Source organism: Phyllobates terribilis, unplaced genomic scaffold (genome assembly GCF_046119375.1).
Source record: "Phyllobates terribilis strain yellow unplaced genomic scaffold, ASM4611937v1 Scaffold_235__1_contigs__length_3068650, whole genome shotgun sequence".
Classification (NCBI taxonomy): Eukaryota; Metazoa; Chordata; class Amphibia; order Anura; family Dendrobatidae; genus Phyllobates; species Phyllobates terribilis.
In genome coordinates, this window is record NW_027362995.1 from 1,484,967 (window position 1) to 1,629,145 (window position 144,179).

At 46.0% G+C, this 144,179-nt stretch overlaps 2 protein-coding genes across 2 annotated transcripts; both read right to left on the reverse strand.

Moving 5' to 3' along the window:
• Nucleotides 1-2,989: 2,989 nt before the first annotated feature.
• Nucleotides 2,990-106,895, reverse strand: LOC141215262 (uncharacterized). The gene is made up of 7 exons (XM_073665585.1): nucleotides 106,830-106,895; nucleotides 8,294-8,443; nucleotides 7,985-8,164; nucleotides 7,778-7,901; nucleotides 7,597-7,694; nucleotides 7,308-7,398; nucleotides 2,990-4,254 (listed from the first exon to the last, which is right to left on the reverse strand). Exons 1-7 carry the CDS (start codon nucleotides 106,893-106,895, stop codon nucleotides 3,323-3,325), a joined length of 1,641 nt encoding a protein of 546 aa, XP_073521686.1. The 3' UTR covers nucleotides 2,990-3,322.
• A 176-nt stretch (nucleotides 106,896-107,071) lies between these two features.
• Nucleotides 107,072-115,560, reverse strand: LOC141215263 (oocyte zinc finger protein XlCOF8.4-like). The gene is made up of 6 exons (XM_073665586.1): nucleotides 115,465-115,560; nucleotides 112,484-112,663; nucleotides 112,285-112,408; nucleotides 112,108-112,205; nucleotides 111,819-111,909; nucleotides 107,072-107,130 (listed from the first exon to the last, which is right to left on the reverse strand). Exons 1-6 carry the CDS (start codon nucleotides 115,540-115,542, stop codon nucleotides 107,072-107,074), a joined length of 630 nt encoding a protein of 209 aa, XP_073521687.1. The 5' UTR covers nucleotides 115,543-115,560.
• Between the last annotated feature and the right edge of the window lie 28,619 nt (nucleotides 115,561-144,179).

Below are 144,179 nucleotides of genomic sequence, written 5' to 3' on the forward strand. Positions count from 1 at the left end.
GGCGAGCCAACTGATGGGATCAGGGAATGAATCCCTCTTGTAAAAATTTAAATAGAGTCAATGACTAATGAAGGAAGTGTAATGTAAAGGCTCCGTCACACTTAGCGACGCTGCAACGATCCCGACAATGATACGACCTGTCAGGGATCGTTGCTGCGTCGCTATGTGGTCGCTGGTGAGCTGTCAAACAGGCCGGCTCACCAACGATCAGGGGAGCAGTGACATCGTCGAAAGAATCTTTCCACGATGTCCTGCTCCTGGTTACGAGCCAGCTGAAGCAGGATCAGGCTGGTAACTATGGTAAACATCGGGTTACTAGGGGCACACGCGCTCCTAGTAACCCGCTGTTTATCATGGTTACCACTCTGCTACAGTGAGCGGGAGGTTACCGCTCACTTTAGCAGGCTCGTAACCATGATAAACAGCGAGTTACTAGGTGCGCGTGTGCCCCTAGTAACCCGATGTTTACCATAGTTACCAGCCTGATCGCTGCTCCCGCTGGTCACACACAGCGATGTGTGCTGACCAGCGGGAGAGCAACGACCAAAAAATGGTCCAGGACACTTTGCAGCGATCAGCGACCTCATAGCAGGGGCCTGATCGTTGCAAAGTGTCACACATAGCGACATCGCTGGTGAGGTCACTGTTGCGTCACCAAAACCGTGACACAGCAGCGATCTCGCTAGCGATCTCGCTATGTGAGACGGGGGCTTAAGGTACGGAGTATTCCAAAGAGAGGGAAGGGGGAGGGGAAACAATGGACACAACACCAGATCAATGGCCGACAGTGTTATATATAAGAGGGGCTTAATGACCGGCTGTGGAGAGAAGTGCCCAGAAGATGCTGGTTAGGGGAAGTGTTCAACATGAGGGCCAGGTCAAAGCTTGTAGACAAGCAGACAAGATAGGTAATATGCCTTATACTTCTGCTCTAAGGGGTCCAGGGTACCGAGTATGCGCCACACTCTGCACCCTGGGCCACTTAGGTAATATGCCTTCCATGACGTCATGTTCGGTGTTTCTGCTTTGGGTTTTGGCTTGCAAAACGCAGATTTCATTAGAATAGATTGTGGACTCCATTAGCTGAGCCCCTGAGGTGTCAGCACACGCCCCAGATGACCCCATATTGGAAACACCACTGCCTAAGGAATTCATCTAGGGGTGTAGTAAGTATTTTGAACCCATAGGCGCCTTACAGAATTTTATAACATTGAGTCATGGAAATATGACATTTTAGTGGTAAAAATGCAATTTTTGTATTTGCTACAAATTTGTCAGGTACACAAGGGTTAATAGGTGAAACTGAACCCCATAATTTATTAAATAATATATCCTGAAAGCGGTGATGTCCCATATGTCGTCAGAAATTAGTTAGCCCACACCTCAGGGGCCACTCATTGCCATGGTGACTCGATGTCATCATGACAACATCCGGGTGACCAGAGCTAACAAGTTATTTAGGTCATGTGCAGTGCATGATCTACCTAATTGGTGTCAGTGCAGCACTAACAGTTATAAAGCATAGCAAAGCTCCTGAATATATATATATATATATATATATATATACATACACACACATACATGCAGTTGTGCTCAAAAGTTTACATACCCCGGCAGAATTTTTTATTTTTTGGCCTTGTTTCAGAGAATATGAATGATAACGTTTTTTTGTTTTCTCCACTCATGGTTATTGGTTGGGTGAAGCTATTTATTGTCAAACTACTAAGTTTTCTCTTTTTATATCTTAATGACAACCAAAAACATCCAAATGACCCTGAGCAAAAGTTCACATACCCTGGTGATTTTGGCCTGATAACATGCACAGAATTTGACCCAAATGGGTTTGAATGGCTACTAAAGGTAACATCTCACCTGTGACCTGTTTGCTTGTAATCAGTGTGTGTGCGTAAAAGCTGAGTGAGTCTCTGGGATCCAGACAGACTCTTACATCTTTCATCCAGCCACTGACGTTTCTGGATTGTGAGTCATGGGGAAAGCAAAAGAATTGTCAATGGATCTACGGGAAAAGGTAGTTGAACTGTATAACACAGGAAAGGGATACAAAAAATATCCAAGGAATTGATAATGCCAGTCAGCAGCATTCAAACTATGATTAACAAATGGAAAATCAGGAGCTCTGTAAAAACCAAACCACGGTCAGTTAGACCAACACTAACTGTTGGCCACAACTGCCAGGAAAATTGTCTGGGATGCAAAGAAAAACCCACAAATAGCATCAGCTGAAATTCAGAACTTTCTGAAAACTATTGATGTGGCAGTTTCAAGATGCACAATAAGGAGGCACTTGAAGAAATATGGGCTGCATGGTCGAGTCGCCAGAAGAAACCCATTACTGTGCAAATGCCACAAAGTATCTCACCTAGAATACGCCAAACAGCATAGAGACAAGCCTCAAAACTTCTGGAACAGGGTAATTTGGAGTGATGAGACAAAATTGAACTTTTTGGCCACAATCATAAATGTTACATTTGGAAAGAGGTCAACAAGGCCTATGATAAAAAGGAACACCATTCCTACAATAAAGCACGTAGGTGGATCACTGATGTTTTGGGGATGTATGAGCTACAATGGCACAGGAAACTTGGTAAAAGTTGAAGGAAACATGAATGCCGCACGTTATCAGCAAATACTGGAGGCAAATTTGCACTCATCAGCTCGCAAGCTGCGCATGGGACGTACTTGGACGTTCCAACATAACAATGATTCAAAACACAAGGCCAAGTCGACCTGTCATTGGCTACAGCAGAGCAAAGTGAAGGTTCTGGAGTGATCATCTCAGTCTCCTGACCTCAATATCATTGAGCCACTCTGGGGAGATCTCAGGCGCGCAGTTCATGCTAGACAGCCCAGGAATTTACAGGAACTGGAGGCTTTTTGTGAACTTTTGATCAGGGTCATTTGGATGTTTTTGGTTGTCATTAAGATTTAAAAAGAGAAAACACAGTAGTTTGACAACAAATGGCTTCATCCAACCAATAACCATGAGTGGAGAAAAAGTTTTTTTGTTATCATTCATATTCTCTGAAACAAGGCCAAGAAAGGAAAAATTCTGCCGGGGTATGTAAACTTTTGAGCACAACTGTAAGAGATTTCAAGAATGTGGAATGTTAATTGGAAGATCTAGGAACTGCAAGTTATCAGGCAGTAATGGGCAAGCTGAAAGGATATATAGGAGAGATGAATGTATGTGATCCTTATGGTATGTTGCTTTATTATTGCATGTACTGGTTTCTTGGTTTTGTCAAAAAAAAAAAAACTAATGAAAAAAATCTCAAATGTATTGGATTAAAAAAAAAAAAGACTAAGAAAAAGTCTTCTCCACTGTGTGGGTTCTCTGGTGCCTAATCAAATCTGATTTCTGGTTAAAACATTTCCCACATTCTGAACATGAAAAAGGCTTCTCCCCTGTGTGAATTCTCTGGTGCTTAATCAAAGCTGATTTATGGTTGAAACATTTTCCACATTCTGAACAGGAAAAAGGCTTATCCCCTATGTGAATTCTCTGGTGTTTAACCAAATATGATTTATCGTTAAAACATTTCCCACATTCTGAACATGAAAAAGGCTTCTCCCCTGTGTGAATTCTCTGGTGCTTAATCAAATCTGATTTCTGGTTAAAACATTTCCCACATTCTGAACATGAAAAAGGCTTCTCCCCTGTGTGAATTCTCTGGTGGATATTAAGATGTGCTTTCTGGTTGAAACATTTTCCACATTCTGAACAGGTAAAAGGCTTCTCCCCTGTGTGAGTTCTCTGGTGCTTGACCAAAGCTGATTTCTGGTTAAAACATTTTCCACATTCTGAACAGGTAAAAGGCTTCTCCCCTATGTGAAGTCTCTGGTGCTTGACAAAATCTGATTTCTGGTTAAAATATTTCCCATATTTGGAACAAAAAAATCTATTGTCCGCTGTGTGTATTTTTTGATGTTTAAGAAAATACTTTTCAAGGGTAAAACTATTTCCATTTTCTGAACATGAAAATGGCTTCTTTCCTTTATGAGCAGTTCGTTTTGTAATGCTTATTTTTTTATTTTGATTTTCCTTAGTAGTCGGTAATGAATCAGAAGACTGGAGCTGTTTCATAGGATCAGATGACAGATCTTTGCTGTGAAGGGATGATGGTATATCTGGAGTAATGGCATTCACTTCAATTGTATCCTGTGGGATCCCAAGATCATCGGATTTAAAAACTGAAGATGTCAGCTGTCCCTCTGATCTCCTGGTACAGTCATCTGCCAAGAAAAAAACAATTATTAATTTTGAATAAAATATCCCTGAAATTTATATTTTTGAACATTTCTACTTAAAACGCCTGTAGAAATGACAAGTTATTGACAGAATGACAGTGAAACGTGAAAACCTCATAGGATGAACCAGTAGAGCGTGGTGTTCAACTGCTTGTTCATTCTGCCTCCAAAATATGGAATAAGAAGCCACCAAACAATGTTATGTAGGCAAAAATGATACCAATAAAAACTTCTCATCCATAAATCAATCCAGCAATATCTGCTCTCCCAAAGTCAAATCTCCCCCTCACTTCTGAGCCTTGAAATGTGCCCAAACCACATTCAGCATCCATGTATTTGGCATTACTATAATAAGAAGAACCCACTTAATTTACGGTGTGTGTCTCCTGGAGCACAATCTGGGCACTATGTGTTGGGTAATAAAATGACACATTTGCAATTTTCACTCTCCAACATCCACTTCGTGCTAATTTCCGGAAAGTGCCTGTGGAATCGATACGTCTATAGATTAATTCACTGCGGATTATAATTTCCAAAATGGAGTCACTTTGTTATATTAAAGAAGTTGTCCAGTACTTTTTACAATTGCCCCAATGTCCCCCAATGTATTTACCCTGTACCCATAAGTCTTTTTGTAATTACCTTCTGCAGTCCTTCTTGCCTGTGAGCGGCACTATCGCTGGCCGCTCTCAGGCATCACGTGACCCCCGATAGCGTCACTCACAGGCTAGAAGTACAGCAGAAGGTGATTACAAAAATTCTTATGGGCACAGGGTAAATACATTGGGGGACATTGGTCAATTGTAAAAAGTACTGGACAACTTCTTTAAGGCTTCTGTAAATAGTGTGTCCAATCTCCCCTGGGATCTGCTCCCCCACGTCTGCTTCTGTCACCAGGCGCCGCCTTAATCATTCTGCAGGTAATGCTGGTGATGGATGAGACGTTGGAACCAGAAGCTCTGGGCAGCACAGGCTGTGTCCAAACACTAAGATTAGGCAGCCTGGGACCTGTAGTACCATCCAGTCTGGCAGTATGGTTGTGTATTCTGTCCAGCTGAAGTAATCTACTCCCTGCTTCATCCAATCGGAAAGCACCGCACACTACTAAAGGTGGAAGCATATTGCCGGAAGCTGCCAGATACAGCCTTGTTCTCCTCTGGTTCAGTCCTCTGTGCTCAGCTCCCGGCTTGTGTATTTGTTTCTTCTTGTGACCATTTACTGACTACTCCTGTCTGATTTAGTATTTTCTCTGTCCTCCTGGTTATGACCCGGCTACCTGACTATTCTTCTTTGGGTTAAAGGATGATGAGCAAGGCAATCCCTGGGATCAGGAAAATGGAGTACATATCGCCAAGCCTATTCGTGGTAGCCATCTTTTGAGCTGCCAGGTGACCATGAACAGTGCCCCCAATACATTGTGTCGGAAATATATTCCAGCAAGATCTTCATTCATAAATGGCGCTCCTCCCCTTGTGCCCAGACAGTAGTGTACAACCGTATATAGAGTATTGTTGGATTCAAGAGAAGTTGGAAAATAATTTGTAAGGTCCATTTGTTTCCTTTTATCCTTTGTGAAGAATTCCAAAATTATCACCACATAAAGTGACACATGTCAGATTTGAAAATGGGCCCCGATTAGGGACAGAAAACTGGCTGCAGGAAGGGGTTAAATCAGAGTATTTTGGGCACTAACTACTGTAGTCAAAAACTGACTATAGACAAGAACACATCTACTAAAATGATCAAACTCAACAGTCTTCATCAATAATAAATGAGTAACTAGTGGTGAAACCTCTCTGGGGTAATTAGAGTCTGGGGCTCGGTGGCTCTTAGCAATCTAAACTATCATAAGGGACAATATTTTCTGTCAGGTGAGTTTCAAGAAGAAATATTAGACATTGAAACAGAACTTTTTATAATAGTGCAAAGATGAGGGGTCTTAAATTTAGATCTCGGGCATTGGGAAGAGGTAATGGAGACCTTCTTTTAAAGACTACCAGGGAGTTACAGAGTCAAATAAGTGAGTCAGGCCGATCACACCAAAATCAAACAAAATGAACCTGTAAAAAAAGACAGAATAAAAGATATGTTACATCCCCAACAACAACGTATATACAAGGGAGAGCTCCAACACTAAACCGGAGTCACACTCATTTATGGTGGACCATTGGAGCTACTATGAGTCCTGACCAGAAGAGTAGAGAAAGTATTAGCGCCCCCATTTCAGGAGAGATTGTGCAGTAATCTGAATTCCTTAGGACTGAAAACATAATGGAATTTATGACGCGGTGTGAATCCATGAAACCAGGGCTCGAGTCATGCCAACACATCTCCTGCAGGTGTGAATAAATGTATATTTTTGCCATCACCTAGGCACAGCTTAGAGATATATCATGGCACAGGTGTAATGATTTTTATGTAGTTTATCAAGATCCTGTTTGAAGTTAGTTGGTTTAAAAAGAAATTGAAAAGTCAGGATAAAGGGAAACTCTGCTGTTATTGTACAGAAATTCACACTTGCCCCTCACTGCACATTTAATGTTGTAGATCATAAAAGTGAAGTTTGGCCAGAAAGACTGGACCTGGTCTTGTAGGGACCATATGAGCACATTCAGCAGCACAGAAGGGAGAGAAGGTAGATTCATCCAATAAGATATCAGGGATCTAGGAAGCCAACAGCATCATTACCCTCCGCTTTCTCTTACAGGTCCATCATAATTTTGATTTTCTCACTTTTCAGCACATTCTATATACGCTGTCATTTGGCTTTGTAGTTTATAGATCTGGGCAGGTAATGGTCAGCGTCTCCTAATCCCAGGGGGAGGTGGATCCTCCAGGTTGTAAGTTCTACAGAAAAGATATTTTACAATTACACTTAGTAATGTGAAAATTTTCGGACGGAGGAAAATGTTGTGGTCTAGCGGTAAAATGATGATCACACGATTGTGATACAGCTGGACTACACCACCGATAAAGCAGCCACAGCCGGTGACTGAGAAGAATCTGTGACTTGTCAGCATTTAGTACCCAGTACTCACCTGGGTAGTCATATGTAGGAATCTCCTTCTTACACTGCTCATCACCCCTCACATATGTCTCTGTAGTATTAATATGGGTCAGATTTTCACCCTGAAACAAATATTGTAAAAGTCACAGACAGATGGAGAAGTCACATCTATGATCAGCTCTAATCCTGCCATCTCCACCGCTCTCATTACACGAGTATAAAACATATAATACTGGTGGATAAAACAAAACTAAGCACAAGACCTTCACAGCCATCTACACATCATAGGGGAGATCTCATGATATCTTCTCTCCATCTACCTGATGATCCTGAGGAACATTGGGATCTTCTTGTTTACAGTCCTGTGGAAGAAGAGGATGGGGACATCTCTCTGGTGTTGTCCTCTTACTGGATAGATCTGGAGGAAACACATACAGGGACTGAATTCATTCTTTATATACAGATAATTATAGGCTGTGTGTATTTAGTCCAGTCTATTACCTGGTGATGTGAGGGGCTGGGGAACCTCCATCATGACGTCCTTGTACAGATCTTTGTGTCCTTCTAAATACTCCCACTCCTCCATGGAGAAATAGACGGCGACATCCTGACACTTTATAGGAACCTGACACATACAATGATATCGTCATCCCCCCGATCCCTTCATAGCATTACTGTATAATGTCCCAGCATTCCCAGCAGTGTCACCTCTCCAGTCAGCAGCTCAATCATCTTGTAGGTGAGTTCTAGGATCTTCTGGTCATTGATGTCCTCATGTATCAGGGGGTGAGGTGGAGGCCTCGTGATTGGGCTCAGGGGTCTTCCCCGTCCCTCAGACACAGGGTCCTGACAGCGCTCACTAGAGGTCTTCTTCACTACTGTGTAATCCTGGTTATGGAGAGACACATTACTAAATCTCACTCCAGACATTTCCAGAGTCCTCACCTCTCCAGTTCTGTTCATCTGTTATTCCCATAGATAAGAATGATGTAATGTGATGTCATCAGAATCTCTCACCTCTCCAGTAAGCCGGAAGAGGATCTCTAGGGTGAGGTGTAATATCCTCTCCGCCATCTTGTCTCTGTCCATATCCATCCTTGATAGGTGATTTAGAAAAATTCTCTTATATAGAAGATCTTCACTGAGAGGATCCGATATTGTAGAGACCTGAATGAGAAAAAGAGCTGATGTAAAATCATAAAGAATTCTGTGTAATAATACAATTACTGGAGACAATAAGGGAAATATATCAGGAGATAGAAGGTGTAGATGTTGTATTCTCTAGTCTTTTATGGACTGGAACATAAGTTGAATTGCTGACTTAGACATCTCCTCCATACTTCCAATCACTGGCTAAGTTGGCCACTGCTGCAGTAAGAATCACCCAGAAACCCAAGCAGCAATGGTATTTTTATTATTTTACAACATTCTGCTTTTGTCCCTGACATACTAATAAAACCTATATATTTTAGGCCACAGACAACAAGCAGTTTCTTCTTCCTCGGAGTCTGCAGCTGAATACGTTTCTTATAGACTCATCTTCCATAACGCTAATTCTCTTCATATACATTACACATGGCATGAGAAATAACAACTTCATGATGAGGACGACATCTACATCTTCTAATGCGGCTCTAGAAACAAATTTGGCCAGAGTCCGTCACTGACCTCATCATCACCGACTGTCTACATGAATGTTTCCCGTCTTTCCCAGGTTGTAATCTTTTATCACGTTATATCTCATTTATAAGAGCTTGTGTGTAAGAACACCAAGACAGGAGTTATTTGATGCGAATGTCTCCATGTACAGTGTTTTTTTTCCTGGATATTATGTTTCTTTTAGCATTTTCCTGTAGGTTTCCATATATTACATGAAAAACACCAAAAAAAGAAAACCAAGTGTTAATACATAAAATAAAATTGGGGTTGGCGGGACTGTGACAACATTATACTGTATGTGGGAAGATTGCGGTACTGTGGGAACATTATACTGTATGTGGGAAGATTGCGGTACTGTGGGAACATTATACTGTATGTGGGAAGATGGCGGTACTGTGAGAACATTATACTGTATGTGGGTAGATGGCGGTACTGTGAGAACATTATACTGTATGTGGGAAGACGGCGGTACTGTGGGAACATTATACTGTATGTGGGAAGACGGCGGTACTGTGAGAACATTATACTATATGTGGGAAGATGGCGGTACTGTGGGAACATTATACTGTATGTGGGTAGATGGCGGTACTGTGAGAACATTATACTGTATGTGGGTAGATGGCGGTACTGTGAGAACATTATACTGTATGTGGGTAGATGGCGGTACTGTGGGAACATTATACTGTATGTGGGTAGATGGCGGTACTGTGGGAACATTATACTGTATGTGGGGGGGGATGGTGGTAATGTGGGAATATTATACTGTATGTGGGAAGATGGCGGTACTGTGAGAACATTATACTGTATGTGGGAAGATGGCGGTACTGTGGGAACATTATACTGTATGTGGGTAGATGGCGGTACTGTGAGAACATTATACTGTATGTGGGTAGATGGCGGTACTGTGAGAACATTATACTGTCTGTGGGTAGATGGCGGTACTGTGAGAACATTATACTGTCTGTGGGTAGATGGCGGTACTGTGGGAACATTATACTGTATGTGGGTAGATGGTGGTACTGTGGGAACATTATACTGTATGTGGGAAGATGGTACTGTGAGAACATTATACTGTATGTGGGAAGATGGCGGTACTGTGAGAACATTATACTGTATGTGGGAAGATGGCGGTACTGTGGGAACATTATACTGTATGTGGGAAGATGGCGGTACTGTGGGAACATTATACTGTATGTGGGAAGATGGCGGTACTGTGAGAACATTATACTGTATGTGGGTAGATGGCGGTACTGTGGGAACATTATACTGTATGTGGGTAGATGGCGGTACTGTGAGAACATTATACTGTATGTGGGAGGATGGTGGTACTGTGAGAACATTATACTGTATGTGAGAAGATGGCGGTACTGTGGGAACATTATACTGTATGTGGGAAGATGGCAGTACTGTGAGAACATTATACTGTATGTGGGAAGATGGCGGTACTGTGGGAACATTATACTGTATGTGGGTAGATGGCGGTACTGTGAGAACATTATACTGTATGTGGGTAGATGGCGGTACTGTGAGAACATTATACTGTATGTGGGAAGATGGCGGTACTGTGGGAACATTATACAGTGTGGGAAATAGAGGTACTATGAGAGCATTATATTGAGAGGCTTAATGACCGCAGTCGCTCCTGTGACCGGGCCCAGCCACCACCAGCCCCTGCTGCAGCTGGATGTGTGTTCTCGGACTGACATTCAGCTTAGTGCCACAATACACGCTGCCGACCAATCAGAGGCCAGCAGGTGACATCGGCATGTACGTCATTAGGGGCGCATGGAAGTAACATCATGCTCTCCTGTCGCTTCCAGCTGAAGTCAGCGGCAGCTCCAGAAAAGACACCGCGCGGCGAGGGAGCAGAGAGAAGGGGAGTATAATGTTTTGGTATTTTTTAAATCAGCGAGTACACGGTGCCCTTGGCCATAATACTACATGTAAGAGGATGGGCTGTGCATTATACTACATGTAAGAGGATGGGCTGTGCATTATACTACATGTACGGACTATGGGCTGTGCATTACACTACATGTACGGACTATGGGCTGTGCATTACACTACATGTACGGACTATGGGCTGTGCATTATACTACATGTACGGACTATGGGCTGTGCATTATACTACATGTACGGACTATGGGCTGTGCATTATACTACATGTATGGACTATGGGCTGTGCATTATACTACATGTATGGACTATGGGCTGTGCATTATACTACATGTATGGACTATGGGCTGTGCATTATACTACATGTATGGACTATGGGCTGTGCATTATACTACATGTATGGACTATGGGCTGTGCATTATACTACATGTACAGACTATGGGCTGTGCATTATACTACATGTATGGACTATGGGCTGTGCATTATACTACATGTACGGACTATGGGCTGTGCATTATACTACATGTACAGACTATGGGCTGTGCATTATACTACATGTACGGACTATGGGCTGTGCATTACACTACATGTACGGACTATGGGCTGTGCATTATACTACATGTACGGACTATGGGCTGCGCATTACACTACATGTACGGACTATGGGCTGCGCATTATACTACATGTACGGACTATGGGCTGTGCATTATACTACATGTACGGACCATGGGCTGTGCATTATACTATATGTACGGACCATGGGCTGTGCATTACACTGTGTTCCAAATTATTATGCAAATAATATTTTCTCACATTTTCCCAAATTACCTATATGAATTGCAGTCATTGTAATTTTCCAGTCAAATAACTATTAGAGTACAATTGAAAGGTTTTTGTACAAACTGCCTATGATAACAGTATATTTAAAAAAAATAAAACACTCAAACTGCTCTCAAAATGCATGTTCCAAATTATTATGCACAGCAGAGTTTTCAACCTTTTCATTTTAATAAAGAACAAAAAAATGGTCTTTTTTGAAATTATAAGCATTAGCAGGTTATTACAAACTGAAATCAAACAGTTTTCAACTCAAAACTTTATTCTAGGTGATGTTACATTTTCACATAGGACCCCTTGTTGGAAAGGAGCTTCTGAACTCTCTTATCTATTGAATTTGTCAGGTTTTGGATGGTTTCTGCTTCAATTGTTTTGCATGAGGACAGAATACCCTCCCAGAGCTGTTGCTTAGATGTGGCAAGCAATCCCCGCAATGTGCATATCCGAGCACCCGATGCAAACTCAAGTAGCGAACACTTGCGCTCAACACTAGTCGCCATATCGTCATCTATTTTTTTTTTTAAATATCCCAACCTTACCCCCAACCCTAATACAACCCCAACCCTAACCCTAGAGTTTGTTTTTTGCGCCGTTCCTCGTGCGGTATAAGTGATTAGACGACTTTATTCTTCGGGTTGGTGCGATTGCAGCGATACTAGAATCATATCGGGTTTTTATGATTGACAGCTGTCACTCACTAAAAGACGCATTTTTTAGTAAAATCTAGCTTTTGCATCGCCATATTTTGAGAGCTATAATTTTTCTATATTTTGGCCGACAGAGTCATGTGACAGCTTGTTTTTTGCGGGATGAGTTGACGTATTTATTGGTATCATTTTCAGGCACGTGACATTGCTTTCTATTCCGATTTTTGGGAGGCAGAATAAACAAAAAACAACAATTCAGGAAATGTTTTTTTTTTTTTTTATAATTTTTTTATGCCGTTCCGCGTGTGGTAAAATTGATAAGGTAGCTTTATTCTTCGGGTCAGTACGTTTACAGCGGTACCACATTTATATAGTTTTTCTATGTTTTGGCGCTTTTACACAATAAAAGCTATTTTATAGAATTTTTTTTTTTGCATCGCTTTATTCTGAGAGCTATAACTTTTTTATTTTTCGGCTGATTGAGCTGTATGGCGGCTTGCTTTTTTGTGGGACAAGATGACGTTTTCAGCGGTACCATTTTTATTTATATTCGTCTTTTTGATCGTGTGTTATTCCATTTTTTGTTTTTGCGGTATGATGATAAAGCATTGGTTTCTGCTTAGTTTTTTTTTTACCGTGTTCACTAAAGGGGTTAACTAGTGGGACAGTTTTATAGGTCAGGTCGTTCCGGACGCAGCGATACCAAATATGTGTACTTTTATTGTTTTGTTGTTTTTTTTTCATAATAATATTTATTGATGGGTACATTATATTTTTATTTTTGGTGGATGATTTTTTTAAAAAAATATTTTTACAATTTTTTTTTTCATTTTTTAACAATTTTTTTTTTACTTTTAGACTTTTTCCCACAATAGGACTTTTTTCACTCTGATCACCTGTATAGCATAGGGATGGAGCACCATCCCTGTGCTATACAGGCTGTCGGTGCTGCAGATGCAGAAGATACTTTGGTCGTGCACTGCATATGACCAAAGTATCCTCCTGCTGTCTGGTGACCCGGATGTTTTTGTGACATGGCAACATCCGGGAAGCCGCGGCAGACAGTGTTGGACGCCGGCAGGAGAGGTGAGTATGGGCGATCACCTCCCCAATCGACTTTGATCGTACATTGCATGGGTTAATGTGCCAGGCACATAGCACCGGGTGTCAGCTGTGACAATCAGCTGACACCCGGCGGCGATCACGCCCGCACAGCCTATGTGCGGGCAAAATCAACAGGGCGCACTAATACGTACCTGGCTCTGAAAGCCCAGGGGGCAGGTGCGTATTAGTACGCCCTGGGCTTTTAAGGGGTTAAAGTACACTCTGCACCCCATCTTGACTGAAAAAAAAAACAGAAATGTAGAAACTTTTGCAAATTTAATAAAAAAGAAAAACTGAAATATCACATGGTCATAAGTATTCAGACCCTTTGCTCAGTATTGAGTAGAAGCCCCCTTTTGAGCTAGTACAGCCATGAGTCTTCTTGGGAATGATGCAACAAGTTTTTCACACCTGGATTTGGGGATCCTCTGCCATTCTTCCATGCAGATCCTCTCCACTTCCGTCAGGTTGGATGGTGAACGTTGGTGGACAGCCATTTTCAGGTCTCTCCAGAGATGCTCAATTGGGCTTAGGTCAGGGCTCTGGCTGGGCCAGTCAAGAATGGTCACAGAGTTGTTCTGAAGCCACTCCTTTGTTATTTTAGCTGTGTGCTTAGGGTCATTGTCTTGTTGGAAGTTGAACCTTCAGCCAAGTCTGAGGTCCAAAGCACTCTGGAAGAAGTATTCATCCAGAATATGTACTTGGCCGCATTCATGTTTCCTTCAATTGCAAGCAGTCATCCTGTCCGTGCAGCTGAAAAACACCCCCATAGCATGATGCTGCCACCACCATGTTTCACAGTTGGGATTGTATTAGGCAGGTGATGAGCAGTGCCTGGTTTTCGCCACACATACCGCTTAGAACTTTTTTATGATAATTCTATCTTCGTCTCATCAGACCAGAGAATCTTATTTCTCATAGTCTGGGAGTCCTTCATGTGTTTTTGTTCAAACTCTATGCTGGCTTTCATATGTTTTGCACTGCGGAGAGGCCTCCGTCGGGCCACTCAGCCATAAAAGCCCAACTGGTGGAGGGCTGCAGTGATAGTTGACTTTGTGGAACTTTCTTCCATCTCCCTACTGCATCTCTGGAGCTCAGCCAAGTGATCTTGGGGTTCCTCTTTACCTCGCTCACCAAGGTTCTTCTCTCACGATTCCTCAGTTTGGCTGGACAGCCATGTCTAGGAAGACTTCTGGTGGTCCTAAACTTCTTCCATTTAAGGAATATGGATGCCACTGTGCTCTTGGGAACCTTGAGTACTACAGAAATTCTTTTGTAACCTTGGCCAGATCTGTGCCTTGCCACAATTCTGTCTCTGAGCTCCTTGGGTAGTTCCTTTGAGCTCATGATTCTCATCTGGTCTGACATGCACTGTGAGCTGTGAGGTCTTATATAGACAGGTGTGTGCCTTTCCAAATCAAGTCCTATCAGTTTAATTAAACACAGCTGGACTCCAATTAAGGAGTAGAACCATCTCAAGGAGGATCACAAGGAAATGGACAGCATGGGACTAAAATATGAGTGTCTGAGCAAAGGGTCTGAATACTTATGACCATGAGATATTTCAGTTTTTCTTTTTTAATAAATTTGAAAAAACTTCTACATTTGTTTTTTTTTCAGTCAAGATGGGGTGCAGAGTGTACTTTAATGAGAAAAAATGACCTTTTTAGAAGTTACCAAATGGCTGCAATGAAAAAAAGAGTGAAAAATGTAAAGGGGTCTGAATACTTTCCGTACCCACTGTATATATCAGGATGGGTGGTGGTCAAAATCAACAAGCAACAGGTCCCATCATAGTTATGCCTCTGATTATACTGTGTGGGGGGATGGCGGTACTATGGGAACAATACACTGTGTGGGGGCGTCATACATCCTACATAAGGGGCATAATGGGGGAATTACACTGTGTGGGGCATCATACATCCTGCATAAGGGGTATAATGGGACATTACACTGTGTGGGAGCATCATACATCCTGCATAAGGGGCATAATGGGGGCATTACACTGTGTGCGGCATCATGCATCCTGCATAAGGAGCATAATGGGGGCATTACACTGTGTGGGGGGCATCATGCATCCTGCATAAGGGGCATAATGGGGGCATTACACTGTGTGGGGGCATCATACATCCTGCATAAGGGGCATAATGGGGGCATTACACTGTGTGGGGGCATCATACATCCTGCATAAGGGGCATAATGGGGGCATTACACTGTGTGGGGGCATCATACATCTTGCATAAGGGGCATAATGGGGGCATCATACATCCAGCATAAGGGGCATAATGGGGGCATTACACTGTGTGAGGGCATCATACATCCTGCATAAGGGGCATAATGGGGGCATTACACTGTGGGGGCATCATACATACTGCATAAGGGGCATAATGGGGGCATTACACTGTGGGGGCATCATACATCCTGCATAAGGTGCATAATGGGGCATTACACTGTGTGGGGGCATCATACTTCCTGTATAAGGGGCATAATGGGGGCATTACACTGTGTGAGGGCATCATACATCCTGCATAAGGGGCATAATGGGGGCATTACATTGTCTGGGGGCATCATACATCCTGCATAAGGGGCATAATAGGGGCATTACACTGTGGGGGCATCATACATCCTTCATAAGGGGCATAATGGGGGCATTACACTGTGGGGGCATCATACATCCTGTATAAGGGGCATAATGGGGGCATTACACTGTGTGGGGGGCATCATACATACTGTATAAGGGACATAATGGGGGCATTACACTGTGTGGGTCATCATACATCCTGCATAAGGGGCATAATGGGGGCATTACACTGTGGGGGGCATCATACATACTGCATAAGGGGCATAATGGGACATTACACTGTGGGGGCATCATACATACTGCATAAGGGGTATAATGGGGGCATTACACTGTGGGGGCATCATACATACTGCATAAGGGGCATAATAGGGGCATTACACTGTGGGGGCATCATACATCCTTCATAAGGGGCATAATGTGGGCATTACACTGTGGGGGCATCATACATCCTGTATAAGGGGCATAATGGGGGCATTACACTGTGTGGGGGCATCATACATCCTGCATAAAGGGCATAATGGGGGCATTACACTGTGGGGCATCATACATACTGTATAAGGGGCATAATGGGGGCATTACACTGTGTGGGGGGCATCATACATACTGTATAAGGGACATAATGGGGGCATTACACTGTGTGGGGCATCATACATCCTGCATAAGGGGCATAATGGGGGCATCATACATACTGCATAAGGGGCATAATGGGACATTACACTGTGGGGGCATCATACATACTGCATAAGGAGTATAATGGGGGCATTACACTGTGGGGGCATCATACATACTGCATAAGGGGCATAATAGGGGCATTACACTGTGGGGGCATCATACATCCTTCATAAGGGGCATAATGGGGGCATCATACATCCTGTATAAGGGGCATAATGGGGGCATTACACTGTGTGGGGGGCATCATACATCCTGTATAAGGGACATAATGGGGGCATTACACTGTGTGGGGCATCATACATCCTGCATAAGGGACATAATGGGGGCATTACACTGTGGGGGGCATCATACATACTGCATAAGGGGCATAATGAGGGCATTACACTGTGGGGGCATCATACATACTGCATAATGGGTATAATGGGGGCATTACACTGTGGGGGCATCAAACATACTGCATAAGGGGCATAATGGGGGCATTACACTGTGGGGGCATCATACATCCTTCATAAGGGGCATAATAGGGGCATTACACTGTGGGGGCATCATACATCCTGCATAAGGGGCATAATGGGGGCATTACACTGTGTGGGGGGCATCATACATCCTGCATAAGGGGCATAATGGGGGCATTACACTGTGTGGGGGCATCATACATCCTGCATAAGGGGCATAATGGGGGCATTACACTGTGGGGCATCATACATACTGTATAAGGGGCATAATGGGGGCATTACACTGTGTGGGGGGCATCATACATCGTGTATAAGGGACATAATGGGGGCATTACACTGTGTGGGGCATCATACATCCTGCATAAGGGGCATAATGGGGGCATTACACTGTGTGGGGGCATCATACATCCTGCATAAGGGGCATAATGGGGGCATTACACTGTGGGGGCATCATACATCCTGCATAAGGGGCATAATGGGGCATTACACTGTGTGGGGGCATCATACATCCTGCATAAGGGGAATAATGGGGGCATTACACTGTGTGAGGGCATCATACATCCTGCATAAGGGGCATAATGGGGGCATTACACTGTGTGAGGGCATCATACATCCTGCATAAGGGGCATAATGGGGGCATTACACTGTGGGGGCATCATACATACTGCATAAGGGGCATAATGGGGGCATTACACTGTGGGGGCATCATACATCCTGCATAAGGGGCATAATGGGGCATTACATTGTGTGGGGGCATCATACATCCTGCATAAGGGGCATAATGGGGACATTACACTGTGGGGGCATCATACATCCTGCATAAGGGGCATAATGGGGGCATTACACTGTGCGAGGGCATCATACATCCTGCATAAGGGGCATAATGGGGGCATTACATTGTGTGGGGGCATCATACATCCTGCATAAGGGGCATAATGGGGACATTACACTGTGGGGGCATCATACATCCTGCATAAGGGGCATAATGGGGGCATTACACTGTGTGGGGGGCATCATACATCCTGCATAAGGGGCATAATGGGGGCATTACACTGTGTGGGGGGCATCATACATCCTGCATAAGGGGCATAATGGGGGCATTACACTGTGGGGGCATCATACATCCTGTATAAGGGGCATAATGGGGGCATTACACTGTGTGGGGGGCATCATACATCCTGCATAAGGGGCATAATGGGGGCATTACACTGTGTGGGGGCATCATACATCCTGCATAAGGGGCATAATGGGGGCATTACACTGTGTGGGGGGCATCATACATACTGTATAATGGGCATAATGGGGGCATTACACTGTGTGGGGGGCATCATACATACTGTATAAGGGACATAATGGGGGCATTACACTGTGGGGGGCATCATACATCCTGCATAAGGGGCATAATGGGGGCATTACACTGTGGGGGGCATCATACATACTGCATAAGGGGCATAATGGGGGCATTACACTGTGGGGGCATCATACATACTGCATAAGGGGTATAATGGGGGCATTACACTGTGGGGGCATCATACATACTGCATAAGGGGCATAATGGGGGCATTACACTGTGGGGGCATCAAACATCCTTCATAAGGGGCATAATGGGGGCATTACACTGTGGGGGCATCATACATCCTGTATAAGGGGCATAATGGGGGCATTACACTGTGTGGGGGGCATCATACATCCTGCATAAGGGGCATAATGGGGGCATTACACTGTGGGGGCATCAAACATCCTTCATAAGGGTCATAATGGGGGCATTACACTGTGGGGGCATCATACATCCTGTATAAGGGGCATAATGGGGGCATTACACTGTGTGGGGGGCATCATACATCCTGCATAAGGGGCATAATGGGGGCATTACACTGTGTGGGGGCATCATACATCCTGCATAAGGGGCATAATGGGGGCATCATACATACTGTATAAGGGGCATAATGAGGGCATTACACTGTGGGGGCATCATACATCCTGCATAAGGGGCATAATGGGGCATTACACTGTGCGGGGGCATCATACTTCCTGCATAAGGGGCATAATGGGGGCATTACATTGTGTGGGGGCATCATACATCCTGCATAAGGGGCATTACACTGTGTGGGGGCATCATACATCCTGCATAAGGGGCATTACACTGTGTGGGGGCATCATACATCCTGCATAAGGGGCATTACACTGTGGGTGCATCATACATCCTGCATAAGGGGCATAATGGGGGCATTACACTGTGTGGGGGCATCATACATACTGCATAAGGGGCATAATGGGGGCATTACACTGTGTGGGGGCATCATACATACTGCATAAGGGGCATAATGGGGGCATTACACTGTGTGGGGGCATCATACATCCTGCATAAGGGGCATAATGGGGGCATTACACTGTGTGGGGGCATCATACATCCTGCATAAGGGGCATAATGGGGGCATTACACTGTGTGGGGGCATCATACATCCTGCATAAGGGGCATAATGGGGGCATTACACTGTGTGGGGGCATCATACATCCTGCATAAGGGGCATAATGGGGGCATTACACTGTGTGGGGGCATCATACATCCTGCATAAGGGGCATAATGGGGGCATTACACTGTGGGGGCATCATACATCCTGCATAAGGGGCATAATGGGGGCATTACACTGTGGGGGCATCATACATCCTGCATAAGGGGCATAATAGGGGCATCATACATCCTGCATAAGGGGCATAATGGGGGCATTACACTGTTTGGGGCATCATACATCCTGCATAAGGGGCATAATGGGGGCATTACACTGTGTGGGGGCATCATACATCCTGCATAAGGGGCATAATAGGGGCATTACACTGTGGGGGCATCATACATCCTGCATAAGGGGCATAATGGGGACATTACACTGTGTGGGGGATCATACATACTGCATAAGGGGCATAATGGGGGAATTACACTGTTTGGGGCATCATACATCCTGCATAAGGGGCATAATGGGGGCATTACACTGTGTGGGGGCATCATACATCCTGCATAAGGGGCATAATAGGGGCATTACACTGTGGGGGCATCATACATCCTGCATAAGGGGCATAATGGGGGCATTACACTGTGTGGGGGCATCATACATCCTGCATAAGGGGCATAATGGAGACATTACACTGTGGGGGCATCATACATACTGCATAAGGGGCATAATGGGGGCATTACACTGTGGGGGGCATCATACATCCTGCATAAGGGGCATAATGGGGACATTACACTGTGGGGGCATCATACATACTGCATAAGGGGTATAATGGGGGCATTACACTGTGGGGCAGTAAAGGGGTCCTGTACTATGAGAACAATACGTTTCCTCCCTTCCTGTCTCCATAGTTGGGTCGTATGTATCTATTACAGGAAACAGAACAAAAACCTTATGATTCTTATAAAGGGGCAACACAAGACCCCAAAAGAGTCTCCGTGCTGAAGGGGTTAATGCCCCCTGCGCCCAGTAATGGGGAATCTCCACATACCTCCACCTGCTGAGCTGCCACCACATATATGGCTGCTCTGTGCGCACAGGACCTGTGATGAGGTCACAGGAGGGGAGGAGTCAGGGGTCACATGATCAGGGGCCTCAGTGGATGCAGGACTCTGCTGTGCTGGTTGTCATGGTGCTGGATGAGCTGAAGTTTATGTGTGGGGTCAGGAGGGGTTTACAGTGTGGATGTAGCAGAGCCGCGTGTGTACGAGGTGTACGGAGCAGAGCCGCGTGTGTACGAGGTGTACGGAGCGGAGCCGTGTGTGTACGAGGTGTACGGAGCGGAGCCGCGTGTGTACGAGGCGTACGGAGCAGAGCCGAGCGTGTACGAGGTGTACGGAGCGGAGCCGCGTGTGTACGAGGTGTACGGAGCGGAGCCGCGTGTGTACGAGGTGTACGGAGCGGAGCCGCGTGTGTACGAGGTGTACGGAGCAGAGCCGCGTGTGTACGGGGCGTACGGAGCAGAGCCGCGTGTGTACGAGGTGTACGGAGCGGAGCCGCGCGCGTACGAGGTGTACGGAGCGGAGCCGCACGTGTACGAGGTGTACGGAGCGGAGCCGCGCGTGTACGGAGCGGAGCTGCGTGTGTACGAGGCGTACGGAGCAGAGCCGAGCGTGTACGAGGCGTACGGAGCGGAGCCGCGTGTGTACGAGGTGTACGGAGCGGAGCCGCGTGTGTACGAGGTGTACGGAGCGGAGCCGCGTGTGCACGAGGTGTACGGAGCGGAGCCGCGCGCGTACGAGGTGTACGGAGCGGAGCCGCGCGTGTACGAGGTGTACGGAGCGGAGCCGCGCGTGTACGAGGTGTACGGAGCGGAGCCGCGTGTGTACGAGGTGTACGGAGCGGAGCCGCGTGTACGAGGTGTACGGAGCGGAGCCGCGTGTGTACGAGGTGTACGGAGCGGAGCCGCGTGTGTACGAGGTGTACGGAGCGGAGCCGCGTGTGTACGAGGTGTACGGAGCGGAGCCGCGTGTGTACGAGGTGTACGGAGCAGAGCCGCGTGTGTACGAGGTGTACGGAGCAGAGCCGCGTGTGTACGAGGTGTACGGAGCAGAGCCGCGTGTACGAGGTGTACGGAGCGGAGCCGCGCGTGTACGAGGTGTACGGAGCAGAGCCGCGCGTGTACTAGGTGTACGGAGCAGAGCCGCGTGTACGACGTGTACGGAGCGTAGCCGCGTGTGTACGAGGTGTACGGAGCAGAGCCGCGCGTGTACGAGGTGTACAGAGCAGAGCCGCGCGTGTACGAGGTGTACGTAGCAGAGCCGCGCGTGTACGAGGTGTACGTAGCAGAGCCGCGCGTGTACGAGGTGTACGGAGCAGAGCCGCGCGTGTACGAGGTGTACGGAGCGGAGCCGCGCGTGTACGAGGTGTACGGAGCAGAGCCGCCTGTGTACGAGGTGTACGGAGCAGAGCCGCGTGTGTATGAGGCGTGCGGAGCGGGCGTGTACGAGGCGTGCGGAGCGGAGCAGCGCGTGTACGAGGTGTACGGAGCGGAGCCGGGCGTGTACGAAGTGTGCGGAGCGGAGCCAGGCGTGTACGAGGTGTACGGAGCGGAGCCGCGCGTGCACGAGGCGTACGGAGCGGATGCTGCCCCTCTCCAGGAGCGATCACAGCAGCACGGCATGAGACGTTCTTGTACTACACGGACTGTCCTGACAGAACACAGCTCGTCAGGACATAGCCCCGACCTCCAGCGACAGCCGGACAGTCCCATTGGATCGGGGACGGTTGGGAGGTTTCTGTATATAAGTTGTGTGTGATAATTGTAGAATTATTAATGTCTTAGCATAAAAGGATGGACCTGGGTGCTTGTGCCGGGGTCCACATGCATGGAGGGGTTGAGGCGGTGCTGGCTGTATTATGCAGACGGCATCTGCCTGTAACAGTAGTAACCAGAAACTACTAGAAACTCTGCACCAAAATGAAGCAAATCCTTATTCTGGGGACTTCGCCTTGTACGTAACACCCCCGGATCCGGTACAAGCCGGGCAGATGTTCTCATTCATGTCATTTTTTGCTTAAGGTTCTGCGGTTTTCTGGCCAACTATAAAAAAGAAAAAGCGTAAAACAATATTTGTTTCTCCTGCATTGACATAAGTACAATCTTTCATAACATATAAATCTATTACACGTCGGGTCAATGCTGTAAAGGACAGTAAAGTGCCATGGTTGTGGTTGTGGTTTTTGGGGTCACTCTACTTCCCTCCCAAAAATGCAATCAGAAACTTGTAACTACTGATCTCTCCACAAGAAAAAGCCGACAACTCCATCAATGGGATCATTTTATAAAATTAGGTCTTCGCAAGATGAAAATGGTCTCACAAACCACATTTTTTTTTAAATGTTCCTAAAAAACCCCAAAGAAACAAAAATAATAACCTTACTTTGATTTTTTCCCCATTTTTCAATACTTTATGTGGTAAATTGAATGTTGTCATTCCAAAGAACAACTAGTCCCACAAAACACAAGCCCTCCGTCTATGTGAATGAAAAAACAAAGTTATATTTTTTGGGAAAAGGGGAGGAAAAAAATAAAAAATTGGTCTTGTCAGAATAATGTAATTGCTATATATATGTTTTTAAAATTGAATAATTTTACCCCAAAATTTTGATCTGTTATAATATTCTCATTCTTCTTGCGAGATTAATCATTAGTCTGTAGATAAATCCAAACATCTGGAAGATGTAGAACAATATATCTGTGATTCTCTTCTGCCAGGATAAGCGCCTCCTTTCTGTCCTTTCTGTGATGGAGAAAACGCTGGAAAGATTCAGAAAGTCCGATGAGTTTTTGGAGCTTATTGTAAAGGGCCTTAATGACGACTTGGGAAAGAAACCACCAGAAACAAAGGATCAACCAGGTAAGTTCTAATTATCCCATCTGATAAAATGATCAGCTTTATTTCCATGGGATTGTTCTGTAGAAGAGATGGGACCTGCAGCATTTTGATCCTGAACTTCACTATGTATAGATGTAGCAAAGCTTAATGTGACAATTCACACACCGCATTGATAAATTGTCTCAGGTTAGCTCTCATAAGAGAATTAACATCACTTATAGTGGAACTAAACTTACAATTTATTTTCAGAATTGTGAAAATTATGGCACTTTGCAAAGCACTTCATTAGTTTCTTTGGCGTCATATCCATAAAATGATCATATTAAAGTGGCCTCCAGACCCTGCTTTTCCCCAGTGCAGGAGCGTTGCTGGGGTCCTAAGAGATCAGGGACCCTAGCCCCAAAGTACATGTTTCCCCATATAACCTCCCTGCCACTTAAAAGAGGATTTATACATATATAATTACAGTATACCACTGTTACTAATCTAAAATACACTATACAAAGACCAATATTCCCAAAATTACTACTATACAAGGCCAAAATGATCCTGCTACACAATGTCCTCTACCATCACCACCACACAGTGAGTACATACAGTACAGACCAAAAGTTTGGACACACCTCATTTAAATATTTTTCTGTATTTTCATGACTATGAAAATTGTACATTCACACTGAAGATATCAAAACTATGAATTAACACATGTGGAATTATATACTTAACAAAAAAGTGTGAAACAACTGAAAATATGTCTTATAATCTAGGTTCTTCAAAGTAGCCACCTTTTGCTTTGATGACTGCTTTGCACACTCTTGGCATTCTCTTGATGAGCTTCAAGAGGTAGTCACCGGAAATGGTCTTCCAACAATCTTGAAGGAGTTCCCAGAGATGCTTAGCACTTGTTGGCCCCTTTGCCTTCACTCTGCGGTCCAGCTCACCCCAAACCATCTCGATTGGGTTCAGGTCTGGTGACTGTGGAGGCCAGGTCATCTGGCGTAGCACCCCATCACTCTCCTTCTTGGTCAAATAGCCCTTACACAGCCTGGAGGTGTGTTTGGAGTCATTGTCCTGTTGAAAAAGAAATGATGGTTCAACTAAACGCAAACCGGATGGAATAGCATGCCGCTGCAAGATGCTGTGGTAGCCATGCTGGTTCAGTATGCCTTCAATTTTGAATAAATCCCCAACAGTGTCACCAGTAAAGCACCCCCACACCATCACACCTCCTCCTCCATTCTTCACGGTGGGAACCAGGCATGTAGAGTCCATCCATTCACCTTTTCTGCGTCGCACAAAGACACGGTGGTGGGAACCAAAGATCTCAAATTTGGACTCATCAGAGCAAAGCACAGATTTCCTCTGGTCTAATGTCCATTCCTTGTGTTCTTTAGCCCAAACAAGTCTCTTCTGCTTGTTGCCTGTCCTTAGCAGTGGTTTCCTAGCAGCTATTTTACGATGAAGGCCTGCTGCACAAAGTCTCCTCTTAACAGTTGTTGAAGAGATGTGTCTGCTGCTAGAACTCTGTGTGGCATTGACCTGGTCTCTAATCTGAGCTGCTGTTAACCTGCGATTTCTGAGGCTGGTGACTCAGATAAACTTATCCTCAGAAGCAGAGGTGACTCTTGGTCTTGCTTTCGTGGGGCGGTCCTCATGTGAGCCAGTTTCTTTGTAGCGCTTGATGGTTTTTGCAACTGTACTTGGGGACACTTTCAAAGTTTGCCCAATTTTTCGGACTGACTGACCTTCATTTCTTAAAGTAATGATGGCCACTCATTTTTCTTTACTTAGCTGCTTTTTTCTTGCCATAATACAAATTCTAACAGTCTATTCAGTAGGACTATCAGCTGTGTATCCACCAGACTTCTGCACAACACAACTGATGGTCCCAGACCCATTTATAAGGCAAGAAATCCCACTTCTTAAACCTGACAGGGCACACCTGTGAAGTGAAAACCATTTCCGGTGACTACCTCTTGAAGCTCATCAAGAGAATGCCAAGAGTGTGCAAAGCAGTCATCAAAGCAAAAGTTGGCTACTTTGAAGAACCTGGAATATAAGACATATTTTCAGTTGTTTCACACTTTTTTGTTAAGTATATAATTCCACATGTGTTAATTCATAGTTTTGATATCTTCAGTGTGAATGTTCAATTTTCATAGTCATGAAAATACAGAAAAATCTTTAAATGAGAAGGTGTGTCCAAACTTTTGGTCTGTACTGTATATGAAAGAAAACCCCGCAGGGTAAAAGACCATCAAAGGAGTCCAGGGAGTATAAAATCTATCATATTTATTCAGCAATAGAAAAATAGGATGATGGGGGAAGGGACACAACACATATGTGATTGTTAGACATGTAAGCGAAAAAAAGCAAGGCACGCAAGGAAGGGGCCATTCCAGGTATAATGGCTGTCTATAGTATCATCATGGGTATACTAAAATATCCCAAAATAGACACCGCATATATTCCACTGGGGGCAACAGTCATCATATGCAGGTGCATCTCACTAAATTAGAATATCATCAAAAAGTTAATTTATTTCAGTTCTTCAATACAAAAAGTGAAACTCATATATTATATAGAGTCATTACAAACAGAGAGATCTATTTCAAGTGTTTATTTCTGTTAATGTTGATGATTATGGCTTACAGCCAATGAAAACACAAAAGTCATTATCTCAGTAAATTAGAATAATTAACAAAAAACACCTGCAACGGCTTCCTAAGTGTTTAAAAATATCCCATAGTCTGTTTCAGTAGGCTCCACAATCATGGGGAAGACTGCTGACTTGACAAATGCCAAGAAGGCAGTCATTGACACCATCCACAAGGTCCCAGAGTTCCAATTTTCCTTTGGAAATCAAGGTCCCAGAGACTGGAGGAAGAGTGAAGAGGCCACAATCCAAGCTGCTTGAGGTCTAGTGTGAAGTTTCCACAATCAGTGATGGTTTGGGGAGCCATGTCATCTGCTGGTGGAGGTCCACTGTGTTTTATCAAGACCAAAGTCAGCACAGCCGTCTACCAGGACATTTTACAGCACTTCATGCTTCCCTCTGCCGGCAAGCTTTTTGGAGATGGAAATTTCATTCTCCACAGGACTTGGCACCTGTCCACACTGCCAAAAGTACCAATACCTGGTTTACCCACAACAGTATCACTCTGCTTAATTGGCCAGCAAACTCACATGACCTTAACACCATAGAGAATCTATTATAGAGAATCTATGGGGTATTGTCAAGAGGAAGATAAGAGACACCAAACCCAACAAAGCAGACGAGCTGAAGGCTGCTATCAAAGCCACCTGGGCTTCCATAACACCTCAGCAGTGCCACAGGCTGATCGCCTCCATGCCACGCCGCATTGATGCAGTAATTGATGCAAAAGGAGCCCCGACCAAGTATTGAGTGCATTTACTGAACATACATTTCAGTAGGCCAACATTTCAGATTTTAAAAACATTTTTCAAGCTGATGTTATAAAGTATTCTAATTTACTGAGATAATGTCTTTTGTGATTTCATTGGCTGTAAGCCATAATCAGTGGCGTACCGCCAATGGTGGCAGGCCACACCACTGCTATGGGGCCCGTGAGCCTCGGGGGAGCGAGGAGGATAGGTGAGTACTGGGGGGGTGGGAGGTTGCGGCGGAGGAGCGGGCACACGGAGTAGCGGCTGCTGTAGCTACCACGTGTGCCCGCTGCTAAAGGGACATGAATATTCCCTCTTCTCCACTTCCATGGGCGTGGAGAAGAGGGAATATTCATTCTCTTTAGTAGCGGGCACGGAGGAGAGCTGAGCCGTGGCTCCTGCTTACAGTGCCCTCTACTAAAGAGAATGCATATTTACGCTTGTCAACGCTCATAGTCCTGGCGTGGAGAGGAGTGAATATGCCGGCAGCAGCAGCCGCTCACCTAGGCAACTGAGAGCGCGCGCTGCTCAGATACCAACATGAGCTGCTGGCAGACAGAACACAGCAGCTCTGGAGCAGAGGTGAGGAAGGAAGGTGAGTATAAGTGTTTATTTTTTGTGTGTGCAGTGATGGGGCCACACATACCAGAATTGGGGGGTGAGGAGGCCATACATACCAGGATTGGGGGATGAGGGAGCCATGCATACTAGGATTGGGGGATGAGAAGGCCACACATACCATTCTTGACCCCATTTTCAGCGATTGGATATTTCCCTGGATCTCGTGTATCCTGCTGCATATTGCTGTATATAACATAGGCTTACGTCATGTGAACAATGGCCAAATAGCTGTTGGCTGAGAACTCGTCCTGTATGATAAAATCTGCGATGGAGGTTCCTAATACGGCTTCAAACGAAGATGTGAAATCATCCAAATGTGTATAAGAACTAGCGAGTGATAAAGGAGACAATGGCTGGTAGGTAATAAGTCATTACCTGTCTGCCAATATCTTCTTCTGGAAGACTTCAAGATATCATGTATTACATATTATTCTGAAAGAGCACCATGTAATACCACATGTGTCCTGGAGAGGCCACTACGTCCAGCAAAACACAGCTGATTGCTGAGGGTGTTCACTGCCAGACCCCCGACTATCAACTGATCGCCTGCAAGTCCTCATTTGGGGACAGGAGCTGTTCACACTTGGCATATTTTGTGATTCATGAGGGGAGGACAGTAGCCGGATATAGACTTTTTCTATAAAGTCAGATTAAAGGGGTTTTCAGGAATGTTTTTATGTAATATATAGGAGGTTCCCAGTGGTAGAGAAAACACACAGAGCTTTACTTTCTCCTGCTGCTCCAGCTCTGGATCTTCAGCGCTTCCTGTGCTCTATTGTGACTGGCTGCAGGGGTGATGGCTCAACTTCAGCACACATCATTGCTGCAGCCAATCACTGAGCTTAGAAGCTCTGTCAGCGTGGCCACTGAGCCAAGTGATTGGCTGCAGAGCTGCAGTCATGATGTCACCCTTGAAGCCAGTGACTAAAGATCAGCGGCAGCGGTGAAGTGCTGGAACTGGAGCAGGAGGTAGTAAAGCTTCATCTGTTCTACTTAAGTGACGATTTATAGGATTTATATTTAAGTGATGAAAAAAAAATTCTGAAATTTGTAAAAAAAAATAATAAAAATAATTTGCTTGTGTCGCCACTTTCCGAGATCCGAAAGCCGCAGCGTTTTCATGTTTCGGGAATGGGGCTGCGTGAGGACTAGTTTTTTGCACCACAAACTGATGGTTATATTGATATCATTTTGGGGTATATACAATGTTTTGATTGCCTGTTATTATATATTTTTTTCTTGTTGCAACGACTGAAAATCTGTAATTCTGGCATTTTATGTAATGTTCTAGTTACGCCGTTTACTAAATGGATTAATTTATTTTATATTTTGATGGATCTGACTTTTACAAACGCAGCGATACCAAATATGTGTATTTTTTAAATTTTTTATATTTCTTAATTTTTAATGGGGGGAAAACTGGGATGATTTGAACTTTTATACTTTTTTCATTTTTTTTTTACTTTTCACTGTATTTGTTAGTCTCTTTAGGGGGCTTGAACCTGCATTCTGATTGCTTGTGCTATATACAGCATTGCTATATATAGCCGAAATCACGGTCTCCTATGAACACTTGCAACAGGCTGGCTGTCACAGGAATACAGTGATGACAGACAGTGTGCAGTGATGGGGCCACACATACCAGGATTGGGGGGTGAGGAGGCCCCACATACCAGGATTGGAGAATGAGGGGGCCATGCATACGAGGATTGGGGGTTGAGGGGGCCACACATACCAGGATTGGCATTGTGAGGAGGCCCCACATACCAGGATTGAGGGATGATGGGGCCATGCATACCAGGATTGGGGGATGAGAAGGCCACACATACTAGGATTGAGGGATGAGGAGGCCACACATACCAGGATTGGGGGATGAGGAGGCCACACATACCAGAATTGGGGGATGAGGAGGCCACAAATACTAGGATTGGGGGATGAGGAGGCCACAGATACCAATATTTGGGGATGAGGAGGCCAGGCATACCAGGATTGGGGGATGAGGGGGCCACGCATACCAGGATTGGGGGATGAGGGGGGGGCACGCATACCTGGATTGGGGGATGAGGGGGGGCACGCATACCAGGATTGGGGGATGAGGGGTGCCATGCATACCAGTATTGGGGATGAGGTGGGCCATATATACCAGGAATGGGGGATGAAGAGGCCATGCATACCAGAATTGGGGGATGAAGAGGCCATACATACCAGGATTGGGAGATGAGGAGACCATTCATATTAGGATTGGGGAATGAAGTGACCATGCATACCAGGATTGGGGGATGAGGGGGGGCCATGCATGCCAGGATTGGGGGATGAGGGGTGCTATGCATACCAGGATTGGTGGATGAGGGGTGGCCATGCATACCAGGATTGAGGGATGAGGGGGGGCCATGTATACCAGGATTGGGGGATGAGGGGTGCCATATGTACCAGGATTGGGGGATGAGGTGTGCCATACATACCAGGATTGGTGATGAGGGACCACAAAAACCAGGATGGTGAAATTTTCCAATAGCTGCTGCATTTCCCGCCCTAGGCTTATACGCAACTCAATACATTTTCCCAGTTTTTTGTGGTAAAATTAGGGGCCTCGGCTTATACTCGGGTCGTCTTATTTAAAACATACGGTATTTTAAAATCAGTGAGTAAGTGGTGCCAATAATACTGCAGGACTGTGTGGTGCATTATACTATATTGGAGCTGCATTTTACCCTTTGGGGTGTGAAATATACTGTATGGAGGACTATGGGGAGTGCATTATATTCTATCGAGGACCATGGGAAGTTCATTATACTATATGGAGGATTATGGGGGGTGCATTATACTATATGGAGGATTTTGGAGGGTGCATTATACTATATGGAGGATTATGGGTGGCATATTATACTATATGGAAGTCTATGTGGGGCCATTATGATATTTTGAGGGCTATGTGGGGGGCCGTTATACTGTATGAAAGCAATTATACGGTGTGAAGGTTTGTGTGGGGTCCATCATACTGTTTGGAGGGCTGTGTGGGGCCATTATACTGTTTGGGGGGCTAGTGTGGGCCATTATACTGTATGTAGGCCCATTATACTGTATGGAGGGCTGTGTGGGAGTCACAGTTGGGGGAATCATACTGTGTTAGGGTCACCATACTTTGCCTTGGGAGTTGAAGTGGGGTACAATAAGGTCATTATACTGTTCATGTAGAGGCTAATGTGGAGGAATGCACCATGGGGGTATCATACTGTGTTTGGGGGGCACTTTTATTGGCATCATACTTCATGGGGGCAATGAAAGAGGGATCTAGGACTTCAGTAGGAGGAAAATTAGAAAAACTAAGTAAAGGCTGGAAAGTTGTGAGATCGGCTCTTCTGTGACACAGACAAATATTCATTTATTTAGGAGCTGAAACTCCTAAACCCTTCATCCAATTTTAATGTGGCTACCCTCAAATGAAAGCTGAAAGTCTGAACTTCAACTGTATCTGAATTGTTTTGTTTAAAATTCATTGTGGTAATGTCTAGAACCAAAACTAGAAAAATGTTGTCTCTGTCCAAATATATATGGACCTAACTGTATAAGAGGTGTGTGTGCCATCATACTATAAGGGGCTATGGGAGTCATCATGCTATATATAAGGGGCAGTGGGGCCATCATACAGTATAAAGGGAGCTGGGGGGGGCATAATATAGTGTACAAGTGGGTGTGGGGGCCATCATACAGTATAAAGGGAGCTGTAGGGGCCATAATATAGTGTACAAGTGGGTGTGGGGGCCATCATACAGTATATATTGGGCTGCGGGGGCCATCATACAGTACTATATATATGGGGCTGTGAGGGCCATTATACAGGATATAGGGAGTTGTAGGGACCATCATGCCAGTTATAAGGAGTTGTAGAGACCATCATACAGTGCATAGGGAGCTGTGGGGACCATCAGACAATGCATAGGGAGCTGTAGAGGCCATCATACAGTGCATAGGGAGCTGTGGGGACCATCATACAATGCATAGGGAGCTGTGGGGACCATCATACAGTGCATAGGGAGCTGTGGAGACCATCATACAGTGTCTAAGGAGCTGTGGGGACCATTATACAGTGCATAGGGAGCTGTGGGGACCATCATAAAGGGCATAGGGAGCTGTGGGGACCATTATACAGTGCATAGGGAGATGTGGGGACCATTATGCAGTGCATAGAGAGCTGTGGGGACCATTATGCAGTGCATAGGGAGATGTGGGGACCATCATAAAGGGCATAGGGAGCTGTGGGGACCATTATGCAGTGCGTAGGGAGCTGTGGGGACCATTATGCAGTGCATAGGGAGTTGTGGGGACCATTATGCAGTACGTAGGGAGCTGTGGGGACCATTATGCAGTGCGTAGGGAGCTGTGCGGACCATTATGCAGTGCATAGGGAGCTGTGGGGACCATTATGCAATGCATAGGGAGCTGTGAGGACCATTATGTTGTGCATTGGGAGCTGTGGGGACCATTATGCAGTGCATAGGGAGCTGTGGGGACCATTATGCAGTGCATAGGGAGCTGTGGGGACCATTATGCAGTGCATTGGGAGCTGTGGGGACCATTATGCTGTGCATAGGGAGCTGTGGGGACCATTATGCAGTGCATAGGGAGTTGTGGGGACCATCATACAGAGTGTAGGGAGCTGTGGGGGACTATCATACAGTACATAAGGAGCTGTGGGGACCATCATACAGTGTATAAGGAGCCGTGGGGACCGTCATACAGTGTATAAGGAGCCGTGGGGACCATCATACAGTGCAAAAGGAGCTGCGGGGACCATCATACAGTGCGTAGAGAGCTGTGGGGACCATCAGACAACGCATAGGGAGCTGTGGAGACCATCATACAGTGCATAGGGAGATGTGGGGACCATCATACAGGGCATAGGGAGCTGTGGGGACCATCATACAGTGCATAGGGAGCTGTGGGGACCATCATACAGTGCATAGGGAGATGTGGGGACCATCATACAGGGCATAGGGAGCTGTGGGGACCATTATGCAGTGCATAGGGAGCTGTGGGGACCATCATACCGAGCGTAGGGAGCTGCGGGGACCATCATACTGTGTATAAGGAGCCGTGGGGACCATCATTCAGTGCATAAGGAGCTGCTTGGACCATCATACAATGCATAGGGAGCTGTGGAGACCATCATACAATGCATAGGGAGCTGTGAAGACCATCATACAATGCATAGGGAGCTGTGGGGATCATCATACAGTGCGTAGGGAGCTGTGTGGACCATCATACAGTGTCTTCGGAGCTGTGGGGACCATCATGCAGTGTATAGGGATCTGTGGGGACCATCATACAATGCATAGGGAGCTGTGGAGACCATCATACAATGCATAGGGAGCTGTGAAGACCATCATACAATGCATAGGGAGCTGTGGGGATCATCATACAGTGCGTAGGGAGCTGTGTGGACCATCATACAGTGTCTTGGGAGCTGTGGGGACCATCATGCAGTGTATAGGGATCTGTGGGGACCATCATACAGTGCATAGGGAGCTGTGGGGACCATCATACAGTGTCTAGGGAGCTGTGGGGACCATCATGCAGTGTATAGGGATCTGTGGGGACCATCATACAGTGCATAGGGAGCTGTGGGGACCATCATACAGTGTGTAGGGAGCTGTGGGACTTTCATACAATATACAGGGTGCTATGGGGCACTCAGGACATTATTTCTTTTAAATGGGTGCATCATCAGAAATTTCTTCTTTCACCACCCCGAAATCATCGTCCATAGACTTGAAGAAGAACTTTGTAGTTGGGTGTAGTTTGATTGTGGCTTTAAGGGAGCATTATTACTTAAAGGGGATACTCAACGGTATTTGTTGCTTGGAGGGAACACTTCAGATATTGAAACTTTCATAAGAGCATATCTGGCATTATTACTTGCTAGGTAGCACAGTGGGGTCTTTACTACTTTCTATGGGACGCTATTATTTTGATAGGTCCCCTCTATCTGGCACACAGTCTTTGTAGCATTAATTGGTGGAGGGTAATCATAGTAATGACATAATTTTTGAAGTATTGAGGTTCCTATTCCACGTCGGAGGAGCAGGCAGCATGGGGAGGTTGTGCAGGGTGGGAATAGATGGGGACAGTGCTGGAAATGTGAGAAGTCAGATGGTCTTTGTACAGGGTGTTTTTTTATGTAGAGGCAATGGTCATATCATAATACTATGTCCTCACTGTGTAGTGTTGATGGTAGAGGGCATTGTGTAGCGGGATTATTATTGCCTTGTATAGAAGTAATTTTGGGAATATTGGTCTTTCAGTTGTGTATTTTAGGTTAGTAACATTGGTGTACTGTAATTATATTTGTATAGGTCCTCTTTTAAGTGGCGGGGAGGTTGTATGGGGAAACACCTACTTTGGGGCTTTGGCCCCTGATCTTTTAGGACCCTAGCAACGTCCCGGCATACAAGGGATATCGGGGGGCACAAAGTGTTCTGGACGTTTCCTTTACAGTATGAAGCATTTTCCACACAGTATCCTTCCTCTGTAATATACTCCAGGACTGGTGAGGCGCACTGTCACTCCCTATTTCGCCATAACTCGGCCTCAGCACTGCAGTGCTGATCAGCAGGTCTGCTTACTTGTTCTTCGGTTTCGCGCACTATGTCTTCCACTACTGGCGCCCTTGAACCCTTGCACTCGTGACTCCCACTAGTACATCATATTCAGTGCTGCTTTGGGGTCCGTAACTCGGCGTCCAATCCAAGGACCCTTCTCTGTAAGGCCACTCTGTCTCATCGGTCCAAAAAAGTCAGGCGCACTTCATGGCCGCCTCATATAGAATGAATGGAGCAGCATTTTAGCATGCGGACCACCGTTCCAATCTAAAGGGGATGAAGGTTCCTGTAGATTGGAGCTTGTTTTCATTGGACAACCCCTTTAATTTTTCACACACTGTTTCTGCATTTAAGTCTATTTTTTGGTAAATATTCGATGACCTGGTGTCATTTGTGATGTGTCGTTGTTCACCTGAGGTTGTATTGACCTCATTTTATAACTTCTAAGGACCAGACTTTTTTTTAATGTATCCTGAATAGAAAACAATAGAATTGTATGGAAACATTATTGTGTTCTTCACAATTCAAGGCAACGTGTCCTTATGAGATCTTTTTCTTGAAGGTATATGGCCCTCAGGTTCTTTATCACCATGCAATCTGAAGAGCCAACTTAGACTAAGAGTGGCCACCACTGGGCATACACCATGGTGCAGCAAGGGCTAGCAATCTGTCCCTCCAATTGTGTGGGTACTTATTGCTTAGGGAATGTCAGTCCAATTCTTCTTTTTAAGAGGGTTCACTGTCTGTGCATCTCTGTGCCCGAAGAATATTAACCTGGTGTTACTGTATTACTGCTATTCCAAGTGGCAAGCACATGGTTCTCTTAGAGACAGTGCCCTTGTTTAAACCCAAGTAGACTTGAATTGGAAAGGCCACTGGTCTGGAGGAGGACTCTGGTTGTGTCCGGTGATGGCGGCATGCACGGTTTCTATGGACGTGTCTGTGTGTAGTCAGAAAAGCATCTCAGTGGTGGCCTAATAACTGCAAGGAGCGACGGAGGTGCTGGACAAAGGTAAACGAGTGGCTGCAGAACGATTGGTAAATGTGGCCACTTCATGCGAATATTGGCCACTGATGACTGAGGCCTCCCTCCTGGTTTGGTCCTGGAGCCCCCCGGCCACTTGTTGAACATCTTTCCTGTTTTTTACTGTTACACAAGACCCTGTGTCTCCTGTATTCTGCGGCTGCGTCCCGTTCTTCAGTCTTCTTTCTGTAGCATGGTGTGTACGACGTCCTGGATACAATGTTACTGCTCCATCACAGACTGAACCCCAGAACAATTGTCATGGAATTTGGTACCAGAGTTCTCTCTGTGTATGGAGCCCCCATATTTTGTGATTACTCTTATCATTCTCACTGTGTAAGGTGAAATCCAGGAAAAAAAAACACAAAACAATATATATATATATATATATATAATTAATTTTTTTATTGAAATAGCAGTAAGCAACATTGTAATGAAAATATTACTGGTCCTTTAAGAAATTAAACTATGGTCACAGTCACTCTCAGATTGGCCCCGGTGGAGACCACAAAACGAGCTGCGGTCATTGGGGACCACCTGAGAGTCATTGGGACCCAAAGATCCAGAAGAAGGCAAAGAAACCCCCCAAAAGAATTCTGATTCAGGGGGGAAAAAAATTCCTTCCTGACCCCATTTCTGGCGATTGGATATTTCCCTGGATCTGGTGTTTCCTGCTGCATATTGCTGTATATAACATAGGCTTACGTTATGTGAACAATGGCCAAATAACTGTTGGTTGAGAACTCGTCCTGTATGATAAAATCTGCGATGGAGGTTCCTAATACGGCTTCCAACGAAGATGTGACATCATCCAAATGTGTATAAGAACTAGCGAGTGATGAAGGAGACAATGGCTGGTAGGTAATAAGTCATTACCTGTCTGCCAATATCTTCTTCTGGAAGACTTCAAGATATCATGTATTACATATTACATATTATTCTGAAAGCGAACCATGTAATACCACATGTGTCCTGAAGAGGCCGCTACGTCCAGCAAAACACAGCTGATTGCTGAGGGGGTTCAATGCCGGACCCCCGACTATCAACTGATCGCCTGCAAGTCCTCATTTGGGGACAGGAGTTGTTCACACTTGGCATATTTTGTGATTCATGAGGGGAGGACAGTAGCCGGATATAGACTTTTTCTATAAAGTCAGATAAAGGGGTTTTCAGGAATGTTTTATGTAATATATAGGAGGTTCCCAGTGGTAGAGAAAACACACAGAGCTTTACTTTCTCCTGCTGCTCCAGCTCTGGATCTTCAGCGCTTCCTGTGCTCTATTGTGACTGGCTGCAGGGGTGATGGCTCAACTTCAGCACACATCATTGCTGCAGCCAATCACTGAGCTTAGAAGCTCTGTCAGCATGGCCCACTGAGCCAAGTGATTGGCTGCAGAGCTGCAGTCATGATGTCACCCTTGAAGCCAGTGACTAAAGATCAGCGGCAGCGGTGAAGTGCTGGAGCTGGAGCAGGAGGTAGTAAAGCTTCATCTCTTCTACTTAAGTGACGATTTATAGAATTTATATTTAAGTGATGAAAAAAAATTCAGAAATTTGTAAAAAAAAATAATAAAAATAATTTGCTTGTGTCGCCACTTTCCGAGATCTGAAAGCCGCGGCGTTTTCATGTTTCGGGAATGGGGCTGCGTGAGGGCTGGTTTTTTGCACCACAAACTGATGGTTATATTGATATCATTTTGGGGTATATACAATGTTTTGATTGTCTGTTATTATATATTTTTTTCTTGTTGCAACGACTGAAAATCTGTAATTCTGGCATTTTATGTAATGCTCTAGTTACGCCGTTTACTAAATGGATTAATTTATTTTATATTTTGATGGATCTGACTTTTACAAACGCAGCGATACCAAATATGTGTATTTTTTAAATGTTTTATATTTCTTAATTTTTAATGGGGGAAAACTGGGATGATTTGAACTTTTATACTTTTTTCATTTTTTTTTACTTTTCACTGTATTTGTTCGTCTCTTTAGGGGGCTTGAACCTGCGATCATCTGATTGCTTGTGCTATATACAGCATTGCTATATATAGCAGAGATCACGATCTCCTATGAACACTAGCACCAGGCTGGCTGTCACAGGAATCCAGTGATGACAGACACAGGGATCTTCAGTGATCAAGTCACGGGTGCGCCAATGAAGAGATGGAATGGTGCACCCCCTGCTGGCGCACATTAAATGCCGCTGTCACACACTGATAGCAAGATTTAATAGGCTAACTGTCGTGGGCAGTGCTCCGCTCAACCTGCGACTGTTAGAGGCATATGATTGCTGAATAACACAGCCATCATCTGCCGAGAAAGATGCAGACTCGGCGTGTGAGCCTGCAAGAAATGCGGGGAGCAGAATTATGACGGATATAGTCCTTCATAAGTTAAGATGCATTTCTTAGTTAAAGAGTGACCGTCATTAACTGTATTTTCTAGACTATATGACGCACTTTTTAACAACAAAAAATCTTGCTCAGTATTGTGTGCGTCCTATAGACCAGAAGCAGCGTCCTATCAAGTATGCTTATCATGTGTCTGGCACCTGCCGGAGCAGATTTCAGCTGATCGTGGGGGTGCCAGGTGTCAGACCCTCCGATCTCATACTGATGAGCTATCTTACAGATAGGTCATCAATTCTTAAGTCCCAAATAACCCTTTAAGGGGACTGGGAATGAAATCACCACCAAGGCACCAACAGAATAATAAATATGTCCTTGTATAAACTGTTGGTTCATTATAAGCTCATTGTCTACACAATGCAGAAATGAATGATTTATACAGGGGCATCTTTATAAACTCATTACACAGTGGTATTTCACAATGGTGGTGGTTTAGGGGCCTGAAATGAAGTGATGGGTTACCTTTAATACATCCATGAACATTCACAGACATACACACTCACCTCAACACACACATACATACACACACAGACACAAATACACACTCACCTCAACACACACATACATACACACACACACATACACACTCACCTCTATACACATACAATAAACACACAGGCACACACCCCTTCAGTGCTGCAGTGCTCGGTACAAAAACACACAGACCGTTAGTCCCGGGACACACAAACCATCACACAGCCACCCCTTTATTGAAAGGGTCACAGAGACACACCCCTTCATTTCTGGGGTCACAGACACACATCCCTTTGGTGCTGGGGTCAAACAAACAGACACACACCTTCAGTGCTGGGGCCACACACACAGCCCTTCAGTGCTGCATTTCAGGGGAAATGTACACGTGTGCCAAACACGCGAGCAGAAACCCCTTCAGTGCTGCAGTGTTGAGGAAACAAGCACACACCCCATTAGTGCAGGGACACGCAAACCATCACACAGCCACCCCTTTATTGATGGGGCCATAGAGACACAACCCCTTCATTGCTGGGGTCACAGACACACATCCCTTTGGTGCTGAGGTCACACAAACAGACACAGACACACACCTTCAGTGCTGGGGCCACACACACAGCCCTTCAGTGCTGCATTTCAGGGGACATGTACACATGTGCCAAACACACGTGCAAACACCCCTTCAGTGCTGCAGTGTTGAGGACACAAACACACACCCCATTAGTGCAGGGACACACAAACCATCACACAGCCACCCCTTTATGGATGGGGCCATAGAGACACAACCCCTTCATTGCTGGGGTCACAGACACACATCCCTTTGGTGCTGAGGTCACACAAACAGACACACACATTCAGTGCTGGGGCCACCCACACAGCCCTTCAGTGCTGCATTTCAGGGGACATGTACACGTGTGCCAAACACACGTGCACACACCCCTTCAGTGCTGCAGTGTTGAGGAAACAAGCTCACACCCCATTAGTGCAGGGACACGCAAACCATCACACAGCCTCCCCGTTATTGATGGGGCCATAGAGACACACATCTTTATTGCTGGGTTCACAGACACACATCCCTTTGGTGCTGAGGTCACACAAACAGACACAGACACACACCTTCAGTGCTGGAGCCACACACACAGCCCTTCAGTGCTGCATTTCTGGGGACATGTGCATGTGTGCCAAACACACGTGCACACATCCCTTCAGTGCTGCAGTGTTGAGGACACAAACACACACCCCATTAGTGCAGGGACAGACAAACCATCACACAGCCACCCCTTTATTGATGGGGCCATAGAGACACAGCCCTTCATTGCTGGGGTCACAGACACACATCCCTTTGGTGCTGAGGTCACACAAACAACACAGACACACACCTTCAGTGCTGGAGCCACACACACAGCCCTTCAGTGCTGCATTTCTGGGGACATGTGCATGTGTGCCAAACACACGTGCACACATCCCTTCAGTGCTGCAGTGTTGAGGACACAAACACACACCCCATTAGTGCAGGGACAGACAAACCATCACACAGCCACCCCTTTATTGATGGGGCCATAGAGACACAGCCCTTCATTGCTGGGGTCACAGACACACATCCCTTTGGTGCTGAGGTCACACAAACAACACAGACACACACCTTCAGTGCTGGAGCCACACACACACCCCTTCAGTGCTGCATTTCAGGGGACATGTACACATGTGCCAAACACAGCTGCACACCCCTTCAGTGCTGCAGTGTTGAGGACACAAACACACACCCTATTAGTGCAGGGACGCACAAACCATCACACATCCACCCCTTTATTGATGGGGTCACAATGATACCCCTTCATTTCTGGAATCACAGACACACATCCCTTTGGTGCTGAGGTCACACAAACCAACACAGACACACACTTTCAGTGCTGAGGCCACACACACAGCCCTTCGGTGCTGCATTTCTGGAGACATGTACATGTGTGCCAAACACACGTGCACACACCCCTTCAGTGCTGCAGTGTTGAGGACAGAAACACACACCCCATTAGTGCAGGGACACACAAACCATCACACAGCCACCCCTTTATTGATGGGGCCATAGAAACACAGCCCTTCATTGCTGGGGTCACAGACACACATCCCTTTGGTGCTGAGGTCACACAAACAGACACAGACACACACCTTCAGTGCTGGAGCCACACACACAGCCCTTCAGTGCTGCATTTCAGGGGACATGTACACGTGTGCCAAACGCACGTGCACACACCCCTTCAGTGTTGCAGTGATGAGGAAACAAGCACACACCCCATTAGTGCAGGGACACACAAACCATCACACATCCACCCCTTTATTGATGGGGTCACAGAGACACCCCTTCATTTCTGGGGTCATAGACACACATCCCTTTGGTGCTGAGGTCACACAAACAGAAACAGACACACACTTTCAGTGCTGGGGCCACACTCACAGCCCTTCAGTCCTGCATTTCTGGAGACATGTACATGTGTGCCAAACACACATGCACACACCCCTTCAGTGCTGCAGTGTTGAGGACACAAACACCCACCCCATTAGTGCAGGGACACACAAACCACCACATAACCACCCCTTTATTGATGGGGCCATAGAGACACACCCCTTCATTGCTGGGGTCACAGACACACATCCCTTTGGTGCTGAGGTCATACAGACACACACCTTCAGTGCTGAGGCCACACACACAGCCCTTCAGTGCTGCATTTCAGGGGACATGTACACATGTGCCAAACACACGTGCACACACCCCTTCCGTGCTGCAGTGTTGAGGACACAAGCACACACCCCATTTGTGCAGGGACACGCAAACCATCACACATCCACCCCTTTATTGATTGGGTCACATAGACACCCCTTCATTTCTGGGGTCACAGACACACATCCCTTTGGTGCTGAGGTCACACAAACAGACACAGACACACACTTTCATTGCTGGGGCCACACACACAGCCCTTCAGTGCTGCATTTCTGGAGACATGTACATGTGTGCCAAACATACGTGCACACACCCCTTCAGTGCTGCAGTGTTGAGGACACAAACACACACCCCATTAGTGCAGGGACACACAAACCATCACACAGTCACCCCTTTATTGATGGGGCCATAGAGACACAGCCCTTTATTGCTGGGGTCACAGACACACATCCCTTTGGTGCTGAGGTCACACAAACAGACACAGACACACACCTTCAGTGCTGGGGCCACCCACACAGCCCTTCAGTGCTGCATTTCAGGGGACATGTACACGTGTGCCAAACACACGTGCACACACCTCTTCAGTGCTGCAGTGTTGAGGACACAAACACACACCCCATTAGTGCAGGGACACACAAACCATCACACAGCCACCCCTTTATTGATGGGGCCATAGAGACACAGCCCTTCGTTTCTGGAGTCACAGACACACATCCCTTTGGTGCTGAGGTCACACAAACAGACTCAGACAAACACGTTCAGTGCTGGAGCCACACACAACCCTTCAGTGCTTCATTTCAGGGGACATGTACACTTGTGCCAAACACACGTGCACACACCCATTCAGTGTTGTAGTGATGAGAAAACAAGCACACACCCCATTAGTGCAGGGACACGCAAACCATCACACAGCCTCCCCGTTATTGATGGGGCCATAGAGACACACATCTTTATTGCTGGGGTCACAGACACACATCCCTTTGGTGCTGAGGTCACACAAACAGACACAGACACACACCTTCAGTGCTGGGGCCACACACACAGCCCTTCAGTGCTGCATTTCATGGGACATGTACACTTGTGCCAAACACACGTGCACACACCCCTTCATTGCTGCAGTGTTGAGGACACAAACACCCACCCCATTAGTGCTGGGACACACAAACCATCACACAACCACCCCTTTATTGATGGGGCCATAGAGACTCACCCCTTCATTGCTGGGGTCACAGACACACATCCCTTTGGTGCTGAGGTCAAATAGACACAGACACACACCTTCAGTGCTGGGGCCACCCACACAGCCCTTCAGTGCTGCATTTCAGGGGACATGTACACATGTGCCAAACACACGTGCACACACCCCTTCAGTGCTGCAGTGTTGAGGACACAAGCACACACCCCATTTGTGCAGGGACACGCAAACCATCACACATCCACCCCTTTATTGATTGGGTCACATAGACACCCCTTCATTTCTGGGGTCACAGACACACATCCCTTTGGTGCTGAGGTCACACAAACAGACACAGATTCACACTTTCATTGCTGGGGCCACACACACAGCCCTTCAGTGCTGCATTTCTGGAGACATGTACATGTGTGCCAAACATACGTGCACACACCCCTTCAGTGCTGCAGTGTTGACACAAACACACACCCCATTAGTGCAGGGAAACACAAACCATCACACAGTCACCCCTTTATTCATGGGGCCATAGAGACACAGCCCTTTATTGCTGGGATCACAGACACACATCCCTTTGGTACTGAGGTCACACAAACAGACACAGACACACACCCACCTTCAGTGCTGGGGCCACCCACACAGCCCTTCAGTGCTGCATTTCAGGGGACATGTACACGTGTGCCAAACACACGTGCACACACCCCTTCAGTGCTGCAGTGTTGAGGACACAAACACACACCCCATTAGTGCAGGGACACACAAACCATCACACATCCACCCCTTTATTGATGGGGTCACAGAGACACCCCTTCATTTCTGGGGTCACAGACACATATCCCTTTGGTGCTGAGGTCACACAAACAGAAACAGACACACACTTTCAGTGCTGGGGCCACACTCACAGCCCTTCAGTGCTGCATTTCTGGAGACATGTACATGTGTGCCAAACTCACATGCACACACCCCTTCAGTGCTGCAGTGTTGAGGACACAAACACACACCCCATTAGTGCAGGGACACACAAACCATCACACAGCCACCCCTTTATTGATGGGGCCATAGAGACACAGCCCTTCGTTGCTGGGGTCACAGACACACATCCCTTTGGTGCTGAGGTCACACAAACAGACTCAGACAAACACGTTCAGTGCTGGAGCCACACACACAACCCTTCAGTGCTTCATTTCAGGGGACATGTACACTTGTGCCAAACACACGTGCACACACCCATTCAGTGTTGCAGTGATGAGAAAACAAGCACACATCCCATTAGTGCAGGGACACGCAAACCATTACACAGCCTCCCCGTTATTGATGGGGCCATAGAGACACACATCTTTATTGCTGGGGTCACAGACACACATCCCTTTGGTGCTGAGGTCACACAAACAGACACAGACACACACCTTCAGTGCTGGGGCCACACACACAGCCCTTCAGTGCTGCATTTCATGGGACATGTACACTTGTGCCAAACACACGTGCACACACCCCTTCATTGCTGCAGTGTTGAGGACACAAACACCCACCCCATTAGTGCTGGGATACACAAACCATCACACAACCACCCCTTTATTGATGGGGCCATAGAGACTCACCCCTTCATTGCTGGGGTCACAGACACACATCCCTTTGGTGCTGAGGTCAAATAGACACAGACACACACCTTCAGTGCTGGGGCCACCCACACAGCCCTTCAGTGCTGCATTTCAGGGGACATGTACACATGTGCCAAACACACGTGCACACACCCCTTCAGTGCTGCAGTGTTGAGGACACAAGCACACACCCCATTTGTGCAGGGACACGCAAACCATCACACATCCACCCCTTTATTGATTGGGTCACATAGACACCCCTTAATTTCTGGGGTCACAGACACACATCCCTTTGGTGCTGAGGTCACACAAACAGACACAGATTCACACTTTCATTGCTGGGGCAACACACACAGCCCTTCAGTGCTGCATTTCTGGAGACATGTACATGTGTGCCAAACATAGGTGCACACACCCCTTCAGTGCTGCAGTGTTGAGGACACAAACACACACCCCATTAGTGCAGGGAAACACAAGCCATCACACAGTCACCCCTTTATTGATGGGGCCATAGAGACACAGCCCTTTATTGCTGGGATCACAGACACACATCCCTTTGGTGCTGAGGTCACACAAACAGACACAGACACACACCTTCAGTGCTGGGGCCACCCACACAGCCCTTCAGTGCTGCATTTCAGGGGACATGTACATGTGTGCCAAACACACGTGCACACACCCCTTCAGTGCTGCAGTGTTGAGGACAGAAACACACACCCCATTAGTGCAGGGACACACAAACCATCACACATCCACCCCTTTATTGATGGGGTCACAGAGACACCCCTTCATTTCTGGGGTCACAGACACATATCCCTTTGGTGCTGAGGTCACACAAACAGAAACAGACACACACTTTCAGTGCTGGAGCCACACTCACAGCCCTTCAGTGCTGCATTTCTGGAGACATGTACATGTGTGCCAAACTCACATGCACACACCCCTTCAGTGCTGCAGTGTTGAGGACACAAACACACACCCCATTAGTGCAGGGACACACAAACCATCACACAGCCACCCCTTTATTGATGGGGCCATAGAGACACAGCCCTTCGTTGCTGGGGTCACAGACACACATCCCTTTGGTGCTGAGGTCACACAAACAGACTCAGACAAACACGTTCAGTGCTGGAGCCACACACACAACCCTTCAGTGCTTCATTTCATGGGACATGTACACTTGTGCCAAACACACGTGCACACACCCATTCAGTGTTGCAGTGATGAGAAAACAAGCACACATCCCATTAGTGCAGGGACACGCAAACCATTACACAGCCTCCCCGTTATTGATGGGGCCATAGAGACACACATCTTTATTGCTGGGGTCACAGACACACATCCCTTTGGTGCTGAGGTCACACAAACAGACACAGACACACACCTTCAGTGCTGGGGCCACACACACAGCCCTTCAGTGCTGCATTTCATGGGACATGTACACTTGTGCCAAACACACGTGCACACACCCCTTCAGTGCTGCAGTGTTGAGGACACAAACACCCACCCCATTAGTGCTGGGACACACAAACCATCACACAACCACCCCTTTATTGATGGGGCCATAGAGACTCAACCCTTCATTGCTGGGGTCACAGACACACATCCCTTTGGTGCTGAGGTCACACAGACAGACACAGACATTCAGTGCTGGGGCCACCCACACAGCCCTTCAGTGCTGCATTTCAGGGAACATGTACACGTGTGCCAAACACACGTGCACACACCCCTTCAGTGCTGCAGTGTTGAGGAAACAAGCTCACACCCCATTAGTGCAGGGACACGCAAACCATCACACAGCCTCCCCGTTATTGATGGGGCCATAGAGACACACATCTTTATTGCTGGGGTCACAGACACACATCCCTTTGGTGCTGAGGTTACACAAACAGACACAGACACACACCTTCAGTGCTGGAGCCACACACACAGCCCTTCAGTGCTGCATTTCTGGGGACATGTGCATGTGTGCCAAACACACGTGCACACATCCCTTCAGTGCTGCAGTGTTGAGGACACAAACACACACCCCATTAGTGCAGGGACAGACAAACCATCACACAGCCACCCCTTTATTGATGGGGCCATAGAGACACAGCCCTTCATTGCTGGGGTCACAGACACACATCCCTTTGGTGCTGAGGTCACACAAACAGACACAGACACACACCTTCAGTGTTGGAGCCACACACACAGCCCTTCAGTGCTGCATTTCAGGGGAAATGTACACATGTGCCAAACACACGTGCACACCCCTTCAGTGCTGCAGTGTTGAGGACACAAACACACACCCCATTAGTGCAGGGACTCACAAACCATCACACATCCACCCCTTTATTGATGGGGTCACAGTGATACCCCTTCATTTCTGGAATCACAGACACACATCCCTTTGGTGCTGAGGTCACACAAACCGACACAGACACACACTTTCATTGCTGAGGCCACACACACAGCCCTACAGTGCTGCATTTCTGGAGACATCTACATGTGTGCCAAAAACACATGCACACACCCCTTTAGTGCTGCAGTGTTGAGGACACAAACACACACCCCATTAGTGCAGGGACACAAACCATCACACAGCCACCCCTTTATTGATGGGGCCATAGAGACACAGCCCTTTATTGCTGGGGTCACAGACACACATCCCTTTGGTGCTGAGGTCACACAAACAGACACAGACACACACCTTCAGTGCTGGGGCCACACACACAGCCCTTCAGTGCTGCAATTCAGGGGACATGTACACGTGTGCCAAACACACATGCACACACCCCTTCAGTGTTGCAGTGTTGAGGAAACAAGCAACACCCCATTAGTGCAGGGACACGCAAACCATCACACAGCCTCCCCGTTATTGATGAGGCCATAGAGACACACATCTTTATTGCTGGGGTCACAGACACACATCCCTTTGGTGCTGAGGTCACACAAACAGACACACACCTTCAGTGCTGGGGCCACCCACACAGACCTTCAGTGCTGCATTTCAGGGGACATGTACACGTGTGCCAAACACACGTGCACACACCCCTTCAGTGCTGCAGTGTTGAGGACACAAACACACACCCCATTAGTGCAGGGACACACAAACCATCACACATCCACCCCTTTATTGATGGGGTCACAGAGACACCCCTTCATTTCTGGGGTCACAGACACACATCCCTTTGGTGCTGAGGTCACACAAACAGAAACAGACACACACTTTCAGTGCTGGGGCCGCACTCACAGCTCTTCAGTGCTGCATTTCTGGAGACATATACATGTGTGCCAAACACACATGCACACACCCCTTCAGTGCTGCAGTGTTGAGGACACAAACACACACCCCATTAGTGCAGGGACACACACAGCCACCCCTTTATTAATGGGGCCATAGAGACACAGCCCTTCGTTGCTGGGGTCACAGACACACATCCCTTTGGTGCTGAGGTCACACAAACAGACACAGACATACACCTTCAGTGCTGGAGCCACACACACAACCCTTCAGTGCTTCATTTCAGGGGACATGTACACGTGTGCCAAACACACGTGCACACACCCCTTCAGTGTTGCAGTGATGAGGAAACAAGCACACACCCCATTAGTGCAGAGACACGCAAACCATCACACAGCCTCCCCGTTATTGATGGGGCCATAGAGACACACATCTTTATTGCTGGGGTCACAGACACACTTCCCTTTGGTGCTGAGGTCACACAAACAGACACAGACATACACCTTCAGTGCTGGGGCCACACACACAGCCCTTCAGTGCTGCATTTCATGGGACATGTACACTTGTGCCAAACACACGTGCACACACCCCTTCAGTGCTGCAGTGTTGAGGACACAAACACTCACCCCATTAGTGCAGGGACACACAAACCATCACACAACCACCCCTTTATTGATGGGGCCATAGAGACTCACCCCTTCATTGCTGGGGTCACAGACACACATCCCTTTGGTGCTGAGGTCACACAAACAGACACAGACACACACTTTCATTGCTGGGGCCACACACACAGCCCTTCAGTGCTGCATTTCTGAAGACATGTACATGTGTGCCAAACATACGTGCACACACCCCTTCAGTGCTGCAGTGTTGAGGACACAAACACACACCCCATTAGTGCAGGGACATACAAACCATCACACAGCCACCCCTTTATTGATGGGGCCATAGAGACACAGCCCTTTATTGCTGGGGTCACAGACACACATCCCTTTGGTGCTGAGGTCACACAAACAGACACAGACACACACCTTCAGTGCTGGAGCCACACACACAACCCTTCAGTGCTTCATTTCAGGGGACATGTACACTTGTGCCAAACACACGTGCACACACCCCTTCAGTGTTGCAGTGATGAGAAAACAAGCACACACCCCATTAGTGCAGGGACACGCAAACCATCACACAGCCTCCCCGTTATTGATGGGGCCATAGAGACACACATCTTTATTGCTGGGGTCACAGACACACATCCCTTTGGTGCTGAGGTCACACAAACAGACACAGACACACACCTTCAGTGCTGGGGCCACACACACAGCCCTTCAGTGCTGCATTTCATGGGACATGTACACTTGTGCCAAACACACGTGCACACACCCCTTCAGTGCTGCAGTGTTGAGGACACAAACACCCACCCCATTAGTGCTGGGACACACAAACCATCACACAACCACCCCTTTATTGATGGGGCCATAGAGACTCACCCCTTCATTGCTGGGGTCACAGACACACATCCCTTTGGTGCTGAGGTCACACAGACAGACACAGACACACATCTTCAGTGCTGGGGCCACACACACAGCCCTTCAGTGCTGCATTTCAGGGGACATGTACACGTGTGCCAAACACACGTGCACACACCCCTTCAGTGCTGCAGTGTTGAGGACACAAGCACACACCCCATTTGTGCAGGGACACGCAAACCATCACACATCCACCCCTTTATTGATTGGGTCACATAGACAACCCTTCATTTCTGGGGTCACAGACACACATCCCTTTGGTGCTGAGGTCACACAAACAGACACAGACACACACTTTCATTGCTGGGGCCACACACACAGCCCTTCAGTGCTGCATTTCTGGAGACATGTACATGTGTGCCAAACACACATGCACACACCCCTTTAGTGTTGCAGTGTTGAGGACACAAACACACACCCCATTAGTGCAGGGACACACAAACCATCACACAGCCACCCCTTTATTGATGGGGCCATAGAGACTCACCCCTTCATTGCTGGGGTCACAGACACACATCCCTTTGGTGCTGAGGTCAAACAGACACAGACACACACCTTCAGTGCTGGGGCCACCCACACAGCCCTTCAGTGCTGCATTTCAGGGGACATGTACACATGTGCCAAACACACGTGCACACACCCCTTCAGTGCTGCAGTGTTGAGGACACAAGCACACACCCCATTTATGCAGGGACACGCAAACCATCACACATCCACCCCTTTATTGATTGGGTCACATAGACACCCCTTCATTTCTGGGGTCACAGACACACATCCCTTTGGTGCTGAGGTCACACAAACAGACACAGATTCACACTTTCATTGCTGGGGCCACACACACAGCCCTTCAGTGCTGCATTTCTGGAGACATGTACATGTGTGCCAAATATACGTGCAGACACCCCTTCAGTGCTGCAGTGTTGAGGACACAAAAACACACCCCATTAGTGCAGGGAAACACAAACCATCACACAGTCACCCCTTTATTGATGGGGCCATAGAGACACAGCCCTTTATTGCTGGGATCACAGACACACATCCCTTTGGTGCTGAGGTCACACAAACAGACACAGACACACACCGACAGTGCTGGGGCCACCCACACAGCCCTTCAGTGCTGCATTTCAGGGGACATGTACACGTGTGCCAAACACACGTGCACACACCCCTTCAGTGCTGCAGTGTTGAGGACACAAACACACACCCCATTAGTGCAGGGACACACAAACCATCACACATCCACCCCTTTATTGATGGGGTCACAGAGACACCCCTTCATTTCTGGGGTCACAGACACATATCCCTTTGGTGCTGAGGTCACACAAACAGAAACAGACACACACTTTCAGTGCTGGGGCCACACTCACAGCCCTTCAGTGCTGCATTTCTGGAGACATGTACATGTGTGCCAAACTCACATGCACACACCCCTTCAGTGCTGCAGTGTTGAGGACACAAACACACACCCCATTAGTGCAGGGACACACAAACCATCACACAGCCACCCCTTTATTGATGGGGCCATAGAGACACAGCCCTTCGTTGCTGGGGTCACAGACACACATCCCTTTGGTGCTGAGGTCACACAAACAGACTCAGACAAACACGTTCAGTGCTGGAGCCACACACACAACCCTTCAGTGCTTCATTTCAGGGGACATGTACACTTGTGCCAAACACACGTGCACACACCCATTCAGTGTTGCAGTGATGAGAAAACAAGCACACATCCCATTAGTGCAGGGACACGCAAACCATTACACAGCCTCCCCGTTATTGATGGGGCCATAGAGACACACATCTTTATTGCTGGGGTCACAGACACACATCCCTTTGGTGCTGAGGTCACACAAACAGACACAGACACACACCTTCAGTGCTGGGGCCACACACACAGCCCTTCAGTGCTGCATTTCATGGGACATGTACACTTGTGCCAAACACACGTGCACACACCCCTTCAGTGCTGCAGTGTTGAGGACACAAACACCCACCCCATTAGTGCTGGGACACACAAACCATCACACAACCACCCCTTTATTGATGGGGCCATAGAGACTCACCCCTTCATTGCTGGGGTCACAGACACACATCCCTTTGGTGCTGAGGTCACACAGACAGACACAGACATTCAGTGCTGGGGCCACCCACACAGCCCTTCAGTGCTGCATTTCAGGGAACATGTACACGTGTGCCAAACACACGTGCACACACCCCTTCAGTGCTGCAGTGTTGAGGAAACAAGCTCACACCCCATTAGTGCAGGGACACGCAAACCATCACACAGCCTCCCCGTTATTGATGGGGCCATAGAGACACACATCTTTATTGCTGGGGTCACAGACACACATCCCTTTGGTGCTGAGGTCACACAAACAGACACTGACACACACGTTCAGTGCTGGAGCCACACACACAGCCCTTCAGTGTTGCATTTCTGGGGACATGTGCATGTGTGCCAAACACACGTGCACACATACCTTCAGTGCTGCAGTGTTGAGGACACAAACACACACCCCATTAGTGCAGGGACAGACAAACCATCACACAGCCACCCCTTTATTGATGGGGCCATAGAGACACAGCCCTTCATTGCTGGGGTCACAGACACACATCCCTTTGGTACTGAGGTCACACAAACAGACACAGACACACACCTTCAGTGTTGGAGCCACACACACAGCCCTTCAGTGCTGCATTTCAGGGGAAATGTACACATGTGCCAAACACACGTGCACACCCCTTCAGTGCTGCAGTGTTGAGGACACAAACACACACCCCATTAGTGCAGGGACTCACAAACCATCACACATCCACCCCTTTATTGATGGGGTCACAGTGATACCCCTTCATTTCTGGAATCACAGACACACATCCCTTTGGTGCTGAGGTCACACAAACCGACACAGACACACACTTTCAGTGCTGAGGCCACACACACAGCCCTACAGTGCTGCATTTCTGGAGACATGTACATGTGTGCCAAACACACATGCACACACCCCTTTAGTGCTGCAGTGTTGAGGACACAAACACACACCCCATTAGTGCAGGGACACACAAACCATCACACAGCCACCCCTTTATTGATGGGGCCATAGAGACACAGCCCTTTATTGCTGGGGTCACAGACACACATCCCTTTGGTGCTGAGGTCACACAAACAGACACAGACACACACCTTCAGTGCTGGGGCCACACACACAGCCCTTCAGTGCTGCATTTCAGGGGACATGTACACGTGTGCCAAACACACGTGCACACACCCCTTCAGTGTTGCAGTGTTGAGGAAACAAGCAACACCCCATTAGTGCAGGGACACGCAAACCATCACACAGCCTCCCCGTTATTGATGAGGCCATAGTGACACACATCTTTATTGCTGGGGTCACAGACACACATCCCTTTGGTGCTGAGGTCACACAAACAGACACACACCTTCAGTGCTGGGGCCACCCACACAGACCTTCAGTGCTGCATTTCTGGGGACATGTGCATGTGTGCCAAACACACGTGCACACATACCTTCAGTGCTGCAGTGTTGAGGACACAAACACACACCCCATTAGTGCAGGGACAGACAAACCATCACACAGCCACCCCTTTATTGATGGGGCCATAGAGACACAACCCTTCATTGCTGGGGTCACAGACACACATCCCTTTGGTACTGAGGTCACACAAACAGACACAGACACACACCTTCAGTGTTGGAGCCACACACACAGCCCTTCAGTGCTGCATTTCAGAGGAAATGTACACATGTGCCAAACACACGTGCACACCCATTCAGTGCTGCAGTGTTGAGGACACAAACACACACCCCATTAGTGCAGGGACTCACAAACCATCACAAATCCACCCCTTTATTGATGGGGTCACAGTGATACCCCTTCATTTCTGGAATCACAGACACACATCCCTTTGGTGCTGAGGTCACACAAACCGACACAGACACACACTTTCAGTGCTGAGGCCACACACACAGCCCTACAGTGCTGCATTTCTGGAGACATGTACATGTGTGCCAAACACACATGCACACACCCCTTTAGTGCTGCAGTGTTGAGGACACAAACACACACCCCATTAGTGCAGGGACACACAAACCATCACACAGCCACCCCTTTATTGATGGGGCCATAGAGACACAGCCCTTTATTGCTGGGGTCACAGACACACATCCCTTTGGTGCTCAGGTCACACAAACAGACACAGACACACACCTTCAGTGCTGGGGCCACACACACAGCCCTTCAGTGCTGCATTTCAGGGGACATGTACACGTGTGCCAAACACACGTGCACACACCCCTTCAGTGTTGCAGTGTTGAGGAAACAAGCAACACCCCATTAGTGCAGGGACACGCAAACCATCACACAGCCTCCCCGTTATTGATAAGGCCATAGAGACACACATCTTTATTGCTGGGGTCACAGACACACATCCCTTTGGTGCTGAGGTCACACAAACAGACACACACCTTCAGTGCTGGGGCCACCCACACAGACCTTCAGTGCTGCATTTCAGGGGACATGTACACTTGTGCCAAACACACGTGCACACACCCCTTCAGTGCTGCAGTGTTGAGGACACAAACACACACCCCATTAGTGCAGGGACACACAAACCATCACACATCCACCCCTTTATTGATGGGGTCACAGAGACACCCCTTCATTTCTGGGGTCACAGACACACATCCCTTTGGTGCTGAGGTCACACAAACAGAAACAGACACACACTTTCAGTGCTGGGGCCGCACTCACAGCTCTTCAGTGCTGCATTTCTGGAGACATATACATGTGTCCCAAACACACATGGACACACCCCTTCAGTGCTGCAGTGTTGAGGACACAAACACACACCCCATTAGTGCAGTGACACACAAACCATCACACAGCCACCGCTTTATTAATGGGGCCATAGAGACACAGCCCTTCGTTGCTGGGGTCACAGACACACATCCCTTTGGTGCTGAGGTCACACAAACAGACACAGACAAACACCTTCAGTGCTGGAGCCACACACACAACCCTTCAGAGCTCCATTTCAGGGGACATGTACACGTGTGCCAAACACACGTGCACACACCCCTTCAGTGTTGCAGTGATGAGGAAACAAGCACACACCCCATTAGTGCAGGGACACGCAAACCATCACACAGCCTCCCCGTTATTGATGGGGCCATAGAGACACACATCTTTATTGCTGGGGTCACAGACACACTTCCCTTTGGTGCTGAGGTCACACAAACAGACACAGACACACACCTTCAGTGCTGGGGCCACACACACAGCCCTTCAGTGCTGCATTTCATGGGACATGTACACTTGTGCCAAACACACGTGCACACACCCCTTCAGTGCTGCAGTGTTGAGGACACAAACACTCACCCCATTAGTGCAGGGACACACAAACCATCACACAACCACCCCTTTATTGATGGGGCCATAGAGACTCACCCCTTCATTGCTGGGGTCACAGACACACATCCCTTTGGTGCTGAGGTCACACAGACAGACACAGACACACACCTTCAGTGCTGGGGCCACACACACAGCCCTTCAGTGCTGCATTTCAGGGGACATGTACACGTGTGCCAAACACACGTGCACACACCCCTTCAGTGCTGCAGTTTTGAGGACACAAGCACACACCCCATTTGTGCAGGGACACGCAAACCATCACACATCCACCCCTTTATTGATTGGGTCACATAGACACCCCTTCATTTCTGGGGTCACAGACACACATCCCTTTGGTGCTGAGGTCACACAAACAGACACAGACACACACTTTCATTGCTGGGGCCACACACACAGCCCTTCAGTGCTGCATTTCTGAAGACATGTACATGTGTGCCAAACATACGTGCACACACCCCTTCAGTGCTGCAGTGTTGAGGACACAAACACACACCCCATTAGTGCAGGGACATACAAACCATCACACAGCCACCCCTTTATTGATGGGGCCATAGAGACACAGCCCTTTATTGCTGGGGTCACAGACACACATCCCTTTGGTGCTGAGGTCACACAAACAGACACAGACACACACCTTCAGTGCTGGAGCCACACACACAACCCTTCAGTGCTTCATTTCAGGGGACATGTACACTTGTGCCAAACACACGTGCACACACCCCTTCAGTGTTGCAGTGATGAGAAAACAAGCACACACCCCATTAGTGCAGCGACACGCAAACCATCACACAGCCTCCCCGTTATTGATGGGGCCATAGAGACACACATCTTTATTGCTGGGGTCACAGACACACATCCCTTTGGTGCTGAGGTCACACAAACAGACACAGACACACACCTTCAGTGCTGGGGCCACACACACAGCCCTTCAGTGCTGCATTTCATGGGACATGTACACTTGTGCCAAACACACGTGCACACACCCCTTCAGTGCTGCAGTGTTGAGGACACAAACACCCACCCCATTAGTGCTGGGACACAGAAACCATCACACAACCACCCCTTTATTGATGGGGCCATAGAGACTCACCCCTTCATTGCTGGGGTCACAGACACACATCCCTTTGGTGCTGAGGTCACACAGACAGACACACCCCTTCAGTGCTGCAGTGTTGAGGAAACAAGCAACAACCCATTAGTGCAGGGACACGCAAACCATCACACAGCCTGCCCGTTATTGATGGGGCCATAGAGACACACATCTTTATTGCTGGGGTCACAGACACACATCCCTTTGGTGCTGAGGTCACACAAACAGACACACACCTTCAGTGCTGGGGCCACCCACACAGACCTTCAGTGCTGCATTTCAGGGGACATGTACATGTGTGCCAAACACACGTGCACACACCCCTTCAGTGATGCAGTGTTGAGGACACAAACACACACCCCATTAGTGCAGGGACACACAAACCATCACACATCCACCCCTTTATTGATGGGGTCACAGAGACACCCCTTCGTTGCTGGGGTCACAGACACACATCCCTTTGGTGCTGAGGTCACACAAACAGACACAGACAAACACCTTCAGTGCTGGAGCCACACACACAACCCTTCAGTGCTTCATTTCAGGAGACATGTACACGTGTGCCAAACACACGTGCACACACCCCTTCAGTGTTGCAGTGATGAGGAAACAAGCACACACCCCATTAGTGCAGGGACACGCAAACCATCACGCAGCCTCCCCGTTATTGATGGGGCCATAGAGACACACATCTTTATTGCTGCGGTCACAGACACACTTCCCTTTGTTCTGAGGTCACACAAACAGACACAGACACACACCTTCAGTGCTGGGGCCACACACACAGCCCTTCAGTGCTGCATTTCATGGGACATGTACACTTGTGCCAAACACACGTGCACACACCCCTTCAGTGCTGCAGTGTTGAGGACACAAACACTCACCCCATTAGTGCAGGGACACACAAACCATCACACAACCACCCCTTTATTGATGGGGCCATAGAGACTCACCCCTTCATTGCTGGGGTCACAGACACACATCCCTTTGGTACTGAGGTGACACAGACAGACACAGACACACACCTTCAGTGCTGGGGCCACACACACAGCCCTTCAGTGCTGCATTTCAGGGGAAATGTACACGTGTGCCAAACACACGTGCACACACCCCTTCAGTGCTGCAGTGTTGAGGACACAAGCACACACCCCATTTGTGCAGGGACACGCAAACCATCACACATCCACCCCTTTATTGATTGGGTCACATAGACACCCCTTAATTTCTGGGGTCACAGACACACATCCCTTTGGTGCTGAGGTCACACAAACAGACACAGATTCACACTTTCATTGCTGGGGCAACACACACAGCCCTTCAGTGCTGCATTTCTGGAGACATGTACATGTGTGCCAAACATAGGTGCACACACCCCTTCAGTGCTGCAGTGTTGAGGACACAAACACACACCCCATTAGTGCAGGGAAACACAAGCCATCACACAGTCACCCCTTTATTGATGGGGCCATAGAGACACAGCCCTTTATTGCTGGGATCACAGACACACATCCCTTTGGTGCTGAGGTCACACAAACAGACACAGACACACACCTTCAGTGCTGGGGCCACCCACACAGCCCTTCAGTGCTGCATTTCAGGGGACATGTACATGTGTGCCAAACACACGTGCACACACCCCTTCAGTGCTGCAGTGTTGAGGACAGAAACACACACCCCATTAGTGCAGGGACACACAAACCATCACACATCCACCCCTTTATTGATGGGGTCACAGAGACACCCCTTCATTTCTGGGGTCACAGACACATATCCCTTTGGTGCTGAGGTCACACAAACAGAAACAGACACACACTTTCAGTGCTGGAGCCACACTCACAGCCCTTCAGTGCTGCATTTCTGGAGACATGTACATGTGTGCCAAACTCACATGCACACACCCCTTCAGTGCTGCAGTGTTGAGGACACAAACACACACCCCATTAGTGCAGGGACACACAAACCATCACACAGCCACCCCTTTATTGATGGGGCCATAGAGACACAGCCCTTCGTTGCTGGGGTCACAGACACACATCCCTTTGGTGCTGAGGTCACACAAACAGACTCAGACAAACACGTTCAGTGCTGGAGCCACACACACAACCCTTCAGTGCTTCATTTCATGGGACATGTACACTTGTGCCAAACACACGTGCACACACCCATTCAGTGTTGCAGTGATGAGAAAACAAGCACACATCCCATTAGTGCAGGGACACGCAAACCATTACACAGCCTCCCCGTTATTGATGGGGCCATAGAGACACACATCTTTATTGCTGGGGTCACAGACACACATCCCTTTGGTGCTGAGGTCACACAAACAGACACAGACACACACCTTCAGTGCTGGGGCCACACACACAGCCCTTCAGTGCTGCATTTCATGGGACATGTACACTTGTGCCAAACACACGTGCACACACCCCTTCAGTGCTGCAGTGTTGAGGACACAAACACCCACCCCATTAGTGCTGGGACACACAAACCATCACACAACCACCCCTTTATTGATGGGGCCATAGAGACTCAACCCTTCATTGCTGGGGTCACAGACACACATCCCTTTGGTGCTGAGGTCACACAGACAGACACAGACATTCAGTGCTGGGGCCACCCACACAGCCCTTCAGTGCTGCATTTCAGGGAACATGTACACGTGTGCCAAACACACGTGCACACACCCCTTCAGTGCTGCAGTGTTGAGGAAACAAGCTCACACCCCATTAGTGCAGGGACACGCAAACCATCACACAGCCTCCCCGTTATTGATGGGGCCATAGAGACACACATCTTTATTGCTGGGGTCACAGACACACATCCCTTTGGTGCTGAGGTTACACAAACAGACACAGACACACACCTTCAGTGCTGGAGCCACACACACAGCCCTTCAGTGCTGCATTTCTGGGGACATGTGCATGTGTGCCAAACACACGTGCACACATCCCTTCAGTGCTGCAGTGTTGAGGACACAAACACACACCCCATTAGTGCAGGGACAGACAAACCATCACACAGCCACCCCTTTATTGATGGGGCCATAGAGACACAGCCCTTCATTGCTGGGGTCACAGACACACATCCCTTTGGTGCTGAGGTCACACAAACAGACACAGACACACACCTTCAGTGTTGGAGCCACACACACAGCCCTTCAGTGCTGCATTTCAGGGGAAATGTACACATGTGCCAAACACACGTGCACACCCCTTCAGTGCTGCAGTGTTGAGGACACAAACACACACCCCATTAGTGCAGGGACTCACAAACCATCACACATCCACCCCTTTATTGATGGGGTCACAGTGATACCCCTTCATTTCTGGAATCACAGACACACATCCCTTTGGTGCTGAGGTCACACAAACCGACACAGACACACACTTTCATTGCTGAGGCCACACACACAGCCCTACAGTGCTGCATTTCTGGAGACATCTACATGTGTGCCAAAAACACATGCACACACCCCTTTAGTGCTGCAGTGTTGAGGACACAAACACACACCCCATTAGTGCAGGGACACAAACCATCACACAGCCACCCCTTTATTGATGGGGCCATAGAGACACAGCCCTTTATTGCTGGGGTCACAGACACACATCCCTTTGGTGCTGAGGTCACACAAACAGACACAGACACACACCTTCAGTGCTGGGGCCACACACACAGCCCTTCAGTGCTGCAATTCAGGGGACATGTACACGTGTGCCAAACACACATGCACACACCCCTTCAGTGTTGCAGTGTTGAGGAAACAAGCAACACCCCATTAGTGCAGGGACACGCAAACCATCACACAGCCTCCCCGTTATTGATGAGGCCATAGAGACACACATCTTTATTGCTGGGGTCACAGACACACATCCCTTTGGTGCTGAGGTCACACAAACAGACACACACCTTCAGTGCTGGGGCCACCCACACAGACCTTCAGTGCTGCATTTCAGGGGACATGTACACGTGTGCCAAACACACGTGCACACACCCCTTCAGTGCTGCAGTGTTGAGGACACAAACACACACCCCATTAGTGCAGGGACACACAAACCATCACACATCCACCCCTTTATTGATGGGGTCACAGAGACACCCCTTCATTTCTGGGGTCACAGACACACATCCCTTTGGTGCTGAGGTCACACAAACAGAAACAGACACACACTTTCAGTGCTGGGGCCGCACTCACAGCTCTTCAGTGCTGCATTTCTGGAGACATATACATGTGTGCCAAACACACATGCACACACCCCTTCAGTGCTGCAGTGTTGAGGACACAAACACACACCCCATTAGTGCAGGGACACACACAGCCACCCCTTTATTAATGGGGCCATAGAGACACAGCCCTTCGTTGCTGGGGTCACAGACACACATCCCTTTGGTGCTGAGGTCACACAAACAGACACAGACATACACCTTCAGTGCTGGAGCCACACACACAACCCTTCAGTGCTTCATTTCAGGGGACATGTACACGTGTGCCAAACACACGTGCACACACCCCTTCAGTGTTGCAGTGATGAGGAAACAAGCACACACCCCATTAGTGCAGAGACACGCAAACCATCACACAGCCTCCCCGTTATTGATGGGGCCATAGAGACACACATCTTTATTGCTGGGGTCACAGACACACTTCCCTTTGGTGCTGAGGTCACACAAACAGACACAGACATACACCTTCAGTGCTGGGGCCACACACACAGCCCTTCAGTGCTGCATTTCATGGGACATGTACACTTGTGCCAAACACACGTGCACACACCCCTTCAGTGCTGCAGTGTTGAGGACACAAACACTCACCCCATTAGTGCAGGGACACACAAACCATCACACAACCACCCCTTTATTGATGGGGCCATAGAGACTCACCCCTTCATTGCTGGGGTCACAGACACACATCCCTTTGGTGCTGAGGTCACACAGACAGACACAGACACACACCTTCAGTGCTGGGGCCACACACACAGCCCTTCAGTGCTGCATTTCAGGGGACATGTACACGTGTGCCAAACACACGTGCACACACCCCTTCAGTGCTGCAGTGTTGAGGACACAAGCACACACCCCATTTGTGCAGGGACACGCAAACCATCACACATCCACCCCTTTATTGATTGGGTCACATAGACACCCCTTCATTTCTGGGGTCACAGACACACATCCCTTTGGTGCTGAGGTCACACAAACAGACACAGACACACACTTTCATTGCTGGGGCCACACACACAGCCCTTCAGTGCTGCATTTCTGAAGACATGTACATGTGTGCCAAACATACGTGCACACACCCCTTCAGTGCTGCAGTGTTGAGGACACAAACACACACCCCATTAGTGCAGGGACATACAAACCATCACACAGCCACCCCTTTATTGATGGGGCCATAGAGACACAGCCCTTTATTGCTGGGGTCACAGACACACATCCCTTTGGTGCTGAGGTCACACAAACAGACACAGACACACACCTTCAGTGCTGGAGCCACACACACAACCCTTCAGTGCTTCATTTCAGGGGACATGTACACTTGTGCCAAACACACGTGCACACACCCCTTCAGTGTTGCAGTGATGAGAAAACAAGCACACACCCCATTAGTGCAGGGACACGCAAACCATCACACAGCCTCCCCGTTATTGATGGGGCCATAGAGACACACATCTTTATTGCTGGGGTCACAGACACACATCCCTTTGGTGCTGAGGTCACACAAACAGACACAGACACACACCTTCAGTGCTGGGGCCACACACACAGCCCTTCAGTGCTGCATTTCATGGGACATGTACACTTGTGCCAAACACACGTGCACACACCCCTTCAGTGCTGCAGTGTTGAGGACACAAACACCCACCCCATTAGTGCTGGGACACACAAACCATCACACAACCACCCCTTTATTGATGGGGCCATAGAGACTCACCCCTTCATTGCTGGGGTCACAGACACACATCCCTTTGGTGCTGAGGTCACACAGACAGACACAGACACACATCTTCAGTGCTGGGGCCACACACACAGCCCTTCAGTGCTGCATTTCAGGGGACATGTACACGTGTGCCAAACACACGTGCACACACCCCTTCAGTGCTGCAGTGTTGAGGACACAAGCACACACCCCATTTGTGCAGGGACACGCAAACCATCACACATCCACCCCTTTATTGATTGGGTCACATAGACACCCCTTAATTTCTGGGGTCACAGACACACATCCCTTTGGTGCTGAGGTCACACAAACAGACACAGATTCACACTTTCATTGCTGGGGCAACACACACAGCCCTTCAGTGCTGCATTTCTGGAGACATGTACATGTGTGCCAAACATAGGTGCACACACCCCTTCAGTGCTGCAGTGTTGAGGACACAAACACACACCCCATTAGTGCAGGGAAACACAAGCCATCACACAGTCACCCCTTTATTGATGGGGCCATAGAGACACAGCCCTTTATTGCTGGGATCACAGACACACATCCCTTTGGTGCTGAGGTCACACAAACAGACACAGACACACACCTTCAGTGCTGGGGCCACCCACACAGCCCTTCAGTGCTGCATTTCAGGGGACATGTACATGTGTGCCAAACACACGTGCACACACCCCTTCAGTGCTGCAGTGTTGAGGACAGAAACACACACCCCATTAGTGCAGGGACACACAAACCATCACACATCCACCCCTTTATTGATGGGGTCACAGAGACACCCCTTCATTTCTGGGGTCACAGACACATATCCCTTTGGTGCTGAGGTCACACAAACAGAAACAGACACACACTTTCAGTGCTGGAGCCACACTCACAGCCCTTCAGTGCTGCATTTCTGGAGACATGTACATGTGTGCCAAACTCACATGCACACACCCCTTCAGTGCTGCAGTGTTGAGGACACAAACACACACCCCATTAGTGCAGGGACACACAAACCATCACACAGCCACCCCTTTATTGATGGGGCCATAGAGACACAGCCCTTCGTTGCTGGGGTCACAGACACACATCCCTTTGGTGCTGAGGTCACACAAACAGACTCAGACAAACACGTTCAGTGCTGGAGCCACACACACAACCCTTCAGTGCTTCATTTCATGGGACATGTACACTTGTGCCAAACACACGTGCACACACCCATTCAGTGTTGCAGTGATGAGAAAACAAGCACACATCCCATTAGTGCAGGGACACGCAAACCATTACACAGCCTCCCCGTTATTGATGGGGCCATAGAGACACACATCTTTATTGCTGGGGTCACAGACACACATCCCTTTGGTGCTGAGGTCACACAAACAGACACAGACACACACCTTCAGTGCTGGGGCCACACACACAGCCCTTCAGTGCTGCATTTCATGGGACATGTACACTTGTGCCAAACACACGTGCACACACCCCTTCAGTGCTGCAGTGTTGAGGACACAAACACCCACCCCATTAGTGCTGGGACACACAAACCATCACACAACCACCCCTTTATTGATGGGGCCATAGAGACTCAACCCTTCATTGCTGGGGTCACAGACACACATCCCTTTGGTGCTGAGGTCACACAGACAGACACAGACATTCAGTGCTGGGGCCACCCACACAGCCCTTCAGTGCTGCATTTCAGGGAACATGTACACGTGTGCCAAACACACGTGCACACACCCCTTCAGTGCTGCAGTGTTGAGGAAACAAGCTCACACCCCATTAGTGCAGGGACACGCAAACCATCACACAGCCTCCCCGTTATTGATGGGGCCATAGAGACACACATCTTTATTGCTGGGGTCACAGACACACATCCCTTTGGTGCTGAGGTTACACAAACAGACACAGACACACACCTTCAGTGCTGGAGCCACACACACAGCCCTTCAGTGCTGCATTTCTGGGGACATGTGCATGTGTGCCAAACACACGTGCACACATCCCTTCAGTGCTGCAGTGTTGAGGACACAAACACACACCCCATTAGTGCAGGGACAGACAAACCATCACACAGCCACCCCTTTATTGATGGGGCCATAGAGACACAGCCCTTCATTGCTGGGGTCACAGACACACATCCCTTTGGTGCTGAGGTCACACAAACAGACACAGACACACACCTTCAGTGTTGGAGCCACACACACAGCCCTTCAGTGCTGCATTTCAGGGGAAATGTACACATGTGCCAAACACACGTGCACACCCCTTCAGTGCTGCAGTGTTGAGGACACAAACACACACCCCATTAGTGCAGGGACTCACAAACCATCACACATCCACCCCTTTATTGATGGGGTCACAGTGATACCCCTTCATTTCTGGAATCACAGACACACATCCCTTTGGTGCTGAGGTCACACAAACCGACACAGACACACACTTTCATTGCTGAGGCCACACACACAGCCCTACAGTGCTGCATTTCTGGAGACATCTACATGTGTGCCAAAAACACATGCACACACCCCTTTAGTGCTGCAGTGTTGAGGACACAAACACACACCCCATTAGTGCAGGGACACAAACCATCACACAGCCACCCCTTTATTGATGGGGCCATAGAGACACAGCCCTTTATTGCTGGGGTCACAGACACACATCCCTTTGGTGCTGAGGTCACACAAACAGACACAGACACACACCTTCAGTGCTGGGGCCACACACACAGCCCTTCAGTGCTGCAATTCAGGGGACATGTACACGTGTGCCAAACACACATGCACACACCCCTTCAGTGTTGCAGTGTTGAGGAAACAAGCAACACCCCATTAGTGCAGGGACACGCAAACCATCACACAGCCTCCCCGTTATTGATGAGGCCATAGAGACACACATCTTTATTGCTGGGGTCACAGACACACATCCCTTTGGTGCTGAGGTCACACAAACAGACACACACCTTCAGTGCTGGGGCCACCCACACAGACCTTCAGTGCTGCATTTCAGGGGACATGTACACGTGTGCCAAACACACGTGCACACACCCCTTCAGTGCTGCAGTGTTGAGGACACAAACACACACCCCATTAGTGCAGGGACACACAAACCATCACACATCCACCCCTTTATTGATGGGGTCACAGAGACACCCCTTCATTTCTGGGGTCACAGACACACATCCCTTTGGTGCTGAGGTCACACAAACAGAAACAGACACACACTTTCAGTGCTGGGGCCGCACTCACAGCTCTTCAGTGCTGCATTTCTGGAGACATATACATGTGTGCCAAACACACATGCACACACCCCTTCAGTGCTGCAGTGTTGAGGACACAAACACACACCCCATTAGTGCAGGGACACACACAGCCACCCCTTTATTAATGGGGCCATAGAGACACAGCCCTTCGTTGCTGGGGTCACAGACACACATCCCTTTGGTGCTGAGGTCACACAAACAGACACAGACATACACCTTCAGTGCTGGAGCCACACACACAACCCTTCAGTGCTTCATTTCAGGGGACATGTACACGTGTGCCAAACACACGTGCACACACCCCTTCAGTGTTGCAGTGATGAGGAAACAAGCACACACCCCATTAGTGCAGAGACACGCAAACCATCACACAGCCTCCCCGTTATTGATGGGGCCATAGAGACACACATCTTTATTGCTGGGGTCACAGACACACTTCCCTTTGGTGCTGAGGTCACACAAACAGACACAGACATACACCTTCAGTGCTGGGGCCACACACACAGCCCTTCAGTGCTGCATTTCATGGGACATGTACACTTGTGCCAAACACACGTGCACACACCCCTTCAGTGCTGCAGTGTTGAGGACACAAACACTCACCCCATTAGTGCAGGGACACACAAACCATCACACAACCACCCCTTTATTGATGGGGCCATAGAGACTCACCCCTTCATTGCTGGGGTCACAGACACACATCCCTTTGGTGCTGAGGTCACACAGACAGACACAGACACACACCTTCAGTGCTGGGGCCACACACACAGCCCTTCAGTGCTGCATTTCAGGGGACATGTACACGTGTGCCAAACACACGTGCACACACCCCTTCAGTGCTGCAGTGTTGAGGACACAAGCACACACCCCATTTGTGCAGGGACACGCAAACCATCACACATCCACCCCTTTATTGATTGGGTCACATAGACACCCCTTCATTTCTGGGGTCACAGACACACATCCCTTTGGTGCTGAGGTCACACAAACAGACACAGACACACACTTTCATTGCTGGGGCCACACACACAGCCCTTCAGTGCTGCATTTCTGAAGACATGTACATGTGTGCCAAACATACGTGCACACACCCCTTCAGTGCTGCAGTGTTGAGGACACAAACACACACCCCATTAGTGCAGGGACATACAAACCATCACACAGCCACCCCTTTATTGATGGGGCCATAGAGACACAGCCCTTTATTGCTGGGGTCACAGACACACATCCCTTTGGTGCTGAGGTCACACAAACAGACACAGACACACACCTTCAGTGCTGGAGCCACACACACAACCCTTCAGTGCTTCATTTCAGGGGACATGTACACTTGTGCCAAACACACGTGCACACACCCCTTCAGTGTTGCAGTGATGAGAAAACAAGCACACACCCCATTAGTGCAGGGACACGCAAACCATCACACAGCCTCCCCGTTATTGATGGGGCCATAGAGACACACATCTTTATTGCTGGGGTCACAGACACACATCCCTTTGGTGCTGAGGTCACACAAACAGACACAGACACACACCTTCAGTGCTGGGGCCACACACACAGCCCTTCAGTGCTGCATTTCATGGGACATGTACACTTGTGCCAAACACACGTGCACACACCCCTTCAGTGCTGCAGTGTTGAGGACACAAACACCCACCCCATTAGTGCTGGGACACACAAACCATCACACAACCACCCCTTTATTGATGGGGCCATAGAGACTCACCCCTTCATTGCTGGGGTCACAGACACACATCCCTTTGGTGCTGAGGTCACACAGACAGACACAGACACACATCTTCAGTGCTGGGGCCACACACACAGCCCTTCAGTGCTGCATTTCAGGGGACATGTACACGTGTGCCAAACACACGTGCACACACCCCTTCAGTGCTGCAGTGTTGAGGACACAAGCACACACCCCATTTGTGCAGGGACACGCAAACCATCACACATCCACCCCTTTATTGATTGGGTCACATAGACAACCCTTCATTTCTGGGGTCACAGACACACATCCCTTTGGTGCTGAGGTCACACAAACAGACACAGACACACACTTTCATTGCTGGGGCCACACACACAGCCCTTCAGTGCTGCATTTCTGGAGACATGTACATGTGTGCCAAACACACATGCACACACCCCTTTAGTGTTGCAGTGTTGAGGACACAAACACACACCCCATTAGTGCAGGGACACACAAACCATCACACAGCCACCCCTTTATTGATGGGGCCATAGAGACTCACCCCTTCATTGCTGGGGTCACAGACACACATCCCTTTGGTGCTGAGGTCAAACAGACACAGACACACACCTTCAGTGCTGGGGCCACCCACACAGCCCTTCAGTGCTGCATTTCAGGGGACATGTACACATGTGCCAAACACACGTGCACACACCCCTTCAGTGCTGCAGTGTTGAGGACACAAGCACACACCCCATTTATGCAGGGACACGCAAACCATCACTTATCCACCCCTTTATTGATTGGGTCACATAGACACCCCTTCATTTCTGGGGTCACAGACACACATCCCTTTGGTGCTGAGGTCACACAAACAGACACAGATTCACACTTTCATTGCTGGGGCCACACACACAGCCCTTCAGTGCTGCATTTCTGGAGACATGTACATGTGTGCCAAATATACGTGCAGACACCCCTTCAGTGCTGCAGTGTTGAGGACACAAAAACACACCCCATTAGTGCAGGGAAACACAAACCATCACACAGTCACCCCTTTATTGATGGGGCCATAGAGACACAGCCCTTTATTGCTGGGATCACAGACACACATCCCTTTGGTGCTGAGGTCACACAAACAGACACAGACACACACCGACAGTGCTGGGGCCACCCACACAGCCCTTCAGTGCTGCATTTCAGGGGACATGTACACGTGTGCCAAACACACGTGCACACACCCCTTCAGTGCTGCAGTGTTGAGGACACAAACACACACCCCATTAGTGCAGGGACACACAAACCATCACACATCCACCCCTTTATTGATGGGGTCACAGAGACACCCCTTCATTTCTGGGGTCACAGACACATATCCCTTTGGTGCTGAGGTCACACAAACAGAAACAGACACACACTTTCAGTGCTGGGGCCACACTCACAGCCCTTCAGTGCTGCATTTCTGGAGACATGTACATGTGTGCCAAACTCACATGCACACACCCCTTCAGTGCTGCAGTGTTGAGGACACAAACACACACCCCATTAGTGCAGGGACACACAAACCATCACACAGCCACCCCTTTATTGATGGGGCCATAGAGACACAGCCCTTCGTTGCTGGGGTCACAGACACACATCCCTTTGGTGCTGAGGTCACACAAACAGACTCAGACAAACACGTTCAGTGCTGGAGCCACACACACAACCCTTCAGTGCTTCATTTCAGGGGACATGTACACTTGTGCCAAACACACGTGCACACACCCATTCAGTGTTGCAGTGATGAGAAAACAAGCACACATCCCATTAGTGCAGGGACACGCAAACCATTACACAGCCTCCCCGTTATTGATGGGGCCATAGAGACACACATCTTTATTGCTGGGGTCACAGACACACATCCCTTTGGTGCTGAGGTCACACAAACAGACACAGACACACACCTTCAGTGCTGGGGCCACACACACAGCCCTTCAGTGCTGCATTTCATGGGACATGTACACTTGTGCCAAACACACGTGCACACACCCCTTCAGTGCTGCAGTGTTGAGGACACAAACACCCACCCCATTAGTGCTGGGACACACAAACCATCACACAACCACCCCTTTATTGATGGGGCCATAGAGACTCACCCCTTCATTGCTGGGGTCACAGACACACATCCCTTTGGTGCTGAGGTCACACAGACAGACACAGACATTCAGTGCTGGGGCCACCCACACAGCCCTTCAGTGCTGCATTTCAGGGAACATGTACACGTGTGCCAAACACACGTGCACACACCCCTTCAGTGCTGCAGTGTTGAGGAAACAAGCTCACACCCCATTAGTGCAGGGACACGCAAACCATCACACAGCCTCCCCGTTATTGATGGGGCCATAGAGACACACATCTTTATTGCTGGGGTCACAGACACACATCCCTTTGGTGCTGAGGTCACACAAACAGACACTGACACACACGTTCAGTGCTGGAGCCACACACACAGCCCTTCAGTGTTGCATTTCTGGGGACATGTGCATGTGTGCCAAACACACGTGCACACATACCTTCAGTGCTGCAGTGTTGAGGACACAAACACACACCCCATTAGTGCAGGGACAGACAAACCATCACACAGCCACCCCTTTATTGATGGGGCCATAGAGACACAGCCCTTCATTGCTGGGGTCACAGACACACATCCCTTTGGTACTGAGGTCACACAAACAGACACAGACACACACCTTCAGTGTTGGAGCCACACACACAGCCCTTCAGTGCTGCATTTCAGGGGAAATGTACACATGTGCCAAACACACGTGCACACCCCTTCAGTGCTGCAGTGTTGAGGACACAAACACACACCCCATTAGTGCAGGGACTCACAAACCATCACACATCCACCCCTTTATTGATGGGGTCACAGTGATACCCCTTCATTTCTGGAATCACAGACACACATCCCTTTGGTGCTGAGGTCACACAAACCGACACAGACACACACTTTCAGTGCTGAGGCCACACACACAGCCCTACAGTGCTGCATTTCTGGAGACATGTACATGTGTGCCAAACACACATGCACACACCCCTTTAGTGCTGCAGTGTTGAGGACACAAACACACACCCCATTAGTGCAGGGACACACAAACCATCACACAGCCACCCCTTTATTGATGGGGCCATAGAGACACAGCCCTTTATTGCTGGGGTCACAGACACACATCCCTTTGGTGCTGAGGTCACACAAACAGACACAGACACACACCTTCAGTGCTGGGGCCACACACACAGCCCTTCAGTGCTGCATTTCAGGGGACATGTACACGTGTGCCAAACACACGTGCACACACCCCTTCAGTGTTGCAGTGTTGAGGAAACAAGCAACACCCCATTAGTGCAGGGACACGCAAACCATCACACAGCCTCCCCGTTATTGATGAGGCCATAGTGACACACATCTTTATTGCTGGGGTCACAGACACACATCCCTTTGGTGCTGAGGTCACACAAACAGACACACACCTTCAGTGCTGGGGCCACCCACACAGACCTTCAGTGCTGCATTTCTGGGGACATGTGCATGTGTGCCAAACACACGTGCACACATACCTTCAGTGCTGCAGTGTTGAGGACACAAACACACACCCCATTAGTGCAGGGACAGACAAACCATCACACAGCCACCCCTTTATTGATGGGGCCATAGAGACACAACCCTTCATTGCTGGGGTCACAGACACACATCCCTTTGGTACTGAGGTCACACAAACAGACACAGACACACACCTTCAGTGTTGGAGCCACACACACAGCCCTTCAGTGCTGCATTTCAGAGGAAATGTACACATGTGCCAAACACACGTGCACACCCATTCAGTGCTGCAGTGTTGAGGACACAAACACACACCCCATTAGTGCAGGGACTCACAAACCATCACAAATCCACCCCTTTATTGATGGGGTCACAGTGATACCCCTTCATTTCTGGAATCACAGACACACATCCCTTTGGTGCTGAGGTCACACAAACCGACACAGACACACACTTTCAGTGCTGAGGCCACACACACAGCCCTACAGTGCTGCATTTCTGGAGACATGTACATGTGTGCCAAACACACATGCACACACCCCTTTAGTGCTGCAGTGTTGAGGACACAAACACACACCCCATTAGTGCAGGGACACACAAACCATCACACAGCCACCCCTTTATTGATGGGGCCATAGAGACACAGCCCTTTATTGCTGGGGTCACAGACACACATCCCTTTGGTGCTCAGGTCACACAAACAGACACAGACACACACCTTCAGTGCTGGGGCCACACACACAGCCCTTCAGTGCTGCATTTCAGGGGACATGTACACGTGTGCCAAACACACGTGCACACACCCCTTCAGTGTTGCAGTGTTGAGGAAACAAGCAACACCCCATTAGTGCAGGGACACGCAAACCATCACACAGCCTCCCCGTTATTGATAAGGCCATAGAGACACACATCTTTATTGCTGGGGTCACAGACACACATCCCTTTGGTGCTGAGGTCACACAAACAGACACACACCTTCAGTGCTGGGGCCACCCACACAGACCTTCAGTGCTGCATTTCAGGGGACATGTACACTTGTGCCAAACACACGTGCACACACCCCTTCAGTGCTGCAGTGTTGAGGACACAAACACACACCCCATTAGTGCAGGGACACACAAACCATCACACATCCACCCCTTTATTGATGGGGTCACAGAGACACCCCTTCATTTCTGGGGTCACAGACACACATCCCTTTGGTGCTGAGGTCACACAAACAGAAACAGACACACACTTTCAGTGCTGGGGCCGCACTCACAGCTCTTCAGTGCTGCATTTCTGGAGACATATACATGTGTCCCAAACACACATGGACACACCCCTTCAGTGCTGCAGTGTTGAGGACACAAACACACACCCCATTAGTGCAGTGACACACAAACCATCACACAGCCACCGCTTTATTAATGGGGCCATAGAGACACAGCCCTTCGTTGCTGGGGTCACAGACACACATCCCTTTGGTGCTGAGGTCACACAAACAGACACAGACAAACACCTTCAGTGCTGGAGCCACACACACAACCCTTCAGAGCTCCATTTCAGGGGACATGTACACGTGTGCCAAACACACGTGCACACACCCCTTCAGTGTTGCAGTGATGAGGAAACAAGCACACACCCCATTAGTGCAGGGACACGCAAACCATCACACAGCCTCCCCGTTATTGATGGGGCCATAGAGACACACATCTTTATTGCTGGGGTCACAGACACACTTCCCTTTGGTGCTGAGGTCACACAAACAGACACAGACACACACCTTCAGTGCTGGGGCCACACACACAGCCCTTCAGTGCTGCATTTCATGGGACATGTACACTTGTGCCAAACACACGTGCACACACCCCTTCAGTGCTGCAGTGTTGAGGACACAAACACTCACCCCATTAGTGCAGGGACACACAAACCATCACACAACCACCCCTTTATTGATGGGGCCATAGAGACTCACCCCTTCATTGCTGGGGTCACAGACACACATCCCTTTGGTGCTGAGGTCACACAGACAGACACAGACACACACCTTCAGTGCTGGGGCCACACACACAGCCCTTCAGTGCTGCATTTCAGGGGACATGTACACGTGTGCCAAACACACGTGCACACACCCCTTCAGTGCTGCAGTTTTGAGGACACAAGCACACACCCCATTTGTGCAGGGACACGCAAACCATCACACATCCACCCCTTTATTGATTGGGTCACATAGACACCCCTTCATTTCTGGGGTCACAGACACACATCCCTTTGGTGCTGAGGTCACACAAACAGACACAGACACACACTTTCATTGCTGGGGCCACACACACAGCCCTTCAGTGCTGCATTTCTGAAGACATGTACATGTGTGCCAAACATACGTGCACACACCCCTTCAGTGCTGCAGTGTTGAGGACACAAACACACACCCCATTAGTGCAGGGACATACAAACCATCACACAGCCACCCCTTTATTGATGGGGCCATAGAGACACAGCCCTTTATTGCTGGGGTCACAGACACACATCCCTTTGGTGCTGAGGTCACACAAACAGACACAGACACACACCTTCAGTGCTGGAGCCACACACACAACCCTTCAGTGCTTCATTTCAGGGGACATGTACACTTGTGCCAAACACACGTGCACACACCCCTTCAGTGTTGCAGTGATGAGAAAACAAGCACACACCCCATTAGTGCAGCGACACGCAAACCATCACACAGCCTCCCCGTTATTGATGGGGCCATAGAGACACACATCTTTATTGCTGGGGTCACAGACACACATCCCTTTGGTGCTGAGGTCACACAAACAGACACAGACACACACCTTCAGTGCTGGGGCCACACACACAGCCCTTCAGTGCTGCATTTCATGGGACATGTACACTTGTGCCAAACACACGTGCACACACCCCTTCAGTGCTGCAGTGTTGAGGACACAAACACCCACCCCATTAGTGCTGGGACACAGAAACCATCACACAACCACCCCTTTATTGATGGGGCCATAGAGACTCACCCCTTCATTGCTGGGGTCACAGACACACATCCCTTTGGTGCTGAGGTCACACAGACAGACACACCCCTTCAGTGCTGCAGTGTTGAGGAAACAAGCAACAACCCATTAGTGCAGGGACACGCAAACCATCACACAGCCTGCCCGTTATTGATGGGGCCATAGAGACACACATCTTTATTGCTGGGGTCACAGACACACATCCCTTTGGTGCTGAGGTCACACAAACAGACACACACCTTCAGTGCTGGGGCCACCCACACAGACCTTCAGTGCTGCATTTCAGGGGACATGTACATGTGTGCCAAACACACGTGCACACACCCCTTCAGTGATGCAGTGTTGAGGACACAAACACACACCCCATTAGTGCAGGGACACACAAACCATCACACATCCACCCCTTTATTGATGGGGTCACAGAGACACCCCTTCGTTGCTGGGGTCACAGACACACATCCCTTTGGTGCTGAGGTCACACAAACAGACACAGACAAACACCTTCAGTGCTGGAGCCACACACACAACCCTTCAGTGCTTCATTTCAGGAGACATGTACACGTGTGCCAAACACACGTGCACACACCCCTTCAGTGTTGCAGTGATGAGGAAACAAGCACACACCCCATTAGTGCAGGGACACGCAAACCATCACGCAGCCTCCCCGTTATTGATGGGGCCATAGAGACACACATCTTTATTGCTGGGGTCACAGACACACTTCCCTTTGTTCTGAGGTCACACAAACAGACACAGACACACACCTTCAGTGCTGGGGCCACACACACAGCCCTTCAGTGCTGCATTTCATGGGACATGTACACTTGTGCCAAACACACGTGCACACACCCCTTCAGTGCTGCAGTGTTGAGGACACAAACACTCACCCCATTAGTGCAGGGACACACAAACCATCACACAACCACCCCTTTATTGATGGGGCCATAGAGACTCACCCCTTCATTGCTGGGGTCACAGACACACATCCCTTTGGTACTGAGGTGACACAGACAGACACAGACACACACCTTCAGTGCTGGGGCCACACACACAGCCCTTCAGTGCTGCATTTCAGGGGAAATGTACACGTGTGCCAAACACACGTGCACACACCCCTTCAGTGCTGCAGTGTTGAGGACACAAGCACACACCCCATTTGTGCAGGGACACGCAAACCATCACACATCCACCCCTTTATTGATTGGGTCACATAGACACCCCTTCATTTCTGGGGTCACAGACACACATCCCTTTGGTCCTGAGGTCACACAAACAGACACAGACACACACTTTCATTGCTGGGTCCACACACACAGCCCTTCAGTGCTGCATTTCTGAAGACATGTACATGTGTGCCAAACATACGTGCACACACCCCTTCAGTGCTGCAGTGTTGAGGACACAAACACACACCCCATTAGTGCAGGGACATACAAACCATCACACAGCCACCCCTTTATTGATGGGGCCATAGAGACACAGCCCTTTATTGCTGGGGTCACAGACACACATCCCTTTGGTGCTGAGGTCACACAAACAGACACAGACACACACCTTCAGTGCTGGAGCCACACACACAGCCCTTCAGTGCTGCATTTCATGGGACATGAACACTTGTGCCAAACAGACGTGCACACACCCCTTTAGTTCTGCAGTGTTGAGGACACAAACACTCACCCCATTAGTGCAGGGACACACAAACCATCACACAACCACCCCTTTATTGATGGGGCCATAGAGACTCACCCCTTCATTGCTGGGGTCACAGACACACATCCCTTTGGTGCTGAGGTCACACAGACACAGACACACACCTTCAGTGCTGGGGCCACACACACAGCCCTTCAGTGCTGCATTTCAGGGGACATGTACATGTGTGCCAAACACACGTGCACACACCCCTTCAGTGCTGCAGTGTTGAGGACACAACCACACACCCCATTTGTGCAGGGACACGCAAACCATCACACATCCACCCCTTTATTGATTGGGTCACATAGACACCCCTTCATTTCTTGGGTCACAGACACACATCCCTTTGGTGCTGAGGTCACACAAACAGACAAAGACACACACTTTCATTGCTGGGGCCACACACACAGCCCTTCAGTGCTGCATTTCTGAAGACATGTACATGTGTGCCAAACATACGTGCACACACCCCTTCAGTGCTGCAGTGTTGAGGACACAAACACACACCCCATTAGTGCAGGGACATACAAACCATCACACAGCCACCCCTTTATTGATGGGGCCATAGACACACAGCCCTTTATTGCTGGGGTCACAGACACACATCCCTTTGGTGCTGAGGTCACACAAACAGACACAGACACACACCTTCTGTGCTGGAGCCACACACACAGCCCTTCAGTGCTGCATTTCAGGGGAAATATACAAGTGTGCCAAACACACGTGAACACACCCCTTCAGTGTTGCAGTGTTGAGGAAACAAGCAGCACCCCATTAGTGCAGGGACACGCAAACCATCACACAGCCTCCCCGTTATTGATGGGGCCATACAGACACACACCTTTTTAGCTGGGGTCACAGACACACATCCCTTTGGTGCTGAAGTCACACAAACAGAAACAGACACACACTTTCAGTGCTGGGGCCACACTCACAGCCCTTCAGTGCTGCATTTCAGGGGACATGTACACGTGCGCCAAACACACGTGCACACACCCCTTCAGTGCTGCAGTGTTGACACAAACACACACCCCATTAGTGCAGGGACACACAAACCATCACACATCCACCCCTTTATTGATGGGGTCACAGAGGCACCCCTTCATTTCTGGGGTCACAGACACACATCCCTTTGGTGCTGAGGTCACACAAACAGAAACAGACACACACTTTCAGTGCTGGGGCCACACTCACAGCCCTTCAGTGCTGCATTTCTGGAGACATGTACATGTGTGCCAAACACACATGCACACACCCCTTCAGTGCTGCAGTGTTGAGGACACAAACACACACCCCATTAGTGCAGGGACACACAAACCATCACACAGCCACCCCTTTATTGATGGGGCCATAGAGACACAGCCCTTCGTTGCTGGGGTCACAGACACACATCCCTTTGGTGCTGAGGTCACACAAACAGACACAGACACACACTTTAAGTGCTGGGGCCACACACACAGCCCTTCAGTGCTGCATTTCTGGAGACATGTACATGTGTGCCAAACACACGTGCACACACCCCTTCAGTGCTGCAGTGTTGAGGACACAAACACACACCCCATTAGTGCAGGGACACACAAACCATCACACAGCTACCCCTTTATTGGTGGGGTCACAGGCACACATCCCTTTATTGGTGGGGTCACAGACACACATACCTTTATTGGTGGGGTCACAGACACACGTACCTTTATTGTTGGGGTCATAGTCACACATCCCTTTATTGGTGGGGCCACAGACACACATCCCTTTATTGGTGTGGTCACAGACACACATCCTTTTAGTGCTGGGGTCACAGACACACTTCCCTTTAGATCTGGGGTCACACAAACCTTCAATGCTGTGCCTACACTCACAGTCACATGCACGTACACCTACCTTCTTGCTGAATCCCAAAAAGTCTTCTCAGTTGATAATTGCCGGACGTATGATAGTTACTCCACAGGTCTCAGAACAGCCTTGAGGAAGGTCAGGAAGAAAGAAAACAATGCAGCTAATAATCATGTGGAAATATCATGGGGATGAGGACACAGTCCATACAGCACACACTGCAGATCTCTTCCTGATCTTACTCTGCTGTTTGTGCTGTGACACAATGCCGTGCAGCCAGTCCTCCTCCCTTTCCGATGTGACCCGATCCCCAGCGTTCAGTGATGAGCTACTTACCTGGACTGGTCCTCTTCAAGCTGTGACACAAGATGGCTCAGGAATAGAACTTTGTACATTCTGTAGCAGTTATGATGTCATGTGAGGTCTATGATGTCATGTTCTCGGTGCTGTCATGTGCTTTGTGATGTCATCATAACGGACACTGCTGTTTTATGTATCAAGTTTACACTTCAGGAAATAAATTACTAAACAAAAAAGTCACAGACTGCAAATATCCCACAGCCCCATGTTATAATTCATGACAGCTATTTAAATGAAACTTTATTTTAATCCATATAACCTACTGCTATATGAAAAAAACCTCGAGACATGAACTGGAATTTAAATTGTCGTGCATGCAGCATGTAAGAGCATGTTCACACATGGCCACTAACCAGAAAAGAACTAAGACAGAAATACAATACACAAACACCCTGCAGTAAATAAATAAATCGCAATAGTGTATGAAAATAATAAAGCGTACTTAGTTAACATAATTTTGATCGAAATAACGTATATTCCAAATATTATACTCCATTTAACCCCTTTAAAGCATGGGGCGTAATAGTACGCACTAGGCTATCACCCCCGGTTCAGTGAGGGCTCCGGCGCTGAGCTTACACTGAACCGGGCACATGTCAGCTGATTTATACAGCTGACATGTGCCCCCAACAGCCGCGGGTGGAATCGCGATCCATCAGCGGCTGTTAACATGTTAAATGCCGCTGTCAATCTCTGACAGCGGCATTTAACAGCGCCGCAAGCGCGTCACTTACCCCGCCCATCGGTGACCCCGTCACGTAATCGCGGGTCACTGATGGGTGGGCATGACAACCCTGGGTCTGCAGCAGACCCCAGTGATTGTCATGTACTGACGCTATGAGCGCCACCTAGTGGTCGGCGCTCATTGCACAGGAGCATTTCTGCTACATAGAGCTGATCTGCTCATCCTCTGTATGTAGCAGAGGTGATTGGACAGTTGCTGCTTCTAGCCTCCTAATGAGACTATAGAAGCAAGCAAAAAGTGTAAAAAAAAAATGTTTTTAAAAATATATAAAAAAATATATAAAAGTTTAAATCACCCCCCTTTCGTCCCATTCAAAATAAAATTCTAAAAATACCACCCACATACACATATTTGCTATTGCCGTACTCAGAATCGCCCGATTTATCAATATAAAAAAAGAATTAATCCGATCGGTAAACAGCGTAACGAGAAAAAAATTCTAAACGCCAGAATTACTTTTTTTGGTCGCCGCAACATTGCAATAAAATGCAACAACGGGTGATCAAAACATCGGATCTACCCCAAAATGGTATCAATAAAAACTTCAGCTCGGCGTGCAAACAATAAACCCGGCCCCAGATCCCGAAAAATGGAGACGCTACGGGTCTTGTAAAATGGCGCCATTTTATTTTTTTAATTATGGCACTTTGCAAAGCACTTCATTAGTTTCTTTGGCGTCATATCCATAAAATGATCATATTAAAGTGGCCTCCAGACCCTGCTTTTCCCCAGTGCAGGAGCGTTGCTGGGGTCCTAAGAGATCAGGGACCCCAGCCCCAAAGTACATGTTTCCCCATATAACCTCCCTGCCACTTAAAAGAGGATTTATACATCTATAATTACAGTACACCACTGTTACTAATCTAAAATACACTATACAAAGACCAATATTCCCAAAATTACTATTATACAAGGCCAAAATGATCCTGCTACACAATGTCCTCTACCATCACCACCACACAGTGAGTCCATATATGAAAGAAAACCCCGCAGGGTAAAAGACCATCAAAGGAGTCCAGGGAGTATAAAATCTATCATATCTATTCAGCAATAGAAAAATAAGATGATGGGGGAAGGGACACAACACATATGTGATTGTTAGACATGTAAGCAAAAAAAGCAAGGCACGCAAGGAGGGGGCCATTCCAGGTATAATGGCTGTCTATAGTATCATCATGGGTATACTAAAATATCCCAAAATAGACACCGCATTTATTCCACTGGGGGCAACAGTCATCATATGCAGGTGCATCTCACTATATTACAATATCATCAAAAAGTTCATTTATTTGAGTTCTTCAATACAAAAAGTGAAACTCATATATTATATAGAGTCATTACACACAGAGAGATCTATTTCAAGTGTTTATTTCTGTTAATGTTGATGGTTATGGCTTATAGCCAATGAAAACACAAAAGTCATTATCTCAGTAAATTAGAATAATTAACAAAAAGCACCTGCAACAGCTTCTTAAGTGTTTAAAAATGTCCCATAGTCTGTTTCAGTAGGCTCCACAATCATGGGGAAGACTGCTGACTTGACAAATGCCAAGAAGGCAGTCATTACCACCATCCACAAGGTCCCAGAGTTCCAATTTTCCTTTGGAAATCAAGGTCCCAGAGTCTGGAGGAAGAGTGAAGAGGCCACAATCCAAGCTGCTTGAGGTCTAGTGTGAAGTTTCCACAATCAGTGATGGTTGGGGGGCCATGTCATCTGCTGGTGTAGGTCCACTGTGTTTTATCAAGACCAAAGTCAGCGCAGCCATCTACCAGGACATTTTACAGCACTTCATGCTTCCCTCTGCCGGCAAGATTTTTGGAGATGGAAATTTCATTCTCCAGCAGGACTTGGCCCCTGTCCACACTGCTAAAAGTACCAATACCTGGTTTAAAGACAACAGCATCACTCTGCTTAATTGGCCAGCAAATTCACCTGAACTTAACCCCATAGAGAAACTATGGGGTATTGTCAAGAGGAAGATGAGACACCAGACCCAACAATGCTGTCGAGCTGAAGGCTGCTATCAAAGCCACCTGGGCTTCCATAACACCTCAGCAGTGCTACAGGCTGATCGCCTCCATGCCACATTGCCGCATTGATGCAGTAATTGATGCACAAGGAGCCCTGACCAAGTATTGAGTGCATTTACTGAACATACATTTCAGTAGGCCAACATTTCGGATTTTAAAAACATTTTTCAAGCTGATGTTATGAAGTATTTTAATTTACTGAGATAATGACTTTTGTGATTTCATTGGCTGTAAGCCATAATCAGTGGCGTACCGCCAATGGTGGCAGGCCACACCACTGCTATGGGGCCCGTGAGCCTCGGGGGAGCGAGGAGGATAGGTGAGTATTGGGGAGGTGGGAGGTTGCGGCGGCGGAGGAGCGGGCACACGCAGTAGCGGCTGCTGTAGCTACCACGTGTGCCTGCTGCTAAAGGGACATGAATATTCCCTCTTCTCCACTTCCATGGGCGTGGAGAAGAGGGAATATTCATTCTCTTTAGTAGCGGGCACGGAGGAGCGCTGAGCCATGGCTCCTGCTTACAGTGCCCGCTACCAAAGAGAATGCATATTCACTCTTGTCAACGCTCATAGTCCCGGCGTGAAGAGGAGTGAATATGCCGGCAGCAGCAGTTGCTCACCTAGGCAACTGAGAGCGCGCGCTGCTCAGATACCAACATGAGCTGCTGGCAGACAGAACACAGCAGCTCTGGAGCAGAGGTGAGGAAGGAAGGTGAGTATAAGTGTTTATTTTTTGTGTGTGCAGTGATGGGGCCACACATGCCAGGATTGGGGAGTGAGGAGGCCATACATACCAGGATTGGGGGATGAGGGGGCCATACATACCGGGATTGGGGGATGAGGGGGCTATGCATACCAGGATTGGGGGATGAGGGGGCCACACATACCAGGATTGGGGGATGAGGGGTCACACATACCAGGATTGGGGGATGAGGGGGCCACACATACCAGGATTGGGGAGTGAGGAGGCCATACATACCAAGATTGGGGGATGAGGGGGCTATGCATACCAGGATTGGGGGATGAGGGGGCCATGCATACCAGGATTGGGGGGATGAGGAGGCCACACATACCATTCCTGACCCCATTTCTGGCGATTGGTTATTTCCCTGGATCTCGTGTATCCTGCTGCATATTGCTGTATATAACATAGGCTTACGTCATGTGAACAATGGCCAAATAGCTGTTGGCTGAGAACTCGTCCTGTATGATAAAATCTGCGATGGAGGTTCCTAATACGGCTTCCAACGAAGATGTGAAATCATCCAAATGTGTATAAGAACTAGCGAGTGATAAAGAGACAATGGCTGGTAGGTAATAAGTCATTACCTGTCTGCCTATATCTTCTTCTGGAAGACTTCAAGATATCATGTATTACATATTACATATTATTCTGAAAGAGCACCATGTAATACCACATGTGTCCTGGAGAGGCCACTACGTCCAGCAAAACACAGCTGATTGCTGAGGGGGTTCACTGCCAGACCCCCGACTATCAACTGATCGCCTGCAAGTCCTCATTTGGGGACAGGAGTTGTTCACACTTGGCATATTTTGTGATTCATGAGGGGAGGACAGTAGCCGGATATAGACTTTTTCTATAAAGTCAGATTAAAGGGGTTTTCAGGAATGTTTTTATGTAATATATAGGAGGTTCCCAGTGGTAGAGAAAACACACAGAGCTTTACTTTCTCCTGCTGCTCCAGCTCTGGATCTTCAGCGCCTCATGTGCTCTATTGTGACAGGCTGCAGGGGTGATGGCTCAACTTCAGCATACATCATTGCTGCAGCCAATCACTGAGCTTAGAAGCTCTGTCAGCATGGGCCACTGAGCCAAGTGATTGGCTGCAGAGCTGCAGTCATGATGTCACCCTTGAAGCCAGTGACTAAAGATCAGCGGCAGCGGTGAAGTGCTGGAGCTGGAGCAGGAGGTAGTAAAGCTTCATCTGTTCTACTTAAGTGACGATTTATAGGATTTATATTTAAGAGATGAAAAATAATTTTCTTGTGTCGCCACTTTCCGAGATCTGAAAGCCGCGGCGTTTCCATGTTTCGGGAATGGGGCTGCGTGAGGGCTGGTTTTTTGCACCACAAACTGATGGTTATATTGATATCATTTTGGGGTATATACAATGTTTTGATTGTCTGTTATTATATATTTTTTTCTTGTTGCAACGACTGAAAATCTGTAATTCTGGCATTTTATTTAATGTTCTAGTTACGCCGTTTACTAAATGGATTAATTTATTTTATATTTTGATGGATCTGACTTTTACAAACGCAGCGATACCAAATATGTGTATTTTTTAAAATGTTTTATAATTCTTAATTTTTAATGGGGGGAAAACTGGGATGATTTGACCTTTTATACTTTTTTGATTTTTTTTTTTTACTTTTCACTGTATTTGTTAGTCTCTTTAGGGGGCTTGAACCTGCGATCATCTGATTGCTTGTGCTATATACAGCATTGCTATATATAGCAGAAATCACGGTCTCCTATGAACACTAGCAACAGGCTGGCTGTCACAGGAATACAGTGATGACAGACAGTGTGCAGTGATGGGGCCACACATACCAGGATTGGGGGGGTGAGGAGGCCCCAAATACCAGGATTGGGGGATGAGGGGGCCATGCATACCAGGATTGGGGGTTGAGGGGTCCACACACACCAGGGGATTGGGGGATGAGAAGGCCACACATACCAAGATTGGGGGATGAGGAGGCCACACATTCCAGGATTGGGGGATGAGGAGGCCACACTTACCGGGATTGGGGGATGAGGAGGCCACACATACCAAGATTGGGGGATGAGGAGGCCACACATACCAGGATTGGGGGATGAGGAGGCCACACATACCAGGATTGGGGGATGAGGGGGCCACGCATACCAGGATTGGGGGATGAGGGGTGCCATATGTACCAGGATTGGGGGATGAGGGGTGCCATACATACCAGGATTGGTGATGAGGGGTGCCATACATGCCAGGATGGTGAAATTTTCCAGTAGCTGCTGCATTTCCAACCCTAGGCTTATACTCAACTCAATACATGTTCCCAGTTTTTTTGTGGTAAAATTAGGGGCCTCGGCTTATACTCGGGTCGTCTTATTTAAAACATACAGTATTTTAAAATCAGTGAGTACGTGGTGCCCATAATACTGCAGGACTGTGTGGTGCATTATACTATATGGGGGCTGCATTTTGCCCTTTGGGGTGTGAAATATACACTATGGTGAGTGCATTATATTCTATCGAGGACCATGGGAAGTTCATTATACTATATGGAGGATTATGGGGGATGCATTATACTATATGGAGGATTATGGGGTGTGCATTATACTATATGGAGGATTTTGGAGGGTGCATTATAGTATATGGAGGATTATGGGTGGCATATTATACTATATGGAAGTCTATGTGGGGCCATTATGATATTTTGAGGGCTATGTGGGGGGCTGTTATACTGTATGAAAGCAATTATACAGTGTGAAGGTTTGTGTGGGGCCCATCATACTGTTTGGAGGGCTGTGTGGGGCCATTATACTGTTTGGAGGGCTAGTGTGGGCCATTATACTGTATATAGGCCCATTATACTGTATGGGGGGCTGTGTGGTGTCCATTATACTATATGTAGGCCCATTATACTGTATGGAGGGCTGTGTGGGAGTCACAGTTGGGGGAATCATACAGTGTTAGGGTCACCATACTTTGCCTTGGGAGTTGAAGTGGGGTACAATAAGGTCATTATACTGTTCATGTAGAGGCTAATGTGGAGGAGTGCACCATGGGGGTATCATACTGTGTTTGGGGGGCACTTTTATTGGCATCATACTTCATTGGGGGCAATGAAAGAGGGATCTAGGACTTCAGTAGGAGGAAAATTAGAAAAGCGAAGTAAAGGCTGGAAAGTTGTGAGATCGGCTCTTCTGTGACACAGACAAATATTTAGTTATTTTTTTGGTGGGGGGGTCCAATTAGAGCTTCTGCTATGGGGCCTCATGATTTCTATGTGCGCCCCTGGCCATAATCATCAACATTAACAGAAATAAACACTTGAAATAGATCACTTTGATTGTAATGACTTTATATAATATAGGAGTTTCATTTTCAGCATTGAAGAACTAAAATAAATAAACTTTTTGATGATATTCTAATTTAGTGAGATGCACCTGTATATATTAGGGGTGTGGGTGCCATCATACTATAAGGGGCTATGGGAGTCATCATGCTATATATAAGGGGCAGTGGGGCCATCATATTATATAAAATGGGGAGTGGGTGCCAGAATACAGTTTATAAGGGGCTGTGGGGCCATCATACAGTATAAAGGGAGCTGTAGGGGCCATAATATAGTGTACAAGTGGGTATGGGGGCCATCATACAGTATATATTGGGCTGCGGGGGCCATCATACAGTACTGTATATATGGGGCTGTGAGGGCCATTATACAGGATATAGGGAGTTGTACGGACCATCATGCCAGTTATAAGGAGTTGTAGAGACCATCATACAGTGCATAGGGAGCTGTGGAGACCATCATACAATGCATAGGGAGCTGTGGAGACCATCATACAGTGCATAGGGAGCTGTGGGGACCATTATGCAGTGCATAAGGAGCTGTGGGGACCATCAGACAATGCATAGGGAGCTGTGGAGACCATCATACAGTGCATAGGGAGCTGTGGGGACCATTATGCAGTGCATAGGGAGCTGTGGGGACCATTATGCAGTGCATAGGTAGTTGTGGGGACCATCATACAGTGCATAGGGATATGTGGGGACCATCATACAGGGCATAGGGAGCTGTGGGGACCATTATGCAGTGCGTAGGGAGCTGTGGGGACCATTATGCAGTGCATAGGGAGTTGTGGGGACCATCATACAGTGCATAGGGAGTTGTGGGGACTATCATACAGTACATAAGGAGCTGTGGGGACCATCATACCGTGTATAAGGAGCTGAGGGGAGCATCATACAGTGTATAAGGAGCCGTGGGGACTATCATACAGAGCGTAGAGAGCTGTGGGGACCATCATACAGTGCATAGGGAGATGTGGGGACCATCATACAGGGCATAGGGAGCTGTGGGGACCATTATGCAGTGTATAGGGAGCTGTGGGGACATCATACCGAGCGTAGGGAGCTGCGGGGACTATCATACAGTACATAAGGAGCCGTGGGGACCGTCATACAGTGTATAAGGAGCCGTGGGGACCATCATTCAGTGCATAAGGAGCTGCGGGGACCTTCATACAGTGCGTAGATAGCTATGAGGACCATCATACAATGCATAGGGAGCTGTGGAGACCATCATACAATGCATAGGGAGCTGTGAAGACCATCATACAGTGCATAGGGCACTGTGGGGACCATCATACAGAGCGTAGGGAGCTGTGGGGACCGTCATGCAGAGCATAGGGAGCTGTGGGGACCATCATACAGAGCATAGGGAGCTGTGGGGACCATCATACAGTGTCTAGGGAGCTGTGGGGACCCTCATACAGTATCTAAGGAGCTGTGGGGACCATCATACAGTGTGTAGGGAGCTGTGGGGACCATCATACAGTGCATAGTGAGCTGTGGGTTCCATCATACAGAGCGTAGAGAGCTGTGGGTTCCATCATACAGAGCGTAGATAGCTGTGGGGACCATCATACAGTGCATAGGGAGCTGTGGGTTCCATCATACATGGCATAGGGAGCTATGGGGACCATCATACAGAGCATAGAGAGCTGTGGGGACCATTATGCAATGCATAGTGAGCTGTGGGGACCATCATACAGTGCATGGGGGAGCTGTGGGGATCATCATACAGTGTCTAGGGAGCTGTGGGGACCCTCATACAGTATCTAAGGAGCTGTGGGGACAATCATACAGTGTGTATGAAGCTGTGGGGACCATCATATAGTGTCTAGGGAGCTGTGGGGACCATCGTACAGTATCTAAGGAGCTGTGGGGACCATCATACAGTGTGTAGGGAGCTGTGGGGACCATCATACAGTGTTTAGGGAGCTGTGGGGACCATCATACAGAGCGTAGGGAGCTGTGGGGACCATGTTACCAGTGCATATGGAGCTGTGGGTACCATCATACAGTGCATGGGGAGCTGTGGGGACCATCATACAGTGCATAGGGAGCTGTGGGGACCATCACACAGAGCGAAGGGAGATGTGGGGACCATGATACAGTGCATATGGAACTGTCAGTACCATCATACAGGGCATAGGGAGTTGTGGGGACCATTATGCAGTGCATACGGAGCTGTGGGGACCATCATACAGGGTATAGGGAGCTATGGGGATCATCATACAGTGCGTAGGGAGCTGTGGGGACCATCATACAGTGTCTAGGGAGCTGTGGGGACTATCATGCAGTGTATAGGGAGCTGTGGGGACCATCATACAGTGTCTAGGGAGCTGTGGGGACCATCATACAGTGTGTAGTGAGCTGTGGGACTATCATACCATATACAGGGTGCTATGGGGGCACTCAGGACATTATTTCTTTTAAATGGGTGCATCATCAGAAATTTCTTCTTTCACCACCCCGAAATCATCTTCCATAGACTTGAAGAAGAACTTTGTAGTTGGGTGTAGTTTGATTGTGGCTTTAAGGGGGCATTATTACTTAAAGGGGATTCTCAACGGTATTTGTTGCTTGGAGGGAACACTTCAGATATTGAAACTTTCATAAGAGCATATCTGGCATTATTACTTGCTAGGTAGCACAGTGGGGTCTTTACTACTTTCTATGGGACGCTATTATTTTTATAGGTCCCCTCTATCTGGCACACAGTCTTTGTAGCATTAATTGGTGGAGGGTAATCATAGTAATGACATAATTTTTGAAGTATTGAGGTTCCTATTCCACGTCGGAAGAGCAGGCAGCATGGGGAGGTTGTGCAGGGTGGGAATAGATGGGGACGGTGCTGGAAATGTGAGAAGTCAGATGGTCTTTGTACAGTGTGTTTTTTATGTAGAGGCAATGGTCATATCATAATACTATGTCCTCACTGTGTAGTGTTGATGGTAGAGGGCATTGTGTAGCGGGATTATTACTGCCTTGTATAGAAGTAATTTTGGGAATATTGGTCTTTCAGTTGTGTATTTTAGGTTAGTAACAATGGTGTACTGTAATTATATATGTATAGGTCCTCTTTTAAGTGACGGGGAGGTTGTATGGGGAAACACCTACTTTGGGGCTTTGGCCCCTGATCTTTTAGGACTCTAGCAACGTCCCCGCATACAAGGGATATCGGGGGTCACAAAGTGTTCTGGACGTTTCCTTTGCAGTATGAAGCATTTTCGACACAGTATCCTTCCTCTGTAATATACTCCAGAACTGGTGAGGCGCACTGTCGCTCCCTATTTCACCATAACTCGGCCTCAGCACTGCAGTGCTGATCAGCAGGTCGGCTTACTTGTTCTTCGGTTTTGCGCACTATGTCTTCCACTACTGGCGCCCTTGAACCCTTGCACTCGTGACTCCCACTAGTACATCATATTCAGTGCTGCTTTGGGGTCCGTAACTCGGCGTCCAATCCAAGGACCCTTCTCTGTAAGGCCACTCTGTCTCATCGGTCCAAAAAAGTCGGGCGCACTTCATGGCCTCCTCATATAGAATGAATGGAGCAGCATTTTAGCATGCGTACCACCTTTCCAATCTAAAGGGGATGAAGGTTCCTGTAGATTGGAGCTTGTTTTCCTTGGACAACCCCTTTAATTTTTCACACACTGTTTCTGCATTTAAGTCTATTTTTTGGTAAATATTCGATGACCTGGTGTAATTTGTGATGTGTTGTTCACCTGAGGTTGTATTGACCTCATTTTATAACTTCTAAGGACCAGACTTTTTTAATATATCCTGAATAGAACACAATAGAATTGTATGGAAAACATTATTGTGTTCTTCACAATTCAAGGCAACGTGTCCTTATGAGATCTTTTTCTTGAAGGTATATGGCCCTCAGGTTCTTTATCACCATGCAATCTGAAGAGCCAACTTATACTAAGAGTGGCCACCACTGGGCATACACCATGGTGCAGCAAGGGCTAGCAATCTGTCCCTCCAATTGTGTGGGTACTTATTGCTTAGGGAATGTCAGTCCAATTCTTCTTTTTAAGAGGGTTCACTGTCTGGGCATCTCTGTGTCCGAAGAATATTAACCTGGTGTTACTGTATTACTGCTGTTCCAAGTGGCAAGCACATGGTTCTCTTAGAGACAGGACCCTTGTTTAAACCCAAGTAGACTTGAATTGGAAAGGCCACTGGTCTGGACTAGGACTCTGGTTGTGGACGGTGATGGCGGCATGCACGGTTTCTATGTACGTGTCTGTGTGTAGTCAGAAAAGAATTTCAGTGGTGGCCTAATAACTGCAAGGACCGACGGAGGTGTTGGACAAAGGTAAACGAGTGGCTGCAGAACGGTTGGTAAATGTGGCCACTTCATGGGAATATTGGCCACTGATGACTGAGGCCTCCCTCCTGGTTTGGTCCTGGAGCCCCCCGGCCACTTGTTGAACATCTTTCCTGTTTTTTACTGTTACACAAGACCCTGTGTCTCCTGTATTCTGCGGCTGCGTCCCGTTCTTCAGTCTTCTTTCTGTAGCATGGTGTGTACGACGTCCTGGATACAATGTTACTGCTCCATCACAGACTGAACCCCAGAACAATTGTCATGGAATTTGGTACCAGAGTTCTCTCTGTGTATGGAGCCCCCATATTTTGTGATTACTCTTATCATTCTCACTGTGTAAGGTGAAATCCAGGAAAAAAAACACACAAAACAATATATATATATATAATTAATTTTTTTTATTGAAATAGCAATAAGCAACATTGTAATGAAAATATTACTGGTCCTTTAAGAAATTAACCTATGGTCACAGTCACTCTCAGATTGGCCCCGGTGGAGACCACAAAACGAGCTGCGGTCATTGGGGACCACCTGAGAGTCATTGGGACCCAAAGATCCAGAAGAAGGCAAAGAAACCCCCCAAAAGAATTCTGATTCAGGGGGGAAAAAAATTCCTTCCTGACCCCATTTCTGGCGATCGGATATTTCCCTGGATCTCGTGTATCCTGCTGCATATTGCTGTATATAACATAGGCTTACGTCATGTGAACAATGGCCAAACAGCTGTTGGCTGAGGACTCGTCCTGTATGATAAAATCTGCGATGGAGGTTCCTAATACGGCTTCCAACGAAGATGTGACATCATCCAAATGTGTATAAGAACTAGCGAGTGATAAAGGAGACAATGGCTGGTAGGTAATAAGTCATTACCTGTCTGCCAATATCTTCTTCTGGAAGACTTCAAGATATCATGTATTACATATTACATATTATTCTGAAAGAGCACCATGTAATACCACATGTGTCCTGGAGAGGCCACTACGTCCAGCAAAACACAGCTGATTGCTGAGGGGGTTCACTGCCGGACCCCCACTATCAACTGATCGCCTGCAAGTCCTCATTTGGGGACAGGAGCTGTTCACACTTGGCATATTTTGTGATTCATGAGGGGAGGACAGTAGCCGGATATAGACTTTTTCTATAAAGTCAGATTAAAGGGGTTTTCAGGAATGTTTTTATTTAATATATAGGAGGTTCCCAGTGGTAGAGAAAACACACAGAGCTTTACTTTCTCCTGCTGCTCCAGCTCTGGATCTTCAGCGCTGCCTGTGGTCTATTGTGACAGGCTGCAGGGGTGATGGCTCAACTTCAGCACACATCATTGCTGCAGCCAATCACTGAGCTTAGAAGCTCTGTCAGCATGGCCCACTGAGCCAAGTGATTGGCTGCAGAGCTGCAGTCATGATGTCACCCCTGAAGCCAGTGACTAAAGATCAGCGGCAGCGGTGAAGTGCTGGAGCTGGAGCAGGAGGTAGTAAAGCTTCATCTGTTCTACTTAAGTGACGATTTATAGGATTTATATTTAAGTGATGAAAAAAAATTCTGAAATTTGTAAAAAAAATAATAAAAATAATTTGCTTGTGTCGCCACTTTCCGAGATCTGAAAGCCGCGGCGTTTTCATGTTTCGGGAATGGGGCTGCGTGAGGGCTAGTTTTTTGCACCACAAACTGATGGTTATATTGATATCATTTTGGGGTATATACAATGTTTTGATTGCCTATTATTATTTATCTTTTTCTTGTTGCAACGACTGAAAATCTGTAATTCTGGCATTTTATTTAATGTTCTAGTTACGCCGTTTACTAAATGGATTAATTTATTTTATATTTTGATGGATCTGACTTTTACAAACGCAGCGATACCAAATATGTGTATTTTTTAAAATGTTTTATAATTCTTAATTTTTAATGGGGGGAAAACTGGGATGATTTGAACTTTTATACTTTTTTGATTTTTTTTTTTTACTTTTCACTGTATTTGTTAGTCTCTTTAGGGGGCTTGAACCTGCAATCATCTGATTGCTTGTGCTATATACAGCATTGCTATATATAGCAGAAATCACGGTCTCCTATGAACACTAGCAACAGGCTGGCTGTCACAGGAATACAGTGATGACAGACAGTGTGCAGTGATGGGGCCACACATACCAGGATTGGGGGGGTGAGGAGGCCCCACATACCAGGATTGGAGGATGAGGGGGCCATGCATACCAGGATTGGGGGTTGAGGGGGCCACACATACCAAGATTGGAGGATGAGGAGGCCACAGATACCAAGATTGGGGGATGAGGAGGCCATACATACCAGGATTGGAGGATGAGGAGGCCACACATACCAGGATTGGGGAATGAGGAGGCCACACATACCAGGATTGGGGGATGAGGGGGCCACGCTTGCCAGGATTGGGGGATGAGGGGTGCCATACATACCAGGATTGGTGATGAGGGAGCCATACATACCAGGATGGTGAAATTTTCCAGTAGCTGCTGCATTTCCCACCCTAGGCTTATACTCAACTCAATATTTTTTCCCAGTTTTTTTGTGGTAAAATTAGGCGTCTTGGCTTATACTCGGGTCGTCTTATTTAAAACATATGGTATTTTAAAATCAGTGAGTACGTGGTGCCCATAATACTTTTTTGATTTTTTTTTTTTACTTTTCACTGTATTTGTTAGTCTCTTTAGGGGGCTTGAACCTGCAATCATCTGATTGCTTGTGCTATATACAGCATTGCTATATATAGCAGAAATCACGGTCTCCTATGAACACTAGCAACAGGCTGGCTGTCACAGGAATACAGTGATGACAGACAGTGTGCAGTGATGGGGCCACACATACCAGGATTGGGGGGGTGAGGAGGCCCCACATACCAGGATTGGAGGATGAGGGGGCCATGCATACCAGGATTGGGGGTTGAGGGGGCCACACATACCAAGATTGGAGGATGAGGAGGCCACAGATACCAAGATTGGGGGATGAGGAGGCCATACATACCAGGATTGGAGGATGAGGAGGCCACACATACCAGGATTGGGGAATGAGGAGGCCACACATACCAGGATTGGGGGATGAGGGGGCCACGCTTGCCAGGATTGGGGGATGAGGGGTGCCATACATACCAGGATTGGTGATGAGGGAGCCATACATACCAGGATGGTGAAATTTTCCAGTAGCTGCTGCATTTCCCACCCTAGGCTTATACTCAACTCAATATTTTTTCCCAGTTTTTTTGTGGTAAAATTAGGCGTCTTGGCTTATACTCGGGTCGTCTTATTTAAAACATATGGTATTTTAAAATCAGTGAGTACGTGGTGCCCATAATACTGCAGGACTGTGTGGTGCATTATACTATTTGGGGGCTGCATTTTACCCTTTGGGGTGTGAAATATACTGTATGGAGGGCTATGAGGAGTGCATTATATTCTATCGAGGACCATGGGAAGTTCATTATACTATATGGAGGATTTTGGGGGGTGCATTATACTATATGGAGGATTTTGGAGGGTGCATTATACTATATGGAGGATTATGGGTGGCATACTATACTATATGGAAGTCTATGTGGGGCCATTATGATATTTTGAGGGCTATGTGGGGGCCGTTATACTGTATGAAAGCAATTATACGGTGTGAAGGTTTGTGTGGGGTCCATCATACTGTTTGGAGGGCTGTGTGGGGCCATTATAATGTTTGGAGGGCTAGTGTGGGCCATTATACTGTATGTAGGCCCATTATACTGTATGGAGGGCTGTGTGGGAGTCACAGTTGGGGGAATCATACTGTGTTAGGGTCACCATACTTTGCCTTGGGAGTTGAAGTGGGGTACAATAAGGTCATTATACTGTTCATGTAGAGGCTAATGTGGAGGAATGCACCATGGGGGTATCATACTGTGTTTGGGGGGCACTTTTATTGGCATCATACTTCATGGGGGCAATGAAAGAGGGATCTAGGACTTCAGTAGGAGGAAAATTAGAAAAACGAAGTAAAGGCTGGAAAGTTGTGAGATCGGCTCTTCTGTGACACAGACAAATATTTCTTTATTTTTTGGTGGGGGGGGGGTCCAATTAGAGCTTCTGCTATGGGGCCGCATGATTTCTATGTGCGCCCCTGGCCATAATCATCAACATTAACAGAAATAAACACTTGAAATAGATCTCTTTGATTGTAATGACTCTATATAATATACAGTACAGACCAAACGTTTGGACACACCTTCTAATTTAAAGATTTTTCTGTATTTTTATGACTATGAAAATTGCACATTCACATTGAAGGCTTCAAAACTATGAATTAACACATGTGGAATTATATACTTATCAAAAAAGTGTGAAACAACTGAAAATATGTCTTATATTCTAGGTTCTTCAAAGTAGCCACCTTTTGCTTTGATAACTGCTTTGCACACTCTTGGCATTCTCTTGATGAGCTTCAAGAGGTAGTCACCGGAAATGGTCTTCCAACAATCTTGAAGGAGTTCCCAGAGATGCTTAGCACTTGTTGGCCCTTTTGCCTTCACTCTGCGGTCCAGCTCACACCAAACCATCTCGATTGGGTTCAGGTCTGGTGACTGTGGAGGCCAGGTCATCTGGCGTAGCACCCCATCACTCTCCTCCTAGGTCAACTATCCCTTACACAGCCTGGAGGTGTGTTTGGGGTCATTGTCCTGTTGAAAAATAAATGATGGTCCAACTAAACGCAAACCGGATGGAATAGCATGCCGCTGCAAGATGCTGTGGTAGCCATGCTGGTTCAGTATGCCTTCAATTTTGAATAAATCCCCAACAGTGTCACCAGCAAAGTACCCCCACACCATCACACCTCCTCCATGCTTCACGGTGGGAACCAGGCATGTAGAGTCCATCCGTTCACTTTTTCTGCGTCGCACAAAGACACGGTGGCTGGAACCAAAGATCTCAAATTTGGACTCATCAGACCAAAGCACAGATTTCCACTGGTCTAATGGCCATTCCTTGTGTTCTTTAGCCCAAACAATTCTCTTCTGCTTGTTGCCTGTCCTTAGCAGTGGTTTCCTAGCAGCTATTTTACCATGAAGGCCTGCTGCACAAAGTCTCCTCTTTACAGTTGTTGAAGAGATGTGTCTGCTGCTAGAACTCTGTGTGGCATTGACCTGGTCTCTAATCTGAGCTGCTGTTAACCTGCGATTTCTGATGCCGGTGACTCGGATAAACTTATCCTCAGAAGCAGAGGTGACTCTTGGTCTTCCTTTCCTGTGGCGGTCCTCACGTGAGCCAGTTTCTTTGTTGCGCTTGATGGTTTTTGCAACTGCACTTGGGGACACTTTCAAAGTTTGCCCAATTTTTGGGACTGACTGACCTTCATTTCTTAAAGTAATGATGGCCACTCGTTTTTCTTTACTTAGCTATTTTTTTCTTTCCATAATACAAATTCTAACAGTCTATTCAGTAGGACTATCAGCTGTGTATCCACCAGACTTCTGCACAACACAACTGATGGTCCCAACCCCATTTATAAGGCAAGAAATCTCACTTATTAAACCTGACAGGGCACACCTGTGAAGTGAAAACCATTTCCGGTGACTACCTCTTGAAGCTCATCAAGAGAATGCCAAGAGTGTGTAAAGCAGTCATCAAAGCAAAAGGTGGCTACTTTGAAGAACCTAGAATATAAGACATTTTTTCAGTTGTTTCACACTTTTTTGTTAAGTATATAATTCCACATGTGTTAATTCATCGTTTTGATGCCTTCGGTGTGAATATACAATTTTCATAGTCATAAAAATACAGAAAAATCTTTAAATAAGAAGGTGTGTCCAAACTTTTGGTCTGTACTGTATAAGGGGTGTGGGTGCCATCATACCATAAGGGGCTATAGGAGTCATCATGCTATATATAAGGGGCAGTGGGGCCATCATATTATATAAAATGGGGAGTGGGTGCCAGAATACAGTTTATAAGGGGCTGTGGGGCCATCATACAGTTTAACCGGTTCCCGACCGCCCACTGTAGATAAACGTCGGCGCTTGCTGGGCTCTGTGCAGCGTTGACGTTTAAAAACGGTGGGTGGTCTCGCAGCGCTCAGGACCCCCAGGGTTCTGCAAGTGCTGCAATTCCAGTGCAGAGCGTTAGCTCTGACATGGAACATCATCGGGACCTGATTGGATCGGGTCCCAATGATGTTAACCCTTTGCTATGTTCTATATGCCGCGATCTATAGTGATCACGGCATATAGAAGATAGACAGAGGAGAGGGGGTCGTCTTACTTACCTCTCCGACAATCCCTGATACCTTCCAGGACCTGGCCTTGCTATGGCAGCTGGAGGTCACATGACCGCCACCAGATCTGCCATATATGGTGTCCTGCCAGGGTCAGCCTGCAGCTGAAGCCTGGCAGGAGACTCTGACTGTGAAACAGTCAGCGAAGATCTCATGTAATGTAATACATGTCTATTACATTACATGAGATCAGTGATCAGAAAAATAAAAATTAATGTCCCATACAGGGACTAAGTAAAAATGTAAAAAAAAATGTTTTTAAACTGTTAAAAAAAATCACAAAATAAATAAAAATAAATAAATAAAATATTAAACCAATAAATCCGTATATTTATGCAAAACCAAAAAAAGTACACATATTTGGTATCGCCGCGTCCGAAACAACCTGATCTATAAAACTGCCACACTAATTAAGTCCTTCTGTGCACACCGTAATAAAAATAAATAAAAAACGGAGCAAAAAAATATGCTTTTTCATCATATCGCCAAACAAAAAGTGTAAAAAAATGCGATCAAAAAGCAAAATGGAAATAAAAATGGTACCGCTGAAAATGTCATCTTGTTCCGCAAAAAAAAAGCCGCCATACAGCTCCATCAGCCGAAAAATAAAAAAGTTATAGCGCTCAGAATAAAGCAATGGAAAAAAAATATTTTTTCTATAAAATAGTTTTATTGTGTAAAAGCGCCAAAACATAAAAAAAATATACAGTAAGTGTAGTATCGCTGTAAACGTACTGACCCGAAGAATAACGCTGCCTGATCACTTTTACCACACGCAGAACGGCATAAAAAAAAACTTCAAAAAACAATTCCTGAATTGTTGGTTTTTGTTAATTTTACCTCCCAAAAAACGGAATAGAAAGCGATCAAAAAATGTTACGTACCCAAAAATGGTACCAATAAAAATGTCAACTCGTCCCGCAAAAAACAAGCCATCACATGACTCTGTCGGCTGAAATATGGAAAAATTATAGCTCTCAAAATATGGCGATGCAAAAACTAGATTTTGCAAAAAAAAGCGTCTCTTAGTGTGTGACAGCTGTCAGTCATAAAAACCCGATATAAATCTGGTATCTCTGTAATCGCACCGACCCGAAGAATAAAGTAATCTAATCAGTTATATCACACGAGGAACGGCGTAAAAAATAAATAAAACCAATTCTTCACCTGCTACTGATTTGTTTATTATGTCTCCCAAAGATCGCAGTATGGCTCGGCACACATTTATCCTGCGCTCTGCGCTGAGCACTTACGCCAGAGTTTCCATGTAAATCTCTGAAATATGTGATTCAGCCGGAACCCATGACGGAAGATTCCCTGTAATGAGGCAGATATAGGCCACTGTGGATGCCGTCTGGCCTGTGATCCCACGGTGTCATTTGTTTTAGGCGTGCATAAAAGTGCGGTTGGCCACAGTTTTGTGCACTTCTGAAAAAAAGGACACCGCTAAACAGAGGCCAGACGGAGTCCAGAGTAACTCTGCTGCCTCATTACAGTGAATGGATCCCGCAGGGGTTTCATCTGAATTACATCACTTGGAAATTTAGATGGAAACCCCCGATGTAAGTGCTCAGCCTAGAGCGCCGGATAAATGTTACGTAAAATGTTCCCAATAAAAGCTTCAACTCAGTCCTCAAAAAAAGCTAGTCCCCACTCAGGTCCGTCATCTGTTAAAAATATAAGGGACTTCCAAGTTACTGGTAGCAGAAAGGCTCTGGAAAAGCGAAATGGCCCTTGCCCCCCAAAAGAAATTCAAAAAATTTTGTGCTCCCAAATCCAAATGCCTATTCTACAATAATTTGTTCTCCAATTGTCAAATAGCACTCCGTCCCCCCAAGATCTCGCCATATGGCTGAGCGGTACGATACAGCTACATATGGGGTATTGCCACTTTTAGAAGAAATTGTGTGACACATTTCGGCACCATTTTTACCCATTGCCCTGTGTGAAAATGTAAAATCTGAGGGTAAAACATTTTTTTGTGGTAAAAATATAATTATGCTTTATTCACTGCCCAATGGTATAAATTTAAAAATTAAAAAATACTCACTACTTCCCTAGATGAATTCCTTGAGAGGTGTAGTTTACAAAATGGGGTCACTTGTGGGGGTTTCTGCTGTTTCGGCATGTCAGCGACTCTTCAAATGTGACACGGTGTCTGCTGCCTATCCCAGCCAACATAGCGCTCTTTTCTCTTCCGAACCCTGCCGTACACCAAAGCAGTGGTTTTCCCCCACATATGGGGTATCGGCATGTTCAGGAGAAATTGAACAACAAATTTCATGGTGCAATTTATCCTGTTACCCTTATGATAGTACAAAATTAGGGAAAGGAAAACATTTTTTGTGGGAAAAATGTGAAAATTTTATTTTTATGACTCAATGTTATAAACTTCTGTGAAGCAGCTGGGGGTGCAAGGTGCTCACCACATATCTATATAAGTTCCCTAAGGGGTCTAGTTTCCAAAATGGTGTCACTTGTGGGGGGTTTCCACTGTTTAGGCACATCAGGGGCTCCCCAGATGCAACATGGCGTCCGCTAATTATTCAAACAAATTTTACATTCAAAAAGTCAAATGGCGCTCCTTCCCTTCCAAGCCCTGCCGTGCGCCCAAACAGTGGTTTGCCTCCACATATGGGGTATCGGCGTGTTCAGGAGAAATTGCACAACAAATTTCATGGTGCAATTTATCCTATCGCCCTTATGATAATGCAAAATTAAGGGATGAAAAACGTTTTTGCGGGAAAAATGTGAAAATTTTATTTTTACAGCTGATTATTATAAACTTCTGTGAAGCACCTTGGGGTTCAAGGTGCTCACCACACATCTAGATAAGTTCCCTAAGGGGTCTAGTTTCCAAAATGGTGTCACTTGTGGGGGGTTTCCACTGTTTAGGCACATCAGGGGCTCCCCAAATGCAACATGGCGTCCGCTAATTATTCAAACAAATTTTACATTCAAAAAGTCAAATGGCGCTCATTCCCTTCCGAGCCCTGCCGTGCGCCCAAACAGTGGTTTGCCTCCACATATGGGGTATCGGCGTGTTCAGGAGAAATTGCACAACAAATTTCATGGTGCAATTTATCCTATCGCCCTTATGATAATGCAAAATTAAGGGATGAAAAACGTTTTTGCGGGAAAAATGTGAAAATTTTATTTTTACAGCTGATTATTATAAACTTCTGTGAAGCACCTTGGGGTTCAAGGTGCTCACCACACATCTAGATAAGTTCCCTAAGGGGTCTAGTTTCCAAAATGGTGTCACTTGTGGGGGGTTTCCACTGTTTAGGAACATCAGGGGCTCTCCAAACGCAACATGGCGTCTGCTAATTATTCAAACAAATTTTACATTCAAAAAGTCAAATGGCGCTCCTTCCCTTCCAAACCTTGCCGTGCGCCCAAACAGTGGTTTTCCCCCACATATGGGGTATCGGCGTGTTCAGGAGAAATTGCACAACAAATTTCATGGTGCAATTTATCCTATTACCATTATGATAATGGAAAATTAAGGGATGAAAAATGTTTTTGTGGGAAAAATGTGAAAATTTTATTTTTACAGCTCAATATTATAAACTTCTGTGAAGCACCTTGGGGTTCAAGGTGCTCACCACACATCTAGATATGTTCCCTAAGTGGTCTAGTTTCCAAAATGGTGTCACTTGTGGGGGATTTCCACTGTTTAGTCACATCAGGAGCTCTCCAAACGCAACATGGTGTCTGCTAATTATTCAGACAAATTTTACATTCAAAAAGTCTAATGGCGCTCCTTCCTTTCCGAGCCCTGCCGTGCGCCCAAACAGTGGTTTTCCCTCACATATGGGGTATCAGCACGCTCAATAGAAATTGCACAAAAAATTTTGGGGTCCATTTTTTCCTGTTACCCCTGTGAAAATAAAAAAAATTGGGTCTAAAGTAACATTTTTGTGAAAAAAGTTAAATGTTAATTTTTTTCTTCCACATTCCAAAAATTCCTGTGAAGCACCTGAAGGGTTAATAAAGTTCTTCAATGTGGTTTTGAGCACCTTGAGGGGTGCAGTTTTTAGAACGGTGTCACTTTTGGGTATTTTCTGTCATAAAGACCCCTCAAAGTGACTTCAAATATGATGTGGTCCCTAAAAAAATGTTTTTGTAAATTTTGTTGGAAAAATGAGAAATCGCTGGTCAACTTTTAACCCTTATAGCTCCCTAACAAAAAAAAATTTTGGTTCCAAAATTGTGCTGATGTAAAGTAGACATGTGGGAAATGTTATTTATTAAGTATTTTGTGTGACATATCTCTCTGATTTAAGGGCATGAAAATTCAAAGTTTGAAAATTGCAAAATTTTCAAAATTTTTGCCAAATTTCCGATTTTTTCACAAATAAACGCATGTGATATCAAAGAAATTTTACGACTACCATGAAGTACAATATGTCACGAAAAAACAGTCTCAGAATCAGGGGGATCCGTTGAAGCGTTCCAGAGTAATTGCTTCATAAAGTGACAGTGGTCAGAATTGAAAAAATTGGCCCGGTCACGAAGGCAAAAACAGGCTCTGGTGCGAAGTGGTTAAACAGATATATTTGTGTCTGAACAATCAGGAGACACTATTACTGTTTTTCTTTACGGCAAAAAATGCCAAAACCAGGTTAATACAGAGATTTGACCCGTGGAACTGCAAAACCACAGTTCTATTTCTTGGGCCTACACCAGACTCTTTTAAACAGATATATTTGTGTCTGAACAATCAGGAGACATTATTACTGTTTTTCTTTACGGAAAAAATACCAAAAGCTGGATAATAGAGATTTTTTACCATGGAACGGCAAAACCACAGTTATAATTTACTGGTGTATACCAGACTTTTTTAAATAGATATATTTGCGGCTGAACAGTGAGCGACACACTCAAACTGCTTTTTTTTTTTTAGGTAAAAATGGCCCAAAAGTGATTTTTCCTGGCCCCCGAGACCTGGAGCTAAGTCCAGAAATTTCAGCAACAGGAGCACACAGGACTGTAATGCAGCGTTTGCCGGTATAACCACTGCGTCTCATATGCAGCCTGCCTGCCTGATATCTGGGATGGATATTAGTCCTGAGAAGGACTGTTTGTTTGATTTGGCAGGCTTTAGAGACCCTACACTACCTATTTTGCACTATAAATCTCTCCCTAGCTCAGCAGCACTTTCCCTACACTAGCTGATTCCGGCCGTCTGTGTCCAAGATGGCGGCGCCCGGTTTTAAATACTCAAGGTGACGCTGTGCGGCCAGCTAATCAATGTAATGCCCACAACCAACATGGCTGCGGCATTACAGTGACTGGCTGGCAATCCCTGCATGTTCATTGGCTCTGTAAAGAGCGCCAAACATGCAGGGCGGAGACCCGAGCTCCTGCCCGAGTAACCCCGAAATGCTCGGTGCTCGCCGAACATCCCGAGTAGCGTGATGCTCAGGCGAGTACCGAGCAGTGTCGAGCATGCTCGCTCAACACTACTAATGATCTTTTGATATCGCTCTATTTTTTCCATGACAATGGGACATGTAATGATAACAGGAGGTGATACCTTTTTATACACGCTCAAATCACTACTTCAAAAAGGTTAAAACAGCCAAAGAGCGTGTAAAAGAAAAAGACTCTGAAAGTAATGCCACTCCTCGTAGGCAAGGAGAACTAGACAAGTTTCTTAAGAAAAAAATTCCCACACCCCAAAAAGCCTCTAGAAAAATTGCCTCTAACTCACCATTGCTTGCTTCCGCTGCAGACACAGATTCAGGCAGCGAAGATTTGGACTCGAGCTCTCAATCCTCTAACTGTACTCCAATCTCTAGATCTTTCCTAAAGAAAACACTTTCACAGGTGATGCAACCAATAATGCAAGAATTGTCCGGCCTGAGAGCAGACCTTAAACAAGTAGGTCAGAGAGTTGAATCCCTGAAAATTATACAGACAGATTTACTAGACTTTTCAGACACCCTAAAAGACCAAATGTCCTATCATAAACAACAACTGAATTTTGCCCAAGCCATCACACTGCCTCCGCCGTGTTTTACAGATGATGTGGTATGCTTTGGATCATGAGCTGTACCACGCCTTCGCCATACTTTTCTCTTTCCATCATTCTGGTAGAGGTTGATCTTGGTTTCATCTATCCAAAGAATGTTCTTCCAGAACTGTGCTGGCTTTTTTAGATGTTTTTTAGCAACGTTCAGTCTAGCCTTTTTATTCTTGATGCTTATGAGTGGCTTGCATCGTGCAGTCAACCCTCTGTATTTACTTTCATGCAGTCTTCTCTTTATGGTAGATTTGGATATTGATACGCCTACCTCCTGGAGAGTGTTGTTCACTTGGTTGGCTGTTGTGAAGGGGTTTCTCTTCACCATGGAGATTATTCTGCGATCATCCACCACTGTTGTCTTCCGTGGGCACCCAGGTCTTTTTGCATTAATGAGTTCACCAGTGCTTTCTTTCTTTCTCAGGATGTACCAAACTGTAGATTTTACCACTCCTAACATTGTAGCAATTTCTCGGATGGTTTTTTTCTGTTTTTGCAGCTTAAGGATGACTTGTTTCACCTGCATGGAGAGCTCCTTTGACCGCATGTTTACTTCACAGCAAAACCTTCCAAATGCAAGCACCACACCTCAAATCAACTCCAGGCCTTTTATCTGCTTAATTGAAAATGACATAACGAAAGGATTGCCCACACCTGTCCATGAAATAGCCTTGGAGTCATTTGTCCAATTACTTTTGGTCCCTTTAAAAGCAGGGTGGCACATGTTAAGGAGCTGAAACTCCTAAACCCTTCATCCAATTTTAATGTGGATACCCTCAAATGAAAGCTGAAAGTCTGAACTTCAATTGCATCTGAATTGTTTTGTTTAAAATTCATTGTGGTAATGTCTAGAACCAAAACTAGAAAAATGTTGTCTCTGTCCAAATATATATGGACCTATCTGTACTTGGAATCCAAAAAATTGACATACCTTCGTGGATGCCATTAGATGAAGAGATTTTCACCTTTACTCAGCTACAGAGACCTGAAAAATGGTCGATGCAGGGGAAAAGCACCACTAATAGGCTCAGGGGAACACCACCTAGACATCCCCCTCCATGATGAATTAGACTTCTCCTACCAGTTTCCAGTATGCGATGAAACTTTTCTTATGGAAGAAGTTCAGTTATATCCTTCTTCACTTGACTTAATTGGCTGAGAAAGCTTTTCTTGGGACTCCCCCCTGATTGTTCTCTCTTTACTAGTTTTGTTCTCACTTGACAAAAAATGTTATGATTATGACTAGCTTTGTTCATTACTGTCATACCTGTTATTGGTTTGTGTATTACCTTTTATCTCTTTAAGGTATCACCTCCTCATTTATCTTGTCTGCTATTCTTGGGATGCCCCCCCCCCTGCAGCAGATAAGTTGTATATTAATTATATTATAGTTGTAATATGTTATATATGTTTATGCTCGTGCCTTGCTGATTGGACCTCTTTACATTCTCATGTCTTTGAAAGAAATTATGATGACAAATATGACCCCAAATGACACTATAGTAATCGCGTCATTTAATGTTAAGGGATTTCATTCCCCGCAGAAACGCAGTCAAATCCTCCACCTGTTAAATAAAAATAACACTTCCATAGCTTTCATACAAGAAACACATTTTAAAGCAGAACGCACTCCTGACTTGTCCAGATCTAAGTTCCCAACTTGGTACCACAGCTGCGGCTCTTCAGCATCCAGAGGAACCAGTATTGCTCTTCATAAAAATTTAACCTTCTCTTTCAAGGACCAACTTTCAAATACAGAAGGTAGATATGTTTTCGTTAAAGGAAGTATCGCAAACACCATTGTTACATTAAGCAACATTATGCCCCAAATCAGGGTCAAGCTGGCTGGTTGGTTAATACTCTGGATACTCTAAACTCCTTTAAAGAAGGCCTCTTAATAGTAGGTGGTGACCTAAATTCCTCATTAAATCCCCAATTTGATGTTTCCTCAGGATTATCTGCTCTTTCTCAAAAGACTTTGAGGAAAATACATATGTCTCTGAATGCTTTACACCTAATAGATAGTTGGAGACTTCTAAATCCCTCTTCTTTATCTCTTTTAAAATCTGCCTCAATAGGTTCTATAACACTATCGGGCCACGCCCCAATCTTCTTGGAATTATCCATGTCCTCACTACCAAAAAGAGAAATGACTTGGAGATTAAATGAGTCTCTAATAAACAATGAAGAATATATCTCTAAGATCTCCAAATTTCTGGACTTATACTTCAAGGAAAATTTGAACTCTGGTCCCTCTGTTCCGGTGATTTGGGAAGCCCATAAGGCTGTTATTAGAGGTGAACTAATATTATTAAATGCCCATCTAAAAAAATCTAGAGATAAAGAAATTTTTTCTTTGCTCAATCAAATCAATACTTTAGAAAAACTTCATAAAAAGTCTTTAGCGAATAAAGCTCAAAACGACCTTTTGGTCTTAAGAAATAAACTCAAGGATGCTTTAAACATAAAATCTGCTAAAATATTCCAAAGATGCAAGCAGATAATCTATCTACATGGCAATAGAGGGAGTAAGCTTAGATCCTCTTTGCTCAAGAAAAATCTTGAGAGATCTTTTCTTAAAAAAATCCGCTCCAAAGATGGAACCTTAAGTGAAGATACGGCAGACATTTCACACTCTTTTAAATCTTACTATCAGGAACTATATAATATAGAATCCCTGCCTTCTGTTACGAGTCCGGAAGGTGGAACCTCTGTGCTGTGGTGCAAGGAGGGACCCAGAGGGGCGTAACTAGGTATCAACTCGAAGCGACCAAGGTCGTACAGCGGCTCAATCGACTCCGTGACCAGGGAGGGTCCGAGCTGAGGGTCCAGGTACTACTCTGGGGACGAGCTTGTAAGGGAGCAGGTGACTTCCACGGTACAGATAGTAGGGACTGACCGGTATTGCAGATGGGCACAGCAGGCAGGCTGACGAGTGATCCGGGTAGATGGACTGGCAGACACGGCAGGTAACAAGCAGGAACCTCCAGGTAGGTACGGCAGATGTCAGCAGAAGCCTCCAGGGAGGCTGTCAGGTAGGCACGACCAGTGCTGGCAGAAAACTCTAGGTAGGCAGTCAGGAGGTCACGGCAAGTGACGGCAGGAGCCTCCAGGTAGGCACAGCAGGTAACAGGCAGGTGCTTCCAGGTAAGCGGGCTGACAGGCACGGCAGGTAACAGGCAGGTGCTTCCAGGTAAGCGGGCTGGCAGGCACGGCAGGAACAGGCAGGTAATAGGCAGGTGCTTCCAGGTAAGCAGGCGGGCAGAGCTCATAGACAGACTGGCGGACAGAACGGAAGACAGACTGTCAGGCTGGAGAGTAGTCAGGCTGGCGGACAGGACTGGAAATCAGGCTGGCGGACAGGACTGGAAATCAGGCTGGCGGACAGGACTGGAAATCAGGCTGGTGGACAGGACTGGAAATCAGGCTGGCGGACAGGACTGGAAATCAGGCTGACGGACAGGACTAGTAGTCAGGCTAGCAGCAGGACCTGAGGGCTGAAGCAGAGGTAAGTACACTGTGCAACAACTATTGCTCGGGCACCTGCATTTTGGAGGAGGTGCCTTATATATGGGAGGACCTCCGGCTATTGGCCGGGGACTCCTTAGGATGGCATGCGCGGCCCCTTTAAGAGGAAGAGTGCGCGCGCGCACCCTAAGCACAGTGCCAGGGAAGCTGCACGCGCCGGCAGCAGCAGGAAGAGTAGCGCTGGAGGACGCCGGGCGGGTAGCGAGGAGGTGAGAGGGACGGCGTCTCTGCCTGGCAGGGGACAGAGACGCCGATGCTACACCTTCTATGCTTCACCCATATTTGGCATCTACAAAAATTAAAGATTTTTTAAACTCGCTGAACCTTCCCACTCTTAAACCAGAACACATACAATTATTAACAAAGAATGTCACTCAACAAGAAATTCTAGACACGCTAAAATCCATTCCTAATGGTATATCACCTGGCCCAGATGGCCTTCCCATAATTTACTATAAATAAATTATCAAATCTTTTCTCCCACACTTAGTAGAATTATTTAATGCATTCTTGTCAAGAGACGCCCCGACTACTCAAACTTTGGAAGCACATGTTTCGGTTATTCACAAGGAGGGTAAAGACCCTACACATTGCGGTAACTACCGTCCAATTTCTCTATTGAATACTGATATTAAATTATGGGCTAAACTCCTTGCTAGGAGCCTGGAATACGTGCTCCCATATCTAATACACTGCGACCAGGTTGGTTTTGTTAAGGGTAGGGAGGGAAAAGATAACTCTAGTAAAATCATTCGCGCCATTGCCCATGCTAGGAGAGGGGGCTCCCCTTTGATCTTGCTCACTACAGGCGCCGAAAAGGCATTCGACAGAGTGAGCTGGAGGTTTTTAGCATATACTCTAGAAAAATTTGCTTTCCCTGAGATTTTTGTAAATTCTATCTTCTCTTTATACTCCTCCCCTTCTGCTAGAATACGGGTAAATGGTACTCTTTCACAAAGTTTTACTATTCAAAATGGGACGAGGCAAGGCTGCCCCCTGGCGCCTTCCCTCTTTATACTCCTCATGGAAAAACTTGTTTAAGTAATTGGACAGGACCCAGATATTCAGGGAATTAAAATGAAAAATACCAAACTATTGTTGGCAGTTTTTGCAGATGATCTGCTCCTCATGCTTTCCAATTCAATTAAAGCATTCCCCAAACTCATGTCTATTTTTGAACAATTTGGAGAGCTCTCTAATTTTAAAATTAACTACGAGAAATTGGAAGCATTAAACATTTCCACCCCCACATCTGATGTTGAATTTCTACAGAGTTCTACCCCTTAAGTGGCCACATGGCTGTATCAAATATTTAGGGATCCAGATCACTAATAACCGAGATCTTTTATATGAGAAAAATTTTACACCATTGGTTGAGAAAATGAGATCCCTCCTTAAAACTTTCGACAACCCATTGTTATCTTGTATTGGTAGGAAAAATGTAGTAAAAGCATACATTCTCCCTAAAATCATCTACCACATAAATATGCTCCCCATATGCCTCCCTTTGTCTTTCTTTTCTTCCATAAAACAAGTACTAGCTCAACACATATGGAAACATAAAAGACCTAGGCTCTCACACAAATTATTATCCCAACGAAACCATAGAGGTGGCATTGGGCTTCCGGACATCCTAAGATATTATAAATCCATTCACATGCTCAGATGGCTAAAGATGGCCAATGCCTCCAAAAGAAGAGATGCTAAAGATATTGACTGTCTTCTACTAGGTAACAACCCCCATAAGTTCATATGGGCAGATGTAATTCCTGTCTCTGAGATGTCGAGAAACACCATTACTTCCACTTCTCTGGCTATTAAACGTAACCTAGTTCAAGAACTCCATGGTGACACTATCCCTATGTCTGATGCTCCAATATCTACTATCCCATACTTTTTAGACCCCAAGTACACAGACCCTTATAACCTCTGGTCAGAGTTACCAAACTATTCTATTAAACAATTCCTTTCAAATGAGATCCTTATGCTAGACTCTTGGCCAATGGGTACCTCGACGTGGCCCAAAAACTTCCTGCAATATAATCATGTCTCTCACATCTTCTCTCAGTTTAAAACTAGATTCTCTAAAATTAGGAAGGGCTCTTGGATTGACATGTTAAGTAGACTTTCTTTCCCTTTTTCCAAAGTTATTTCGAAGATATATGACAATTTGACATCCCAGTTCTCTCAAAAGCCCACTTTCATATATTCCAGGGAGACGGAATTAAATATTACATTGTCCGAAGAGGAAACTGACTCCATCCTTTCCAATTCACATGGCTTCTCAAGATGTATAACTTTACAAGAAAATTCATATAAAATTATTTCGCGTTGGTACAGAACCCTGGAAATATTACACCATTTTGGTCGGAGTGACTCTAACTTATGTTGGAGATGCAAACTAGCTGTGGGTAATATGACACATATCTTTTGGTCATGCTCGAAGATTAGACCATTTTGGGGAAAATTAGAACTGACCTTAAAAAAACTAGGCCTGATAAGACATTCATTAACCCCTAAAGAAATCCTATTATCCTGCCCAACAGATAACTATGAGCCAAAAAAACATGACTTGATCCCCCTGTTGTTGGGTTCAGCAAAACAACTGATATCTCTACATTGGAAGCAGGAATCTCCCCCCACTCATTCTGAATGGATAAATAAGGTAAACATGATAAGACTCACCAGTTGGGAAACCTATAGTCACCCTAAATTTTCTAAAGTTTGGAGCCAATGGAGACAGGAGGTTTAATTTTTTCTTTGTCCCCCCCCCCCCTTCCCTGGAAAACCATATCAATCTCCTGATATGATATTCTTACTATTCTTATTCCCTTGCCCTGTTGATTACACCCATCCACTCACCCTATCCTTCTGCGACTAAATTACCCCCTTGGTGGAGAGTGTTTATCAACCACTAACTTTTTATGTCACTAAACTTTAAAAGATCTACTATTCCTATATAGGGTTATTTGACTGCAATTATTTTATTTTATATTCATATGTCTTTTACTCATATGTCATGCCGCTCTTTATTCTTGTCTTTTTATTTATTTCTTTTCTGAGGTCTAATTTGTGGGCTACGAGCTTGTTTATGTTGTTGTTCTTTTCTAGGTTTTTTCTGGTTTTTATGTTACTATGTCCTTTTAATGTATCAACATGACTTCTGTACTTTTGACCTTTGTGCAATTATTTACTTGTCATGTAATTTCAATCTTTCGTGTTCTATACTTAATTCAGAAATAAAGAATGTAAAAAAAAATAAGTTTTTATACCCATATGAATTTTTAATATAAAGAATAATAAAAGCTACATTTTATGGCTTGAATAGAGATGGGGTTCTCCACACTTTGTCTGGTTTTCCTCCAAAACATCTTAAAATGGCTTCTAGAAAGTTTGCTCCCAAATTTGTAGGTCCTTACTAAAATTTTAAATCCCGTGACTGTTAAGCTTCAACTCCCTGTAGCTTGGAAAATCAACAACTTCTTCCATTTTTCTCTTTTAAAGAAATTTGAAGGGACACTTGGTCCCCAAGACATTATTGAGGTGGATCAGGAGAATAAAATCGAGCGAGTTCTGGTATCCAGGCTGGTCAAATGGCATTTGCAGTATCTCAGTATTTTCAGTTAAAACATTATTTTTCCTTGTGTAACTTCTCTGATGTTTATGAAAAATTGATTCCCATGTAAAATATTTACCACATTAAAAAAAGGCTTCTCCCCTGTGTTAATTCTTAGGTAAGAAGAGATTTCTTCACAAAACATTTTCAGCATTCTGAACATGAAAATGGCATCTCCCCAGTATTGGTTCTCTGGTGGATATCAAGAGAATCTTTCTGGTTAAAACATTTCCCACATTCTGAACATTAAAAGGGCTTCTCCCCTGTGTGAGTTCTTTGGGGATTAGCACAATATGATTTATGGCTAAAACATTTCCCACATTATGAACATGAAAAAGGCTTTTCCACAGTTTGGGTTCTCTGATGGCTATTAAGATTCACTTTTTGGTTAAAACATTTCCCACATTTTGAACAAGAAAAAGGCTTCTCCCCTGTGTGAGTTCTCTGGTGCTTAACACAATTTGAATTCTAGCTAAAACGTTTCCCACATTCTGAACATGAAAAAGGCTTGCCCCCTGTGTGGGTTCTCTGGTGACTATCAAGATGCTGTTTCAGGTTAAAACATATCCCACATTCTGAACATGAAAAAGGCCTCTCCCCTGTGTGAGTTCTCTGGTGATTAAGAAGAGATGATTTCTTTACAAAACATTTTCCACATTCTGAACATGAAAATGGCTTCATCCCTGTGTGAGTTCTCTGATGTGTAACAAGAGCTGATTTCGCTATATAACATTTCCCACATTCTGAACATAAAAAGGCTTCTCCTCTGTGTGAGTTCTCTGGTGCTTAACAAAATATGATTTCTGGTTAAAACATTTCCCACACTTTGAACAAGAAAATCTATTCTCTGCTGTGTGAATTTTTTGATCTTTAAGAAAGGAATTTTTGAGGGGAAAACTATTTCCATATTCTGAATGTGAAAAGGAATTCTTTGCTTTAGGAGCAGTTCGTCTTTTAATGCTTATTTTGTGACTTTGATTTTCCTTAGTAGTCGGTAATGAATCAGAAGACAGGACCTGTTTCATAGGATCAGATGACATATCTTTGCTGTGAAGGGATGATGGTATATCTGAAATAATTGCATTCACTTCAATTGTATCCTGTGGGATCTCAAGATCGTCTGATTTACAAATTGAAGATGTCAGCTGTCCCTCTGATCTCCTGGTACAGTCAACTGCCAAGAAGATAACAAATTATTATTTTTCAATAAAATATCCTTGATTTATATATTTTTCAACATTTCTACTTAAACTGTGTGTAAAAATGGTAAGTTATGTAAAAATATTGAATTATTCACCAAGACAATGACAGTTCACAGTCTAATAGAAAATCTCATAGGATGAACCAGTAGAACGTGGTGTTCAACTGTTTGTTCATTCTGGAATATGGAACAAAAAGCCACCAAGCAATGTTATGTAGGTGAAAATAATATCAATAAAAACGTCTACTCATCTCACAAAAAACAAGCCCCCACTCAGGTCCATCATCTGTCAGTGTAATAACAGAGGTTTCCACATTATTAGTGGCTCAAAGGCTCTTGAAAAGCAACATGGCTTCCATAAACCAATCCAGCAATATCCGCTCTACCAAAATCAGATCTCCCCCTCGCTTCTGAGCCTTGCAGTGCGCCCAAACTATATTTAGCCTCCATGTATTTAGCATTACTATAGTGAGAAGAACCCACTTAATTGATGGTGTGTGTCTCCTGGAACACAATCTAGGCACTATGTGTTGGGTAATAAAATTATATATTTGCAATTTTCAAGCATCCCTTGAATATTCTAAAAAGTGCCTGAGAAGTCAAAATAGTCACTTCTTCTACTGATTAATTCACTGAGGGCTATAATTTCCAAAATGAAGTCACTTTATGGGGATTTTTACTCCTCTGATTTTCTGCCATTTTGTCATATTAGGGCTTCTGCAAATGGTGTGTCCCACTTTCTTTGGGTTCTGCTCATGCAACATCTGCTTCTCTCACCAGGTGCCGCCTTATTCATCCGGCAGGCGGCGCTGGTGATGGAGGAGACGTCAGAACCAGAAGCTCTGGGCGGCACAGGCTCTGTCCAGCCACTAAGATTAGGGTGCCTGGGACCAGTAGTACTATCCAGTCTGGCAGTATGGGTGTGTGTGCTGTCCAGCTGGAGTAATCTGCTCCCTACTTCAACCAATTGGAAAGCACCGCACCCTACTAAAGCTGGAGGCATATTGCCGGAAGCTGCCAGATACAGCCTTGTTCTCCTCTGGTTCAGTCCTCTGTGCTCAGCTCCCGGCTTGTGGATTTATTTCTGTTGCGACCTCGGCCTGTTTACTGACTACTCTTGTGCCATCTGAGTTTGTATTTCTTCTGCTCTCCTGGTTCTGACCCGACTACTTGAATATTCTTTTTCCCCATCTCACTCCACAGAACAGCAGGTAACACTGTGGCCCAAGCCTAGGGGTCTCTGTGTAAGTCCAGATCCATGTAGAGGGGTTAAGGGGTGATGGGCAAAACTGTGAGTATAGACAATAACAAATCTCTAGAAATGATCAAACTCAAGAGTCTTCATCAGTGAAAAAAGTGAATAACTAGTGGTGAAACCTCTCTGGGGTAATTGGAGTATGGGGCTCAGGGGCTCTTGGGAATCTAAACTATTGTAAAGGCCAATATTTGTTGTCAGATGAGTTTCAAGAAGAAATATTTTAAACATTTTAAAGATAACTTTTCATAATACTGCAGAGCTGAGGTGTCTTAAATTTAGGTCTCAGGCATTTGGAAGAAGAAATAGAGACCTTCTTTTAACCCTGTTACAGCCTGGGGTGTAATAGTACACACCAGGCTGTCACCCCATGTTCAGCGCGGGCTCCGCGCTGAGCCCACACTGAACCGGGCACATGTCAGCTGATTTATACAGCTGACCTGTGCCCGCAACAGCCGCGGGTGGAATCGCGATCCAACCGCGGCTGTTAAAATCTCTGACAGCGGCATTTAACAGCGCCGCGCCGGGAGCGCGTCATTTACCTTGCCCATCGGTGACCCCGTCACATGATCGCGGGTCACTGATGGGTGGGTATGACAACCCTGGGTCTGCAGCAGACCCCAGTGGTTGTCATGTACTGATCGCTATGAGCGCCACCTAGTGGTCGGCGCTCATAGCACAGGAGCATTTCTGCTACATAGAGGTGATCTGCTCATCACCTCTATGTAGCAGAGGCGATCGGACAGTTGCTGCTTCTATAGTCTACTATGGAGACTATAGAAGCAAGCAAATAGTGTAAAAAAATGTTTTTAAAAATATTAAAAAAATAAAAAAAATATAAAAGTTCAAATCACCCCCCTTTCTCCCCATTCAAAATAAAATATATATAAAAAAACCACATACACATATTTGGTATCACCGCGTTCAGAATCGCCCGATCTATCAATATAAAAAAAGAATTAATCCGATCGGTAAACGGCATAGCGAGAAAAAAATTCTAAATGCCGGAATTACGTTTTTTGGTCACCGCAACATTGAAATAAAATGCAATAACGGGCGATTAAAACATCATATCTACCCCAAAACGGTATCAATAAAAACTTCAGCCCGGCGCTCAAAAAATAAGCTCTCACCCGGCCCCCCCAGGTCCCGAAAAATGGAAACGCTACGGGTCTTGGAAAATAGCACCTTTTTTTTTTGTTGTTTTATTTTTTCACCACTTAAATAAAAAAGAACCTATACATGTTTGGTGTCTACAAACTCGCAATGACCTGTCAGTTTTAGCATTCAGTGAACGTGGTAAAAAAAATAAAAAAAACATCTGTGGTATTGCACTTTTTTTGCAATTTCACCGCACTTGGAATTTTTTCCCCGTTTTCCCATACACGATATAGTAAAACCAGTAATGTCATTCAAAAGTACTACTCGTCCCGCAAAAAATAATCCCTCACACGGCCATATTGACCAAAAAATAAAAATGCTATGGCTCTGGGAAAAAGGGGAGCAAAAAACGAAAATGCAAAAATGGAAAATCCCAGGGTCCTTAAGGGGTTAAAGACTACCAGGGAGTTTCAAACTTATTAGTGAGGCCGGCTGATCCCACCACAATCAAACTATCAAACAGAATGAACCTGTAAAAAGAAGACTTTTTTATTCTATTGTTACATTCCCAACAACATTATATGTTTGGGGTGGAAAACTGCAACACTAAACCGGAGTCACACTCATTTATGGTGGATCATTACAGCTACTATGAGTCCTGACCAGAAGAGTAGAGAAAGTATTAGCGCCCCCATTTCAGGAGAGATTGTGCAGTAATCTGAATTCCTTAGGATCGAAAACATAATGCAATTTATGACGTGGAGTGAATCCATGAAACCAGGGCTGGAGCCAACACATCTCCTGCAGACGTGAATAAACGTATATTACAGCCATCAGCCACGCACAGCTTAGAGATATATCATGGCACAGGTGTAATGTTTTCTGTATAGTTTATCACTATCCTGTTTGAAGTTAGTTGGTTTAAAAAGAAATTTAAAAGTCGGGATAAAGGGAAACTCTGTTGTTAATGTACAGAAATTCACACTTGGCCTCACTGCACATTTAATGTTGTAGATCATAAGAGTGAAGTTTGGCCAGAAAGACTGGACCTGGTCTTGTAGGGACCATATGAGCACATTCAGCAGCACAGAAGAGAGAGAAGGTAGATTCATCCAATAAGATATCAGGGATCTAGGAAGCCAACAGCATCATTACCCTCCGCTTTCTCTTACAGGCCCATCATAATATTTTCATTCAAGTGATTTTCTAATTTGTCAGCACATTCTACGTACGCAGTCATTTAGCTTTATAGTTTACAGATCTGGCAGATAAGTCAGTTTCTTCTAATCACAGGGAGTAGGTGGATCTTCCTGGTTGTAAGTTCTATAGAAAAGGCTTTTCAATGACCACAGTCATTTAAACAGTTTTGGGTGGAGGAGAATGTTGTGGTCTAGAGGCAAAATGGTGATCACACGATTGTGATATAGCCGGACTACACCAACGATAAAGCAGCCACAGCCGGTGACTGAGAAGAATCTGTGACTTCTCTGCATTTAGTGGTCACTACTCACCTGGGTAGTCATATGTAGGAATCTCCTCTTTACACCGCTCATCACCCCTCACATATGTCTCTGTAGTATTAATATGGGTCAGATCTTCACCCTGAAACAAATATTGTAAAAGTCACAGACAGATGGAGAAGTCCCATCTATGATCAGCTCTAATCCTGCCATCTCCACCGTTCTCATTACACAAGTATAAACCATATAATACTGGTGGATAAAACAAGACTGAACACAAGACCTTCACAGCCACCTACACATCATAGGGGAGATCTCATGACACCTTCTCTCCATCTACCTGATGATCCTGAGGAACATTGGGATCTTCTTGTTTACAGCCCTGTGGAAGAAGAGGACGGGGACATCTCTCTGGTGTTGTCCTCTTACTGGATAGATCTGGAGGAATCACATACAGGGACTGAATTCATTCTTTACATACAGACAATTATAGGCCGTGTGTATTTAGTCCTTTTACCTGGTGATGTGAGGGGCTGGGGAACCTCCATCATGACGTCCTTGTACAGATCTTTGTGTCCTTCTAAATACTCCCACTCCTCCATAGAGAAATAGACAGCGACATCCTGACATCTTATAGGAACCTGACACATACAATGATACCGTCATCCCCCCAATAGTGTTACTGTATAATGTCCCAGCATTCCCAGCAGTGTCACCTCTCCAGTCAGCAGCTGAATCATCTTGTAGGTGAGTTCTAGGATCTTCTGGTCATTGATGTCATCATGTATGAAGGGGTGAGATGGAGGCCCTGCGATTGGGCTCAGGGGTCTTCCCCATCCCTCAGACACAGGGTCCTGACAGAGCTCACTAGAGGTCTTCTTCACTACTATGTAATCCTGGTTATGAAGGAAGCATATAACATTTTATCAGATGCTAAATATTATGAAAAGCTAGAGGTGGATCCCTCAAAGGATTTCACAAGGGAATACCATGACCTGATCAATTATGCCTACACAGCAGGTATCCTTACAAAAAAAGAAAAAACCTTTTTAAACAATAAAGAACCATCATTGGCATTCTTTTATCACTTGCCGAAAATTCACAAGGATTGTAATATTCCTCCTGGACGACCGATCATTTCAGGAATGAATTCCCTTACTAGTCCACTCTCCCACTTTATAGATCTGTACCTTCAGCAATATGTAAAATCTCTCACCTCCTATTTAAAAGATTCTACTCAACTTATTTTTGAATTGAATGCACTACAATGGGAAGATAATTATCTCATGATTACAATGGATGTTAATGCACTTTATTCAAATATTGGTCATGATTTAGGTATAAATGCAGTGAAATTTTTTTTACAGCAGGATAAAGATATGCCACAAGGTCAGGTAGATTTCCTTTTGAGAGGCTTAAATTTTATCCTCAAGCATAATCTTTTTGAATTTGAGGGACACCTCTATTTACAGAGGCTCGGTACCGCGATGGGGACTTGGATAGCCCCAAGTTTTGCTAATTTATTCATGGGGCTATTCGAGTCCCAGTCGCCCCTATGCTCCCCTAAATATAGCAACAATATAGTACTGTACAAGCGCTATATAGATGACCTATTCGTGATATGGAGGGGCAGTAAAGAGGATGCTCAGTCTCTAGTCAATGAATTGAATGAGAACACCTGGGGTATTACTTTTTCTTCTAGTATCGAACCAAAAATAGCTGTTTTTCTTGATTTAGAAATTTCACATGAAGAAAAGAAAATAATAACGAAAACTCATTTCAAATCTGTTGATGTGAATGGCTACTTGGACTATCAAAGTGCCCATTACATCAAATGGAAAAATAACATCCGTTTCAGCCAATTTCATCGAATCAGAAAAAATAATACTAAGGATTCGGATTATATCAGACAATCGGATATAATCAAGAAGAGATTTAAAGAGAAAAAGTACCCCAAGCAAATTATCGATGAGGTATACCGTATAAATTTGACTAAAACCCAAACTGATTGTTTGGGGAATAAGGATGAATTGCCCCATAAGGAATCCAGGGATAGTGACACTAAGAATATGAATAAATGGAATCATAATTTTATCACCTCTTATAATAAGGGGAACCAATTGATTAGGAATATTTTGCAAAAGCATTGGCATATCTTGAAACAAGATCCTCTCCTACGAGATATATTGCCAAAAATACCTGGCATTACATTTAGGAGAGGAAAAACTCTAAGAAACCTCCTCGCACCTAGTCGTTTAAAAAAACGGAAACCAGGAGGCTAACCGGTGTTCTCTCAATCTAAAAATATTTGTCCCTTGATTAGTACATTATTACTCACACAGAATGGCACTTATAGGTGCTCTCAGAAAAAATGTCAGTGCTGTCATATAATTACTCATGGGTCCCATTCCACTACATCGAATAGCACAGGAGAGACTTTTAATATCAAGGATCACCTGACCTGTACTAGTGACTATGTAATCTATGTTATTACATGCGATTCCGGTCTCCAGTACGTGGGTAGGACCACACAAATGGTGAGATCCCGACTCAATGCCCACAGATATAATGCCAAAAATGGCTTATTAACACACAGCCTCTCCAGACATCTTCTTACTACCCATAACAAAAAATTTAAAGTGAGACTTACACCGGCGGAGCAGATTCCGGCTGATATTCCTGACAGGATCCAACAACTTAACAAGAAGGAGGCCTTCTGGATATATAGACTACGTTGTTTGTATCCTGATGGCCTCAATGATAAATTGGAGAATGTATAGAGTTCACGGAGATATCTCCACAATTAATGTTTCATTCACTATGTATAATAATAACCTCTTTCTCTTTTTTTTTCCTTTGTTTTTTTTTTTCCTTATATGCGTTTTTGGTGCGTTTTTTATCAATTTTAGAGGAGAAGAGAGAAAAAAAAAAAATTTTTAATATATTTTTTAAATTTTTTATCTTTTTTTTTTTTTCTTGCGTTTTTTGATGCGTTTTTTTTTTTTCCTCTCTCTCTGCCTTCCGTTTTACTGCCTTTAGCATATATATCTATGTGAATTTAACTCCCCTTATCTGAATTTTATTGATATACCTATTGAATGAAAATCTTCTTAAATCCAGGTTCATGGTATAGATTCTTCTATCAATGCACTTATTTTCTCCTCTTAAAGGGATAGAAAAAGAAAGGAAAGAAAGAGAAGGAGAAAGTATAATACCTTCGTTACCAAAATTTTATTATGTTAGGGAGAATATAAGTATATCTTTGGCTTTCCTGTGATATATTTGGTAAGTATACTTTACTTGTGTACATCTATACTATTAGGAACAAAATCTAATTTTTATATACCATACTTGTGCAATATTTTGGATACATGAATTAATATTTATTCAATATTCATTTAATATTTATTGGCTATTTATACAAAAAATTCTATAAGGCGTCATATTTTCACTTGTCTTTGTTGTATATGTTTTTATCATGTTTTTAATTAGTGGTGTTGTTTGTCCCAGTCATGATAAAATTTACAAATTTTTTTCGACACTCTGCTTCTATATTTCATGATTTTGTATGCTTGGTGCCTGCTTTGCCCTCTTTTTTTCCTGTTCTCAATTTGTCTGTTTGGGGGTCTTTGGGCACAGGCATAGGTTTATTTATATGGTGGTGCTGGGTCTCCTTTTTGCCATCAGAATCTCTCACCTCTCCTGTAAGCCGGAAGAGGATCTCTACGGTGAAGTGTAATATGCTCTCCACCATCTTGTCTCTATCCATATCCATCTTTGATTAGTAAATCAGGAAAATTCTCTTATATAGAAGATCTTCACTGAGAGGATCCGATATTGTAGAGACCTGAATGAGAAGATGAGCCGATGTAACATCATAAAAATCCTGTGTAATAATACAATTACTGGAGATAATAAGGGGAAACATATGAGGAGATTTATTATTTTACAGTATTTAGTTTTCTTCTTTACATCTACTAATAAAACCTATATACACTGCTCAAAAAATAAAGGGAACACTCAAATAACACATCCTAGATCTGAATGAATGAAATATTCTCATTGAATACTTTGTTCTGTACAAAGTTGAATGTGCTGACAACAAAATCACACAAAAATCATCAATGGAAATCAAATTTATTAACCAATGGAGGCCTGGATTTGGAGTCACCTCCAAAATTAAAGTGGAAAAACACACTACAGGCTGATCCAACTTTGATGTAATGTCCTTAAAACAAGTCAAAATGAGTCTCAGTATTGTGTGTGGCCTCCACGTGCCTGTATGACCTCCCTACAACGCCCGGGCATGCTCCTGATGAGGCTGAGTATTGTGTGTGACCTCCACATGCCTGTATGACCTCCCTACAATGCCTGGGCATGCTCCTGATGAGGTTGTGGATGGTCTACTGTGGGATCTCCTCCCAGACCTGGACTAAAGCATCCGCCAACTCCTGGACATTCTGTGGTGCAACGTGACGTTGGTGGATGGAGTGAGACATGATGTCCCAGATGTGCTCAATCGGATTCAGGTCTGGGGAACGGGCGGGCCTGTCCATAGGTTCAACTCCTTCATCTTGCAGGAACTGCTGACACACTCCAGCCACATGAGGTCTGGCATTGTCCTGCATTAGGAGGAACCCAGGGCCAACCGCACCAGCATATGGTCTCACAAGGGGTCTGAGGATCTCATCTCGGTACCTAATGGCAGTCAGGCTACCTCTGGTGAGCACATGGAGGGCTGTGCGGCCCTCCAAAGAAATGCCACCCCACACCATTATTGACCCACTTCCAAACCGGACATGCTGAAGGATGTTGCAGGCAGCAGATCGCTCTCCACGGCGTCTCCAGACTCTGTCACGTCTGTCACATGTGCTCAATGTGAACCTGCTTTCATCTGTGAAGAGCACAGGGCGCCAGTGGTGACTTTGCCAATGCTGGTGTTCTGTGGCAAATGCCAAGCGTCCTGCACGGTGTTGGACTGTGAGCACAACCCCCATCTGTGGACATCGGGCCCTCATACCACCCTCATGGAGTCGGTTTCTAACCGTTTGTGCAGACACATGCACATTTGTGGCCTGCTGGAGGTCATTTTGCAGGGCTCTGGCAGTGCGCCTCCTGTTTCTCCTTGCACAAAGGCGGAGGTAGCGGTCCTGCTGCTGGGTTGTTGCCCTCCTACGGCCCCCTCCACATCTCCTGGTGTACTGGCATGTCCAGCCTCTGGACAGTATGCTGACAGACAGCGCAAACCTTCTTGCCACAGCTCGCATTGATGTGCCATCCTGGATGAGCTGCACTACCTGAGCAACTTCTGTGGGTTGTAGAGTCCGTCTCATGCTACCATGAATGTGAAAGCACAACCAACATTCAAAAGTGACCAAAACATCAACCAGAAAGCATTGGTACGGAGATGTGGTCTGTGGTCCCCACCTGCTGAACCACTCCTTTATTGAGGGTGTCTTGATAATTGCCAATAATTTCCATCTATTGTCTATTCCATTTGCACAACAGCATGTGAAATTGATTGTCAATCAGTGTTGCTTCCTAAGTGGACAGTTTGATTTCACAGAAGTTTTATTTACTTGGAGTTATATTCTGTTGTTTAAGTGTTCCCTTTATTTTTTTGAAAAGTGTATTTTAGGCCACAGACAACAAGCAGTTTTTCCCTCGGAGTCGGAAGCTGAACACGTTTCTCAGACTCATTTTCCATAAAGCTAATTCTCATCTCATTTACTGACACTGGAATCGGCATTAGCAATACTGCAGGAGATATTCATTACACATGACATGAGAAATTAAACACCTACAATCACAATCCTTATAGTAAGGCTTATATGCATCATATCAACAATAACCCAAATTTAGAAAAAATGACAGCCAAAATATATTAAAAAAATCTCATTTATTTAGAATACATAAAAAGTACAACAAAAAATAACATATGGTAATAATAACACAACACAGGTAGAAAAAGGGGGCACACCTGGTATACATATATACATCGATAGGACAAAATTGGTACACAGACTGATTAATGAATTAATAAAGCCAGAGTATAAAATTTAATAAAACAGTATATATGTGCTAATGTGTATCTCAAAAATATAATGTATGAGTAAAGCAGTTCACAAACTACTCCAAATAAGCCATCTATAGGAGATTACATGTATACAGACAATGAACATCAAAAGAAAGTATAATACCTGTATATGTATGGAAGAATTAGTGAGGGAAACATAAAAAACCAAGGGCCCACGCACGTTTCACAAAGAAATGCTTTGTCCAGTATAGTGAGCTACTGTGTAACCACTTTATAGGGTGAAGGGTCCAATCAGATTGTATAAGGAGGATAAACTAACTATATGGCACCTGCACATAGAGGGAGTCGTCACTGGAGGAAGCTGAATAAATTAGGGTGAAGGTTCATTTATCCAGTTTCTTCCAATGAAGACTTCCTCTACATGTAGGTGCCGAATAGTTAATTTATTTTCTCTCTCTTTCGTGTTTGGATTTCCGCGACAGACACTAGCTGTCCGATACAAACCATGAACTTTACAGGTCGGGCTCGCTCATCTCTAGTTATTATTGATCCTTACTATAAGGATTGTGGTCGTAGGTGTTTAATGTATACATTTTACTATTACAGTAATTATTCCTCAATCCGGTGTGGATTACATGAGCAGACATGCGTCCTGGCTAATACGGGCTAAAAACATATTACAAAATGAAACCCCACAGGTACAAGATTCAGCCCAGAAGATTGCACTGAAAAGGACTTTTAAAAAAACGTATTAAACCGTCGTACTCATCTCTGGTGGAAAAAAACTTTGCCGGAGAATTACCTGTCCAAAGATATCACACCCCATGGACTCAGAGAGCAGGTTTTTAATTTTACATTGAATGGGAAAATGAAATATCTACCATAAAAACAAAGAAGTTGCATAGAGAACTACAAGATAAGGAGCAATACAAAGTCTTTACATGGAGCCATAATCCTAGACATTCTGACAAGGCCATCCCTGGATCCACAGGAACATCTATCAGTGGGACATCAGCTGCCTCCTCTGCTGATACAAGAAGATACCCATTGAGATTCAGTAAATGGAGGTTGGAACATGACTGTCGTTTTGATAGTAAAAGACAGACCGGTATGAGCTCATCACCAGAGGACCAACATATGAATACATAATTCATTTATCATCTTTGGTCTCATCTTCTGATCAATTATCGGTTCTCAGTCGTGGTCTGCCTTTATTCCCGTCTTTCAACTTTAACAATTTTTCAGCAATCAAAAGATTTACAGCTTTTCACTTGAAAATTTATTTTCAAAAAAATGTATGCTACCAAGCCCATAGATGGGTTTTTTCCTTCATTACAAAAAAAAAAGACATTTCAGATATTGGAAGAATTAGCAGGAGAATCTGAAAATCCTGGCAGATGTAAGTACCCTGGCTATCTTCTACCTAAATAAAAGAAAATGCCTAATAATGGTGTCTGGTCCTGCAATGTACGAAAGTCTATTAGGCCGGGCCAGAGGCAATGTCCAATAAGTTACCTTTTAACGCTCCATACACATTAGTCTAAAGTTGCATGAAAGCACTAATTTTGGTGGGGAAAGGGGGTTTGGTAGCCTATATAATGTATTTGGGGGCCTCCGGACAGATGGATTTGGCATCCTGAATTTCAGAGTTTAATCGGTTTGTTCTTCCTGTAAATAATCCTCTGCTAGAGGAGTCTGGAGGTGACTCTCTCTTGTTTGTACTTGCGTATAATTGTTTGTACAGATGAACGAGGCACCTTCAGGTATCTTCAAATTGTACCCAAGGATGAGCCAGACTTGTGCAAGTCCACAATTCTCTTCCTGATATCTTGGCTGATTTCTGTATACTTTCCCATGATGCTACACAAAGAAGGGGTGTGTTTCAGTTGTGCATTAAAATACATCCACAGGTGTGTCTCTAATTAACTCAGATGTTGCTAAAAAACTTATCAGAAGCTTCCAAACCCTTGACATCATCATATGGGCAGTCCAAAATTGTTTAAAGGCATAGTAATCTTAGAGTACGTAAACTTTTGACTTAGCAGTAATAAAAATGCTTTAAAACATTCTCTCTCTCATTATTCTGGCATTTGGCAAATATTAAAAATTATGGTAATTCTAATTGACCTAAAACGTCAGTGCAAAGGTTCTGGTGTGACTGGGTGAGAGGCGTCAGACTGGTATCTAAGAAGTAACATTTCTCCTTGCGGAGAGCAACATGCTAAGCACATCGCACACACTATGTGATGTAGTCCTGTAGCAAGGGTCAGGGTCCTATCAGTCCAATATCTGTATCATCTCATATTGTAAATCCAGGGTGACAAACATGAAAACCCCATTATAAAACCTTTAATTAAAAAAATAAATCCCCTCAAAGTTGAAGATGAATATACAGGTGCATCTCACAAAATTAGAATATAATCAAATAGTTAATTTATTTCAGTTCTTCGATATAAAAAGTGAAACTCCTATATTATATAGAGTCATTACACACAGAGTGATCTATTTCACGTGTTTATTTCTGTTAATGTTGATGATTATGGCTTACAGCCAATGAAAACACAAACAAGTCATTATCTCAGTAAATTAGAATACTTTATAACAGCTTGAAAAATGATTTTAAAATCTGATATGTTATCATACTGAAATGTATGTTCAGTAAATGCCCTCAATACTTGGTCGGGCTCCTTTTGCATCAATTACTGCATCAATTCGGCGTGGCATGGAGGCGATCAGCCTGTGGCACTGCTGAGGTGTTATGGAAGCCCAGGTTGCTTTGATAGCAGCCTGCAGCTCGTCTGCTTTGTTGGGTCTGGGGTCTCTCATCTTCCTCTTGACAATACCCCATAGATTCTCTATAGTAGATTCTCTATGGGATTAAGGTCAGGCAAGTTTGCTGGCCAATCAAGCACAGTGATACTGTTGTGTGTAAACCAGGTATTGATACTTTTGGCAGTGAGGACAGCGGCCAAGTCCTGCTGGAGAATGAAATTTCCATCTCCAAAAAGCTTGTCGGCAGAGGGAAGCATGAAGTGCTCTAAAATGTCCTGGTAGACGGCTGCGCTGACTTTGGTCTTGATAAAACACAGTGGACCTCCACCAGCAGATGACATGGCACCCCAAACCATCACTGATTGTGGAGACTTCACACTAGACCTCCAGCAGCTTGGATTGTGGCCTCTCCACTCTTCCTCCAGACTCTGGGACCTTGATTTCCAAATGAAATGCAAAATTTACTTTCATCTGAAAACAACACCTTGGACCACTGAGCAACAGTCCAGGTCTTTTTCTCCTTGGCTCAGGTAAGATGCTTCTGTCGTTGTCTATTGGTCATGAGTGGCTTGACACAAGGAATGCGACATTGGTAACATGTCCTGGATACGTCTGTGTGTGGTGGCTCTTGAAGCAATGACTCCAGCAGCAGTCCACTCCTTGTGAATCTCCCCCAAATTTTTTGACTGGCCTTTACTTAACAATCCTTTCAAGGCTGCGGTTATCCCGGTTGCTTGTGCACCCTTTTCTACCACACTTTTTCCTTCCACTCAACCTTCCATTATTATGCTTGGATACAGCACTTTGTGAACAGCCAGCTTCTTTAGCAATTTTGTGGCTTACCCTCCTTGTGGAATGTGTCAATGACTGTCTTCTGGACATCTGTGATGTCAGCAGTCTTCCCCATGATTGTGGAGCCTACTGAAACAGACTATGGGACATTTTTAAACACTTAGGAAGCCGTTGCAGGTGTTTTTTGTTAATTATTCTAATTTACTGAGATAATGACTTTTGTGTTTCCATTGGCTGTAAGCCATAATCATCAACATTAACAGAAATAAACATTTGAAATAGATCACTCTGTGTGTAATGACTCTATATAATATAGGAGTTTCACTTTTTGTATTGAAGAACTGACATAAATTAACTTATTGATGATATTCTAATTTTGTGAGAAGCACCTGTATATGATAAAGAGCTAAATAGAAACAGCCAGTAGGCGCAAACAGATAATCAAATATAGGTGCAGGCCCCTAAATATATACTCAGTATAGACAACAAGACCCCAAAGGGTGAGAAGGGAATAAGAGAAAAAAAGTTCCAGGGGGCGCACTTTCTTCTTTGCATGTGTAATATTCTACCGCCCCCTCTTTTGGGGTGACAGAGGAATGCAGAGATTGTGCAGGTTGGGAATAGATGGGGACGGTGGTGAGGAGTCAGATGTGTCTGTGCTGTAATCTCTGCAGACGAGTCCTGGCTGGAGAAGTCACAATGTCTCTCTGAGAAAGATGGAAAAGTGAACGACTCCATCAGAAAGAACATCAGCTGTGATTATCTGTAACTGTGCTGTATCTTCTGTGTGTCCTGCAGTACTGGGATCTACCACTAGATGTGGCGGGAATAGCGTGGGGCTTTGTGGAAATTTTTTTTTTAGTTACAGCGCGGTTATCTGCTGAAGTTCTCCTATACCCACTAATAGGCCCCGACCCCACTATCAGTATTCGGTCAGTATTTTTTCTCAGGAGTGGGAGCCAAAACCAGGAAAAAATACTGACCAAATACTGATAGTGGGGCCGTGCCAGCATAGCTGTAATCAGGGTTACCAGTAAGGGCCCACTCAGACACTACGCCCCCCGGAGCTGAACACCTACATATGCCTCTGCAAGTGTTACATCACTGTTCACACCACACAGAGACGCCAAAAGAGTCTCCGTGCTGAAGGGGTTAATGACCCCTGCGCCCAGTAATGGGGTCTCCACATACCTCCACCTGCAGAGCCGCCACCACATATATGGCTGCTCTGTGCGCACAGGAGCTGTGATGAGGTCACAGGAGGGGAGGAGTCAGGGGTCACATGATCAGGGGCCTCAGTGGATGCAGGACTCTGCTGTGCTGGTTGTCATGGTGCTGGATGAGCTGAAGTTTATGTGTGGGGTCAGGAGGGGTTTACAGTGTGGATGTAGCAGAGCCGCGTGTGTACGAGGTGTACGGAGCAGAGCCGTGTGTGTACGAGGCGTACGGAGCAGAGCCACGTGTGTACGAGGTGTACGGAGCAGAGCCGCGTGTGTACGAGGTGTACGGAGCAGAGCCGCGTGTGTACGAGGTGTACGGAGCAGAGCCGCGTGTGTACGAGGTGTACGGAGCAGAGCCGCGTGTGTACGAGGTGAACGGAGCGGAGCCGCGTGTGTACGAGGTGTACGGAGCAGAGCTGCGTGTGTACGAGGTGTACGGAGCAGAGCCGCGTGTGTACGAGGTGTACGGAGCAGAGCCGCGTGTGTACGAGGTGAACGGAGCGGAGCCGCGTGTGTACGAGGTGTACGGAGCGGAGCGGAGCCGTGTGTGTACGAGGTGTACGGAGCGGAGCCGCGTGTGTACGGAGCGGAGCCACGTGTGTACGAGGTGTACGGAGCGGAGCCGCGAGTGTACGAGGTGTACGGAGCGGAGCCGCGTGTGTACGAGGTGTACGGAGCGGAGCCGCGCGTGTACGATGTGTACGGAGCGGAGCCGCGCGTGTACGAGGTGTACGGAGCGGAGCCGCGTGTGTACGAGGTGTACGGAGCGGAGCCGCGTGTGTACGAGGTGTACGGAGCGGAGCCGTGTGTGTACGAGGTGTACGGAGCAGAGCCGCGTGTGTGCGAGGTGTACGGAGCAGAGCCGGGTGTGTACGAGGTGTACGGAGCAGAGCCGCGTGTGTACGAGGTGTACGGAGCGGAGCCGCGTGTGTACGAGGTGTACGGAGCAGAGCCGCGTGTGTACGAGGTGTACGGAGCGGAGCCGCGTGTGTACGAGGTGTACGGAGCGGAGCCGCGTGTGTACGAGGTGTACGGAGCGGAGCAGTGTGTGTACGAGGCGTACGGAGCGGAACCGCGTGTGTACGAGGCGTACGGAGCAGAGCCGCGTGTGTATGAGGCGTACGGAGCAGAGCCGCGTGTGTATGAGGCGTACGGAGCGGAGCCGCGTGTGTACGAGGTGTACGGAGCGGAGCCGCGTGTGTACGAGGCGTACGGAGCGGAGCCGCGTGTGTACGAGGCGTACGGAGCGGAGCCGCGCGTGTATGAGGTGTACGGAGCAGAGCCGCGCGTGTACGAGGTGTACGGAGCGGAGCCGCGCGTGTACGAGGTGTACGGAGCGGAGCCGCGTTTGTACGAGGTGTACGGAGCGGAGCCGCGTGTGTACGAGGTGTACGGAGCGGAGCCGCGCGTGTACGAGGTGTACGGAGCGGAGCCGCGCGTGTACGAGGTGTACGGAGCGGAGCCGCGCGTGTACGGAGCGGAGCCGCGTGTGTACGAGGCGTACGGAGCGGAGCCATGCACATTCTCCTTTCCTACCACCCTCCCACCCCTGGGAAGCATTCTGGTCACCACACTGCTCCAAGCAGCTTTTTCTTTATACCTTCCCAGTCTGTTATATTGATCCCTCCTGTGCATTGTGCTCTTGTAATATATGAGGGGCCATTGAGCTTTTATGTATTTTTCACTAGCTACCCATGCGTCTGTGAAATGTCTTAGGCCATTGGGGCACAGTGTAATAATGGGAGACCGTGATTATATATGTCTGTGATAGGGTATTTTTTAGATCTATTTGGAGCTAGTATATTTAAACCTTTTCTGTTAACCGCCCAGATTTAGGGCTATAAACTGTTATATACAGTATATCCGGTTTTGCTTTCACCTTGAATACTGTCTTCATAAACTCTTTTTTAATAATATAACTTAATAAAATGAATTTCTACATTTCGTACCAGGTTGTCTGTCTTGTCTTCCTATCTTCTCCATGTCTTGTTGACAGTTAATGGTTTATGTAAGGGGGGATGTGCTGCCCAAGCCTGGTCAGTGATCCACCCCTTTATGAGTGATGTTCTTTTTGGCCATGTATTGGTGCCTGAAAATAGCCCGGCAGCATTTGTCAGATCCCCACAGGAGATACGAGTGACCTATAACTGTACCTGAAGGGATTTACAAGCTTTGACTAAAGCAAAGGCAGGAGATGTGAGAGGGACACATGATTTAAAGTAACAGTAACAGGGCATGATATGACCAGAGAAAGTGGGGAAGACTTTTGCGAACTAATGAAGAAGGGGGCGGATTTAAAGGTTTTGCCACCGGATGCTATTGGGGCTTTTGAAAAATTGAAAGTGTTTTATGTCTGCTCCTGTCCTAATCCAACCCGATCTCCAAGAACCATTCATTGTGGAGGTGGATGATTTGGAGGTTGGGGTAGGGGCTGTTTTATCTCAGTGTTGCCAAACTCTGACTAATTTGCGGCCATGTGCTTTTTTCGTATGTTGTTGGGAATTGTGAGTTACTCTCTGTTAAATTAGCCTTTAAGGAATGGAGACATTTTCTGGAGGGGGCAGTTCATAAAGTCACCGTGGTCACTGACCAGAAGAATTTAACATATATTGAGCGTATATTCAGCTAAACGGCTAACTCCTAGACAGGCCAGAGGGTCCTTATTTTTCTCTAGTTTCAACTTCTCTATCACTTTTAGGCCAGGGTCCAAGAATGTGAAGGCTGACACACTATCATGCAGTCTTAGTTCAGTTTCTCCTTCATCCTCCATTATTTCTAAGGATATTGTGGTTTCTGCTGTATCCTCGGATTTGGAAGCTGAGATCCTTAAAGTCCAATCGTTGGCTCCTTCCACCACTTCTGGGTCCAAAATATTTGTAGCTGTGTACATAATATTGGATCTGTTTCAGGAGTTACATTATTCCATCTTGAGTGGTCATCGTGAGGTCACACCTATGTGGAATGCTATTAGGCTGTGTGCCCACGATGCGTTTTTAATGCATTTCCGCAGCGTTTTTGCATCTGCGGAAAAGCATTAAAAACGCATGGTAGAAGGGCAGCAATGTTCCCCAATGATAATCCGCATGTGCTGTGCACATGCGGTGGAAATTTCCGCTGCGGATTATCATTGCGGAAAAAAACGCAGCACTACCAATTATTTTGCGGAAGCGCTGCGTTTTCGCCGCCATTGACTTGCATTAGAACGCGCCAATTCCGCAAGACTGCATCTGTACTTGCGTAATTGGCATGTTCTAATGTGCGTATGGTACCAGGGTGTGGAGGACAGGAGGCTCTCCTCCACACCCAGGTACCATAGAAACTGTAAAAAAAAGACTAAAATAAAAAATAAAGATTATATTTACCTTCTGGCGACCCGCGCTGCGCTCCTTCTCCTTTGCCGACAGATCGCGTTGGACTGAAGGACCTGCGCTGACGTCACAGTCATGTGACGGTAGGTCCTACAGTACAGGGCATCGCGATGTGCGGGCAGCCAGGAACGAGCGCCGGAGCACACCCCGGAAGGTAAATATAGGTTTATTTTTTTATTTTTAACCATTCTACACCGCGTGCAGAATTATTAGGCAAATGAGTATTTTGATTACATGATATTTTTTATACATGTTGTCCTACTCCAAGCTGCATAGGCTTCAGAACCAACTACCAATTAAGAAAATCTGGTGATGTGCATCTCTGTAATGAGGAGGGGTGTTGACTAATGACATCAACACCCTATATAAGGTGTGCTTAATTATTAGGCAACTTCCTTTCCTTTGGCAAAATGGGTCAGAAGAGAGATTTGATGGGCTCTGAAAAGTCCAAAATTGTGAGATGTCTTGCAGAGGGATGCAGCAGTCTTGAAATTTCCAAACTTTTGAAGCGTGATCACCGAACAATCAAGCGTTTCATGGAAAATAGACAACAGGGTCGCAAGAAGCGTGTTGGCCAAAAAAGGCGCAAAATAACTGCCCATGAATTGAGGAAAATCAAGCGTGAAGGTGCCAAGATGACATTCGCCACCAGTTTTACCATATTTCAGAGCTGCAACGTTACTGGAGTATCAAAAACCACAAGGTGTGTGATACTCAGGGACATGGCCAAGGTAAGGAAGGCTGAAAAACGACCACCTTTGAACAAGAAACATAACATAAAACGTCAAGAATGGGCCAAGAAATATCTTAAGACTGATTTTTCAAAGGTTTTATGGACTGATGAAATGAGAGTGACTCTTGATGGGCCAGATGGATGGGCCAGAGGCTGGATCAGTAAAGGGCAGAGAGCTCCACTCCGACTCAGACGCCAGCAAGGTGGACGTGGGGTACTGGTATGGGCTGGTATCATCAAAGATGAACTTGTGGGACCTTTTTGGGTTGAGGATGTAGTGAAGCTCAACTCCCAGACCTACTGCCAGTTTCTGGAAGACAACTTCTTCAAGCAGTGGTACAGGAAGAAGTCGGTATCGTTCAAGAAACACATGATTTTCATGCAGGACAATGCTCCATCACATGCATCCAACTACTCCACAGCGTGGCTGGCCAGTAAAGGTCTCAAAGAAGATAAAATAATGACATGGCCCCCTTGTTCACCTGATCTGAACCCCATAGAGAACCTGTGGTCCATCATAAAATGTGAGATCTACAGGGAGCGAAAACAGTACACCTCTCAGAACAGTGTCTGGGAGGCTGTGGTGGCTGCTGCACGCAATGCTGATCGAAAACAGATCAAGCAACTGACAGAATCTATGGATGGAGGCTGTTGAGTGTCATCATAAAGAAAGGTGGCTATACTGATCACTAATTTTTTTGGTTTTTGTTTTTGCATGTCAGAAAAGTTTATTTCTAAATTTTGTGCACTGATATTGGTTTACCCGGTGAAAATAAACAAGTGAGATAGGATTATATTTGGTTTTTATTAAATTGCCTAATAATTCTGAACAGTAATAGTTACCTGCACAAACAGATATCCTCCTAAGATAGCCAAATCTAAAAAAAAAAACACTCCAACTTCCAAAAATATTAAGCTTGGATATTTATGAGTCTTTTGGGTTGATTGAGAACATAGTTGTTGATCAATAATAAAAATAATCCTCTAAAATACAACTTGCCTAATAATTCAGCACACAGTGTATTATAGGAAATTCATTAGGGGTTTTTCTCAGATTGCTGAACCTCTTATTGTCATCACACATAAGGGGGCAGTTCTCAAGGTTTGGCCACAGGACTATTGGGGTTTTTGAAAAATTGAAAGAGTGTTTTATATCAGCTACTGTTCTAATCCAACCCGATCTCCAAGAACCATTCATTGTGGAGGTGGATGCTTCGAAGGTAGGGGCTGTTTTATCTCAGGGTTCCAAAACTTTTGTCTGCTGGAAGAAATTATGCTGTTGGGAATTGTAAATTACTAGCTTTTAAATTAGCCATTAAGGAATGGAGACATTTTCTGGAGGGGGCAGTTCATCAAGTCCCCGTGGTCACTGACCATAAGAATTTAGCGTATATTGAATCCATTAAATGGCTAACTCCTAGACAGGCCAGATGGTCCTTATTTTTCTCTAAATTCAATTTCTCTATCACTTTCAATATGTAGAAGGAAATACTATAAAACAAAATAGAATAGGGGCGCAAATGGTGCTGTTACCCAATGAAACAATGGTTGAATAATAAAAAGGAGGCTCACCTTGTCGTGTTGTGATGATGCACAACACATATAAGAGCTAATGTGGAGAGCTGCAGATAACACCAACCCTAGCAGTTTCCAAAATGTATCAACGAACCGATGTAGAAGAAGAAAGATATCTAAATGTTCGCGCTCCTCCGCATACACGGATGATCTCGTGTCCGATGGATAGATGTAAGAATTTTATGAAACAAAAGCCACATTCAAACACGTTTCGAGGACGTCCTGTCCGCTTCCTCAGTGAGTAGCTGGTATACAGACTTCTTTAGTGCAGCTTAAATACAAACATGCATGAAAGAAAAAAAAAACATTTTTTTTCTTTTTTTTTTAGAAAGCTAATAAATGGATAACAAACAAGGACACCAACAAGTGTAACAAAACTAGCATATACAACTTGTCAACCTATACACTTAATTCAGATGAAAATAGTGTGCTCTCTAGGGGGCTTTCTTTTTGCCCCACATACAAAATCAAAGATTTTGATTTCTTCTTGGATCTTCAAGCTTTCATTAGAAAGATCACTCTCAAAAGACATTATGCCATCACCCCTATAAACATATCAAACAAAGAAAACGTTACAATAGGGACTATGGAGGATACCATACACACTGGTCTGAAAAACAAATCCAATTTTTACCCGGTAGAAAGCAAGAGTCATCAGATAGAAACGTTTAATGATGTAACCTTACAGGATTTTAAAAAATTATCAGAGCATCCTATTAATTTTAAAAAGGGAAATTTGAGCAATCCGGAAAGAAAAGCTCTCATAAGTCTTAAGAACAACAAAAATATTATAATTAGATCATCAGATAAGGGCGGGGGGATTGTCATCCAAAATTACGGCGACTACGTAAATTAAGCTTTTAGGATCCTTGGAGATACTATTATAAAAGTTTCTCAGAGGTAAGATGTGTTTCTTGCAGACAAGTCAGCAGGTTTTCCGCCTAAATATAATGAACGATTGACTGTTGTGAAGAATTGCAGCAGAGAGATCCTGCCAGGCAGAGACGCCGTTCCCCTTACCGCCGCATTCCTGGTCCAGCGTCTTCCAGCCTCCCTGCTGCTGCTGCGGCTGGTGCACGCAGCTTCCCCTCTTAAAGGGGCAGTGCGCGCCATCCTAAAAAGTCCCCGACCAATGGCTGGAGGACTTTTCCTATTTAAAGCACCTCCTCCAATATTGAGGTGCCCGTGCAAGGTTGTTGCTCTGTTATTCTTACTGTTGCTTCAGCCCTCAGGTCCCTCTGCAAGTCAGTCCTGTCTGTTCTTCAGTCCAGTCCACCGGTCTGACTACTACCCAGCCCGACAATCTGTCTACAGTCCAGTCCGCCAGTCTGTCTATGGGCTCTGCCTGCCTGCTTACCTGGAAGCACCTCCCTGTTACCTACCATGCCTGCCAGCCTGCTTACCTGGAAGCACCTGCCAGTTACCAGTCATGCCCGCCAGCCTGCCTACCCGGAGCACCCGTCTGGCTATCAGTCGAATCAGCCTGCTTGTCTACCCGGACCACCCGTCAGCCTTCCTTCCGTGCTCATAAGCTGTACCGGTCAGTTCCTTCCATCTGACCCGTGGGAGTCACCTGTTCTCATACAAGGTTGGTCCCAGAGTGGCACCTGGTCCCTCTGCTTCGTCCCTGCCTGGTTCACGGAGTCGACTGAGCCGCCGTGCGACCTTGGTCAGGCCGAGTAGATACTTAGTCACGCCCCTCTGGTCCCTCCTTGCACCCCAGCACAGAGGTTCCACCACCCGAATCCGTAACAGTTTGCACGGGCAATGGAACCCGGTGGCCCCCAGGCTCCTTCGCTCTCTGACCTGTACCAGGAGGTTTCTCATCAGAGATCCCAACAGGAAACTATCCTGACCTACCTGCGGTCAGTCAATTCCCGCCTGGACACGCTGCCCTTCCCATCTGTGTCTGTCTTGAGCCGAGCGGCACCCACTCCGGCAGCGCCTCAGCCTACTAGTGCCATGGCATCCAGCTCTGGCCCCCGGATCTCTGCGCCTCCACGTTTTGGTGGTGGCCCTGTCTTATGTTGGGGTTTTCTAAATCAGTGCATGCTGCACTTTGAACTCCTGGCACATCAGTTTCCCTCCGACCGGGCCAAGGTGGCGTTCATCATGTCTCACCTCACCGGGGAGTCATTGGCATGGCTAAACCCTCTGTGGGAGAGAGGGGATCCCCTGGTGTCTGATCTTCCGGCTTTCCTCACTGCCTTCCAGAAGGTCTTCGATGAGCCCGGACGAAAGACTTCTACTGCCTCCTCACTTCTCAGTCTCCGCCAAGGGAGTCTCACTGTGGGCCAGTATGCCATACATTTCCGTACCCTCGCATCTGAGCTTGCCTGGAACAACGATGCCCTGGTGTCCACCTTCTGGGAGGGTCTTTCCGGACGGATCAAGGATGAGCTAACCGGTCGTAATATCCCTTCCACCCTGGACGACCTGGTGTCATTAGCTACCCGGATTGACATCCGTTTTTTGGAACGAGCTAAGGAGACTACCCGGGAGAGAGGGTTTCCGCGTCTCGCTCCTGTATTCCAAAAGCCTGCCTCCCAACCAGCAATTCCCTGGGCGCGCTCACCTGAACCCATGCAAATTGACCAAACCAAGATGGTCAAGTCTCACCAGGAGACGCACCGAGCCAAAGGGAGTTGCTTCTACTGTGGCAGTAAGAAGCATCTGATCCATTCCTGCCCGGTGAAGCCGGGAAACTCCAGTGTCTAGGACCGCTCGGAGGTCGTCCTAGGCAAGAATAAATCCTCTCCGTCCTTGACTCTATCTGTTTCTATTTCCAGTGGTGAGATCCACTTGTTCGAGACCGCCCACTTGGGTTCTGGAGCCGCTGGGAATCTCATTTCTCAGGCCCTTGTGGAGCGGTATCAGATTCCTACCATACGTCTGGCTGAACCATTGGCAGTCGCTTCCGTGGATGGGAGACTTCTTCCGGAGACCATCTTGCTTGTCACAGAGCCTGAAACCCTTCAGGTGGGAATGCTGCACTCGGAGAAGATCTCCTCTCATGTGCTGTCTGGTCTCTCTCACTCCCTCTTGCTTGATCTACCCTGGTTAAAGAGACGTGAACTCGTCCTGAATTGGCGATCTGGTGAGGTGCTCTGTTGGGGGCAGGATTGCCATGAGTTCTGCCTGGTTCTGGTTCGTCCAGCTCGACCCCCGTCTAATCTACCCTACTGGTCCTATGCGGACGTCTTCGACAAGAAGGAAGCTGAGACACTACCACCTCATAGGCCGTATGATTGCCCAATCGACCTGGTTCCTGGTGCTTCACCTCCCCGCAGGCGTATCTACCCCTTGTCGCTGGCTGAGACCCGGGCCATGTCTGAGTACATAGAAGATAATCTTGCTAGGAGATTCATCCAGAAATCTACCTCCCCGGCTGCAGCAGGATTCTTCTTCGTTAAGAAGAAAGATGGCTCGCTATGTCCGTGTATCAACTACAGGGGTCTTAACCAGATCACCATCAAGAATAAGTACCCCCTGCCTCTCATCTTGGAGCCGTTGACCGCCTTAAAGGCGTGAAGATCTTCACCAAGCTCAATCTTCGTGGGGCGTACAATTTAGTCCGGATCCGCCAGGGAGACGAGGTGAAGACGGCATTCAACACCCGGGACGGTCACTACGAATACCGCGTGATGCCCTTTGGTCTGTGTAATGCCCCAGCCATCTTCCAGGAGCTGGTTAACGACATCTTCCGTGATCTCCTGTATTCTTGCGTGGTGGTGTACCTGGATGATATCTTGGTCTTCTCTCCGGATCTGCCCACACACCGGAGGGATGTTCGTCAGGTTCTGCCTAGGCTCCGGCAGAATCGCCTCTATGCAAAATAAGAGAAATGTCTCTTCGAGCAGACATCCCTTCCGTTCCTGGGATATATTATCTCTGAGACTGGTCTTCGGATGGATCCCGAGAAGGTTTCTGCCGTCTTAAAGTGGCCCTGACCGGAGGGGTTGAAGGCGATTCAGCGATTTCTGGGCTTCATCCCTCATTTCTCCTCCTGGACCGCTCCCATCTCCGCGCTCACCCGTAAGGGAGCAAATCCCAAGGAATGGACTTCTGAAGCGGAGGAGGCCTTCGTCTTCCTAAAACAAGCATTCTCCTCCACCCCTGTGATGCACCATCCGGATTGCAACAAGCAGTTCTTCCTGGAGGTTGATGCTTCCTCCTCCGGAGCCGGAGCGGTGCACACCCAGAAATCCCTGTCCGGGAGAATGGTAACTTGCTGCTTCTTCTCCAAGCTCTTCTCCTCGTCCGAGCGCAACTACTCCATAGGAGATCGTGAGCTGCTTGCCATCAAATTGGCGCTGGAGGAGTGGCGCTACCTGCTGGAAGGGGCTCTGCACCTGGTGGTCATCTACACTGACCACAAAAACCTGGCCTATTTACAAAACGCCCAAAGACTCAATCCGTGTCAGGCCTGGTGGTCTCTGTTCGTTGCCCGATTCTGCTTTACTCTACATTACCGCCCTGCGGACAAGAACATTAAAGCCGACGCTCTATCCCACTCATTCCTGTCTTCCGACCTAGAGGAAGAGCCTCTGCATATCATCGACCCCTCCAAAGTAATGACTGTGGCTCCGTTTGACCTGTCTCGTCTTCCACTGGGTAAGACTTTTGTAGCGGTTCCGGATCGTAAGAAGGTTCTTCTCTGGGGCCATTCATCCAAACTAACCGGCCATGCTGGCCAGAGGAATACCTTCCTGCTCATCGCCCGGCATTACTGGTGGCCTTCCCTACGCAAGGATGTTGCGGATTTCGTCACTGCTTGTTCCTCCTGTGCCCGTAACAAGGTTCCCAGGCATCTTCCAGCCAGCCGTATCCTTCCTCTTCCTGTACCTTCCGCTCCGTGGCAACACATTGCTATGGACTTTATTACTGATCTCTCGATTTTTGCCGGTTGTACTGTCATTTGGGTGGTCGCTGACCGCTTTTCTAAAATGGCCCACTTCATCCCTCTGCCTGGCCTCCCGTCTGCATCTGTGCTGGCTAAGGACTTCATCCTTCACATCTTTCGTCTCCACGGCCTAGCCCTCCACATTGTGTCTGATCGCGGGGTCCAGTTCACTTCACTCTTCTGGAGAGCTACGTGTAAGCTGCTGGATGTCTCCTTGGATTTCTCCTCTGCTTATCATCCTCAGTCCAATGGTCAAGTGGAACGCATCAACCAGGTCCTTACCAGCTTTCTCCGGCACTTCGTCAACGCTCACCATAACGATTGGGTTGAGCTCCTACCATGGGCCGAGTTCTCCTATAACAACCATGAGAGCGACTCTTCTTCCAAATCCCCGTTCTTTGTGGTCTACGGTCAACACTCCCGGATTCTGTTTCCCGTCTCCGCTTCAGTGGACAATCCTGCCGTGGAGTCTCTGGTCAGCGAATTTTCTACTATTTGGGAAGACAACATCAACAAATAAACTCAGGCTAAATCAGCCTAGTTTTAAAGGAAGATATAAATACAATTGTTTAAAATTTATTCATTTTTATTTCCAATAGTTTGTTAAAAAAAACACCAAGGTTACTTACCGGTAGCTGGTTTTTCCTGAACCCATGACTGCACACCTTGAGAGAGGGATCCGCCCCACCAAGGACAGGAAACTGTCTGAAATAAAAGGTCGGTACCTCTCCCTCGCTTCAGTTGGATTACAGAGCATTGAGAGGACCTCCAGAAAAGGTTAGACACATAACCATCACCTACAATATATATATAATCACCCAAAATGTAAAGTGCTTCACCAGGGCGTGAGAAAGACAGGGGGGGGAAACTACGGGTGCTGTCATGGGTTCAGGAAAAACCGTCTACCGGTAAGTAACCTTGGTGTTTTCCCCTCACCCATGACAGCACTCTTGAGAGAATTTTGGAGAATATGAGCACCCTAGGGAGGGACCACCGCCTGAAGTACCCTTCTCCCAAAAGGTAAGGTCAGAGGAGGATAGATCCAACCGATAGTGCTTGTAGAAGGTGGATGGTGCAGACCAAGTAGCAGCTTTACATATCTGGTCAATCGAGACATCGGCTCTCTGCCCAGGAGGTTGCGACAGCTCTGTGGAATGAGCTTTAATACCGTCCGGTGCCAGAACACCTGTAGATGTATAAGCTAGACAAATGGCCTCCCTAAGCCACCTAGCAATAGTTCCCTTTGATACCCCGTGACCTTTCCTACTCCCCTGAAAGGCCAGAAACTAGGACTTGTCCTTCCTCCACTGACTAGTCATGTCTATGTACTGTAGTAAAGCCCTTCTAACATTTAGATTGTGGAACCTAACCTCCCCGGGGTTTTTAGGGTTACTGCAGAAAGAGGGAAGTACAATCTCCTGATTACAGTGGAATCTGGATACAACTTTTGGAAGGTACGCCGGATCTGTACGCAGGACGACCCGGTCCTCATGAATTTGGGTGTATGGGGGATCAAGAGAAAGGGCCTGCAGGTCACTCACCCTACGGGCCGACGTTAGGGCCACTAAGAGGATGGTTTTGAGGGTGAGGATCTTTGGCGAGATAACCTGCAGGGGTTCAAATGGGTTGCCAGAGAGTGCATTTAAAACCAAATTCAGGTCCCAGGGAGGAACTCTGAGAGCCGAACTGGCTTAGCTCTGGAACAGGATTTAATGAATCTAGAGACCCATCTGTTCCCTGCCAGGTTACAATTATAGAGCGCCCCCCGGGTGGACACCTGAACTTTAAGTGTTCCCGTAGCCAATCCTAGGTCACGTCCCTTTTGTAAAAACTCTAGGACTTCTCTAACTGGAGGTTTATCCGACAATGGGGAGTCTATAAAATGCAGGAATTTTCCTCAGATTCTGGAATAAATTTTAGTTGTTATGGGCTTTCTACTACCCAACAGGGTAGAAACTAGGCATGGTGACTACCCCCTATTGCTCAGTAACAACCTCTCAAATTCCAAGCCGCCAGATGGAAACCTTTGGCTTGTGCATGGAATATTGGCCCCTGGATGAGAAGGTCCGGCCTGTCCGGCAGGACCCAGGGATCTGAGACCGACATTATGCGAAGCAGGGAGAACCAGAGTCTTTTGGGCCAAAAGGGGGCTATTAGAATTATCCTCGCCCCCTCCTCCCGAATTTTCCTCACAACTGCCGGGATCATCACTATCGGTGGAAACGCGTAGTCCTTCCCGAACTTCCAGGGTATCTGGAGAGCGTCTACAGCATAGGGATTCTCTGTTGGATTTAGTGAACAGAATCTCTCCACCTTCCTGTTCGCCCTGGTGGTGAAAAAATCTATGTCCGGTGACCCCCATAGCTGGATAATCTGTTGGAAGACTATCGGGTTTAGAGCCCACTCTCCCTGTCTTAAAGTGTGGCGACTGAGGAAATCTGCTCTTGAATTTTCTACCCCCCCCGGGTGAAAAGAGCACTGAGGGATGGAAGATGCTGTTCTGCTAGATGCAGGATCCTGTTTGCCACTACCATAAGGGAGCGAGATCTTGTTCCTCCCTGGTGATTTATATACGCCAGTCGTCCGATTGTCGGTCCTGATCTGGACATGGCGACCCTGTATGCGGGGAAGGAAGCCTATCAGGGATTTCTCCACTGCCAGAAGCTCTTTTAGGTTTAATGACGCTTCTTTTTCGTGACGTAGCCAGAGCCCCTGAACGGAGAGCTCTGCCAGATGATCCCCCAGCCGGAGCGCCACTTGCATCTGTTGTAATTGTGTGGTCGACTGGTTTGGACCATTGTAAGCCTGCGGTCAGATTCTCCCTGTTTGTCCACGAGGAGAGGGAGTTTACTGTCTCCAAAGAAAGAGATAGTTTTTCCCCTAAATGTCCGTTGAAGGATTTCTGTGCTGACAGGACCTCCCACTGAAGAAGCCTCATATGACTCTGGGCCCATTTGACTGCCGGAAGACAGGAAGTCATGGAGCCTAGTAGGGACATTGCTTCTCTCAAGGACATCACGGGAGACCTTATGGCCCTTGAGACCAGGCTGACTATTTTGCAAACCTTGTCTTCCGGGAGGAAATAGGATTGGCGTTGGGAATCTAGGGTCAAGCCCAGAAAGATCTGAGTCCTTGAGTGGGATAGCTTTGATTTTTGAATATTTATTAACCACCCCAGGTGATGTAAAGCTGTCCTGACCTCTAAAAGTTGAGAGGAACAGTGGTCCTCCGATTTCCCTTTTATCAGAAAGTCATCCAGATAGGGAACAATCACCATGCTCTAGATTCGGAGAAAAGCTGTCACCTCCGCTATAACCTTTGTAAATACTCTCGGTGCTATCGAGAGTCCAAAAGGTAGGGCAGTGAATTGGAAATGTCTTAATTGTCCTTGGATGAACAGGGCTACCCTTAGGTGCTTCCGGTAGTCTGGATGGATTGGGACATGATAGTAGGCATCTTTTAGGTCGATGACTGCCATGAAACAATTGTGGTGTAAGAGTTTCACTGCAGAGTTCACTGATTCCATCTTGAAAGTCTGGTTGATTATCAGCTGATTTAGACTTTTGAGGTTGATAATGGTCCTTAAGGACCCATTTGTTTTTTTTATCACAAACAGGGGGGAATAAAATCCCCGTCCCCATTGTGAAACTGGAACTTCGTGAAGGACCTGCTTGTTGACTAAGTCTAATACCTCTGATTCTAGAGCCATCTGCTCCTCCCTGGACTTCCTCCTGGAGGTGATCATGAAGGTTCGGTGAGGGACCTGACAGAAGCGTATCTTTAGGCCGTTCTTTATGATACTTAACACCCAGGGATTTGAAGTGATGGCTTCCCAAGCTGGGATAAAATGGGAAAGCCTTCCCCCGACCTCTAGCCTCGCGTCATTGGGGAGATTTCTTGGAACTGGAGGATGGTCCTCCAAACATGTAACCAGAGTCCTTTTAGATCCGGGCTCCCATCTTTTCCTTTCTCCCGGAGGGCGACCCCGGTTAAACCTCTTCCTCCGAAAATAGAACCTTTTTGTTTACCCCGTGAACCCTGGGAAACCTCTCTTTGTCGCCAGGCTTCTCCAAAAGCTCGTCCAGTTTTTGGCCAAACAAAAGTTTACCATCATAAGGAAGAGAACAAAGCTTATGCTTAGATTGTAGGTCTCCTGGGCAACCCATGAGCCACAGGGCTCGTCTGGCAGCATTAGACAAATTCGCCGACCTGGCAGCGAGTTTAACTGAATCCGCTGAGGAGTCGGCCAACAAAGCAGATGCTGCTTGTAGCAAAGGCAGATTGGAGAGGATTTTATCTCTGGACATCTTTTTATCCTTGAGCTGGTCTCCTAATTGCTGAAGCCACACCATAAGTGACCTAGCGGTGTGACCAGGTGTGACGCAGGAAGGAATCTGCCTTCTTATTCAAAGCATCCTTTAGACTGCCCGAATCTTCCAGGGGTAGGGACAATCTTTTGGATGATCGGATGACAGACTCGTCAACTTTAGGAACTTTGTTATCAAAGCAAAAGGTGGCTACTTTGAAGAACCTAGAATATAAGACATATTTTCAGCTGTTTCACACTTTTTTGTTAAGTATATAATTCCACATGTGTTATTCATAGTTTTGATGCCTTCAGTGTGAATGTACAATTTTCATAGTCATGAAAATACAGAAAAATCTTTAAATGAGAAAGTGTGTCCAAACTTTTGGTCTGTACTGTATATATATAAAACACAGGTACTTTCAAAATCACAGTCAGATCCCAATTACAAGCTTCTATTATTATAGTACGTTATCTCTTTAAATAATTTATGTCAAAAAATGCTTTTACTCCATTTCTATTGCACTCATCCCCTAATCATAAAGTGCTGAAAAAGATATACTTTTTTCTAAATATGAATTAAATCCCCTTACTCAAAAATTCAAAAAAGTATAAAGTGCAAAGAGTTTTTTTTTTTTTCCTCTATAATAAAGTTTAACTAGATATAGATGTATACAAGTATATAAATGCTTGGTTCTTTTTAGTATTTTCCAGACCAAATAATATAAAAAAAGGGGGAATATAACTGATAGCAATTAATTAATTTCATGATTAAGGAGTTTTCCAGACAAAGCAATGTCAAAAAATGGGGGAATAAGACTAGCAGCGATTAATTCATCTCATAGTTAAGGTGCTGTGCTTACAGAGGCAAAATCAATTAGACTTCGCATGTAGCAGACAAGTGATTCAAATGAGAGTACTTACATGGCTCAATGTATAGCTCCTGCGGATGAGACTAAGATCTACCCCAACGACGCCGTTTCGCCTTGGGCTTCTTCAATAGGGGGCGTTAGTTAATGTTCACAATGTACCGTTTTTATATTGTTCTCACCAGCTGTGTGTAATCTGTCTGATCAATCAGAGTGGTTGTGGCGCATGCGTCAGTTACATAGGTGCCCTCTGAACAAAAGGGACTTCCGGACTCACTGCGCCTGACACGCTTGCGATGGAACGCATGCCGTGTCTATTGCGGAGAACCGGAAGTCAAACGGGCCCGTTTACGCGCGCATGCGCACTCTCTGTTGGAAATCCCCATATGGTGGTGGTGGAGTTTAGAGTGGGCGTGCCAAGGCACCGGAGTTATATACAAAACATCTAAACCCATCTAAGTCCATAAACATTCTTTGCAATAACATAGTATATGTTTTTATAATAATTTTAGTTGAGAGATGTCTGTAGTGATTGATTGGTATACATTTTTGATTGAAGAATATTATCAGTGTTTTTGTAATAATTGTAATTAAAAAAATATCTAAAAATATTAATTAATGAATATTATCAGTGATTGGATTGTGTGAATTTGGTGTAATCAAAAATGTGTGAATGAGTGTAAACAGTGTAAATAATAAAATAGTGAATAGTATGAATTGTATAGTGGAAATAAGTGAAGTGCCAGAATAAAAAATGTCAGAACAAAAATTATATGAGATGTATAATGTAATAATGGTAAAATATTGTGCAGAAAAATATATATATATAAAAACTATACACATGTGATAGGATGTAGGGTGTATTTCATACCACAATGTGTCCTGCAAAAATATTTTGCAGTTCACATGAATACACCCCACATCCTAGAAAATGTAAGTTATGGAAGAAAAAAAAGTGCATTAAGTACCCTGCAATAGAATATCCATTGCAGGGTGTGTGGCGTTTGATGATTAAAAGGTGAATGAATAAACGTGAAATATTAAACATATGTATACATTAAATACGAAAATACAATGTGAAATGAATCTGGAAGAGCAGTGAAAGACATATGCGATAATATATGACAATTGTATGGAAGATTATCATTTTTCCCCCCAAAAAAAGAAAAAAGGGGGGGTGGGAGAAGAAAAAGGGCTCAACAACAATAATAATAATATAGTAACCGGGCCAAGGAAGTCCATAGTTATCAGTCTTCTTATCTCTTTTCTTCTCTTTATTTTCTCTTTTGTTGTTAAGAGGTCCTCACAAAGTATGGTTCAAACTTCATGACTGTCATTTCCTGAGGTCTCTCTACAGTGCATACGTCACTCCAAACTCAAACAGTCCTTTAGAATTTCAAGAGAGAGTTTTTCTAATTTCAAATATTTTACTGTGGTTATAATTTCTGAAGTGTTTTCCTTTTGTCAGATTTTTGCAGGCCTTACATTTTCCACATGTAGAAAAGCCAAATTTGGATTTATCTGCCATTTGTAGATGTGATCTTGTTTCATAGTGACTGTGTACTGTACTAAAGAATCCCTCAGATTTCTTGATCGTTTGGCAACCATTATGGGGTTTTGAGGTAGAATTTTTTGTAATGTTGGATCTGTTAATAACAAATTCCAATGTTTCCTGATAATTCCGGTAAGCTCTGGCCACTGATCATTGTAATTAGATATAAATCTTATAGAGCATTCCTTATCATCACTTTTTTGTTTTTTCTTGCCATATAACAGTTGTTCTCTGCTGGTATTCACAGCTCTTTTAAATCCAGTTTTAATGTTTCTGTTGTTGTAGCCCCGGTCCTTAAAACGTCTCGTAAGGTCTTGGGCTTGTTGCTGAAATGATTCATTACTGGTACATATCATTTTCAATCTCAAAAATTGTCCCATGGGGATTCCCTTGATTGTAGAAGGGAGGTAGGAAGAAGTTCCATGTAGTAATGCATTTGTAGCTGTGGATTTTCTATACACATCAGTCATGATGTAACCACTAGGAGTAGTGGTGATATGCAGATCTAGAAAATCCACTGCTTTTCCATATTGGTAGGTGAGCTTAATATTAAGATTATTCTTGTTCAGCTGATCCATGAATCTACTTAGTTGCTTTGTTGGTCCTTCCCAAATAAACCAAATATCATCGATGAACCTCATCCACCCTTGAACGAGGTGGATGTCATCGATTTCCTCACTTTGGAAGATATATTTTTCCCTCGCCCCCAAAAATAGGTTTGCGTATGCAGGGGCACACGAGGCCCCCATCGCAGTTCCTTGTTTTTGTAAGTAGACTTTTTTTATTGAAAACAAAAACATTGTGCTCCAGTACAAAACATAATAAGGTTAGAATTAGAGTGGCCATTGACTTGTCCAGATTGCTCTCCTCAAGAAAAGGGGATACTGCTTTTAGTCCATCCTTGTGTTTAATTGATGAATATAACGCTTCCACATCAGTAGTTACCATTACAGATCCAGCCTCCAATTGTAATGAGTCTAGTCTTCTCAATGCATCCGTTGAATCCCTAATGTAAGATGGTAGGGTAAGTACCAAAGGTTGCAAATAGAAGTCTATTATGGTGCATATGCTTTTGCACAGACTACCATTTCCAGAGATAATGGGTCTCCCAGGAGGATCTAGTTGATCCTTGTGTAATTTTGATAATAAATAAAAGGTTGGTAGTCTTGGTCGCACCTTTTTTATCAAGTCTACCAACCTTCTAGGAATTACATTGTCCTCAAATGCTTTTTCTAATATTTCAATCAGTTGAGACTGAAATTGAGTTAATGGATTAAATGTCAATTTCTGATAACAACCAGGGAACTCTAATATCTTGGCGGCTTGTTTTTCATATAGATCATTTGGCCAAATAACCAGGTTACCGCCTTTATCAGCAGGTTTTATGACTACATTAGGCAAGTTTTTAAGATGTTCAAGCGCCACCCTCTCCTCCTTGCTCATATTCGATCTACCTCTAGGACTGTGAGGAAGTGTTGCAATTTCTGTTGTTACCATTTTAGAAAAAATGTCTACTGCTGAGCAAGTAGATAATGATGGGAAGGTTTTAGATTTTTTGATTAAGTGAACAGGAAACTTACCTCCATCAATTTGTTCATTTTCTGCTTCCTGGTCTACCAGATCTTTTAAGGCCCTTTTTTCCAACTCAGTGGGAAAAAGTATGTCCAAGTCTGGTCTAAAGTGTAGTTTTTGTAAGATGATTTTTCTAGCAAAGGTGCAAGTCCTTCACCACTGTGAACTGATCTAAGTGAGAGGATAGGGAGAAGGTTAAACCTTTTTCCAAAACTTTCACCTGTGTCTCTTAATATGTGATCAGATAAGTTAACTACCTTTCAGGCGGTCATTCTGTCTCTTGTTGAATTTCTTGGTAAACATTTCATGATATCTCTTTTGGTGTAGTCTAGTATTTGGTCTAGTGTGTTCAACTGCATCTTCACTTTCACTACATGAAGCACTGCTTTCAGAGCATGATGGTTCATGATTAGAGGAAACTGTTGTATTTAGTTGGTTTTGACTTCGTTTCTTTGGTAGCTGCCATTTAAAGACCTTATTATTTTCATAATCCTGTACATCACGTAGGTATTTTTTATGTTTCACTTTACAAATATCTGTTTCCCATTTGTTGATATCACCTTTAATGCTTTTTAGATATATTTTGAGTCTCTCATTATTAAGTTCTTTTTTTAGATTTTTGTGTAGATCCTCAATTTTTTGGTCAATTATACTCAGAGACAAAGTATTTTTTTCAATGATGATTTTTAAGAATTCCATGGAGCAATTGGTGGCTGCAACCTTCCGCCTATTAATTAATTCCGTCTCTTCCAGATCAAATGATGGGTACACCTGTACTCTTAATCCTCTGGGAATGATTTTTTGTTCACAGTAATTTTCCAAAGTAATCCTATTCCACCATATTTTAAGTTTCCTCTGGATAGCCGTTTTATATTGAAACATTAAATCCCTGTTTTCTCTTACTACATCCTGTGGAGCACCTGGAAAGCCCTGTTTAAACATGTCCAATGCTTTAGATCTCCAGGCTGTCTCCCTGGCTTTGAGATCCATTTCTATTATATGACCATCTGTTCAAAAAACAGTAAATGATTAATATGTCAAAAAAATAGGGGGGTCAGTAGCTTGCAACTTCCAGTTTAGAAAACAACATCAACAAATAAACTCAGGCTAAATCAGCCTAGTTTTAAAGGAAGATCTAAATACAATTGTTTAAAATTTATTCATTTTTATTTCCAATAGTTTGTTAAAAAAAATTCTTTTATATATATATATATATAAAACACAGGGACTTTCAAAATCACAAAGTCAGATCCCAATTACAACTACATTTTCTAGGATGTGGGGTGTATTCATGTGAACTGCAAAATATTTTTGCAGGACACATTGTGGTATGAAATACACCCTACATCCTATCACATGTGTATAGTTTTTATATATATATTTTTCTGCACAATATTTTACCATTATTACATTATACACCTCCTATAATTTTTGTTATGACATTTTTTATTCTGGCACTTCACTTATTTCCACTATACAATTCATACTATTCACTATTTTATTATTTACACTGTTTACACTCATTCACACATTTTTGATTACACCAAATTCACACAATCCGATCACTGATAATATTCATTAATTAATATTTTTAGATATTTTTTTAATAGAAATTATTACAAAAACACTGATAATATTCTTCAATCAAAAATGTATACCAATCAATCACTACAGACATCTCTCAACTAAAATTATTATAAAAACATATACTATGTTATTGCAAAGAATGTTTATGGACTTAAATGGGTTTAGATGTTTTGTATATAACTCCAGTGCCTAAGCACACCCCCTCTAAACTCCGCCACCACCACATGGGGATTTCCAACAGAGAATGCGCATGTGCACGTGAACGGGCACGTTTGATTTCCGGTCCTGCGCAATAGACACGGCATGCGTTCCATCGCATGCATGTCAGGCGCAGTGAGTCTGGAAGTCCCTTTTGTTCAGAGGGCACCTATGTAACTGACGCATGCGCCGCAACCACTCTGATTGATCAGACAGATTACACACAGCTGGTGAGAACAATACAACCAGGCACTGCTCATCACCTGCACAATACAATCCCAACAGTGAAACATGGTGGTGGCAGCATCATGCTATGGCGGTGTTTTTCAGCTGCAGGGACAGGACAACTGGTTGCAATTGAAGGAAACATGAATGCGGCCAAGTACAGAGTTATCCTGGATGAAAACCTCTTCCAGAGTGCTCTGGACTTCAGACTTGGCTGAAGGTTCACCTTCCAACAAGACAATGACCCTAAGCACACAGCTAAAATAACAAAGGAGTGGCTTCAGAACAACTCTGTGACCATTCTTTACTGGCCCAGCCAGAGCCCTAACCTAAACCTATTTGAGCATCTCTGGAGAGACCAGAAAATGGCTGTCCACCAACGTTTACCATTCATCCTGACGGAACTGGAGAGAATCTGCAAGGAAGAATGGCAGAGGATCCCAAAATCCAGGTGTGAAAACCTTGTTGCATCATTCCCAAGAAGACTCATGGCTGTACTAGCTCAAAAGGGTGCTTCTACTCAATACTCAGCAAAGGATCTGAATACTTATGACCATGTGATATTTCAGTTTTTCTTTTTTAATAAATTTGCAAAAATGTCTACATTTCTGTTTTTTTCCAGTCAAGATGGGGTTATAATGCAGCAGCTTGCTGCATTGCTAAAATGTCCAGGGGGTGTGTTCTGACTGACCATTTACCTCCC

Excerpts from the sequence above, each read along its gene's own strand:
- LOC141215263 (XM_073665586.1), bottom strand. The coding sequence starts at position 115,542 with ATGGATATGGATAGAGACAAGATGGTGGAGAGCATATTACACTTCACC. Across the intron at positions 112,664-115,464 it reads TCTTCCGGCTTACAGGAGAG|GATTACATAGTAGTGAAGAA; the intron begins GTGAGAGATTCT and ends CTTCATAACCAG. Across the intron at positions 112,409-112,483 it reads TTCAGCTGCTGACTGGAGAG|GTTCCTATAAGATGTCAGGA; the intron begins GTGACACTGCTG and ends TGTATGTGTCAG.
- LOC141215262 (XM_073665585.1), bottom strand. The coding sequence starts at position 106,895 with ATGTTTTGTGAAGAAATCTCTTCTTACCTAAGAATTAACACAGGGGAG. Across the intron at positions 8,444-106,829 it reads AGAAGCCTTTTTTTAATGTG|GTCTCTACAATATCGGATCC; the intron begins GTAAATATTTTA and ends TTTCTCATTCAG. Across the intron at positions 7,695-7,777 it reads CCAGCCCCTCACATCACCAG|ATCTATCCAGTAAGAGGACA; the intron begins GTAATAGACTGG and ends TGTTTCCTCCAG.